The following is a 144,179-nucleotide window of genomic DNA, read 5'->3' on the forward strand; positions in this document are numbered from 1 at the left end:
AAAAGTTTGGACACACCTTCTCATTCAATGTGTTTTCTGTATTTTCATAACCATTTACATTGGTAGATTCTCACTGAAGACATCTAAACTATGAATGAACACATGTGGAGTTGTATTCTTAACAAAAAGTGTCACCGGATCTGAACCCAATCAAGATGGTTTGGGGTGAGCTGGACCACAGAGTGAAGGCAAAGGGGCCAACAAGTGCTAAACACCACTGGGAACTCCTTCAAGACTGTTGGAAAACCATTTCAGGTGACTACCTCTTGAAGCTCATCGAGAGAATGCCAAGAGTGTGCAAAGCAGTAATCAGAGCAAAGAGCGGCTATTTTGAAGAAACTAGAATATAAAACATGTTTTCAGTTATTTCACCTTTTTTTGTTAAGTACATAACTCCACATGTATTCATCCATAGTTTTGATGCCTTCAGTGAGAATCTAACAATGTAAATGGTCATGAAAATAAAGAAAACACATTGAATGATAAGGTGTGTCCACACGTTTGGCCTGTACTGTACATGTTGCATTATTTATACATTCTAGATGTCTAACTGAAAATTAAATTTCTCAGCAGTATGGTTGCAGCTTCATTATTTTATGTGAGTTGGTTTCCCAACTGTATTATATAAACCACACAAACACATCATATAAAGATTTTACATAAATAAAATAAAATAAATCGCTGTACACTTCTGTAGGTAGCACAGCTCATATGTTGCTGCCTAAACCTCTCTACATTAGAGCATCAGTTTATGTGAGCAGTTTAAGGTGAGCAGGTTCATGTTTATTGATCTCAGCCTTGAGCAATCAAGTGAGAGAACATTGCCATTACTGTTCGTTCAAGGTAGCAGTCATTAGACCCCTGATTAAAATCCTGATCTTGAACGCAGTCAACTTTCGAATTATAGATCGATATCCAACCTTCTGTTTATATAGAAAATTTTAGAAAAAGTCATAGCCCAGCAGCTGAGCGCGTACCTAGACAGCAACAACATTCATGAAGTATATCCCTTGTATGGTTCAGATCATATCTGACCGATAGGTATCAGTTTGTGGACATCAATGGTGATTTGTCTTCACATAGTAAAGTAGAGTTTGGTGTGCCACAAGGTTCTGTCCTAGGTCCGTTGCTATTTTCCTTATACATGTTACCTTTAGGTCACGTCATACACTAACATGGTATTAGCTTTCATTGCTACGCTGACGACACACAGTTGTATTTATCAACAATGCCATATGAGAGGCAGCAGCTGAACAGAATAGAGACTTGTCTGAAGGACATTAGACAGTGGATGCTCACCAACTTCTGTTAAACCCTGATAAGACAGAATCTCTTGTACTTGGGTCTCAAGTAGCCAAACATAAGCTGGCTGACTACATCATAACTCTGGATAGCCTTTCTATCTCACCAAGTACTGAAGAAAGGGATCTAGGTGTCCTCATTGATGCAGGTCTCTTATTCAATTCACATGTAGATAATATCTCTAGGATAGCATTCTTTCACCTTAGAAATATTGCAAAAATAAGAAACATCATCTCAATGCACGATGCAGAAAGGTTGGTCCATGTCTTTATTACATCAAGGTTAGATTACTGCAACACATTACTGTCTGGATGCTCTAGTATGTGCATGAGTAAACTCCAGCCAGTTCAGAATGCTGCAGCCAGAGTTCTAAGTAAAACTAGGAAATTTGACCACATCACCCCAGTTTTACAATCACTACACTGGTTACCCATCAAAGTTAGGTTTGACTACAAAATCCTACTTTTGACCTATAAAGCTCTAAATGGTCTCGCAACACAGTACCTGAGTGAACTTATTTAGTTATTTATGACTCGCCATGCCCCATGTGATCATCGGGTGCAGGGTCACTACTGGTACCCAAAGTACAGAAGGTTGTGAAACAGCTTGCCGGTCAGTGTACGGGACTCAGTGTCAATTTTTTCGGTGTCACTTTTTCACACAGTCACCCTGTTAAATCAATAAAAAACTATTACTTCAAGAGTTGGCAACAAATTTCATAATCGATTTGTTGTGTCACGCAATGTGGAGACATTTGATTATTAAAAAAATCTTTTAATTGTGCAGCGAACATACTCTCTCACGCACTGATGCTAGCAGAGTTCAGCGCCTGATAGACAGTGCGGAGCAAAGAATGAAAAAAAACAAAAAAAAAAACAAGCGGATATAAGGAAAAATAAACGGCCATATGTGCTATAATTTGCTTGAATTTTAATGTGTGGTTTTACACTAAACACGCATTTTATGAAAAAAGCGCCGCTGTTTCTAACGCCTGATGCCACCAGCCATTAAGTTAACACGTGGTCTGTGCACGTGCTCAATGCATGTTAACAAAACAGCCCACGCATGACGCCTGGTCTACTGCACCTGCTCTGACCAGGCATCATGCGTGGTCTGTCCGGCCATTTCTCCTCCCACGACAAAACAGCAAGCTTGTCAGCCCACGTGATGAGCGACATTCTTGAATTATTTTTATCACCCTCACTGATGGCCACAGCGAAGTCCTTACATACTTTGGACAAAAGAGCCTTGCCAAGGAAAACCCAAAACCCATTACTGGGGTAGAAGGCAAACAATGAAAGATATCCCATGTTGACCAGGCTATCCAAATGGGGCAATGGTGGCCAAGCAGGTAAGGAAACAGACCCATAATCAGAAGGTTGTTGGTTTGAATGCCAAATGCCAAGGTGGGGACTGAGCAAAGAACCGTCCCCACACACTGCTCCACGCGTGCCTTTCATGGCTGCCCACTGATCACTATGGTGATGGGTTAAAAGCAGAGGACACATTTTGTTGTCACCGTGTGCTGCAGTGTTTCACAATGACAACACCAACACGGCTGTTTTCTGCAGCAGGCAACAAAAGAGCAAGCCTGAGCCAGGAGCATGTGGACATGCTCACATTTTTGCATTGCAATGCAAAGTGTCTGAACAAAGGGTGTGAGTAAGTGTGTGTGTGTGTCAGTGTTAGAGTTTGTGAGTGTGTGCGTCTACGAGTGTGTGCATCTGCAGTGTAGTGTAGAGAACAAGTTCTGACATTCAAACAAATCCTGTTCAATTTTTGTATTGTTCTTTATTTTTTTTTATAAATTATTGTTGTGGCAGCTCAGGTGGTACTTTATTTTTAAATCTATTTAAGTCTATATTTGGCAGATGTAAAGCATACATGTGTTTTTTGTGTTAGTCTATTTTTATTTTATTATTATTATAACTGTTCAAGGAGCACTTTCTAAAGATTTAGTTGTCTTTGAATAAAGGGTTGGAAATTTATGATTTTCTTGTTTTGTTTTGATTTATCAGATTCTATGATTAATAGTAAATAATAATCAACAGATTAATTGATTATTAAAATAAGCATTAGTTGCAGCCCTATTGTGATTTTTGAGGTCAGTATCAGATAACAAAGGTTACTTTAAGTAACATTACAGTGTCAAAATGTCTGCTCTGTGTCTCACTTTAGGAAAGATAAGAAAGTTCATGCAGGAGGAGTGAACAGGATGTGCATGAATCTCACAAGAGGACTGTGACCACACTTTTTTACTACGCAAAACTGACTAAAATGATACAAGGAGTCTTGGGGTCGTGCCCAAGTGTTTTCAATTGCAGTGATTTCTAGACCACATTTTACCAGTCAGGTTTTAATCAGGATGAAGTCATTAAGTCAAATGCTAAAGTGTTGTGTTATTTTCTACAGGTATGTCAAAAATCGGGCGAGATTTCCCTGCTGAAGCAGCAGTTGAAGGAGGTGCAGGCAGATCTCATTCAGAAGTCGGGGGAGTTGGTGTCGTTGCGATCACATTTGCAAGATGTCTGCGGAGAGCTGCAAGTTAGCCAGACACGATCTCAGGAGGCCAACGCCACTGCAAGAATGCGCACACTGGAACTGGAGGTTTGTGAGAACGAGCTGCAGAGACGCAAGAGTGAAGCCGAGCTGCTGCGGCAAAAAGTGGCTCGACATGAGGATGATTCATCTTGGCTCAGAGAGGCTCTGGCTGCAGCTCCAAGTAGACACAACCACTACGAACAGCCACAATATCAAAATTCAGGCTCTGTTAAGGGCCAATGCACAAGTCTTCCTGTCAAGACCCTGTCCCATGGTCGAGGTTCCGTTGGTCATAGCCCCTCCCAACTGCGAGAGATTGGAGTTGATGACCAACAGCTAGCTGCCTATGAAAGTGATGAAGCCAAAGCCCATCGTCAGTCCCAGAATCATGGTCAAAGTCCTAGTCTGACTGTCCAAAGTTTGACGCAGGAAGTGGAGCGCCTTAAATCGGAACTGATCCTGGAGCGCCGTTGCAGCGAAGGTCAGCTGGAGGCATTTGAGGATGAGCGACGAGTTTGGCAGGAAGAGAAAGACAAGGTGATCCGTTACCAGAAACAGCTGCAACAGAACTATATCCATATGTACAGACGCAACCACGAATTGGAAAGTGTAATGAGGGAGATCAGTCTGGGACTGGAGAGCCGTGACCTTGAGTTTGAGATGCACGCAACCAGTGAGATCCACTTTGAAGAGATCACTGCTACCGAGATTTAAGACCAAACATATCTCTCTTGAATAAGGTGGGGCCGTCATTACATTGCATTGAGATAATCAATCAATATATTTAATGAGGAAAATATCTGATAATGAAGTAACCTACTCTTGACAACCCTTTACACTAAATGACCTACCATCAGACAACATGAAGGACCCTTTACACCAGCTTAGAGGACAGAGTCTCAGTGTCCTATGAAGTACATATAAACATATATTGAGAACCATGGCAGTCATAGCATCAGCATAATACCAGTAGTTTTTGTGTTTTCAGAATTACATTAAACAATGGCAAAGAAAAATGTGATGTCACAATAGAAAGTGGAGGTTAGACTGAGCCAGTCAGAGCTTTTACTATTTGTATGACAAATAAATGACCTTGATGTATGAGATGAATAACTCCAGCTATTGTTGTCTAACTCATTCTCTCATTTGCCTTTACCAGTCCAAACATGAATACTGCTTCAATATTTTAATATTCTTTATTATGCCATCTATTTTGTGAAGTGCACCAGTCCCTCCTGCAGCAAAACACCCCCACAACATGATGCTGCCACCTCCGTACTTCACAGTTGGGATGGTGTTCTAATGGCTTGAAGGCTTCCAAATATGATGATGGTCATTATGGCCAAACAGTTCAATTTTAGTTTTGTCAGACCACAGGTCATGTCTTCAGAAATTAGGGTCTTTGTCCCTGTTTGTATTTGCAATGTGTAATCTGGCTTTTTTATGTAGCTTTTGGAGTAATGGCTTTTGGTTGGTACAGGACTCGTTGGTACAGGACTCGTTTCACTGTGGATAGTGACCAGCTTCTACCAGCATTTTCACAAGGTCTTTTGCTTTTGTTCTGGGATTGATACGCACATTCCACACTTGAACACGTTTATCTCTTGGACTCAAGAGCTGTCTCCTTCCTGAGCAGTATGATGGCTGGACAGTCCCATGTTGTTTATACTTGCATATAATTCCACAGAAACAAATTTACAAGCAGCAATCACATTGAAATATACATATAGACTGAGCCAGTCAGAGCTTTTACTATTTGCATGACAGACTCTGGTCCAATAAATGACCATGATGTATGAGATTAATAACTCTAGTCATTTTTGTCTAACTCATTGTCTCATTCTCTACCAGTTCAAACACAAATACAAGTGTTCTTAGCGAAGAACATGCGTGAACACTAAATTATGTCTTTCTTTCTCCTGTCTAGGTCTGCAGCTAATTATTATTTTAATAATCGATTAATCTGTCGATTTTTATTTATTAATCGTAGAATCGGATAAAAATGTAAAACAAGAAAAGCATTCATTTCCAACCCTTTATTCAAAAACAGAACCAAAATCTTTAGAGCTGTTATAATAATAATAAAATAAAATTAAAATTGACTAACACAAAAAACATACACATGTATGCTTTACATCTGCCAAATATAGACTTTTTTTAAAAATAAACTGCCACCTGAGCTGCCAGAACGATAAATAATTTATAAAAAAAATAAAGAACAATACAAATCAGAAAATTTAACAGGATTTGTTTGAATGTTAGAACTTGTTCTCTACACTACACTGCAGATGCACCCACTAGCAGACGCACACACTCACAAGCTCTCACACTGACACACACACACATACACACACACACACACACTTACTCTCTCTCTCTCTCAAGATCGCTTATTCATAAAATTATTACCATCAATTTAGTAAGTGCAAGGTTCATTTATACACCACATTTAAACACAGCTTAAGATGACCAAGCACTATAAAATAAATTTAAAATTAAATTAAAAAGAACAACACACACAAATATATTTGTCAATAATACCTATATGGGACAAAGCACAGAATATACACTGCAAAAAATGCTTTTCTAACTTAGTAGTTTTGTCCTGTTTTCAGTCCAAATATCTAAAAAATCTTAAATCAAGATACATTTACTAGACACATGAAATATCATAAGAAATTGTCTTGTTTTCTGAAAAAACATCGCAAAATTAAGTGATTGTTTGCTTAAAACAAGCAAAATTATCTGCCAATGGGGTAAGAAAACTAATCTTAATGAGATATAATCTCAAACAGAAGTTTTAAGCATCACTTAATTTTCTCATGCCATTTTTCTTGTCTAGTAATCTTGATTTAAGATTTTTTAGATATTTGGACTGGAAACGAGACAAAATTACTAGGTAAGAAAAGCTTTCTTTGCAGTGTAGCTATACATGACAACAGATTGAAAAATGAATGGTCCAAAAATGCTAGTGAATAAAAACATGTCTTTAGAATTTTAATGCAAAGTGCAAAGTAACTATACCACCCCTGCTATAGTACTGTTATTAACGCACTAACACTAACTTGTCATTACGTTCCTCACTTCAAAACGGAACAAAAGTAGGATTCTGTAGTGACTTCCTCATCAAACACTCCAACATGTTTGCGTTTCAGGTGCTGGATCATTGCCGTGGTGCTCCCGTGCCATGCCATGTCGCTTTTGCATATTTTCGCACAGATTTCTCTACCTCCGCCATGTATCTGTCCTCTACCTCCGCTCGTTTTTTTTTTATTTTTGCTCCGCGCTGTCTATGAGGTGCCAAACTCTGCTAGCAGCTGTGCGTGAGAGAGACCGAGTGTGTTCACTCCGCTCTGTTTTTTTTCTTAATAATCAAATGTCTCCTCATCACGCGACACAACGAATCGATTAGGAAATTCATTGCCAACTCTTTTAGTAATCAATTTTTATCTATTTAATCTATTTAATTGCAGCCCTACTCCTGTCCAATAGTAATCAGATTATATTTTGATAAAAACTGATATAATGTAGGGATTTTTTCCCTTTTTAACAAAGCAGATTTATAATATGGGTGGCTTCAAAGAAAATATCAATATTATATATGATGTATATTTTTATATAGCATCTATTTTAATGCTCATAATGATTACTATAATATATCCAAAATATATTTTTGATCCATATGTGATCAAAAGTTCACATGAAAAAATAGGGAAAATAAATTCGAAAAGGAGTTAGCCTTTAATTCACAGAAACACGTCTTGTTTTGCCAGATGTTTCATGATTGATATATATGTCTTAGAACATTTGTTTGTGAACATTGGAATGATACAGACAATTCAGTCAGGCAAAAACAAATCAAAGTTGAAAACAAAGCAGAGGCCAAGACCAAGAAATAAACATGTCTTTATGTCTGATTTGAGAACTTCAAGATGTATTACATCTTGTTCTCTATTGAACTTGCTGGATTGTGAGATATCGACACTTATAGTAGTAATAGTAGTAATTACACCAGTGCTGATATTTGATTGTACAGCAGCACCTTGTGTATACTATTGTAATTATACCACATTTCACCAGTTTAATGGCTGTTTGGTAGGGCTGAACAATTTTTTATCAAATCTTTAACAAAATTGCAATTGGCTTGAATGCAATTATAAAATCGCAACGACTGGGTGGTAGTAGCCTAGAAGGTTAACACACTCACCTTTGAACCAGAAGACCCAGGTTCAAACCCCACTTACTACCATTGTGTCCCTGAGCAAGACACTTAACCCTAAGTTGCTCCAGGGGGACTGTCCCTGTAACTACTGATTGTAAGTCGCTCTGGATAAGGGCGTCTGATAAATGCTGTAAATGTAAATGTTTTTTTTGCACCCCTTTACTGTCTCACATGGACATGATAAATGGGTCAGTCATGCACAGTAATCAGGAGTGTAATTTCCCCTTTTAAGTCAATTGACACACACTACAACATACAACACTGTATTAGGGCCACTGTAGATGAAAAACAAACTACAACGGGGAAAGGATACATTCAGAGAATTTCTGGATCAAAGTCACAGATTCAGGAGAAAACAACTATTTGTAATATAGTTAGAAAAATGTTAGAAAAAATACGAGAAAATAAACTCGGAAAAACAAGGGTCCACGTGAACCACATCACAAGAATTAAGCTTCCTTGCCTCATAGTGCCACACACATGTTGTGGTGATGATGAACATCATGGCTGCATTATCGTAATACCAGTATGGTATTAGCATTATCATGGCTGCATTATCATAATACCAGAATGGTATTAGCAGGTTTTATCAGGTTTTGCACAGGTAGCTTTATTCTTATTTACCTGCAGCTATATTAATATAGCATACAGTTCTGTCACTGCTTGTGACTGCATAATTATGAAATGTGGTTCTGTGGGCCTGTAATGGAGTGTTAGAGAAGCTAAATTCACATCAACCAGATTGTTGCTTAATTAAACAACCAATAGCTCAGCTTGTAGCAAAGGGGGGTGGGATCTACAAGTCCATCCCACAGCTTTCACACAGATATCCTGGTGTTTTACACAAACTATCAGAAAATGTAGCCAATGTGAATAGACCGAATAACATATTTTGTGTTTTCCTTCTTTTTTGTTTTTTTTTCCTTCGTAACCAAGTGTTTGTATGTATTTATGTACATGTTTAAGTTTTTTGAGTCATAATGAGTCTTTGTTTTAAATTAATTAAATGAATTTTTATTTGGGCAAAATATTTTCAGAAATAGTCCAACACAAGTATTCAGTCATTTTTATTATTTTTAACTCACCTACAACAATACAACTTGCAAAAAAAACTTTGAATAAATTCCTTTTTTAAATATGTACACTTATTTGCAGTTCATTGTCACAATGCTAAGTCACCCACCAGACCTAATGTTCACTGAATGCTGAAGTAAGGCACGAGACTCAGAGATACTACCAAGTGTAAGGAATTATGGCCAAATTTCTCTAATTCAGCAGCTTCACCCTTCACATGTGCATTCATGTGGATGCTTATCTGACAAACTACCCCCAGAAGAGCAGCCACAGCATTATGTAATGAAGATGACTAACTATATAACTGGTCCTCTTTAAACATGCAATAAATCAAAAGTACAGGGGTGACACACAACGTCCAGTATTAAGAACTCAGATGTCACCAGTCCTGCCTTTTTATCAGGCATGATCAATACTACATGGCTGAACAAGGAATTTGGCTTAGGCTCTTTTTAGAAGCCTATAAATAACTGTTATTTAAAAATCAAACAAACTTGCACATAATGTAATAATGTTTGTGATATGTTGGAAAGGTTCATGTCTGAATTAACCTATGTACCAACTCTGTATTCTAATAAATGCAAAAGAAAAAAAACATTCTAATAATAAGGCTTGGGTATAGTAAGCACTTTGTTGTGCTTACTGCATCAATACTTCACATGTTCACCAGCTCTACTGTTGTTGATTTCTATCTGATTTCATTGTTTTTTTTTCTGCTGGTTTGAGTAGGATGCGTAATAAGTTCATGGAGCCGAAGAACCTATAGCATAACATGCATTTGTTCACACACAATTTAATGTGATTTTACTACACCATGATGAATTGGACTCTTTCCTCAAATTGATTTGAATATGTTATGTGATTGTGGTATATGTTATAATTCATGAAACTGGTTGAAATTGGTTAAATGGGACTAAAAACTGTGTTTGCTCCTGTCTGGTAAAGCAAGATGATTCCAGTATATCAAGTCCGTTTACCTGAGCAGGCGAAAAACGTGGGTTACAGTATATGTATATTAATATTATGTGTTAAAACACTGACAAAGAGACTCTATTAGTTGACTGGTTGAGCATTATATCTGGAAGTCATCCACTTCCAGAAAGGGGATAATTCTCCACTTCCATGCCCAGATCAGAGAGCCTGCTGTGTCATTCTCAGTCCCTAGGGCCTTTAGGAACCTTGACCACAAACAGCATGGGGTCTTTGGCCTTGTTGCTGAAAGCTCTGCGAATCACATCTACAGCATGCTGATGTGTGACCCCCTGGAGCAACTCCCCATCGACTGACACCAGTTCAAACCCAGCCTGAAACATATATAACACACACATAACAAGCTTGATCAGTCATTCACAAAACCACATAAATAAAATATATACATCAAAATGTTTTTTCCAGCAATTATGTGTGTGTGTGCTTTTCATTTTTTTTCAAACATGCTCATAAATGAAAGTGAAGTGAAAAGTGAAGTGATTGTTATTGTGAAACACTTCAGCACAGCACACGGTGCACACAACGAAATGTGTCCTCTGCTTTTAACCCTTCACTCTTGGTGAGCAGTTGGCAGCCATGACAGGTGCCCAGGGAGCAGTGTGTGGGGATGGTGCTTCGAACCGGCAACCTTCTGATTACGGGGCCGCATCCTTAACTGCTAGGCCACCACTGCCCCTGAACAGTGTACTAAGGGACATGTGAATGAAATCACAAACAAAGCTTTATTTCATGGGGGGAAAGAGGCACAGAGACGGGACATAATGAAACAAAGGCATAAATATACACAAAGAAACCAGAATGATGGCCAAAAAGGAAACAGAAAAGGATGAACAAAAACCCAAAAGGCATGTGGCACAAAGGCAAGGAGCAGAAACAAACACAAGGTAAGTAAAGGATCCACATTAATGTCGCAGCATTGTCCTTCTGCTCTCTGCTCCCTTTTAGCAGGGCCCTTATGGACACATAATCAGCAGCAGTCCATAATTACAGTCCTGGTGCAGGCTGCGAGCCTGGCTGCACCCAGCCATGACACCATTTTAGAATTTGCCACATCCAAAAATATGGCAAGTGTGGAAGCTGGTAAGAAGTCAGCCATTAAGAATAATTGACATTTTACAGGTAGAAAATAATGCAGTGCATAGAACTAGGCTCAAACCTGAGGTTGAAATATCCTTTTTAAAGAAGTACAGATTAATTCAAATGTCAGTGATTTGCAATCAGTCGCAAAAGCACTGACTGAAGCATGTAGAGAACCCACCTCAGCCTAAATACGAATTGGGACAAAAAAGTCCTACCCAAAAAAAATAAAAAATATTTGCTGCACCTTCACAAAACATTATTACATCTTCAACACAAAATTGTGCACCTATTACAACAAGCCATAAAAAGTGTGACCTGAAACCTGAAATGTTTTTTTTTCTTTTTAAATCTGAATTCCCTCAGATTGATGTCCATGGCATTTGGCCATGATGTTAAAATCACATCAAACACAGTCACCCAGGCCTGGCCCTAACAAATTTGGAGCCTTAGGCAAGATTTTAGGTGGCGACATCAAATAATGCTTTTTATGCCGCTGTAACCAACTTTGTAAATGTGTATTATGAAATGAGTTGATCATTTTATTTAATTTCCCTGTTGCATTTATTTTAGATAAAACCCATGAGCACCTACATTAATTTTGACATGTTTTATTTAATTTTGTGTTACGTGCTATTTTGGTTCTCGCATGGATAGCCTCATTAGTCTTTTCTGCAAGATCCACAGCGCTCATGTGTGAGACACCAGACACAGGAGATGCATATGCAAGAATTGCATGTGTTAGCCATGGGGATAAACTTCAGATTTGTGAACTTCTTGTATTGATTGGTAATATGTGCCATTTTTTAGTTCATCGCTTTTCACTGCTGAAGGACTGTTTTGCAAAACACTAGTGTGACGTTCCGTGGCAGAGAATGTGTATGTTCTGTTTGTGTCTCTCTCTCTCTCTCTTTCTCTCTCTCTGTAATGTTGCAGGGTGGCTCCTCATCAGCCCATGATTGGACTATTCCCCCTTCCTGTCATGATTGGTGGGCTGTAATAGGGCAGAGGGCTCAAAATGGTGTCTGTTTCGGGACCAGAGGAGAGGGTGTTGGTGTTGGTGTGAAGCAAGAAGGAAGTGGTGTGAAGTGAAGGATGATGTCCCGCTTACTACCATTGTGTCCCTGAGCAAGACACTTAACCCTAAGTTGCTCCAGGGAGACTGTCCCTGTAACTACTGATTGTAAGTTGCTCTGGATAAGGGCGTCTAATAAATGCTGTAAATATAAATATAAATGTCCAGAAGACACGATAGACTTGAATAATAACTGACCAGAACTGTTTTGTGTATTTTGTTTGTTTATATATCTTTGTTTGTAATAAACTGTTAGCCATAAGTGCAATCGCATCGTTTTGGAGTTTCTGCTCCCTTGTCCCATTTGCTATGTCCCTGACCCTAGTCCAGGGATGTAACAAATTTTAGGGGCTCGTCCGGGATTTCCTATCGTGTAGGTAGGATATCTTATAGGCTGTGGACCTTGGCGGCTGTTTTCACCTGGGTGAGTTGGAGTTCTGTCTGTTTATCTGGGTTTTCTAACCAGGTAGAGCTGTCCAGCTGGATTCTGCCTTGAGTGGGTACTTCCAACGGATGCTGTTTGTTATGTTTTGGGAAAAATCCCTGGGTTGTTCTGGTTCACAGGCGAGTGTGTTACCCACTAGGCTACTACCACCCTAGTACACTCTACCACTCTAACACCTAGGACAGCCTAGGTGTTAGATTTATTTGTCGTTCCAACACTTATTTACTTATAAAGAGAAGAAAGACACAAAGTATTTGAGTTCTTTTTACTTGCAAGGAGAGCGATCAGAGACACGCATTACATCATGCCTCCAACAGCTCTGCGGTCTCAGTCGCATCTCCTCCTTTTATTTAGTACAGGGCGGTATATTTACCATAAAATCATACCATATAAGCTAATAATTATCTTCTACACGTAGGCTTATTTCTTGGTTCACTGTTGCCGAGGTCATGGTCGCTGGACTCCTGCTTTTCATCGTCTGCAGGCCTCACCTTATCCATTCGTTATCACTCCAGGTCGTGGTCACTTTACCCTGCAAACTTGCAAAACATCCTTTGTCCCTCGGTTTCATCCAAGTGACTAATGATTAATATAGTTGCTGTCTTAATATTCCGAAGATTAATGCAGTTTAATACATGTGAGATATACATGTAAACGCAATTGCATTTTCCAATACTAGGTGAGATGAGCATCATAGTATATGTGAGTTTTAATGTTTAGATTAGTCTTTAGCCTGGATTTAAATAAACTATTAGCAGGAAAGGCTGTTTAAAAGCAGGGGAGCTCTATAAAGCTTGCACACCTGCTAAGAATTAGTTAATTCTCAGTACCAATAAGACCCAGAGACTTGTGAGGATAATTCTCGTGTAGGTCAATGCTCTGTTAACAAACCACTCAAGCTCAAACCACTCAATCAGGGACCAGTCTGTGTTAGGCTTTGTATGTTAATAACAGAATTTTATAGTAGGTGGTAGTAGCCTAGTGGGTAAGCCACTCGCCTATGAACCAGAAGACCCAGGTTCAAATCCCGTTTATTACCATTGTGTCCCTGAGCAAAACACTTAACCCTAAGGTGCTCCAGGCGGACTGTCCCTGAAACTGCTGATTGTAAGTCGCTCTGGATAAGGGCATCTGATAAATGCCATAAATATAGTCGCATATAATTTTATGCGAAATGTTACCAATATTCAGTGCAGTGAGGACAGAATCGGAGTGATATGTTCAGATTTTAGAATTCTTTAGAATTCTTGCAGCTGCATTTTAAACTTTACTTAGAGATTATTCCGGGTTTCCAATAAGTACAGCATTGCAATAGTCAATTCTTGACATTACAGGTGCATGTACCAGTTTTTCTTCATCATGCCTGGTGAGTAGGGGTGTAACAAGATTTTGTACAACAATATTAAAACCTTGTGATATTTCTCATTGAGGTAACTGGTATCTTGCAAGCGCTAGCCAGTTGTGGTCAGCATAGCTTCACCAGAATAAGGGTCAAGTGTGGGGGGTGTCAACTGTAGGGCCTGTCAAAGCCCATTGAGACACACTGTATGTGATTTTGGGCTATATAAGAAATAAATGTTGTTGTTGTTGAAGAAGTTCGTACAGAAGATGCCCAAACTACGTTTAAATCCTTTGTTTGGGTTTACAGTAGAAACAAGAGATGGAAACAGAGCGACAGACAAAATAAAAACAGTATGTAAGCACTGCAAGGGGGCAGAGTGCGTCGCTATAATGACCGATGGCTGGACATCCAGGGGTATGTTAATCTACATCACATTCGCTGCACACATGATCAACAGCAACTGGGATATGGTAAATGTTGTACTGCAGACTTTGCCAATGTTTGAATCCCACACAGTTGCAAACATTGTGAGGTTTAGCTAGAAGAGGTCTCAAACTAGGAGCTTAAAAGACCAAACCATGACATTGCTATTGTGACTGATAATGCATGTAAAATGTAGCTGTACACAAAGCTGGATTGGAGTGGGCTTCCCACTATTTTGTTGTAGGATAATATGCTGCAGCACCCAATTTTTCTCAGATTGTGGCAGAGCAGCACCTCTCCTCTGGATCATAGTGCTGGTTACCTACCAGCCAATCAAAAAAAAAAGGGCCTACACAATAGCCAAATCAGAAAATAGCAGTATCGTATCTGAGTAAAATGCAACACAACAGTTCTTAGTGTTATTCTGCTACTTCTAACGAAATCCTCTGAAAATAATCCATAGGTAAGGAAGTCCAAAGAGGACATGCAACTTAACAAAACCAAAAAAAATTTGCATGTTCTCTATGGACTTCAATAGATAGGAGTTCCGAGCATCACTTCAAGCACAGGGTAACTTCTGTTTAAATATTCAACAAATTCACGTCTTGTTTGACACAGACAATGACAATTTGACAGCTGTTGTCCATATAATTAGCATCAGTTTTTCAATACTAAGTGTCTATAGCCTGTTTTACAATAGTCTCAGTCATATTTTATCATCACAGGATGACTGACATATTCTCACATTATAATTTACATTTACATTTACAGCATTTATCAGACGCCATTTTCCAGAGCGACTTACAAACAGTATTTACAGGGACAGCCCCCCTGGAGCAACTACAATGGTAGTAAGTGGGATTCGAACCCGGGTCTTCTCGTTCATAGGCGAGTGTGTTACCCACTAGGCTACTACCACCCTGTCTCACCACCATCATGTCTCTCTCCAAATAGGCTAAATAATTTAATTTTCTGTCCCATGTATCAAATATTTTCTTCCTGAGCAGTTAATAACAACACTTATAATAAAATTATTAGTTTTATTATTATGAAATACCCTAATTCCTGTGGCCCATCCGCCTCATGCCCACTTTGACCACTTGACAATGAATAGTACCAGATGGGGCGGGGGCAGGTGTCAACTTTTAAAACTTCCACATGAAATCTGTGAAAGCATGTGGCAGTAAATAGATTATATGCTTTTTTTTGTATCCCAAACATTGCTGAAACTGAACAAGAGCTTTACAGTCTAACACTCTAACACTAGTATTCAGTGAGGCAGGGCACTTTAACTACTTAACAGCAGTCAGTGTGCTCATTTGTCAGTTAAGACTAATAATATGATTTATGTTTTCTATCGAAAGAACAGAAAGCACAGTTTGTTCATAAGCAATTGTTTAATTTTTCAGAGGGATGTTTGATTTTTCATATTGGTGTCCTTTTTTCATGTTAAAGTATTGCTGTTGTTAGATATTACATACGACACTAGATGTGCATATATTGATCCACTTGTTTACATAAATAATGCCACAACCTAAGTTCTCAGACAGTCTTGATGAGATGGGTGGAAAACAAGAGAAAAAAAAGTGCATCCTCACAGAACTGTATCATTATTTATTATGCATTATTTATTATTCAAATGTAACCAGACCAATGCATCTAATTTAAGAACATTGCATTGTATTCATTGTATTCATGTATGCATACAAGTATCCATATTTCTCAATGGCAACTGCCAGCCCAGCTCCTGTGGAGGCTAAAATGGGTGAGCCTCCCCCCACCCATCCTCACCACATTCTACAGAGGCACCATCGAGAGCATCCTGACCAGCTGCATCACTGTCTGGTAAGGCAACTGCAACACTTCTGAGAACATCACTGGGATGCCTCTCCCCCCACTACTGTACACATTTCACAAACGTAGCATTCACTAGGCCTGTGAATGCTAAAAATCAAGGACTCTGCCTTCGAGTCCAAGAACAAAGAGGCTTATTCTACAGCAAGAGCCAACCTGTCACAGGCCATTGGGGGGCAAATCGAGCTTATGGAGAGAAGATCAACAGCCACTTCATGTCTTCAAATGAAACATGGCGCATGTGGCAGGGATCCAGATCATCATGGGCTACAGTTGGTTGGACCTGCTGGAAATAAGCTCACCACTCTGCAGCTGGATCTTGCACTTCCTTACAGACAGGCCTCAGTCTATGTCTATAGGAAATAACACATCCAAGGTCCTCAGACTGAGCACAGGTTCCCAACAGGGATGCATGCTCAGCCCACTGCTGTTCACTCTGCTGACACACGACTCTGCTGCACAGTACATTTCTAACCACATTAGTAGTTTAACAGTAGTCGGGCTCATCACCAACAACAATGAGTCTGCCTACAGAGAGGAGATAAAACATCTGGTCGATTGGTGCCAGAACAACATCATGACTCTCAATGTCACCAAGACAAACCCTGCACTGACACCATTTGTAGGCTCACTCTACCCTGGAAGAGTTTTTTGTGAGGAGTTTTTCCTTGTGTGCAGAGGGGTCAAGCGTGGGGGTGTCTGTAGGGCCTGTCAAAGACCCATTGAGACATACTGTCCGGATATGTTGCAGATGTTTTTTCCCCAAACTGCACATTGCAAACTGAACATCAGTACATCTACACTTTTAATTGAAGTATTGCACCCTGCACTTTAATTCAAGTCAACTTTACTTCTAAAGCACTTGAAAATGACTTAAAAGTATAATAATAGGAATAAACCTTTACATTTTAAAAGTTAGGGAGGGCTGAAGAGGACAAAATAAAAACTTCTGGGAAAGCTAAAGAGTACAGATGAGTTTTAAGCCTGGATTTAAAAATAGAGGTTATGTCACCTTCCTGCTTAAGGTAAGATTGGGGGACATGGAGGAGGGCATTGCCGCTCAATCTTAAGGATCTAGGAGTTGGCTGAAAATGAACAAGATCTATCATGTATGGTGGGGCATGTTCATTTAGGGCCTTAGAAACCATCAATGGGATTTTAAATTGAATTTGAAAATGAACTGGCAACCAATGCAGTCACCCAAGAACTGGAGTAATGTGTTCTCACTTTTTAGTACCCATCAGCAACCGCGTTGCAGTATTCTGGACCAGCTGAAGCCATGATAACAGTGACTGTGGGAGACCAAAATGGAGAGCCTTGTAATATTCAAGCCACAATGTAATAAAAGCATGTATGGCCTTCTCAAAATCATTCAAATGTAAAAAGGGCTTAACTTAAGCTAAAAGTCTCAGATGATAAAACATGACCTGACTACAGAACTTATCTGCTTGTCCATTTCAAATTCACCATCCATGATTACACCCAGGTTCCAGGTTAATCTCTCACACACTGTGCTGCTGTGTTATCATCATCATGTCATGACATATCACTACTACCACCATTATTATCATAGTATATCATATACCATATAGCCTAGATACTAAATATAGACATACACTGATATATTGTCATATTGCTGCTACTTGTCTGCCTGGTTTGTCTAGTGTGTCTCAACCTGCACTATATTGGGGGCAGTGGTGGCCTAGCGGTTAAGGAAAGAATTAGAAGGTTGCCGGTTCGAATCCCGATCCGCTGAGGTGCCACTGAGCAAAGCACAGTCCCCACACACTGCTCCCTGGCACCATTCGTGGCTGCCCACTGCTCACTAAGGGTTACGAGTTAAATGCAGATGACACATTTTGTGCAACTTCACTTTCATTATGGGTCAGTGTACAATGTCCATAATCTCCTTTGTCGTGTTTTTGTGTTGTGTGTTATTCCATTTGCATATTCCATCTTTTGAATCCACGAAGCTTCACAATCTGGTCTCTCTGTGTACTTTTGTAAATTAACTTTAGCATTACAGGGCACAAAGAGTATATTTGACAAGTATATAAGGCCATTTGCAAGGTGCGCTTGTAAGGAGAGGGAGAGGCGATGTCAGTAGAGGCAATGTTCTCTCACCTCATCGTTGAGACTGAGCTCAGAAAGTGTGAACATGCTCATCTTTTTGCACTTCAACTAAAGCTCTAATGTAGACAGATTTAACATTATTTTTTTAACTTGTTTTTTTATTGTTACTGCATTTAAGATAAGCATTTTGGCAGCAACAAATGAGCTGTGCTACCATAGATGTGTAAATAAAATAAAATTAATCGCTATACTCATTTTATACTCTGAAAATCTGCAATAAATAGATTAAAACAATTGTAAGCCATTATATAATGTATTTGTGTAGTTTATATATGTTAATACAGTTGTGAAATCAATTCTTGTAAAATAATCAAGATAATTGCGAAATCTTATTTCTCTGACAATAATTGTTCCACCAAAATATCTAATCGTTGCAACACTATGTTCACCTGTGAATTTCATTTAAAATGACATTTTAAAAAGCTATAATAAATAAATAAGTACACAAACTGAGAACGTACATGCACATAAGTATTCACAGCCTTTGACATGAAAAATTGATCTCAGGTTCATCCTATTTCCCCTAATCCTTTAGATGTTTCTGCATATTAATTGGACTCCCATCTGTTGAATGGACATGATTTGGAAACATACACACCTGTCTAAATAAGGTCCCACAGTTGCAGTCCCACAAACCAAGTCAAAGGAAGTGTCTGTTGACCTCCGAGAGAGGATTGACTGGGGAAGTGTTTGCATGCTTTGAAGGTTCCAATGAGCACAGTGGCCTCCATAGTCAGGATAGAGGGAAAGATCACTACAACAATGTACAGAGACCTACTCCAGAGTGCTCTTGAACTCCGACTGGGTGGACTGTTCATCTTTCAACAGGACAACGGCCGTAAGCATGCAACCAAGTTATCAAAGGAGTGGCTTCATGTTCTTGATTGGCCCAGCCAGAACCCAGACTTGAATCCAATTAAAGATCTGTGGAGACATCTTAAAATAGCTGTGCACCAATGCTTCCCATCCAACCTGATGGATCTTGAGAGGTGCTGCAAAGAGGAATGGGCCAAACTGGCCAAGGATAGGTGTGCCAAGCTTGTGACATCATATTCAAAAAGACTTGAGGCTGTCAAAGGTGCATCAACAAAGTATTGAGCAAAGGCTGTGAATACTTATTTTCAATAAATTTGCTAAAACCTAAAGCAGAGTTAAATAAAATTAAGACTTTTTAAGGCCATTTTCATCATATTTAAGACTTTCCATTGGTGTCATCAACTACATTAGATTTTCTCCGACACTCTGAGGGCCAGATGCTCCAATATTAATTATATTGTTTCTTTAGTAATATATTATTATTTGACATTATTTCCAAATGTTTATTTTTTACTTTTTGCTTTTGTGATGTGCTGTGAATACTTTCCGATATTCCCGGATCCCAGCAACGATCTGGTAGTGTGATAGGTTACAGAACATTCAAATGTTTTAAGAATTTTGCTTGCAGTTGGGTTGTAGTAATGGTCGCTTGTGGTAATGTGAACTGAATAGAATGGTCAATAAAAAGGCCTCAGATACAGATGGATTTCCAGCTGAATTCTGTAAAGAATTCTGGTACCAACTTTTCATAAAATGTTACAGGAAAGCAAGGAAAATAGTAAACTATCATCACATATTAACTCTGCCAACATTAGTCTCTTGCTAATACCAGGCAAGGACCCCTACATTTCCTACCATCTATAGCCCGATATGACTTATTAACGTTTTTGCAAAGCTCTATCAGAAGTGTAAACTGGAGAAAGCAAGGCGCCCTGCAAGACTGGTATCTCTGTGCGCCGGAGCGAGGGACTGGGCAGAGCAGTGGAGCGAGGAGGAGAGTTAGCATGGGCGTGTTCTGGAGCACGCTGGAAGCTGAGATTTCTCTGTGAGGCAGCACGGGAGAAAGCGGAACTCACCATGGTGTACCTGTAAGTGAAGGTATTAGGCTGTAATCCGGTTAGATGGGTGTGGTTGGCAGGAGGAGTAGATACTGTAATCAGAGGCTGAGACGGAGTTCTGATCCTGAATGGGACAGGTGGCCGGCAACATTAAAGGTCCAAACAAAAGGCAAGAAATGGAAGTCTGTAGAGTAGTCAGGGGTGAGAAGTGGTTGGCATGAGGCAGGTTCAGTGGCTTACTACAGACATGACGTGAATCAATGAATGAGTTTGCAGTTAGCTCTGTTTGTTGCTCTTTTATGCTGGTTTGTTGTCAGCTTGTGAAAGCACTTCTGTGTCAGTGGAACAATTTTTGGCCGCAGTCCCTCTGCTGGCCTCCTGGACAGGAGGCGGCCTCTCAAAATTATTCTCTCATAATTGGCCCTCTCAATACTGGTTTCGTAAAAGGGGGTACTCATCAACAGAAGGGACCCAACCTAGGTGTCTATTGTCTTATATAGTCTGGAAGTTGACTGAATGCTAGGGTGAGTGTATTTTTAGATAAGATAAGATGACAATTTATTAATTCCACAAGTGGATATATTTGTGAATGCCTGTATACATATAATTATGTATTTAAAAGAATATAATAAAGAATAAAATTAAGTGTACATACAGAAGTGTATAGAGTGGAGATATATACACATATATTGCAACAGAAATGGTGTACTGGATGTGTGTGCTTGTTAGTCTATGTATGCATGTATGTATGTGTGTGTGGTCAGCTGTTGTAGAGTCTGACAGCGGTTGGCAGAAAAGACCTTCTGAATCTCTCCCTCCCACATTATGGGTGCCACAGTCAACCACTGAAGGAGCTGCATGGGGTGGGAGATTGTCCAACAGCTTAGCCACCATTCTCCTGTCACTCACCACCTCCAGTGGCATCCTAGAACAGAATTGGCCCTCCAGATCAGTCTGTTCAGTCTCTTTCAGTCCCCAGCAAAGATGCTACCTCCCCAGCCGACCACACCATAAACCATGGCTGAGGCCACCACAGAGTCATAAAAGATCTTCAAGAGTGGGCCCTTCACTCCAAAAGACCTGAGCCTGAGCAAGAACACCCTGCTCTGTCTCTTTCCTTTTTCCTGAGTCCAGTCCAGTTGTTGTTCAGATGAACATCAAGCTACCTTATTGTCCATACCTTGGATGTTCAGTGGTTGCAGTGGAGGATGTTTGCACCTGCGGAAGTCTAGCACCAGCTCTTTGGTCTTTCTAGTGTTGCTGGAGGTAGATCTGCTGGCACCAGTCCACAAAGTCCTGGGTCAGTTCTCTGTACTCCTTGTCATCCAGTGGGGGTGGGGGAGTCTGCAGCCGTTGTTAAAGACTGCATTCTGGATTAATCAAACCTGTTAAAGAAGTGATTCAGTTCATTTGCCCACCTCACATCCCCCACTTTGTGGCCCAAGATGTAAGGCCTCTCCATACTTCACTCACATTGTTGTGCTGAAGCTAGTTCTCCATCCTCTGGATTTGAATGCCCTCCTCCTCTGATTGATGACTGCTTTCATTTCCTCCCCGTGATCATCACAAAGAACCTCCCAAACAATAGACTCAAAACTGTCCATAGGAGCCTCCTTGATCTCCTCCAACTTTCTCTGTACTGTGCAGGTGGCTGGTGCACTAAGGGCTCATACACAGGGACAAGGTGCATCAGGTTGTGATCTAATCTATCCAGGGGAGGGAGGGGTGATGAACAGTATGCCTCTTTTGTGAGCAAGTCCAATGTTTTATTGTCTCTGGTGGTGCATGTTACATATCGAGTGAAGGGTCAGTGGTTGGCCCAGTGGGTAAAGAAACTGACCCGTTATCAGAAGGTTGCCAGTTCGAATACCAAACAGGCAAGGTTCCACTGAGGTGCCACTGATTCCCACACACTGCTCCCTGGGCGCCTGTCATGTCTGCCCACTGCTCACTAAGGGTGATGGGCTAAAAGCACCACGCACCACTCACTTCACTTCACTTTCACTCATTTTCAGATGGTGTGGAGTCCAGTAATGCATGATAAACCCTGATATTAAAAAGGTCTTGTTTGTAGAGTACACACACTGAGGACATATGCTGTTATCGTGATAACATTTGAGAATTCCCCGGTGATCTAATATGGACGGATGGCTAATGGCTAACAGCTCAATACCTCTGCTGCAGAATTGCTCTTTCACAGTGATGTGCCCAGGGTTGTCATTCACAAACACTGCCAGTCCCCCTCCTTTCTCCCTCGTCCTGTCCTCTGACTGCAGCTGGAATCCAGGCAATGTGTCCAGATTTAGCATGTTAGCCAGGTCTCCATTAGCACCATTATGCTACACTGCCAGTACTCCATCTGGGACCAGGTTTGTGCCGTTAGCTCATCCATCTTATAAGTGAGAGATCATACATTTCCCATCACTACAGAAGGGAGAGAGGGTTTATAACGTCTCCCTCTCAGACATTGGTGCTCCTTTTCAGACTCAAAAACCCCTGCTCTTCCTCCTCAGCTCACTGGGGTTATCAGGTCTGTCTGCATGCAGCACCATCGAGCTAACAGCTGAATCCGAGTGTAAGTAAAGAAGCCATGCTTTGGGTCTCCAAACACAAATGAAAAAAGTAGAAAATGCCAGATAAAAATGATCAGGATTAGCACGAGACTGTGCATGATTAAAGTTAAATTACTAAAACTTGAGTTAAAAGTTGCAAGAATAAAAAGAGGAAAATAAGAAAGAACTCTCCAAACTCTCCCTGCTCAGAGTGTCACCTGCTACCTGCCTGTGGATCACTAGCTTCCTTACAGACAGGAAGCAGCAAGTGAAGCTGGGGGAGACCACTGCTCTTCTCCATGTACACCAATGACTGCACCTCCAGGAACTCAACTGTAACACTCCTGAAGTTTGCAGACGACACCACCGTCATTGGGCTCATTTAGTGGGCTCATGAGTCTGCATAACGACAAGAAGTTGAGTGGCTGGTACTCTGGTGCAGTCAACACAACCTGGAGCTGAACATGCTCAAGACTGTGGAGATGACAGTGAACTTCAGGAGACATCCCTGAACATTGCTCCCCCTCACCATATCAGACAGCCCGGTGTCTATTGTGGAGACCTTCAAGTTCCTGGGCACCACCATTTCCCAGGACCTGAAGTGGGAGAACAACATCTCCTCCATCCTCAAAAGAGGATGTACTCCACCACCCAGCAGAGGATGTACTTCCTGAGGCAACTGGGGAAGTACAGTCTTTCACAGGAGCTGCTTATCCAGTTCTACACTGCGGTCATTTAGTCTGTCCTGTACTCCTCCATCACCGCCTGGTATGGAGCAGCCACTAAACGAGACAGGATCAGACTGCAGCGGACTGTATAGACAGCCGAAAGGATCACCGGTGCCCCCCTGCCCTCCATCCAGGACTTGTACCTCTCCAGATCCAGGAAAAGGATCTCAGATCCCTCACATCCTCACATCCTCACATCCTCACATGTTCTTTGACCTGCTGCCCTCTGGCAGACGTTATAGAAGCCTGCAGACCAGGATCACCGACACAGGAACAGCTTCTTCCCCCTTGCCATCTCCCTCCTAAACAGCTGAAACTCACACTGCAAATCACCTTCAACATTGCACACTGTACACTTTGTATATAGGATTTAGTTTTTTGCCTATTTATTTCAGTAGATATAGTTATTTATAAACATTCACAACAAATTCCACAACTTGTACAATAACACTTACACACATCCTTGCACATTGTTGTTGTTTGTTGTTGTTGTTTTTTTCTACTCTGTACTTGAGAGACACCATCTACCGGAATCAAATTCCTTGTATGTGCTTGCACTTACTTGGCCAATGAATATGATTCTGAAATGAGTAGAGCTGCCATAACAGGCTGCCACACACAGAGGCGACGGAAGTAGGAAGTAAGCATTTCCTTTGTGGTGGGGCTCGATTGACAGCCCTGGGCCCAGCGGGCCACCATTGGCCCCATTCTGTATTGATTTAACCTCCCTGCCCTGGGTAAATTTCAGAGAGTGGGGGTGTCTATGGGGGACAGTAGGGAAGCTAGCCAGGGAAAGGTGGCCTCTTGAGGCTTCTGTATTGTGGCTGACTTGTTGCTAACATTAGGGGATTTAGTTAACTAACAGGGGATTAGTTAGGGAGCCATAACTATGTTTTAAGTCCTTTAAAATAAGGGATAGAGGCAGCTAGCACCAAACAGTGCAGTACCGGAAACAAGAAGTGAACCATGACACCTAGTTTGCTCATCAAATCCCGTAAGTGGTTAATACACTTACATTGAGAAATTTTGTGCACAGCATGCTCACACACACAGAGGTACGCATAAAGGCTCGCCCAGGTGCACAAACACGTACTTACACACACTGTCTGGACCGGCTGAACATGTCTTCTTATATTAGTATTGTGTGCTGTTCAATAACATTCAATATTTATTATTTACTGTGACTTATACAGATGTTGGGTGTTGCTGTGGATTTTCTGCTATTTTTCCAAAGCAGATTGAAGACAAACACAGACAATCCTCCTCCTTCTTCAAAATGTACTTCCTTTTTCCCTCTCCCTCCTCTATATGTTTACTTTCTCCACACTTTCTTCTTTTTGTCTCTCCTTTATCTCTGTACCCTGGTCTTGTCTGTCGTGATTGTAGCAAGTTAAATAATATATATATAAAATTTATTAAAAGCCAGTGCATGATGAAAGCACAGATACACAACACTTTCGTGTGTCAATTGTGTTAATAAAAGGCTGGGAAAAAAAGTAATGTGAACTCTTAGGAGCATTCTCCTACCTTCAACACACTGCTGGTAGATGCTGCTCCTCCTGGAAAGATCTTCTCAATCTTCACGACTGGCTGCACACGTGACTCAATCCCTCCTGAGATACTGATCCCTAGAGGAAACGTGAGAGCCATCTCATGTAATAGAAATAACAGTGGTTGGAATCGATAAGTTTAGCCAACATCACTGTGAACTGTGTCAAAAAAGTGCTAGTTTGCAAATATTTCAGTTTTGTCAAATAGAAAAATGAGTTGAGAGGTCAATCATCATCTGTCACCAGAAGTGTCTGTCCATATTGTGTCATTACCTTCTTGATTATTTGACCACGACAACTGTATTGTCATCATTTTGATCCCCGTCACCTGTGCCTTATTATCTGCTTTAAAAATATTGTTACTTTGATCTATAAAAGATGGGCTTTTCTGTTTGGAGTTCTCAGTTCACTGACCATGAGCAACACTAATAGTAGACCACTGGTGCTCATGGGCGTTGTAAATTTAACTGCCTCTCTAATTAAAATTCCATTACAGGTTTTAAAAAGGGTGGTAGTAGTCTAGCAGGTAACACACTCGCCTATGAACCAGAAGACCCAGGTTCAAACCCCACTTACTACAAGTGTGTCCCTGAGCAAGACACTTAACCCTAAGTGCTCCAGGGGGGACTGTCCCTGTAAATACTGATTATAAGTCGTTCTGGATAAGGGGGCTCTGATAAATGCTTAAATTTAAAATGTTAAAAAAATTATATCTCTACTACTGGTTCTGTGAACAAAATCCGTAAATCCCATTTTAGATTGAGGGTTAAAAAAACTGCTATTCTTCAGAAACACTGATTCTGGGACCTGGAGTCTCTTCAGTATTCTAGTGCAGTAGATTCATTTTAATCTGAAACCTTTTCCATTTAATCACATTTAGTCACACCCCTCTCTTTCATCCCATTGTTCCCTCTGTCTCTATCTGTTTCTGTTTCCTCCTCTCTAAATGCATGCAGTTGGTTATGAGGCTATGGTATATGGCTACAGAGCTATGTATTTTCTGTCATATTTTCATCTTGAACTTCCTCATCCAGCTGCCACCTACTGGTCAGTGTCGGTACTGGGCAATTTCTCTTGTCCCTCCCAGAGTTAAGATCCAAAGGAAGCATGTCTGTCTGTATGGCTCAGACAGGATGCCAAAGCAATAAAAAAGCAATAAAATTGACCTACAAAACTGAAATCAGCTTCTAACCTGAATGTAAAACACACCTTTTCTCCCTGGCTTTTTCTTAACTGAGTTTGTTTTTGTTTTATTTTGGAAGAATAACTTTTTTGTGTATTTTGTTCTAATTATTGTTGTTTTATTTATATCCCACCTAATAATCAATATTTTTTTTATGTAAAAACACCAGAGACGCTTAAGTTGACTGATCTGAAAAATGTGACCGGTACTCACCCAGGGACTGTTTCGTTTTGGATATGGCAACAGTTTTGAGCTGGTACTCGTGTGCCAGTAGGACACCCTCTTGACCATTAAGGGAAGAACCAGAATGACAATTCATCTGTCTACCACCTGAAGGTGTTTGTTCTCGTGGTTGGTCAACTTCTTGCAGTGGAAACACCTGAGCTAGAGGGGTCCGAGAGTGATGTGACCCAGTCAGTTGCAGAATGCTGTCATTACCAATGGAGTTTCCTCGTTCCCTTCTTCCATGTCCATTTCTGAGTGGTGACCTACCCCGCTCTAGAGGGGCAGCATCTGCACTGAGATTGAGGTCTGTGAAGTGGGGTGTATCATTGCCTCTCCTCTGAAGGGAGCGTCCCCTGCGGGTGGTGCTCTGAGGAGACTCAGCCAGCAGCCAGTTTGGAGGAGCTGGGCTCATGGAGCGAGATCGAAGGGTGGAGGTGGGTGGACCATAGATATCCACAGGGACATCCAGGAGTGGAATGAAAGGTCGGGATGGTGGGATGCAGGCTTCAGGCCGCAGACCAGTCACACGCAGCCTCTCCAGCTCCTCCAACAAATGACGCTCCCGCTCTACATCCTGAGCAAGTTGCAGCTGGAAACCACCACGGTAGTCTACAAGATGCACAAACAGACACACAACTAAAAGTCACTTGCATTCAAGTACGTAAAAAAAAGCCAGTAAATTGCTGCACTTTTCCAAGACACCCAAAAGGAACCACACAGAATTAGTAAAGTGATTGGCATCGTGTAACACAGCACAGCACACGGTGCACACAGGAAAGATGCAGTGTGTGGAGGCGGTACTTTTTTGTTCAGTGGCACCTCAGTGGCAGCTTGGCTGCTCAAGATTCAAACTGGCAACCTTCTGATTACTGATCACTAATGTGTATAAATCCTACAAAGCAGCACTCAACACTTTTAAAACTATTTTATACAATTCCTGTTGCACATACAAAAAAATATATATCCATTTAATTTTGATAGATTTTTCTCTCATAGAGGGTTGAATCTGTAAAGTGCAGTGGGCCCCAGCTACAGCGAAATAATGCAGGACCGTTTAAGACATGGAATTCACCACCTTAAATGCTGTCTTGGGGTCATGAGTCAGGAGTATCTGTTTAAATATAGAGTCACCAGGACTGTGATTTTAGGACATCCTGTTAAAAAGCTTTTTATTTGATTGATTGCAGTGGAATGCTGGGATTTGGGCAGAGGCTTGTGTGTCTTCTCAGCATGTGTGTAGGCTGAGGAGGATTAAATTCCAGGATATTGGTGGGATATTCATGGATATTGATCATGAAGAAAAGCATGGAGGCCTATGTGTATTAAGTACAAAACACACACTGACCAGGTATGGGTGTGATGAGGTGTCGTCTAGGTGTTCCTCCTGGTCGTGGGGATCTTAGAGCCGGTGACCTTGCTATAGGAATAAAAGCACAACAGTTGCTGGAGTAAATGTGTGGGTATCAAAACTTTTTCACTTTTTTTCAATTTTTTTATGAATATTATTCTTTCCACTGCTAGACAAGAACAGAAATATTATAAACCCTGACCCCTTTACCAGAACGATTCTTCAGAATATCATAGGCCTCCAGCTCAAAAGGCACCACCATGCTGTCAAATCGGCCAATCTCTGTTGCTGGTATCAGCATTCTGAAAGAACAGAAATTAAATAATGATTTGGCCACAGGTCTACACTGTTTGTAATATTTGAGTGTCTGTCACCTTCTCACCTGATCTCCCTAAGCAGAAGCAGCTTCTCTGGCCTGTCCAGTATTGCCAGCAAAGGCCGTACCAGGTCCTCCACCACATTTGCCACTACAAACTAGAATCAATTATACAGAATGTCATTGAATAAAATAGGGTGATATCCCCAAGCTTCTAATGCAAACCAACCTGTCTCAACGTCTGGTAGAAGAAACTGCTACTGTTTCACAGAAGGACCCTACAACCTAGCGAAATAATCTTGTCTGATGAGCCACCAAGCACACTTACATTGTACAACAGGGATCAGATGTTTCAGAACTGTTATGAACCGTTACAGTTCATAAACTGTTCTCCCATTTGTGAGTCACACAAGCTGCTCTATCAATCAAGCCGTGGCATACTGAGACATTTTCGAAATAATACCAGTATCCTTTTTATTCCAGTATCCTTTTATTCAACCAAAATCTTGGTTGTGGTAACAACCAAGATTTTACATTTTAAACTCAACTGTCAAATGCATCACACAAATATACTGTATTCACAGTGCTCACATCACTTTTTCCACATTGTGTTAAGTTATAGCCTTATTCCAAAAAGCATTAAATACATTTTCCCTCAGAATCCAACACACAACGCCCAATAATGTCAATGTAAAAAAAAGTTTACTTTTTAAACAAATTTATTAAAAATAAAAAAACTAAGAAAGCACATGTACATTAGTATTACAGCCTTTGCCATAGAGCTCAAAATTGAGCCCAGGTACATCCCGTTTCCCCTGATTGTCTGATGTTTCTGTAGCTTAATTGGAGTCTGTTGATTGTACACACACCTGTCTATAAAATGTCCTACTGGTGAAAGTTCATGTCAGAGCACAAGCACATGACAGTTTGCACCTGAAGGACTATCAGACCATGAGAAATAAAATGTCCTGTTCTTTGGTATGAAAGCCGTGTCACATTTGGAGAAAACCAGGCACTGCTCACCAGGCCAACACCTAGGGATGCACCGATACCACTTTTTAGGAGAACGAGTACGAGAATTTACATTTCAGTACTCGCCGATGCCGAGTACTTAATAAAAACATGATTTAAATGTACAGGTAACAGCTTTAGTCATATAATTTAACAAAAAGGGACTAGTTTGGAATTAAGAACCTTTATTTTAAATGAAAAGCATTTCCTCAAACACATGCGGTATAGCTTGGCTGGTGTGCGAGCCGCGGAATTGTTTCGCATGTAATATGGCTCGTTGCGGCATGAAACTCTCGTCTATCCACTGGGAGGTTAGGCTAATTAGTGACACAGGCTAACACTGCTGGTCCAAATATCGGTGGTGAAACTAAACGCAGAGGAGGCTTGCATTAGGCTGTGGATATGTTTTTTCACGGAGTCGTGTAGTTTAGGCATTTGTCATTTTTTTCCTGCATCTTTAACCTACTGTATTCTCCAGAATAGCATCAGAATAATAATATTCATAAAATTGATAGAAATCGATAAATTCATATATTTAGAACATTTCATACCAACCAACCAAACTCAAATAATAAATATACAATTAATTTTAAAATAAAATAATAAATTTTCTTGTACAATTTCTACTCAGTAGGCTGCCTCTCCCATACATAGCCAATATTTTGAATATTTCTAGCTGTTTTAGCTCTAGCTCTTTGAGTGAGCAACACTTTAGAGCTGATCAGCATTTAACAGCATTTTTAAAAATCCAATAAATATTTCCCATAATATATATTAACAGGGTGGAAGGATGCCTCAAACCGGTGTGTAATATGAAATTGAGAAAAATACAGGAGAGTGACAGTTAAAGCCTAACTTCTTCCAGTAGAATGTCTCTCCAAATACTACTAATGGAACCCTTTAAGCTCACAGGATGGGAAATGGGAAAAGATATATAATATTTTTTATAATTACAGAAAACAAAGTAAGTTTCACCAGATTTGTTTCTTTCTCTAAAGGTAGTATACCCTAGTCTATCAAAAAAACAAAGAATATGTTTTGGTTTTTATAATCTTATAGTTTATATTTACTGAGGAATTTGAATACATTGCATTTGGGATTAACTAAAATTATAGCATATTCCATACAAATGGTGCTTTAACAAGATGAAAAAATATAGATACAAAAAATCTACCACTACAGGCCAGGAGGAGTGTAGACTGTGATGTGACTTGAATTCACTCTGACTTATTCACATGACCCCATGATCGCAGCTGCAACTGTAGCATCTGACACAAAGAGAAAAGGTATTTACCTGTCTACAGTGCCTCATGACTGCTACCACCTCGTCTTCCTCCAGCAGTTTGTGGGCCACTTCCTGCACCATGCTCAGCGTTTCAGAGGCTGGGGGCATGTTCATCTCCCTCATGCCAGCACGGGACTCTTTAGGTGAGCTGAGTAAACTGATGAGGGGCCGACCACGGTCCTTTCCTACATATGTACAAATTATTGTCTGTGTCTAGTTAAAACAACCTTAAACAATAATGGTTGTTGCCATCAGACTTGTGTGTGTGTTTTGTATAAAGCGAGGCATGATAACTGCAGAATGATTATCCCAGTAGATGCTGAACTGAAGGCCACTCCACAGGCATTACAGCGTATTTAACAGACACAGAGCATACTCCTGAGAGCTGTCTAAATCCTTATTATGCTGAGTGATTATGTAGGCTTTTCATGAGCTAAATTTGCACCAGCAAACTGACTTGCTGTGTGCGTGCTTGTGCATGTGTCTGTGTGTGTCCCTAAGTTCACTGTGTGAGTAATGAAAACTGTGAGGGTGTGTGTATGTATGTCCTAGTATGTCATGCCACTGAGAATTATTCCACAGTAATCACAATTCAAATATCAGATAAAGGTCACAATCCTGACCAAACAATAAAGTCACAAGATGGAAATGAGAATTGACTCTTGTGGCCTGGGCCAGTGGGGGCTCTGTACCCAGGACATATGGCACAGGAGTCCACAACTGTCAATAAAGATTGTTCTAATTTTCTGCTGTAAATTTCTAAAATTCTACGTGCAAGGTCAATAATCCACATCAGTACCTGACAAGATTATTCTAATTTCTGAGCAGTTTTAAAGGAAAAATTGACTTATTTATCCTGGATTAATAATATATGAATAATATGCTATGATGGTTTCCATTGATGTAGATTTTTTGCATCTCAAGCTGTGCTTCTCTTACCATGCCCTGTGGCGGACTTGCTTCGCCCTCTGGTCCTATCCTTTGATACTTCCTTCTCTTTCTCCCTGCGCCGACCACCCTTGAAGAGGAGGCTGACAAAGGTTTTGGAGCGGTGCAGTGTGCCGCCTGATTCCCCTCCCATGGAGCCTTTCTGTTCCTTCTTTTGTCGCTTGACCTCTGATGAGCCAAGAAAAATCAGTATGTGGGCCTTTTATTAAAAGAACAGGGCACAGTCCATCCAAAATCAACAAAAACATGCAGCACAATGACTCTATGGTTGGTGATTAGAGAATGTAGTGTTTTGTAAGAACCATTTCTATCTGCAGAGCACCATAGCGTGGATGAGACATAGAGCAGAGTAAGTGCTGCAGCACTGTTATTTATTACCAACAGCATTGGTCTTGTTTGTCCAGGATCCTTTTTTATTTATTTATTTAAATAATAAGATAAAACAAGAAAGATCAAATTGGTAGTTTTTGTATTTTAAAGAAGTGAAACAAACTACTCTTTTGTTGGTGTGGAATTATTTCTGTTATCTGTTAAATTGGGAGGAGTCTAGCAATTGCCATTTCTCTCGCACACTATACTTACTCAGGCTGGAAGCAGCCTATCAAATGTCTCAATATCTATTTATTTACATGTATTTACACGCATAGTTGTTTTTAAAAGACTAGAGCATTTGGAAAAAAAGTGGCATAGAGTGCCAATCATTGCCCTTTCTTTTACTATGCAAGTGATGAACCAGACCTGAAACAGTTATGTGGCTCTGAGACCGGCGGATAGGTTTGCGTGGTTTGCTGAGGGCCACAAGGACAGCTGTTTTAGCTGAGTCCAGGGTCTCCTTGTCCCCCGCAGAGTATGTCCTGTTCCGCCCCTGTCCACTTCGGCCGAAGCCCTCGCTGCAAATGACTGTGTCCTTCAACAGCTCTGTTGTCCCAAGGGTACAGCTTGTCTCTACCAGGTCAATTTGAGGGGGATCAGTCTGGATGGCCGTCTCAGCCCTGTCACAACTCAGTCGTTGTGAGCGGTCTTCTGTGGAGATGCATACGTCCACCATTTCTGACCCAAGGGGTGGGAACATGACCTGGGAGAGGCCACTGAGTGAAGAGAGGGGCGTGCCCGAGGAGAGGGACGAGGATGATGAGAAGGAATCTGAACCCTGGGAGGAGGAGTGAGTTGTCCCATTGGCCACTGTAATGGAGTGGAGGAGAGTCTTAAAAAAACAGTGCCTGACAGCAATGGAATTTACATATTTATGTATGGTTATGGTTAATGAGTTATACCAATGACCTCATCACCAAGGTGGAACTAAATTAAATACAGCCACTCTGAAAAAGTCTACCTGCATACTAGACAGAATTCCACCTAAATGATCTACACTTTCTGGAAACTGGTAGTGCTGGTGGCATTTTAATGTGGGTGCGAGCAGGTACTGTACATTTATTCAGCCAACTGTATTCAGCCACCATCTCTTTGTATGCCGGGTATCGTCCAGCTTCCTGTTTAAAGAGGGCAAAGCAAGAAATTACAAATCATCCACATCAGCACTAGCTTCTAACTTCAAAGTGAAAGCCCAGATATCAAATTGAGGGTCTGATTTCTGTTCCACAGACATTGACCATCTTTGAGATTTAAAGCAGTCAATGGCAAATGCCCCCAATGAAATTTCAACTTTATGTGATTTTTGAATGGCGCTGCTGGCTGGTTGTATGAGAAAGCACAAGTGAATCAGTCTGGCGTGTGGGCCTGTCTGTACAGAACAGATGACATCACTTGATAACTGGTTCACTGGCTTCTAGAGGCTGGCCTTGTTGCCTGACTGAACAAAGAACCTGCAGCAATTAACTTGCTACACTCTTCAGCATGAAAGGGACAAAATGACACTGCAACAATTAACATGATCCCACCTATTTATATATACAAATTGATACAGGGTGGTGGTAGCCTAGTGGGTAACACACTCGCCTATGAACCAGAAGATCCAGGTTCAAATCCTACTTACTACCATTGTGTCCCTGAGCAAGACACTTAACCCTGAGTTGCTCAAGGGGGACTGTCCCTGTAACTACTGATTGTAAGTCGCTCTGGATAAGTGCGTCTGCTAAATGCTGTAAATCTAAATATAAATGTAGATACACTGTAAAAAATAAACATTTTGGAAAACGCTATGCATATAAACCACTGTTCCCTGAGGATGAGGCAGAGGGTACAACACAAGAAGTATGGGATAACCACACTGCTTCATGCCAGCTGAACACATTTAGTCACACCTATAGGCAGGAGACAGGGAAACAGAGGGAGAGGCTTCCTGTTCCCTGTGGTGGCAGTGAGCACTGCATTAAACACCGCAGAGGAAACCATGTGCAGGACATAAAAATGCACAAAAGTAGGCATAGTATCCCAGTGTCCCCCACTGACGCATCCTGAAAAAGTGCCCAGGAGGCAGATTCGGGCCCAATGTAACATTAGTATCACCAGCCGCAAACTGCATAAAGCTGGGGTGAACAGAGCCCTCTCGTCTGACTGAAGCCAGAGCCAGCAGCAATGCTGTCTTGTACGAAACTGCCTTAAGATCCACCAACTCAATGAGCTACAATGGAGCCTCACACAAAATATCCAGAACCACTGTGTCAGCAGACAGGGATACTGGTACAGAGACAGAGTGCTCATGCACCCTCGCAACACCGTTATTCTCCGGTGGAAATGCCGGTCCCTGCAAGAAGATGTGGAGCAGCTCGTTTCACCGGAGAAGCAGGTGCAGGTACTGGCATTTAGATGGCTCAGCCAAGTTCTCTGGGAGAACAAAGCATGAGAAAGGGGAGGTCATAAAGTATCATAAAGTTCAGTTGTTTACATTTGCAAGCCATATCATATCATAATCATATTGTAGAGAACTATCTAATAAGGTTGAGTGTTGCAGAACCCACAAAATCTTGACGTCATCACTGACAATTAATATTTTGATATATTGTGGGATTCTCTGTGATTTTATGTACTCATTAGAACAGTACACTTTGAGTTCTTCCGAGATCTCAGATCTCTCAACAAAGTCTTCCCCAATAACCAAGTGGAGCTTGAACTTTGTATTTGTTTTCCCTTCATGGACAGAGGGAGAACAGGGGTCTAGAGAGGAAAGAGGGGGTTGCAGAGAGTTATTAAGCTAAGCTTTAGGCTGATTATAACCTGATCCACATTGGACTTGTTAATAATGTATGGCCTGGGGCTATTTTTCACGGCCGAAACCCAATCTGTGGTGCGTAAAGTGAGCATGCAGAGAACGTGATGGTTACATGCCATCTGTCCACTATAATATGTTGGTTTGTGTGATCCCATTCCCTGACTGAAGGAAAGAACTGCTAAACATTTCATGTATCATCAATTAATGTGCATTAGTCTTATAAGATTAGCCTCTTTATGTTTGTATGAAGAACAAAACTAAAAAACTATTCTTTCTAGTTTGACTTTTCCCAAGTTTATTGCTACATCTAAAATATTTCTAATAACAAACCCACCTTGATGGTCAGCATTACATGAGTGTGGCTCTTCAGAACTTCCACAGCATTGCTATGGGTGATGTCTTCAAAGCTTACACCATTGGCAGCTAAGATCTGGTCTCCCATTTTGATGCCATTTTGCTCTGCCAAGCCTCCTGGATCCAACCTTAAGAACAAAAATAAACAAATAAAACAGTGAAAAGAAGAAACCAAATCTTGTCATGCTGAGGTGCTCCTGCAGCACCAGGAGTTAGCAATTGGTGTTCGTGTTGAGTAGAAGCAGGGTGTCAGGGTTGGACCTGAATAGGAGGGAGGTGGGAGGTTGGATAGGTTGGATCTGAATGGGAGTTTATCGTGTACTGTCTTCAACTGATTCTATATTGTGTGTACCGGTTCCTGATTGCTATATTTGAAGTGAAGTGTCATTGTGATACACAGCAGCACAGCACACGGTGCACACAGTGAAATGTGTCCTCTGCTTTTAACCCATCACCCTTAGTAAGCAGTGGGCAGCTGTGGTGGGGACGGTGCTTTGCTCAGTCGCACCTTGGCGGATCGGGATTCAAACTTGAAACCTTGATTACGGGGCCACTTCCTTAACCGCTAGGCCACAATTGCCCCTGCTTGTATCAAATCTTCATCAGGACAATGTATAAGGACAATGTGTTATATGTTGTAAATAAATCCTCTTTTTGTATACTGCATCCAGACCATTTTTGTGAGTGCGTGATCTAGTGTATACCTGTTTGTTTTTCCTCTGTCTGTAAAATCAAAACAAGTGTTCAGTATTGAGAACCATTCTTAGGGAGTTCCCACACTCCCCTGTCAAGCATAACATGTGTGTTAATGCTGCATTCCTTCTTATTTAGTTTGTATGTTCTTCAGGCCTTTGAGAAATATTTCTGTTTCCATTATTAAGACCCCTTTATGTTCATGTCACAAGCTTGTGTTTTTACCCCTTTCCGATATGACAAGACAACTCTACTGAACATGAAGTGCTGTTATGGTGCCTTTTCCTGAATTTGCAAATATACAAAAATTCCAAATTGGTATAAAATAAAAATACATTTTCTTTTAAAGTATGTTCATCTACGTAGGTCTAAATAAACTGATGAGCCCTTGATTAAATACTTTATATAGGGACGCACCACTTGATGCAAGTTAGGACTCAGATTGAATGTAAGATGAACCCGAATGAACCACTGACCACAAAATCAAAGATGGCTGAACGCAAAAATGTTTACAGCATTACTCAGACACAATAGTAGTAAGTGGGGTTTGAACCTGAGACTTTGTGGTTTTCTGGTTACCCAGTAGGCTACTACCAACACAGAACCGTGGCTGCTCTGCAGCTGCATTAGACAGAATACCAACTGCCTGAATCTAAAAATGAAAATATTAAACATATGGAACAAAGGTTGACTCATTTGAAACACGAATGTCTCAAAAGCACATCAATAAAAAAAATGTTATCAAATATATTTCAATACATCTCTGAGGGAAAAGATTAAGTGTAATTAGCAGTCACTCCCTGTAGGAGATACACACTTGGAGACATAGATCCCAAGGCCGAACTCTTTCCCCCCACGGATGTTGAATCCCAGGCAGTAGTCATCAGAGGTTGTGTAGAGGTGAACAATCCTGCGCAGCGCTGCATCAGAGCTTGCCTCTGATGGGGTCCGCCCACTCTCCTCAACCACCATCCTGCGGTGAATCAGGTCCACCCTGAACATACACAGAGATGTTGGTGGTGGGCAGATGGGCTTTGGGTTGGGCAATATAGTGATAAATTATTGTTATCAATATTTTTATCAAAAATATTGTGATAAAGCATAAAAATGTACAATTTATAGTTGCCAATTCATCTAATGCGCATCCCTTTAGATGGTGGGAGGAAGAACTTGGAAGAAACCCACGCCAACACAGGGCAAGCATGGAAGCATCATGACTATTTTAGTCTAGTTTTGGTCAATGAAAAGTGATTATTGTGATCTTTTAACATTAAAATGCAATGTGTTCAATGTTTTGTTGCTCAAAATATGCCCGCCACCCCCACCAGAGCTGCTAATCTGAAAGTGAGAGGTGAAAGTGAAGTGATTTTCATTGTGATACACAGCACAGCACATGGCGCACACAATGAAATGTGTCCTCTGCTTTTAACCCATTACCCTTAATGAGCACTGGGCAGCCATGAAAGCCGCCTGGGGAACAGTATGCAGGGATGGTGCTCTGCGGATTGAGATTCTAACCCGGCAACCTTCTGATTAGGCCACCCCTGCCCCGTAATCTGTAGTGTTTTAAAATTAGTAGCCTCTTGGGGTGAGTAAACAGTTGTTTGCGATATTTACTGGATCGCCTCTGTTCCCCAAATATGTCAGACCAAGTTATTAGATTTGTCTGGGTGATTAAACATTTGTTGGCTTCTACACGCATTTTCATACTAGAAAAAAAACAACGTTCTAAATAGCGTTTTGAGTGACCCCTGAACTAGTAGAATAGACAAAAAAAATCTTACATTTTATTTTAGTTAAACCCAATTTATAATTAAAACAAGTTTATTTCATTATTATACTATTGTTACCTTATAGATTAAAATTATCTACTTCCATTCCAGTGGCTGCATTTCTCCCCATGTTTTTCAACCACACATTATTTTTTCCATTCCACTTTATTTTTCCTCCCAGCCATCTGCATGCCCCACCACAATCACCCTAAAAACTAAATAATGCCACAAATGAGGATTAAGGAGTGATGTCATCTGGGTGACCAGATGGGAGACACAGGAAACAGAAATACTACTGCATAATAATAACAAGATTAAACTAGAGGAAATAATGTATTGTCTTGTCACATTGTTGACAATGCAAATAAACTACATTTTAATATAGTTTTTATTTTGTAAACTACATTTAGAAGTGTGTAGTCCCAGAAAAAAAGGAACTTTAAATTTATTTTCATTCAGATATAGATTCGCCTGGCAAAAAACAGCATGCTTTGCAGTTGATTTATTAGCTGAATAAACAAAGTCAATTTGGTATCTGCTTACTGGTCAATTGTTCATCATACCCAGTATGTGCAGAAATATCTCCATGGCAAAGAGTGGTGCATTATTTAAATTTTTTAATATTCCGTTATACTGTGTTTTTTGTGTAATAAAAAAGTAAATGTAGTCAAGGTACTGAAAATCCTCACCACGTGGTCTTCTCCTTAGAGTATCGGATGCCAGGTACCTTCCCCACTCGTCGGACCACCATGCGGAGTCTGTGGTTTCCAGTAAGAACCTTGACAGCGCTACTCATTGTGATGCTTTCCAGGCTAATGCCATTGACTTCCACCAGCTTATCGCCCACAAGCAGCCCTGCTTGCTCTGAACAGAGTCAAACAGTTTCAGGGTTAGAGTTGCATGCCATCTTAACACCAACTATCTTGGTCACTGCTGCTGAGGCTGTACATCAGATCCAAGACAAAAAAATAAACTTTATTTTCTAAAATTCAGACATTGTCTTGTTTGGTCAACTACTTAAAAGCAAAAAACAAAAACAACTTTAAGCTCTTTATTATCTAAAACAGAAACCTTATGACCTCAACATACCTGCCGAGCTGTCATCCTCCACTTTACTGACAAAGATGCCAAGCCCGTGTTCCGAGCCGCCCCGCACACTGAAGCCCAAACGACCATCCTCGCTCTTATCCACTGTTATTGTGTGAATGTCTTCACTGTTATCTCCACCTGAGCACACAAGCTCACAGGTAGATATCGGTGCCTACATGTCCACACATCAAAATCTGCATGCACAAATCTTAATTGATCTGTTCCTAAACTAAGGTGAGCTTCATGATGCCAGACTTATATGAATAGAGAAAAATAGAGACTATACTATGTAAACAGTTATAGAATGTATAAATATCTGGATCTCATTCAATGCAATGATCAAAATTCTTTACAATGATTCAACAAATAAGAATGTAACGTTATGCAAACAGATAGAAATTGTACTTTTCTCACCGTCAACAGGTGCATTGATGAGGATGACCCTGCCCATTGGAGAAGATGAGCGCATCCCTCTCTGCCGCTGCTGTTTCTTCAGCATATAGCGGGTGGCAGTGTTAGAACCACCAGCTGTAGCCCCATTGGTCATCTCTCTGCGTGCCCCCTCCGACGAGTGAGCCATGGTGAGAGATCCAGCCAAATACACACCCTCATCCACAGTCCTGTAGGGGCTTTAGGGCTTTTTTTTTTGTTTGCCTGACACAAACCCCTTGAACAGCAGTTGATTTGGGAGTTTGTTTCAGTTGCAGAAAGTGTTTGAAGATAAATGCGCAACGTAGGCCATCCTTATAGATCCAGACTCATATTTCTGACATTGGAGAATTTGTATAATCCAGGTAATGGGAGACATTTCATTATAAGTGCTGTGAGAGCAATCAAAATGTCCACCTGAGATAAATCCCACTTATGTCACTTTGCGAGAATGATCTCCTGACTGTGCTGGTCATTCTGCCTGATGATGACAAGGAGCAAGTGGAAGATGATGAAGTCAGCCTGCTCTCCGTTCCACCAAAAGAGCCTTTTGGAAGGAGCCACTTCTTCTCTCCATCCAGGCCTAGGGCCCGCCATCGACCATTTACAGAGAGGGCAGTATTTCTGCAATTTCCCCTGAGAGGGAATGCGATACAAACATCGAACGCTGTGATGTATTATTGATTGGACGAAGGCACATGATTCTTACAGAAAGTGCTTTTCTCCTTGAGAATGATTAAATTCAAAACACAAAAATGTGTCCATGTGTTCAATAAATAGCATATCTGACACAGTGTCAGATAAAAAGACACACGAATGGATCAATTCCATGGCATCCAATTCCAAAGGCTATGCTGTGGCATCGATCAAAATGGTAATGGTAATGGTAAACTTGCAGAATAATCTGAAAATAGCATATATGAAGATGGTTTGAACATCTGATCGTTTTAAAAGATCAGGACCTCAGATCAGCCTTCAGCAAATGAGACCAAATCGCACGACATCAATTTACTGGCGATATTCCAGTAACATTTGCGTTTCTCTATCACTTCAGGCTTGCCTAATTTTGGTGTCTAGAAACACAACGGGCCCAGCATGCATCCTGCATCTGAAATAATGGCACCGCCGCCGCCTCCGGACCCTAAAGAATACAGTCGCACAAAATAATAGCGCTCTACTAATAATATAATAACTATTATAGGACAAGCAGTATGCTTGCAAGGCAGCAACTTTAAAACCAGGGCAGTCACGTTACCTGTTCCCGTGTCGCCTGAAGGAGCTCACCTTTGACAATGGCAGCTGTGTGCCGTGTCGTACTCCGCCTGGCAGGCAAGGCGATTGGATTACAGCAGAAGACGCTGGTCCTGCCATTTCCTCCGTAATGGCAAATGATCAAGTCATTACGCTTTCTAATACAGTGTAAACATATTCATTATAACCAAACGAGAAAAAACGAAAAAAAAAGAAAAAAACGCGTGACCAGAGAATAATTAGCATATTCGCACAGATATAATTAACATTCACTTACAGATAACGAATACGTATGTTAAACAATTAAATCGTCTAAATTAAAATATTCAATAAAGAGATGCAACATTTCTTGCGTCACCTGGCCACCTGGTGGTAAAGCATCATTACTACTACTACTACTGTAAGCTTATTTTCTTGTTGAACTAATGTTCTGGGTTAGGGTATTGGCTTTTATTATGAAAAGGGATAGACCGGAAAGCGCGCTGCGTGCGGGCAGGGCAGGAGAGTTTCCCAATAAACTTGGCTACGGCTGTTGCGTTTCTAACGACGTTTTATTCTATATGCACACTGTATAGGCGCTTTTCAGGACGCTCGGTTACACTAGCAATAATAATATACATATTGTATCTTGTTATGTATTGTATATCAGAATAAGAAAACTTTATTAATCCCCGATATTATGCTCAACAATACGGGATTTCTCACTGTGACGTAATGAATAACTGTCATTTTGGACAGGTTAACCTTGTTAAACTAGCAAAATGAGAAATCTGGTTTTGTGTAACGAACCTAGGACACAAGACTATATAAATAAATATATTAATAAATGTGTTTGTTTTGTATTTAAACAATAAAGTAAAAAAAAAAGTAAAACTGACTAAGTTGAGTATGTACAGAAACAGTTAGACTGCAGTTAATTAGTACCATAACTTAACTAAACATCTGAAATAAAAAAAAAGAAAATTGTGTTAATTTAACAGTTACGTGTTTCCAAAGAAGGTTGTTTTGAGGGCTCGCTATAACAAACCGGAAAAGCAAGAAACGCAAATCAACCAATCACAACTTCGTTCTTGTCCACGCCCTGGACGATTGACCAATCGTAAAGCTCATCGTTGAACGTCCCTGCCTCTTCCGGTGTGTGTTGAATGGAACAACCCTCGCGGCTGTAGGTGACTTATTTCGCGTCAGGAGGCGAGTCTACATTTTAATAGCCCACGAAACGTTATATTTCGCTGAAAGGTCGCAGTGTCAAGTTTGTATATCCGAAAAATCGTGGGCGCACAAAGGTACGTTTTTACTCGCGAAGAAGCAGAATTGTGGTATAAACATGACATTTTTTAGATTTGAAATATTTGTTTCTTGTCACATGTAAATTTCAGAAAATGTAACTATATCCGTTCTTTTTTTCATTAAATTCGTACAGTATTTGTAAACACAGGTCGGTCATAGATGTTGAAGATGACCTGATCTCTGTTGCCGTGGATCCCGCTGCGTTTTCTGGGTTGCATGTCCGGATTTCGCGAGGTTTTTGTGATATTTTAGTGCGCGCACTGCTGTAGTGAAAATCTCCATTGTTTCTCCGCGCTCAGTTTTGCAGATCCGTGCATTTTCACTCACATTTGTTTTATGAACATCGACGATTGCGCTGTTTGTCTGGATGACCAGTGGGAAGGTCGATGGTGTATTTTGAATGAGTTTCCAGGAAGTAGCCGGGTGAGAATTTGTTCAACCCGCACCAACATTCGTTCCTGCTAAAAGCCCCCCTGAACAGGGCCGCTGAATTTTTTTTTTTTTTTTTTTGGTGTGTCCTCTGATAATTGTGCACAAACTGTGCGACTTCTCAGTATCATGCACACAGTGGTATACCTGAAACCAATGTATTGAAGATTATATTGCCTATCCTTTTGGGCTTATCTTTTTAAGAGTAATTTGTATATCTTATGTTTACTACTTTTTTATTTGTTAAAAGCAGTGGACGCATTTCGTTGTGTGCACCGTGTGCTGTACTGTGTTTCACAATGACAATCACTTTACTTTAACTATCTTCCTCAGTCGACTGCACCTTAAATGTCCTTGTTCCTTGAGAAGTGACAATGACAATAAAGATGTATCTTATCTTCTATTAGTATTAGTAAGTCCTTAATAATATTGTCTGAGGTTTTGTCTTTGTTGAATGAATATAAATGCAATTTGGAGCGTTTTTGCACATTTTTCTTTTTGTATTCGGAAAAGATGTCTGGAGAGCTGTCTCTCAACATCAACATAAAGGAACCTCGCTGGGATCAGGCCACATTCCTCGGGAGAGCCAAGCACTTCTTCATGGTGACTGACCCCAGAAACGTCCTGCTGTCTGGTGAGGTGCTGGAAGAAGCTCGCGTCATTGTGGAGGGCTACAGGTATGGTTCTTCTGAGAAGATCTTGCCAGCTACACGTTTGTTTTTGTATCATGCTGAAAACGTATCGTCTTTTTATATGATGTCAAAAATACAAAACTGTATCTTAATCAGTTTACGGAAATTACATAGGATCGGTTTAATTGTAGTACACCGCGCGCGCCACCAGATGGCAGAATGCGGCCCACCGCTTTCATTTAGATAGAGATAGATACCGACATTTATATTTACTGCATTTATCAGACGCCCTTATCCAAAGCGACAATCAGTAGTTACCCGCTAGGCTACTACTACTCTTTCGTCTGCTTTCATGTGCTGTAAAGTGCAAGTTGCTAAAAAAAAAGTGGACACACATGCACAAGACTCAGAAAAATACCACATAATTCAGTAAAATACACACAAAAAGGCTACACACTACATTTTAAGAAACTCTGTATACCCAAAATTAGTTATAACCCGATCCGATGTGTTTGCCAGAACCATTTTGGATTCTTGGTGTGTGGGTAGCCTAGTGGGTAACACACTCGCCTATGAACCAGAAGATCCAGGTTCAAATCCTACTTACTACCATTATGTCCCTGAGCAAGACACTTAACCCTAAGTTGCTCCAGGGGGACTGTCCCTGTAACTACTGATTGTAAGTTGCTCTGGATAAGGGCATCTAATAAATGCTGCAAATGTAAATTTTTTGCTCATGAGTGTTCTTGTCTGCTTTGTTCCACCCAGGCTTCGGGTTTGTTTTACTGTGATGGAAACACATGTATCATATGTAAACTCACTGCTTGCCATTGAGTGTTTCATTGCTGTATGCACACATGCAGAATGAATCCGGGCAAACGGAATTTCATGAATCCGGGCACACTCCCCTTCACCTCCCCTTCAACAATTCAAACTCTATACATTTTACAATGTTTAATATAAAACATTTATCTATGGGGGGTTTGAACCTGTGGCTTTGTGGTTGTCTGGTTCATAGGCGAGTGTCTTATGCACTAGGCCACCCAAATTGTGAGTGGTATTTGTTTTAAAAATGGAGATCAAGCTGCCTAATTTTTGTGCTGCTTGAGACTGTGCTAACCATAAAATGCTCCAAACCTGATCCAGAGGGATTCGCTTTCATAAGTAAGGCTGAACCATTTGTTTTGGTTGTATTTGCCCATTATATTAACATGTTGACTGTTTTTTGTATATTGCATGTATTTGTGTTTATTAAAGGATTGCCGTTGTGAGGATTTTAGTAGGCCTTTAGTAGTAGTAGTAGTAGGCTCGACTATTGTTACTCTCTCCTGGCTGGAGCCTCTGCAGTCACCATAAAACCACTCCAGATGATCCAAAATATGGCAGCCCGTCTCATCTTCAATCAGCCAAAATACACCCATGTTACGTCTATTCTTACCTCTCTCCACTGGCTCCCGGTAGCTGCTCGCATTGAGTTCAAATCCTTGATGCTTGCCTACAGGGCTGTAAATGGAACTGCACCCTTCTATATCAATACAATACTACCAATACAATACTACCTAGCTACACTCCTCAGATCGTCAAATGAAATGAGACTGAAAAACTTGCCCTCCTCCATTCGACTAGCCGAGACTACCACCACCTTTAAGAAGCAGGTGAAAGCCCACTTATTCAAAAAGTATTTCAGACAAATCTAACACTTTCACACGCACATTCGTACACACTGAACAAAATAATACATATATATATAATTTTTTTTCTTCGTCTAGCACTTAACAATCTCTGAGCATGCTCTTTGCTGACAAGTTAGGCTTTATCAGGGCTCCTAGTTTTGTAAACTCAAAAGTCTATAGAAATCGAACGAGAATTGCTGGTGTCTTCCTCTTGTAAGTCACTTTGGATAAAAGCATGTGCAAAATAAAGTAAAGCCTTTAAGTTTTACCAGTGTCCCACTTTTTTGTTTTGTTCTGTTCTTGTTTTTTCTTGATCATGTTTCATTCACAAAATCAATACTATCCATGCAAGAAAAGATGTATATGTTTTTGACAATTATTTCATATGACTAGGAAAGCATGGCAGACATTCCTCAGGTCTGAGTAGGATCTGCTTCAGGCCTAAATTCTCTGTTTCTTCTTTGAACAGGAAGGGGAGTGTTAAGCCTGGTCTGACAGAAGATGAGCTCTGGAGGGCTAAATATGTCTACGACTCTGCATTCCACCCAGACACTGGGGAGAAGATGTTCCTTATTGGTCGAATGTCTGCCCAGGTGCCCATGAACATGACAATTACTGGGTGCATGCTCACCTTCTACAGGTACCAGTGAGCTGGAGGTGAACTATTGGTGTATGGAATTTGCGTTGCACCACCTCTTCTTTCTCATTGTTTTCTCTCTCTGTCTTTCTGCCAAGGACTACACCTGCAGTCGTCTTCTGGCAGTGGGTGAACCAGTCTTTCAATGCTATTGTCAATTATACCAATCGCAGTGGGGATGCTCCTATGACAGTCAAGTAAGGATGTTGTGTTTTGTATTAGTGTTTTCCCATCCAGCTAGACATTACTTAATAATAAAGCTGTTAACTTCAGCTATGCTACATGTATGTGTTATATACAAACATACTGTTCTGCTCTCTCAAGTTTGATAAGATGTAACTTGATAAGAATATTTGTTGTTCCATTGCAGCTTTTGTTGAGGCACCACACAGTCCAGTAATTTTTTTTGGAGATTTTGGAGACACGTATGACTAATCAATTTGGATTCCCATAATTACCAGCAATCTACTGAAAACATGCTTTTGAGTTAATGACCAGAGGGGGTTAAAACACTTTCTTCTTAATACAGAAAATGTCAGTACTGGCTGCAGTTGAGTAGAATGGGTGGGGACTGTTTGTTCATGTTCTTATTTCTCTGCAGTCAGCTGGGAGCTGCGTACGTCAGTGCAACATCTGGAGCGGTCATCACAGCTCTAGGACTCAAGTCTCTCACTAAGGTGCTGTTTTTTTGAACACTCAAACACACACCACAGTCAGTCAGAGGAAGTGTCATCTCAGTAGAAATTCGCACAATGCAAAGTTTTATTAAAACACTGCCCTTTCTGTTATTCAATACTCTTGCTACCTAAGACTTGTGCGCACTTGCATCTTCATATTTGTTAATGAGGTCTGGAACTACAAAATCACCTAAAAAGTGAGAAAGTAAGTGACAAAAAAAGAGACTGCAATGAGCAACATCAAGTTCACTTGGTAGAAATTGTTCTAATACTTCAGAGTTGCCAAAGTTCTTTCAAAAAAAGTGTTTATGGTTTTAAAGCTGTCTATGGTTCTTGGGTTTGTGCATTACCTTTCCTTTTCTCTGCAGCGTCTTCCTGCCATAATTGGACGTTTTGTTCCATTTGCTGCAGTGGCTGCAGCCAATTGCATCAACATCCCTTTCATGAGGCAGAGGTGAGTGATCCTGGTAGAACACAAAACCATAAGTACAGCCAGATGTACAGTCAACATATACATGCATACCTGACTACGTATTGTAAAAGTTTATTTTAAAGATTCTTCACGTCACAGGTTACATTTGCTATTTCTTTTGATATATTACTGTTTGTAATTGTGTAGATTTAATGCAACAGTGTTTTCTTGATCTTGTATGTATGTAATGTATGTAAATGCCTTTTTCTCCTATAGAGAACTAAAATACGGCATCCCAGTTATGGATGGGAATGGGAATCGTCTGGGCGAGTCAGCCAGTGCCGCTAAGCAGGCCATTGTACAGGTGGTCGTGTCACGGATTGGCATGGCTGTACCAGCCATGGGTGAGGACCTCATTTTAGTGAACATTTTTATCACTGTCTAATGCAGCAAAAAAATAGGTCACGCTCTGAAGGGGGGTTGTTGAATCAGTGCATTCTACATGCAATATTCTCTTGCTCTCATCATCCCAGATGTTTTGACAATTCAGTTTTTGCGGTATTAATACAGTGGGGTCTAAATCAAAAAACGTACATTTAAACCAGTTCTAAATTTACAATGTTGGATGTTTAATTTCTGTTTCTTGCCTTTGCCTGCTAACAGCCATCCCCCCTATCATTATGAATGCCCTGGAAAAAAGAGCCTTTCTCAAGGTAATATGGCGAAATTGGGTTCAGATTATTGCAAACTTTGGTGACACAAATATCTCAATGTTTTTGTAGTTTCTTAACTACAACTTCATCTGTGGTTCCCTCTTACTCATGTCGCCACACCTCTTACTCATCTTTACTTATTCTTTCTCAGAGGTTTCCTGTTCTTAGTGCACCAGTTCAAGTTGGACTTGTCGGGATTTGGTGAGTGTGCAAACAATGACACAATGCTCATATTAACTCTTTTATGCATATATGAAACATCTCATGAAACCTCTAGTTTGCTAAGCCAAATAATAATATCAAGACTGGTTTTATACCCAGAGCCAACTGGCATCACAATTGATTGGGTACTTTTTAAATTGTTCTGGACACTAAGGGCCCTATTTTTGCTATGCAAAGCACAAACGCTACATGCAATATGCTGCATCATTTAAGATGGGAACACATAAAGGTCATAACAAAAATATGATTATCTTCACTGTACTCAGTGATTCACTTTTTTGTGCCACAACAAAGCCATTACGGTAGTAACTGACTGATGTACGTAACGTTTTACTAGGAATAACTATTTTATGACAAGTGTGTGGGAGAAGCAGTGGTGACTATTCTGTGACTAAGTTCAGTGCAGTTACACTACTTACAAATATTTACAATCACAGCTAGCTACATGGGGAAGCAAACAATCCTTTTGTTTCATCTTGTTCACCAGCGTATAGCCACACGCTGCTTTGGACTGGTTTTTGGAAGAGTGAGAGATTGGAAATGTGAGATGAGTAGGAGAGGGCTTTGCCCATGGTTACCCCAAGGTTGCATGCAGTGAGAGAAGGAGAGATCGTGGGAATTGTCCATTTTAAGATACTGGTGTTTTGGAGGAATTCAGATGAATGAATAGTAGTTTAGTTTTGCTGTGGTTGAGTGTCAGACGATGAGCTGCAATCCAGAATGAAATGTCAGACGAGATCTTGACTAACACATCTGACTTCATTTGCTGACATGCCCCCTCATGCCAAAATGAGAAGGGAAAAAAGTAAAACGTTTATATGCAATATTTGCATGCATAAGTTGAAATTTGATATTTATCACCTAGTACACAGTTGTGACCTGTGTGAGATGTTTATATTGAATAAATTTTTTTTTCTTTAATAGTTTGGTGTTTGCCACCCCTCTTTGCTGTGCCCTGTTTCCGCAAAAGAGGTATGTAATGATTAGGGTTGCAAAATTCCCAGAATTTTCAAAGATGGAAACTTTCCACGGGAATTAATGGAAATAAACGGGAATTTATGGGAATAAACTGGGAATTTTCCAAATTGAAGGTTGGCTCTTCTTAGGGAACTTAAATATAGTTGAGCAAAGTATATTTTAGCATAGTATTGACAAAAACAAACAAATGCAATTCAAATACACTTGAATATCCATGCCATTCCTTAATCACATGTACAGAGCACATGCTTGCTGCATGGCTATTGAGACCACCTGTACACATGGACCACACTTTTGAGCCTGAAGGACAAAGAGCATTGAAGGCACACATTTGAGCCTGTGGACTTAACAAGTGAGGTAAGTTGGTGGGAAAGTGTATCTAGCAGTCAGAAAATCCTCAAACCTATTGCAGCAGCAGCAATAGCGAAGATAGAGGGGGATGGTGCCATCTTGTCAGATGTCCAGTGCCTTTTTGCAGAACTCAAAGAAGAAATCCAGACAATTCTGCCCACTTCCCTACTACTGAAAGCAGAGGAAACGGCTGTGGTCAAGTCATTGGAACAGCGGAGGGAGTTCTGCATGAAGCCACTGCATGCAGCAGCATACATGCTGGACCCCAAATATGACAAGGGCATACTTTCTGGGGAAGAGATCAATGGTGCCTATGCGGTCATTACAGCCATGTCTGACCACCTGGGTCTCGATAAAGGCAAAGTTCTAGGCAGTTTGGCAAAGTATCGAACAAAGCAAGGCCTTTGGAAAGGGGATGGAATATGGCAGTCATGGCAGCACATATCTGCAGCCACCTGGTGGAAGGGACTATGTGAATCTGAGGCCCTTGCACCTGTAGCCTCCATCCTCCTCCAAATCCCACCATCATCAGCCGCCGCCGAGCGCAACTGGTCACTGTTTGGGAACACCCACACAAAGGTTCGCAACAGGCTCACAAATGTGAGAGTGGAAAAGCTGGTCGGCATTCGGGCAAACCTACGGCTCTTTGAGCCTGACACAGAGCCATCCTCAACAAGGCTGGAAAGTGACACTGAAGAGGAAGACTCAAGAGTTGGATGCTGAGGAAGTGGACATGTTGTTGGATGATGATGACGTCCAGGAAGAGTCTATTGACTGAGCAAAAATGAGAAAAGAGGATTGCTTGAAGGAAGATTTGCATGTTTAATGGGACGTTTTGGAGGATAAGTGGCATTTTTCATTTAACCTTTTGAATGGGACTTTGTGGAGATTTTTGAACAAGGGGCATTTTTGAATGAGCGGGGTTAGGGGATGGTAATATTGAACTCAACATTTCTGTTTTTATTCATCCATGAAACAAGTTATTGAAACATGTTCTATTCTACTGTACTTACAAATAAATCTGTTGAAAACATTTTGCATGGAGGTTTTCTTATGATTTCTGTTTATATTTATGCTTTGAAATAATATATTCCCAGTTGGTTCTCCTTAATTCCCATTAATTTCCAAAATTCCCAAGCTTAACTTACCATGGAAATTTACTGGAAACTTTTCGGAAATTTACTGGAAATTTTCCGCCCCTTTGCAACCATAGTAATGATACACCATACATTCATTTTTACAGTGGGTATGGAAAGTATTCAGACCCACTTAAATTTTTCACTCTTTGTTATATTGCAGCCATTTGCTAAAATTATTTCATTAAATTTTGTCCTTATTAACGTACATTCTGCACCCCATTTTGACAGAAAAACTGTCAAAATGTAATTGTTGACATTTTTGCAAATTTATTTACAAAGAAAAACTAAAATATCACATGGTCCTGGGTATTCAGACCCAATGCTGTGACACTCATATATTTAACTCAGGTTCTGTCCATTTCTTCTGATCATCCTTGAGATGGTTCTACACCTTCATTTGAGCCCAGCTGTGTTTGATTAGTCAAATTGGACTTGATTAGGAAAGCCACAAAGCATTTCAGAGCAAATTTGAATCATGAGGTCAAAGGAACTTGCTGAAGATTTCAGAGACAGAACTGTGGCATGGTAAGGTTACTAAGAGCACAGTGGCCTTCATAATCCGAAGGTTTTTACCAACAAGGCAATGACCCTAAGCAGACAGCTAAAATAATGGAGTGGCTTCTCAACACAAAAGTGACTGTTCTTGAATGGCCCAGCCAGAGCACGAACTTAAACCTAATTACCATCCAAACTGCCAGAACTGGAGAGGATCTGCAAGGAGGAATGGCAGAGGATCCCCAGATCCAGGTGTGAAAACTTGTTGCATCTTTTCCAAAAAGACGACTGCACATATGTCCAGTACATACAAGAGCAACCAAACACCATTGCATTGTGACTGTATTAGATCAAAATAGTGCTTTTACTAAATACCTTAGGACCATGTGATATTTCAGTTTTTCTTTGTTAATAAATCTGCAAAAATATTAACAATTCTGTGTTTTTCTGTGTTAACCATACAAACCAAAGACATTTCTAAATGACCCTAAACCTTTCAATAAAGTATTGTATATGTGTGCACATTATATATGTATAATTCTGTGTGTTTCTCTTGTTTGCCCAGCTCCATGAGCATAAGCAGTCTTGAAGTAGAGCTGCAAGAGAGGATAGCAGAACTCAGCCCTCAAACCACCACAGTCTACTTCAACAAAGGCCTGTAGGGCTGCTCACCCCCCACCCTTATAGAGTCTTAGTGACTTGTTTTATGTATGTGTTCCCTGCCTTTAAAACTTTGTTATTCAGTAAATGGGTCTGAGCTGTGAAAGTGAAGTGATTGTCATTGTGAAACACCACAGCACATGGTGCACACAATAAAATGTGTCCTCTACATTTGACCCATCACCTTAGTGAGCAATGGGCACCCAGGGAGCAGTGTGTGGGGATTGTACTTTGCTCAGCACCACTTCCTTACCCACTAGGCCACCACATTATCATGAACTTAAATTAAATGCTTTTCACCTGTCAGTGTTGTCAGCATTGAGTAATGGTGCTGAAATATCTTCATTTTGCACACCTGTTCATGATGTACATGATTACACAACAGCCACTTTTTGGATTAGTTTAGTCTTTATACCTCATGTTTTCTTTTCTGAGATGCTTGCTTTTAGGCCAGAATCAATTTTATTTGGAGTCATACAAATTTTGAAAGATTTTGAGCACAGGGTACTTTTTATTTCTATGAGGACAGTCATAGCTCTCCTTTGGGAGTCACTTAGAAAAATCAGTGCATTCATAGGCTCGCGGCTGGCATTACACAATGCTATGCTCTTTAAGCACAGCAGTGTAGTTTGTCGTTATAGTACTCAAGGAAATTGAGAACCTGACATTTCTCTTGTCATCTGGTCTAAGCTGATTTTTTCCTCAATGTTCTGACACTGCAAAGGAAGCCAAATTGAGGTAAGATACTGAAAATACATTTAATATTCAATAAAACAGTTATTATTTTGTTTGTTCCTGGTACATTTCTAGTCTAGTCAGTCACCCTAGTAATGTTCTTATTTGTGAAATTAGTTGTGAATGCTCACTCCATCTGTGTTATATTAGTTTTAATGAGTATTCTGCTATTAACATTATGCCTGATGCATTGCTTTCAAGTGAAAACATGTTTGTTTTAGTTTTTTTTACTGATTATCTTTATATGCATATGTGGTGTATTTGTGACACTTTAATCTGGCCATTTGTTTCCTGATATGAAAAGTTTCTACTGTGCAGTAGGAGTGTGTTGGCAAGGATCTCATGATACGGTACCTATAATGATACATGGGTCACAACACGATACGTATCACAATACTGTACATTAGGGGTGTGTATTGGCAAGGGTCTAATGATATATGGTGACTCATGATACAGTAGATTTTGCGATACTAAAAGATATTTGCATTCATGAAGATTGAATTTTATTGTAGGAAAGCTTCTTTGGCTTTGCAAACTAGAGGCTTCCAGTCACATCCAGTGTTATCATGAGACCTCGTTGTTCTGTCAGAATGAAGGCAGTAAATACTGAAATGCCAATTAATTCAAAGTATACAGCTGTACAGTGCCATCTACATGAGTGGAGGTTGTAGTCGCACACTGACTCTCACCGCTGATGACCTCACTAAAGAAAATGCTCAACAGCACTACCCAGTGGTTCCTCAATAAAAATATAGATATTTGATGTCCCTGTTTTGATACAATATCACCATGTAAAATATCTCAATATATTGCTGTATCAATACTTTCTAACACCCCTACTGTGGAGTAACTGTTTCGTTAATGCTTATGGCTGAGCTAGACCATCTACACTGAAGTGCACTTAACCCAAACATCCTTGCTGAGAACCTTGTTCACACTTGTAGTATGGTGCCATCTGTGCTTAGCTCTTTGCCACTTTGTGTTTTTTTTTTTTATTATTATTATTATTTTAAATCCTCAGTTGTCAGATAGACAGATGCAGTAATCAGAGCGTATGACTGGAGAGGAGCAATGAGATTTTTAGTTCCTTGCTCATGGGACTTTGCTCTGCCCACTCCTAGGTCTCTTTGCACCCCACAAAATTTAATCTCACTCCAGTAAAATTGACCCATGAGAAATGTGCATGCCTAATAACAATAACCTCAAACCTGATTTTTTGCACAAAAAATCTTGCGAATTTGGAAGCAGACCATCTCAGGTTATGAATAACCACTACAGGAAAAACAGAACTTGAGCTTTCTAATAAATAGATAAAAGTATATAGATGATCAGTCTTTTAAGAAAGACTCAAAAATCCACTAAATCCATTGCTGTATTTTTCATTTTGAAAGTGAAGTGAAGTCATAGTACACAGTTTGTGGGGACTGCTTTGCTCAGTGGCAACCTTCAGATTACGTGTCCGTTTCCTTACCCACTAGGCCACCACTGCCCCTCTTGCTCAGAAGAAAACAGACTTGATCCCATAAGTGAACCAGGCAAAGTGAGTCAAGTGGAACAGCGGTACATAGGCCATTACTTGATTAGCTCTGGCTTTGACTGTGTGGTTTAATAACCAAGGTTGTCAGTTGTGGAGGTTTGCTGCATTGAACATTGATTTTGAATGCACTACAGTAGTCAATATTTTAACCCAAGGACTGGTTTGGTGTCAGTAATGATTGTGCAGTGAAGTGTTGTAATTTTATGAATGTTATAGTAAAACACTTTGTATTTTATTGTGTAGCCCTCGAACAACTGTGATAGAGCTTTTTTGATCAACTTTTGTGATGTGATTATACTGCAGTGATTGTATTTATTGTAGCGTGTACACATGTATGCCGGAGTACACTATATTCATAAGTACATATAATTAATACTCAAGAATCATAATAGGGTCAAAACCTTTTTGGAGTATTTTAGATTTTTGTCTTCAATTTTGCTGGGAAAATGTTTTTAAAGTCTTTGCTATGAAACCTTATCAAATGAAACCACATTTTTGGGTGCAACTGAGGGCAATAATATCAGCTTGTAATTAGTCAGCTCCAGAAAAGGTATATTATTATAGAATGAAGAAAGTGTTTAATGGATGTTGCGTTTGACACAAGATAATTTATTTAGCTGCACAATAAATAAGCTTGTTTTATGTTTGAAGAAAATGCCATTATGATGTTGTCCACCTAGTTTCTGTAGTTTCTTTTAAATGTGTGTGTGTGTGTATATATATATATATATATGAGAGAGGGGGGGGGGGAGCAAGAGATGTTTGTCAAGAATGGGTGGATGTACTATGCAAATTAGATTTTGTTGTGTGCAAATACTATGCAAATAGGACCTTTTTGATAGTTTATAATCATTATTTTTGATGAAAGTCAGTTGATGATTGCTCTTGATTGTAATGTAACATGCTTGTTAATGTAACATGCTTCAAAGTCTGTTAAAATGGTAGGTGTAGCACAGACATAAATATGGCTGTCACCATCAAGTAGGAAATGGGTGAAAACCATGGGAGAAATGTCAGATTGGTGTAATAAAATAAATGTCTCTATTTATACAAGTCTCTATTTATTTTAACACATTAATAGATCAGGGAAACGGTATATATTTAGCCTGCCTATTTAATTCCATTATTTAGTCTTTTATATATCTGTAGTTGTTTCTTACTGAATTGTTTGTGGATCTATGTATTTTTTTCAGCATTTATTATCCAGTAGAATTACAAAATAATGTATTCACATCTTGCTATTTTACATTATTTTAATAAAAGAGACTGAAGCAAAACTTTGTTTAGTTTTGGAAAGAGTGTGATTTCCTTTAGGCTTTAAGCCTGTTGTAACAGATACATCTAGAATATTTGAGTACATTCAATTTAATTATTTTTTTGTGTGTGCGTGTAACATATTGACATTGGTTCAGTCACTGAAACTGCTAATTTGTAATATTTCCCAATTATGTGTTAAAACTACATTAGTGGATTTACTGATAACAATGGAAAAGTATATTTAATTGGTATATTTGATTATTGAATAATGTGTGACTTATATAATGTTGCATCATGATACACTATTCCACAAAGTTGCTACTAGTACACACTTTGTCTGATTAGTGTGACTTACGGGAAATTGTGTTTATGCGTGAAGTGGTGTATAAAAGTGTTTGCCCCCTCTGACTACTATTTTTCCATGTTAGTTTACCTGACAAAGTGATTTTCCCCTAAACCTAATGACTTGTTGGATGAGCATTTTATGGCAGTTGTTCGCTACCGGGGCAGAATTGTATTTGCACTGAGGTTACCAAAATTATATTTGTAAACATTAAATGCATAAATAATAACACACTCAAAGGGATAATCAAAAACAATTGCACATAAGCAGGGGGGTACTACTGTTTTATGGCACTGTGGAGGACTTTTGACCCCCTCATCTTTGCAGAATTGTTGTAGTTCAGACACAAATGTAAATCAAGTCCAAATTGCAAACAAAGCAGAGAAATTAAGCTGACAAGTAAAGACAATAGAACTTCTAGAATGATAAATTAAAGTGAAGTGGTTGTGCAGCACAGCACACGGTGCACACAACGAAATGTGTCCTCTGCTTTTAACCCTTCTCTCTTAGTGAGCAGTGTGTGGGGATGGTGCTTTGCTCAGTGGCACCTTGGCGGATCAGGATTCGAACCCTCTGATTACGGGGCTGCTTCCTTAACTGTTAGGCCGGGGGGCAGTGGTGGCCTAGCGGTTAAGGAAGCGGCCCCGTAAACAGAAGGTTGCTGGTTCGAATCCCGATCCGCCTGAGGTGCCACTGAGCAAAGCGCCGTCCCCACACACTGCTCCCCGGGCGCATGTCATGGCTGCCCACTGCTCACTCAGGGTGATGGGATAAATGCAGAGGACAAATTTCACTGTGTGCACCGTGTGTTGTGCTGCTGTGTATCACATGTGACAATCACTTCACTTTACACTTTACTGCCCCAACTTTACATTACACCAGATCTTAACTATCATCTTAATGTCAGTGCTGCCATATTGTGGAAATGTGTGAATTACATTTACATTTAAGGCATTTATCAGACGCCCTTATCCAGAGCGACTTACATTCAGTAGTTACAGGGACAGTCCCCCCTGGAGCAACTTAGGGTTAAGTGTCTTGCTCAGGGACACAATGGTAGTAAGTGGGATTTGAACCCGGGTCTTCTGGTTCATTGGCGAGTGTGTTACCCACTAGGCTACTACCACCCTACAATTCTGAATTAAAACAATTCAGAAATTATCTTTCAAAATGTGGGCACTTGTCATATAAGGCTTAACATTCAACAAATGTAGAATATTTTGCTAACAAAAAACAACCCTAAAGGAATCCTTTGGGATTTGTGCATGACTTCACAATCACTTTACTTTCACTTCACTTGTCATTTTAAATGACAAAAAGCAATTAACAATTTGACACTTGCATTGCAAAAAAATAAATAAAGAAATGAAATATTGCTGTAGTTGTGCTTGCATATATTTTGCTGAATTGAGGAGTCAAATCTTTGTAAATCAGTGCTCCATTTTAATCAGGCTATATCCATTAATGATGACTTTTCTGAAAAACAATTTCTGAAAATCAGTGTGTACATATGACTTTGTAACAATTGTCCATGTAGTAAAATGTATGTTTGCATTTAAAGTATCATACACTTAAACTCAAGTACACTGAGCAAACCAAATAATCTTTCTAATAATTTTGAGAACTTTGAATTTTGAACTTTCAAAATTAAACACACAAAAAAATATCTGGCTTCCATGAGTCTGTTTCAAGCTAATTCACCACATTAAATAGTTTTTAAGGAACCGTACCTTGGATGGCAACCTTTGCCCATCCATATTTATGATAATGTTTTGCAGGACTTCAAAAGTGCATTTGAGCTCCGGTGGATAGCTTAGGTTCAGACAGTATATGAGTCCAAATAACAAGTCCTCAACCAGTGAGAACCTCCACACCTTCAATCAGGACACCATGGCCAGGCTCTGAACCCTCCTGCTGTATGACATACATGGCTTCAGTGTTGGCATCAGTGTTCTGTGAAGTAAAATGTGATAAATACATTAGTTTGAGTCTAGATCTGGGTGCAAAAAGGCTAATTTCTCATTGTTCATTCTAATTTATGCCAATTTTTGATCATAACATTATAAAAACATTTTCCATTTTATGAGGAAAATAAATAATTAACTGTTTAATTAGAAATGTACAAATGTGCATAAATCTGATCTGTAGCAGTCGCTAAAACCATTTCACTGCATATCATACAATGTATGACTGTGTATGTGACAAATAAAATGTAAACTTGTGAACAATACAGATGCACCAAATAGTAGAGAGTGAAATCTCATCTTGGACATCCCAGTGAACGAATTAACTGTAGAAATAATGAATTAACAGAGACTAATGATATGAAAGAGCTCGGTGTAGCGTCCCGTCGAATTAAAACAGCTTTACTGATGGTCTGATGCTCTTTATTTCTTTCTCATTCACATTGCGTTATCAAACCAACGTAAGAGCTAAAAGAAAACAATAAATACAAATTAACAATCTAAAACCAAATAAACCGTCATTAAATAAATCTAAGTATAGCCGTAGCTTTGGCTCTCTTAAACAAATAAAGGTTGAAATAAATGTACAGAAAATTCCAACAAACCTTGTGTCCACTATCGACAGGAGCTAAACAAAGAAAACTATACACTTTCTGTAACGCTATTTCCCTTTATCACCGTGCTTTCCGTCCTTTCAAAATAAAAGTATCCGTCTCACAGGAACTTACAAAATAAAGTCACATAAGTAAAGTTATGATAGCAAGACTTAAACATGTTACACAATAACCCAAAAAACGTTTCAAAGTCATTTACACTCGGTCAACTACATCAAGACAATTGCATAAAAGTGGCATGCCATAGCCTACACAACATTGAAAACCCACCTGCCATGTCCTAGCATAACACACAGGTAGCACAACACAAGCTCGACAGGGGAGTGTGGGCACATCCCTGCTCTTATAGAGCCCTAATCAACCTGCTTCTAAGCGTGAGAGTTATTAGGACCCAGCACAAATGCTAAATGCTTTATTGAATTTACCAGCACTTCAGAACAGGCCTTGGAGTTTGGTCTGGACATTGGTCATTTGGTATTTGAGCCTAATCTTCATACCATAATAGCCATTGAAAGATCCCTGCTCCTTCAGACAAGTATGCTTTTTCCTCAAAGGCATTTTTAGGCAACTAAATAATAGACACTAATCATATGACAAACATCTGAACTTACTATGTATTGTTGAGGAGGTACAAAAGAATCTTCGAGCATGGGGATGTTGCTCTATTTTGTGATGTATTTTTTACAAAGGGAAATAAATATTAAATATAGGTGAAAGTTATTACTCTTGTGAATTTGAATGAATTTGTTAATATCTACATACCCTGAAAATCCAGCCTTAATGCAGGTCACCTGACCTGAACAATATTCCACCTAAATAAATTTGGAGTTCAAAAACTAAAACTAACTAAACTGTGATATTACAAAAAAAAAAAAATCAATCGTGCTTCTCAAAAAGTTAACAAACTTTCCTAACCACAGAGAGGACCATGAAACACACATCATTAACAAAATCACCTCGTCAGTCTTTGCTCTGTGGCAATAATTAGAGACTGGATAAGTTTGAAAAGAATATATAATTCACCGAATTATATGTGAAAACATTCTGGCTCTACACACTCTCTGCTATATCGTGCTCCTCAAAGTCACTAAACTCAACAAGTAAACATTTTTTTCCCAACCACACAGAAAGACAAAACATTTGACAGCAACAAAATAAAACTCACTATCTGATATTCTCAAGATACTATTATTTGTCCCTCACACAATTACAATTATCAAAAGATATGTGAAATTGTCACAGCCAACACACCTCCTGCGCACCAGAGAGCGCCAGACCAGCCAGCGAGATATTGACCCGGAAACGGAAATGAGAGTGGCCAGCGCAGAGTATAAAAAGTCAGGTGACCCCGAGGACACGCTGCCCGCTCTTTGTGTTGAAATTATTCCTCAGAGACGCTAGCCTACTTTTCCCAAGCCCAACGCAACTCATTGACCACAACCCTTGCCTGTCCCTGACTACTAGATTTGCCTGGCCCTCTTGAGACAATGATCGAATTATGGATTAAGTCACCTGACAACGACTTTTGCCCATCCCTGACCTTGAGCCTGCCTGCCCCTTTTGTTAAGACGTTAATCCATGCTCCCCTACCTTCCCGCACAAGACATCCTTCTGTCCAGCCCACATTCCCGAACGGTCCATAAACCGGCCGTCTTCCTGTTCTCCTCTGCCCCAGTGCCTCCCACGGATCCAGAGCTCCCTCCCCGCCGCGCTGCGTCCTCTGCAGTCTCCCCCTCACAGACCAAATGCTTCTCCCCAGCTCATCCAGTGGTACTCTCCCTGTACGACGGCTTGTCCCCTCACTACCAGCATGTAGTGAAATACTTACATCACAGCTAAGTATGCCTCAGGACTCAATCCATGCACGCTCTCTTTCCAGCATCTGGTGGGCATGGAGCATGCGCAATAGCTGATTATAGAGGTCATTGCTTTGAACCTCATTTGCAAAATTAATACTTTGTTACTCTAAACACATGCCCTTGTTGATTTTTTTAGTGCACTGTGCCCATTGGGACCTTCAAGGCAGCAGCAATTTTGTATCGGTGGTGTACAGACAATTCCTTTGACTTAAGCTAGCACCAGCTATTTGAATCGTAGTGATGAAGCCTTGCCATGATCAGATTCATCCTCCAACAGGCCAAAGTCAGAGAGCCAGGTGCTCAAGGTGAGGGGGCAGAGCTACCCTCAGGCCTGAGACAGCTGGTAGTAGCCTAGTGGGTAACACACTCGCCTACGAACCAGAAGACCCGGGTTCGAATCCCCCTTACTACCATTGTGTCCCTGAGCAAGACACTTAACCCTAAGTTGCTCCAGGGAGACTGTATCTACTGATTGTAAGTCGCTCTGGATAAGGGCGTCTGATAAATACTGTAAATGTAGCAAAGTCACATAGCAGCGGCATTATTTCACAAAGAGATTGACATTCACCCACCCATAAATTTCCCAGTATTCCATTAGATGGTAATTGTAAACCCATTTTTTATTGAGCCAGGAACACACTTTCAGTCAGGCACAAACTCCTATATCTGATGCCATCATGCCTGGGGACCTGAGATACACTTGGAAACTGAACAAAGAGCCCCTGCTGAAGAGAGACAGGCAGACTTTGTGGGGCTGAATGCACTCTTCTCCTGGTTTACTGAGAAATCTAAATGCTCCCTGGGCTAATTGGCATGTCAGTGCCTGCTCGTACAACTGTGCTGCCAACAGCCAGTCATCTGCATATAAAGCCAGACATACGCCAATCTCCCTGAGGGGCACGATGAGTGCATTTCACAAACATCCACAGGCTTAGTTACAGTCAAACAAAAGGACTAGATATTCGTAATTCATGCAGGCTTATGGCAGCTAACATCACTTGTGAGTCCAATCTTGTGTATAAGAATGCATGTTCGAATGCATGCTTCTATGTCATGATTCTGCTGGGCAAGTGTCTGAGTGTCCTCCTTTCCTCCTCTGTGAACTGCCATTGTTGGATAGTCTGTGTGAGGAATTTCTGGGCTCAGGAAAGGAGCCTTTCCATGACCATCTGTACCATCTAGACCTGCACTCGTCGGGGAAATGTTGGAGACTAAGATTTAGTTGCAGCTGCTGGAGCCCATCCTGGGTTACTGATCAGCTGACCACAGGGTACACCCATAACAATTTAGAGTCTGCAATTCACCTAGCAACATTGCTTCAGATATGTCTTAATCTCAGGCCAGGATAAACATTTTGATAAAAAATATTTTTGGTCATATTGATTTGAAGAGGAGAAACTAACTAACCTTTTTGTCACTAAAAACATGAACTTTAATAATGTATGAAATGGGAGCAGCGTGATGACTGACAGCTATCATGCTCCTCATTCCATACATCCAAACTGGTCAACACATGACATGTGCACGCATCATTAAATACTGTGTTTCTATCTTGTTTTTAATGTAAATCCTGAGGACTTGTGATCCTACACAAGCTTTACTCATGTATTGATCTGGTACAAAATAACAGATATTTAATACAAATAAATCTCTTCTGGAATGTTGTCTCTGTTGTTTTTTTAAAGGATCATCAAGATTGTTTGAAGAATAAATTGAACTGATAACATTTACATTTATGGCAGTTACCAGACACTTTTGAAACTTACAATCAGTAGTTACAGGGACAGTCACCCTGGAGACACTCAGCGTTAATTGTCTTGCTCAAAGACACAATGGTAGTAAGTGGGGTTTGAACCCGGCACTTTGTGGTTCATAGGTAATGTGTGTTACCCGCTAGGCTACTACCCCCACAAATAAATGACATTACCGATTCTGGCCTGGATCGATTTTTTTGGGCCCGCCCCTGCAGAATACATGAACAGGAAGGAAATCTTTGTGTCTCTTGTTTGTGTGCACGCTGCAGAGTTTCTTTTTCTCAAAAAGCACACATATGCAAGTAGGTTTTTTGAAGCTCTGGGCAGTCATCCTGTTTGCCTAAAAAATTAGTTACCTGTTCCAGCGTTCAATCAGGAGAGCTTGTAATGACCTTTGTGAATTGCAATTGCAACATTGCTTTAGGCATATCTTACCTCAGGATAAAATGTTTAAAAAAATATCTTGCCACATATTGACTTGAAGTTCCAGAATCTAGAATTATGTGGATCTTGGGTCTCATTCTGCCAAAGTATTCCACCCAACCAACCAAACTTTTATACATCTGTGATGTCCACATACCAGAAAACAGTCAAAATAAATCTAAAAGAGAGTATTCCCATACATTTAAATGTACATTTCAGTACAACACCAATGTTCTTTGTCATTTTAAACAGTTTAAACAGTTTACTTCTGTATTTCAGTGTGATCAAATGGAAAGTGACATTAGAAAACAAGTGCTTCTTGTACATCATTGTATTTGTCTCTTCTGGAAAGGTAAAATCTAGACTTTGTTTACAGTCTGTTTGTAAGCTCAGCTGTAGGACTGTGTAAAACTATCAATTGTGTGGTGTGTATTGAAAGGTGTATTGTGTTTAAGCAGCACCAAGTGTTGGTGTCATCATTATCTTAATCAGCTGGTCAATCACTGATAGTTTCGGGTTCCCTGAAGTGTAAATAAGGGGGCTGGACTATAGTGAAGGATTCACTATAGTGGATTTATAGTGAAGGTCACTCAGCTGTCAATCCAAACCTGGCATCTTGCCTTAATCCTCCTTTTCCATTTAGCCTTTTATTTCACAGCAACAATGTTTCTGGAACCTATTCCAGTAATTCTCTCTCACAGGCCTAGGAAAACATACTCCCGCTGCAGAGGCTCTGTTACAAACAACCTGTCATCTACTTCTCAAACGAGTGTGGTAAGTGGGCTCTGGAACTGTCAATCTGCTGTTAAAAAAGCTGACTTTATCTCTGGCCTCACTACTCTCCACTCCCTAGACTTCCTGGCGCTAACAGAGACCTGGATATCCCCTCAGAATACAGATACACCTGCTGCCCTCTCTTCTGTCTACATGTTCTCCCACACTCTGTCACAACCATGCTGGCATGATGAGGCAGGTGAATGGAGATGATGAGAAGGAGGTGACGAAATGACGAGGAAGGAAGGACGCAATCGCTGACATCACAAGATCGGGGTTTAATGGGTGAAGCACAAGACAGGGGAGACATCCGAGACACTGGTGAACATGGAACATAACTTCAAAGACCTGACGGCAAACAGAAACGAACAGGGCAGCTTCATACATTTGACACAGGTGAAAACGATTAGGGAACATTACACACGACAACAGTGAAAGCCCTTTCGGACCGGATCATGACACACTCCTAGAAAAACTGGGAGAGGAAGGGGGGACTGGCCTTTTAATATCATGAAATTGGTCCTTCACACCAATGCATTGATGAATTGGACACTCTTCTCAGCATTTTCTCCTTAGACACCCCCCTAACTCTCCTTGGCGACTTCATCCTTCCACCAGCCAAACTCCAATCATCCTGCCTTCTTCCCCTTCTCTACTCTTTTTCCTTGACCAACAGCAACATCTCTCCCACACACAAAGGAGGGAATGCCCTGGACCTTGTCTTCAGTTGTCCTTCTCCAACTTCTGACCTTTCTTCCACTCCCCTTCACATCTCTGACCACCACCTCCTGACCTTCACACTCACTCTACCTTCAGTATCCACAACTGTCCCCCATCCATCCTTCATTTGACACAACCTTCACACTGTCTCACCTTCATCTGTATCTTTCTGCATTCTTTCACATCTACCAACCTCTGATTCATTCTTCTCCTTACCACTAGAGACAGCCACTAACTCTTTCCTCACCTCACTTTCCCTTTCCATGGATCACCCCTGTCCTCTATCTTCTAAACCCAAAAGGCGTTCTCCCCCTGCGCCCTGGCTCTCCGATACAGTAATTGTGCAGTAATCGAAGAGTACTTTGAGCAGCGGAGCGAAAATACAAGAGATCACAGCTCAAACCTATCGCATCACCACAATCTTCTGTGCATATTTTCCTCTAACCTTACTACTGCTAAAACTACAAGGCAAAACTGCCAACAACCCTCAAAAACTCCACAACATATTCTTATCCCTACTCAACCCTCCGACTCCCCCTGCCCCATCTTCCCTAACTGCTGATGATTTTGCCAACTTCTTCACAGGGGAAGATTGAAAAAAATCTGTGAGACATTCTCCACCACAAATCCTACTCTATCCTCTGAAAATTCTACAACTGCTCTAAATCAATTTTCTAAGCTCACATCTGATGAAATCATTCAGATTATATCTACAGGCAATCCAACCACCTGTCCAGTAGATTCAATACCTTCTGCAATGCTTCAAACCATCTCCCCTGACCTCGTCCCTTTCATTTCTTATATAATAAACAGCCCAATCTCATCTGGCCATGTACCATCTGCCTTTAAAACAGCCAGGGTTCTTCCAATCCTAAAGAAACCCACTGCTGATCCTACAGACATCAACAACTACAGACCAGTTTCCCTCCTCTCATTTCTTTCTAAAATCCTTGAGCAGTGTGTCTACAATCAGCTATCACTTCATCTGTCACAGAACAACCTCCTGGATCCTAACCAGTCTGGCTTCAGAACAGCTCATTCTACAGAGACTGCCCTTCTGGCTGTTACCAAGCAGCTACATGCGGCCAGATTGGCAAAACTATCATCTGTCCTTATTCTCCTTGACCTCTTTGTAGCATTTGACACAGTTAACCACAAGACTTGTCAATCCTGACGAGGCTTGGAATTCCAGGCTCAGCATGGCAGTGGTTTGCTTCTCATCTCATCTTTGATGGCAGCCCATCACCTCAAACTCAATCCCACCAAAACTGAACTAATATTCATTCCAGCAGATTCTTCACCACATTAGGATCTTGCTATTTACCTAGACAACTCACAGCTCTCTCCTTCTACAACAGCCAGCAACCTTGGAGTAACAATAGACAACCAACTCTCCTTCTCGACTGCAATCTTTCCCACTCCTGTAGATTCCTTCTCTACAATATCAGACGAATCCCTCCTTATTTGTCAACACAGTTCACCCAGCTACTGGTTCAGTCCTTTGTATTCTCACGACTGGGTTACTGTAACTCCCTTCTAGCTGGTCTACCTCTATGTACCATCCGGCCTCTACAACTCATACAAAATGCAGCAGCAGCAACCTTCCCAAATTCTCACACACCACCCCTCTGCTATGTTCCCTTTTGTATACTCCAAGACTCCAGTACTGTTCGCCTGGTCCCCTCATCGCTAAAGGTAAAAGGAAGACATTCATCTAGACTCTTCTCTGTCTTGGCCCCTCGGTGGTGGAATGAATTTCCCTTGAGGTCAGAACAGCTCAGTCACTGAAATTTTCAAACGCCAGCTCAAGACCTTCCTCTTTACAGAATATTTAGATTAACGTGTAACTTTCTTATTGTCTAACTTATGTACAGAATCTACAATAAGAGTGAATAAAAAGATTGTATTCATTGTTGGGGGTCCTAATGAACCAGAACTGATCACTTCATCGATGGTAACTTGAAAGCACGTTGTAAGTCGCTCTGGATAAGGGCGTCTGCCAAATGCCTTAAATGTAAATGTAATGTAACTAATTTTGCTGAATTCTTGTTTGTCATTGTGTAGCTCTCCCTGAAATTATGTAGAGCAATATTTTTCTCCAGATGCAGGCAAAACTCTATTGGCTCTATTGGCCTCAGAATGGACAACGTTATGATCAAACACCTACAGTTTACAATTCTGTCTATTTAAGATGGCAATTCAAATCAGCAAACAGGTGAAAGGACGTTTTTTGAGCTCTTTGTTTTCGAAGGAAAAGCCTTCTTTGTAAATCTTGGTTTATATTTCCGCATGTTTAAAGCTTAAGAAAACGTGCAGTTCGTTGTTCGTTTCCATAGATATAAACACTAGATGTCGCATTCAGCCTCTCAGCATGCGTCAATACCGCCGCCCTATTTAGACGGGGTTCCAAGCTCATTCAACCACGCTTCTCTGACGGTGCGAGCGAAGACGGTACAGCGTATGGCTGTAATAACGAAGGATCAAGGCATACTATTTTCTAATTTAGATTTTATTTAGTCATCTTATATGTTACAAAGTTTTGTGTTCGACAAATAACGTTATCCATGTTACATGTTTTTATTTGCATTGTTCTGCACGTAGTAAGGTGGTAGACATAAAATTATGCTATATTTTCAAAAACCGTTTCTCTATCAATTTATTCACAGCTCGATCGTTGGTTTTCTAATTCTGTATTCCACAGTGGCCCTGATAGACGTTCATTCATTTGAAAGGAGCGTTACCCCGTACCAATATGGCGGCTCTGTTGACGCATTATTTCCCATCCACGCCCCATTCTCGCGAAATCTAGTGTGTATATGTATGGTTCGTTTCCCCCGAAGAACAGTAGTTGGCGCTGTAAAATAAAACTGTGCTTGTCTACGCTTCTGCGCAGTGATCGCATGGGCTTCCGTAGGAATTGGGCATTTGTACATAGTTCCACAAGTACCTACTTGTTACAAAGCTCTATTCAGAGAAAACAGAAATGACCGATCGCGGACTAACCGACGAGGCTGCAAATACAGCTTGTAAAGATGGAAATCCGATCACAAAGGTAAACATTTATCATTTCTAATGTGTGCTGCTTTTTAACTATGACTATGTGGCTTGAACGCCCTACAGTCCATATATTTCTATCATGCTCCCTTTTCGCCAGCGCCAAATGGAGCTGTATGCACTGTCGGCTGAAAATAAATTCATTAAATTGGACAGTTTATTTATTATAGCTAAATCATATCTTATCACACAGTTAGTGCAAGAGAGATTTAAATACATAAGTTCTGTCAATACGTAGAAATAATGTTATCCATGAGAAGAGAAAATGTCAGGGGTGACACTTCTCAGTTGGCACCAGACAAAATCTAAAAGTGACTGTACCACCGATTTTTTGTTTGATTTTGGACCCGACGATAGGGCAAGTAAAATTATTTTAAACTCAGTGTTAACTCTATTTGTAAGCCACTTTAGGGGTATTAGTCATTATTAGCCTCAACACGTGTTAAGGAATTGATTTACAGTCATTATCATTTATATGATAACGTCTAATACTTTATTGTGTACTGTTCAGTTTTTTGAGGAATACCAAAATGAAGTTCTTGGTTTGCAATAAGCCTTGCAATAATTATGGAATATGGAAATATGGAAATTCTGTTAAGAATGTATTTTTATTTTATAACTACAACTTGTTCTGTAGCATTTTGTGTTGAATCACAAGTTGGGTATACATCTACCAATAGATAAGACAAGAAAAACATGAGGTATTTTATGTATTGTATGTATTGTTTGTGGCTGCTGTAAACAATGAGGAAGTTGTGTGCATGTGAACTGTCAATCATAGTGCTTCTCACATTTATAAAACCTGTTTATAAAAACCTCATGAACTTCTTTGTGCACAGTGCCCCTAGAGATAGAATGGTGTGAAGTTGCTGTTCAATTGTTATATTCTTGATTTAAAAAAAAAATATATATTTTTTCTTAATTTTTCTTTCTACCTGTAACTGTAAGCAACTACCACCTTCATTTACCAGCCTTGAGCTGAGTTTGAACTGATCGGGTATCCCACAGTGCTGTGTGCAGTGACCGCCTAAATATATATATTTTAATTTGCAGACTTCGTAGCTGATCTTCTGCCTCATTATGATTGTATTTTAATTTTGGGGGATTTTAATATTCATGTAGGTTGTTATGATATGCCCATGGCAAAGGGATTTTTAATTCTTATTGAATTTTTAAATTTTGTGCACACACAATGGATCTTGTTTTTTTTTTTTTTTTTATACGGCCTACCTGTTCTTAAACTGGAGGTTTTTGACTCATTGTTTTCTGACCATAGCACTGTAATATTTGATGTCCTTGCCTGCACCACAGTCAAACCTCCCACTGCTGCTTGGTGATGTGTTTTTAACTTCTCTACCGCTGCTCAATTTTCATTATTTTTTAACCAGAACTGGGGTTTTTATACAGTGTAACTGAGGAGATGAGCTCTTGGTTTTGTTCCACCTGCCAGACTGTACTGGACACAGTGGCTCCATCAAAAACCATGCAACCAAAAATCTAGGGCTGCAACAAACGATTATTTTAATAATCGATTAATCTGTCTTTTTTTTTTATTAATCGTAGAATTGGCAGAGTTTGGCGCCTCATAGACAGCACGGAGCAAAAATAAAAAAAAAACAGAGGACACATGGCGGATGCAGAGAAATCTGTGCGAAAATATGCAAAAGCGACATGGCATGGTACCTGAAATGCGTGTTTGATGAGGAGGAAGTTCAGAAGCAGGGGAAGTCACTACAGAATCCTCCTTTTGTTCCGTTTTGAAGTGAGTAACGTAATGTCCCTGGTGCTGGTGTTTAACTCACTGCGGAGGAGAACTAGATGGGGACTTAGAGCGCCACCTACAGGTGTGGAGGGGGGATGAAACAGTGTTCAGACTGTTCTCTGCGTCTCCGCGTGGACGACGGAGGGTGGTAGTAGCCTAGTGGTTAACACACTCGCCTATGAACCAGGTTCAAATCCCACCTACTACCATTGTGTCCATTGTTAAGACACTTAACCCTAAGTTGCTCCAGAGGGACTGTCCCTGTAACTACTGATAAATGCTGTAAATGTAAATGTTTACCCGTCATCCAGCTTAACAAGCATGACAAGTTAGCGTTAGCGCGTTAATAATAGTAGTAAAGCAGGGGTGCTATAGTTACTTTGCATTAAAAGACTAAAGACGTGTTTTTATTCACTAGCCTTTTTTGGACCATTCATTTTTCAATCTGTTGTCATGTATAGCTACACTGCAAAAAAAAGCTTTTCTTACCTAGTAATTTTGTCTTGTTTCTAGTCCAAATATCTAAAAAATCTTAACTCAAGATTACTAGACAAGAAAAATGGCATGAGAAAATTAAGTGATGCTTAAATCTTCTGTTTGAGATTATATCTCATTAAGATTAGTTTTCTTACCCCATTGGCAAACAATCACCTAATTTTGAGGTGTTTTTTCAGAAAACAAGACAATTTCTTATGCTATTTCATGTGTCTAGTAAATGTATCTTGATTTAAGATACATTTTCCCCCCTCCACACCTGTAGGTGGCGATGTAAGTCCCCGTCTAGTTCTCCTCCGTGGTGAGTTAAACACCAGCACCAGGGACATTATGTTCCTCACTTCAAAACGGAACAAAAGTAGGATTCTGTAGTGACTTACCCTGCTGCTGAACTCCCTTCCTACTCATCAAACACTCCAACATGTTTGCGTTTCAGGTGCTGGATAATTTTTTGCTCCGCGCCGTCTATGAGGCGCCAAATTCAGCTAGCATCTGTGCGCGAGAGAGACCGAGTGTGTTCACTCCGCTCCGCGCTCAAATAAAGTTTTTTTTTTTTTTTTTTTTTAATAATCAAAATCTAATCTTAGCCTTGCCTGAATGACAGGACCCGAGCTTTCCGACGTGAATGTCGATGTGCAGAGCTTAAGTGGAAAAAAGGACAAACTACAAGTGTCTTTTCAAAGATTTAAGGACGCCTTTTTCAGATAGCAGTAAATGAAGCTAAAAGTCTGTTCTTATCAGACATTATCAATCCATGGGTTCTGTTTAGGACCATAGACTTGGTTCTTGAAGCCCCAAAGACAGAGTTGTGAACCCTCTTTTACTGCCTTTGAGAACATTCTGCACTTGTGTGCAGACACTTATGTGTCTGGTTCCTGCTCTTCTGTTTTTGCAGGGTTTATGCCTGTATCTTTATCCTATTTAAAGGAGATTGTTGATCTCCCAAAAATTCTGTCCATCCACGACTGCTAAAACCCTCTCTTGACCCTACAGTTCTGAATAATTATAGTCCCTAAATTATATCTAAATTGCTTTTTCTCTCAAAAAATATTGAAAAAAAACTACAATCAGATGATAGCCTTTTTGGAACAGTCAAAAAATCTTGGAGGTTTTAAATCTAGATTTAGATCTTTGCACAGCATTAAATCAGCAGTTTTAAAAGTTTTTAATGGTATATTTTTAGCCACTGGTTAAATACAGAGTTCATATTTCATTGTGTCACCATGTGCTGTGCTGTGTTTCACAATGGTAATCACTTCACTTTCACTTTTTAAATAATCAAATGCATTTAATTAATTTGAGCAACTATATCATATTTCAGGATTTCATGCTTCAGCAGACTATGTTGAGAGTGAAGGACCCAGTGAAGTCTCTAGATTTCTACACCCGTATCCTGGGAATGACGTGAGTTTTTTGTTTCATTACCTAGATCTGTATCAGTTAGGGGTAGGCAATATTTGCAAAAGTACAATCTTTAATTTTTGTTTTATAAAATTTGACATTATTTGTTTGATTTAGATGACTCATCCTGAATGCTTTTTCACAAATTTGCATTGAAAGTAATTCTAATTTGTGATCCCTTGTTGATTTTATATATTTTATACAGTTAGCAGAGGAAAATGAGATTTTTCATGCTTTCTTAACATGTCAGGTGTTAAAAATATTTCCTATTTAGACAGATATTCTCTACTTTTGCTACTTGGGTCTTTGTGACAGCAGGAGCATAATGTGTGGATTCTGTGTCCTTGCTAATGTGATAAATAGCATTTTATCAAAGTGAAAATTTGTGTAATATCCTAATCCTAATCTTGTATTGTGCCAGTGATCTAACTCTTCAGTGTCTTCACCATTCTTGGCTACTTATACTTTAGCAAAGGGCTACTGTAGCTGTAGCTTTTTTCTTTCTTTCTTTAGTTTGTTGCAGAAGTTTGATTTCCCATCAATGCGATTTTCACTTTACTTCTTGGGTTATGAGGATAAAAAAGAGATTCCTGGTGATGTAAAAGAGAGGACAGCTTGGACCTTCTCTCGTCGTGCTACTCTTGAGCTCACACAGTAAGTAGAGAAGCATGCTTTGGTTCATTTGGTTCAAGCAGCAGTAGTGCATTTCCTGTCTAACATTCTTTTTTGAGGATCAGCTATGTACTTCCTTACATTTATTAGGCTATTTGCCATGACTCCCCCTAATTCCCATTTCTATAAGTGAATTAGTTACTGTAGTACCTAGCTGTTGGTAGTGCTGCTTTTGTAAAGGTTAGATGTTCAAACTTGTTACATTGGTTCCTGTGTTGGATATAATAGGTGGAACTTGATGTGATTGATGATTGAGCAAAGAAAGGTGGTGTTCTGGTCTGAGGAATCACATTTTCTTAAACATCATGTGGATGTGTGTAGTGTTGTTTTTGTCAACGAAATTCATGACTAAATATTAAAAGTAATTAAAAGTAAAATGACATCTTGACTACTATAGTTTGTGTGTGTGTTGAGAAAACTATTCAATGCAGGCATTGTGTCCTGTATTTATATGAATGGTACTTTTACACTTACCACCTACTTAATCATTGTTGCTGACCCTTAATGAAAACACCACTATGAAGGCACTACGTTGCACTTTAAAGGACTTACAGGTGTCAAATTATGCAGCCTACTCCTACTCATACCACCTCATTAATAACTAGGTTGTGTTAAAGTTGATCTGTATATATGCTGTGTACACAATGCAGATTTTTTTATATTCTCTCAACAAGTCTAGGGAGAGTTCATGTCTAAACGTCTTTTTAGACATAAAAATAGACACTGATATTGGCCGTTGTGTCTGTTCACATTAACATATTTCAATTATAAAGCTAAATATTTTGCACAATATTTGTTCAAAAACATTTGTCAGACATTACATTGTGTACATTATTTAAACATAACAGTCAGGTTAAAAGTAGAGTATTGTTTTTTTTGTGTAAGTGAAACTGATTGTCAAGAATTTATACATTATTTTGCACAGCAATGTTCAGTAATTTATCTTTTCCTTCAGTAACTGGGGTTCTGAAACAGATGACAGCCAGAACTATCACAATGGAAACTCTGACCCACGTGGGTTTGGTGAGTTTTGTTCTTTCATTTGTTCTCCATATATCCCATAGGGTTTTGTCATAAATAATATTCATTGTCATTGATCATTAATCTTAAATGTCCCATGACCTTAATAGTTGGGGTCCTAGTGAACCAGAACTGATTACTTCATTGATGGTAGCATGAAAGCACGTTGTAAGTCGCTCTGGGTAAAGACGTCTGAAAAATGCCTCAATGTAATGACATGGAAAATTTCACTTTGTGATATTATTTAATATAAATATTAGTACCTCTAGCCTGTCAATGGTTCTGCAGTGGCTAGATGGCCGGATCCCCTCATGTTGTTATAAGGGGAAATGTTACCTCCTGTTTCTCATGGTTTGTCCGAGAATTTTGAACCTTTCCCATAAAGAAAAACAGCAAAGCATTGCAGTTGCTCAGTGATTGGATGTAAAAATGAGCACAAATGTATTTTTTAATTCCACCACACAAGCTTCGGAGAAGCAGTGGGTTAGTTTTGTTTTTTCTGTAAAAACATGACTTGCTGCCTGCGCCAAACATTGTAGTAAGTGAATGGTGTAGGGCTGCAACTAACGATTATTTTAATAATCAATTAATCTGTCTTTCTTTTTTTATCGTTGAATCGGATAAAAAAAAAAAATCAAGAAAAGCATTCATTACCAACCCTTTATTCAAAAACAGAACCAAAATCTTTAGAAAGTGCACAAACATGCTGCTCCTTGAGCTGTTATAATAATAATGAAATAAAATAAAAATTGACTAACACATGCTTTACATCTGCCAAATATAGACTTTTTTTTTAAATAAAATGCCACCTGACCTTACAATCAGTAGTTACAGGGACAGGTTTAAGTGTCTTGCTCAGGGACACAATAGGCGAGTCGTCCACGCGGAAACGCAGTCCGAACGCTGTTTCATCCCCCCTCCACACCTGTAGGTGGCGCTGTACGTCCCTGTCTAGTTCTCCTCCGCGGTGAGTTAAACACCAGCACCAGGGACATTACGTTCCTCACTTCAAAACAGAACTAAAGTAGGATTCTGTAGCGACTTACCCTGCTGCTGAACTCCCTTCTTCCTCCTCAAACACTCCAACATGTTTGCGTTTCAGGTGCTGGATCATTGCCGTGGTGCTCCCGTGCCGTGCCATGTCGCTTTTGCATATTTTCGCGCAGATTTCTCTGCCTCCGCCATGTATCTTTCCTCTACCTCCGCTTGTTTTTTGTTCTCTTGTTTTTTTTTGCTCCGCGCTGTTTATGAGGCTCCAAACTCTGCTAGCATCTGTGCGTGAGAGAGACCGAGTGTGTTCACTCTGCGCTCAATAAAGTTTTTTTTTTTTTTTAATAATCAAACGTCTCCGCGTCGCGCGACATAACGAATCGATTAGGAAATTCATTGCCAACTCTTTTAGTAATCGATTTTTATCAATTCAATCGATTCGTTGTTGCAGCCCTAGAATGGTGTTGATGATGTGGTTAGTGAATGGTGTGTATTACCGCGAATGCTTCTTCTTCAATAGTCCTATCTCCTCCTCATTATCATTTAAAGCTACAGACACAGGGTAAATTTCATTATAGGACTGGCTCAACGTGGCTGTATTCTGCACCAAGGTTGAATTTCTGAAAGATGCAGGATTAGGGGACTATATTTAATAAAAATAATTTCATGTTATTGGACCTTTATTATGTTGCGTCATGTTATTTAAATTTGTGTGTGTTGAGATTTTAGGTTATTTGTGATCGTAGTGTATGTCAAGTTTTTGTAAGGTTAGAATTTTTTAAAGTTTACAGTTACAGCTTTGTGTCATGTCTGAATTTGGAAGCTATGCTCAGGTAATCGTATTACTGATGTTGCATTGAACTTGAGGGATGTTGACTTCATCTTATTCTCCTTTGAACTTTTTTTTTTTAAGGTTTTCGGTCATGCATGCTTGTGTTTGGCATCGTTTCATGTTTCTCGGCATAAAACATATTCCACTGCCCTTCCTGTGCCTAATGATTTATTCTCTTCTATGCTAGGCCACATTGGGATCGCAGTACCTGATGTGTATGCAGCCTGCAAACTTTTCGATGAGCAAGGAGTTACTTTTGTCAAGAAGCCTGATGATGGTGAGTTTGTGTACAATTCCAGAGCTTTATAACACCTTCTTTTTGGAGCATGTAGCAATTTTTTTTTTTAAATGACATTCTCTTATATAGAATTTCTAGTGCAGATTTCTATTCTGTTAGTAATTTATCACAGTTTAAAAGTGGTTCGTGTGATTTATAGAAATAACAAAGATTTTAACAAATATCAATCAGAATACAACTGCCAATTTGTTGAAAGAGCAACAGCGTGGCTAAGGCTTTTATGCCTGAAGGGCCTTCTTAGTAACTGTTTTACTGATTACAGAGGATGACTATTAAGCTTATATTAACATTTCATAATATTTCCTTTTTCAGGGAAAATGAAGGGCTTGGCATTCATTCAAGACCCTGATGGTTACTGGATTGAGATTCTAAGTCCTAACAACATGGTTTCCATCACCTCATAAATAAGTAGCTGAGATTTTCTGATTGGTATTGAGGAATGGGGAAACAAATATAGGCATTATTATATTCTGAAAATGTCATATAAACATGAACTAAATCCACACTAATCCTAATCACACATGGCAGATATTGAGATTTCTGCATATTTGCAGTTGTTGGTGCCCCTCCCGTGATATTTGGCTGTTTATCTTGGACCTGTACATCTTCCCTTATTTTCATGGCACTTGAGCACTAATAAAATCTCTCCTTAAACAAATCTTATGATATTTGTTTTTGTTATTTTACATAATTTAATATTAATGCTTATAGATTGCAGTCCAATAAAGACATTCCTTAGGGTCAGGCCTTGTTGATTGAATGGGTCTATGTGCAATAATGTACATAATGAAACATGCTTAAAACACACATGTATGTTTTACTCTGTTGCTCTTATTTAATTTAAAGAAATGTTTTGATTCATGCAAATTGGTTGGTAATGGGGTGTCTTTTTTTTTTTTTTTTCCCGTACATGTGAACAGTCCCCCCTTTCCCTGTTCTTAAAAAGAGTTGCTTTTTAAGAAACAGGGACATGTTTGGGTGTGGGTGTTTACTTGGAACTAATGTATCAGTCACCCCTGCCATTTAGAATGGATTTCTTGACTGAAACATTTTCTTCCAGCAGATGCTGGGTTGTAGGTAAATGTGGAATCAAAGGATACTTGTCATGTTGTAGAGAGGACAATACTACTGGAGAATTGATTGATGTGGTTTATAAACAGGCTTTGTGGAGTTGAGAGAATAAATCAAAGGAAGATATTTGGTGTATAATTTCCAATGCTATTAAGCAACCATTTAAAAAGAAAAAATATATATATATAGAATTCAGTCTCACTCACATGCACTCTCAGCCACTGACATCTGGTGCATGTAACATGCACTCTCAGCCACAACAGGAAGAACATGTGGCAAGTGACAAGTTATATTGAGGCTAATTTGAATGGTATGTTAAGTTTTATTATTTCTTTTACAGTATAGGCCAAACGTTTGGTCACACCTTATTCAATTTGTTTTCTTTATTTTCATGACCATTTACATTGGTAGATTCTCAAAACTATGATTGAACGTGGAGTTATGTACTTAACAAAAAAAGGTGAAATAACTGAAAACATGTTTTATATTCTAGTTTCTTCAAAACACTTCCAACAGTCTTGGAGGAGTTCCCAGAGGTGTTTAGCACTTGTTAGCCCCTTTCCCCTTCACTCTGCGGTTCAGCTCACCCCAAACTATCTTGATTGGGTTCAGGTCCGGTGACTGTGAAGGCACTCAATCACTTTCCTTCTTTGTCAAATAGCCCATAAACAGCCTGGAGGTGTGTTTGGGGTCACTGACCTGTTGAAAAATAAATGATTGTCCAAATAAACGCAAACCGGATGGGATGGCATGTCGCTGCAGGATGCCGGTTCAGTGTGCCTTCAATTTTGAATAAACCTTTACTGGTCTCACGATTCGATTCGATTACGATTAGCAGTGCTTCGATATCGATGCATCGCGATGCATCCCAGACATTTTCTACATGGTCACATGATGTTTCCAAATACCAGAGTTACAGTCTTGTGCACCTGTGTGGACGCTCTGATTTGCTCCAGAGCAGAAAAACTTGTTACGTCCGCACTCACCTTGTAACAGTTATATATACTGGTAGTTCTCCTTTAAATGCACACGGCACTATGTTGTGGGCGGAGTTATTCATCTGCCCCGGTCCTGATGCAGATCGACATCTCCACCAAGCAGAGGAACAAAGATCCTTGTATTATTTCATTTTGTATTACATAAAAGCAGTAATATTTGGTACGTGTGATGTCCAAATTGGTCACGTGAAAATACGTGCAGTGTAAAACTCCTACCCGGAGTGGCGTTGTTCCCAGATCAGGCTGAAATCTGGAAGTCTGCATCGCGATGCATCGATTATATGATTAATTTCAACACCCCTAGCGTCACCAGCAAAACACCCCCACACCATTACACTTCCTCATCCATGCTTCACAGTGGGAACCAGGCACGTGGAATCTATCCGTTCACCTTTTCTGCGTCTCACAAAGACCAGTCCAGTCCAGACAAAGGTCCAGTCCTTGTGTTTCTTCAAACAAATCTCTTCTGCTTGTTGCCTCTCCTTAGCAGTGGTTTACTGGTAGCAATTTGACCATGAAGGCGCAGTCTCCTCTTAACAGTTGTTTCTAGAGATGGGTCTGCTGCTAGAACTCTGTGTGGTATTTATCTGGTCTCTGTTCTGAGCTGCTGATAACTTGCGATTTCTGAGGCTGGTGACTTGGATGAACTTGTCTTCACAAACAGAGATTACTCTTGGTCTTCCTTTACTGGGTCGGTCCTCATGTGTGCCAGTTTTGTTGTAGTGCTTGATTGTTTTTGCTACTCCACTTGGGGACAAAATTAAGGTTTTTGCAATTTTCTGGACTGACTGAGATTCATTTCTTAAAGTAATGATGGCCACTCGTTTTTCTTTAGTTAGCTGATTGGTTCTTGCCATAATATGACTTCTGCACAACACAACTGATGGTCCTAACCCCATTGATAAAGCAATAAATTCCACTAATTAACCCTGATAAGGCACACCTGTGAAGTGAAAACCATTTCAGGTGACTACCTCTTGAAGCTCATCAAGATAATTCCAAGAGTGTGCAAAGCAGTAATCGGAGCAAAGGGTGGCTATTTTGAAGAAACTAGAATCTAAAAATGTTTTCAGTTATTTCACCTTTTTTTTGTTAAGTACGTAATTCCACATGTGTTCATTCATAGTTTTGATGCCTTCAGTGAGAATCTACTAATGTAAATGGTCATGAAAATAAACACATTGAATGAGAAGGTGTCCAAATGGTTGGCCTGTACTGTATATAATTACATTTGTTTACATACATTGTTTTAATGTTAATGTCTAGTATTTGATGACTGGAGTGAGTTATTTTCAGTTGCAACTGTTAGTCAGTTAGCTGATTAGCTCTCACCGTAAAATAGACACAATTCTACTTTTACAAAGCTTTTTACCATGTTAGTGTCTTAGTTTTCAGCATCTAGTTGTTAGTTGTTAACATATTTATGTTCATGTGTAAAATACTGTAATAATGTTTGTTAAGCTTGTTGTTAAAACAAAAATCTTCTGTTTGTGCTTTTGCAGATGCAACCCTCCATAACTTGTGAAGAACAACTTGTTGCACTTTGTCATCTCCCACTATGCCCTAGCCAGCAACCTATGAGGTTTGGAAGAATGCAACAGCATGTAGATGGGCTTTTTAAAATGCACAAATTTCTGAAGGTAATACAAAGTGGACTAATACAATATAACTAGGGTGACTTCATAATTAATGCGCAACAATGCGCACTGGACTGTATGTTAAAGCTCAAGAAAGACTGATAACGTTAGTCAAACATAGTTTATAAAGTGTTCCCCATGACACTCTTTTCAGTCTACCTTTAAGTCATCTTTCAGACAAAAATAATACTGCATTATGAAATAATCTTCTTGTAAAATTACTGGCTGTGTACACAAATGCTGTGATTTAGCCCACGTAATAACCTCAATAGTCCAATTGTTTGGCTATGGGTAATTTACATTTACTGCATTTAGCAGACGCCCTCATCCAGAGCGAATTATAATCAGTATTTACAAGGATAGTCCCCCTGGAGCAACTTAGGGTTAAGTGTCTTGCTCAGGGATACAATGGTAGTAAGTGGGATTTGAACCTGGATCTTCTGGTTCATAGACAAGTGCGTTACCCACTAGACTACCATCACCCTGTGTTTCTACCACCACCACCAATTTGTTACTAACACCACCAATTTGTTTAAGATGAACTTTTATTGGCTCTTATTTCTGACCGATAAGAGAATATATATCACTGCTATCTGCGTCTTAGGGTCACTAACATGGTCTGTTTTGTAGAAAATAGACAATACTTAGAAGAAAAAGTATGGAGTGTCATCTACAAAAATGATCAAAATCTGCATCTGAACCTTCTCACAGAGCCTTTGTTCCAGCAAAAGAGCCCTCCCAAACAAATATGCTGGGTCTAAGATCCTGTTTTAAACTTGCCCTCATTGCTCATTGGATTGGCTCAAAAAAGACTTTGAAAGACACATCTTAAGAAAACATACAGACCCAAGATATAACACTGATGTCTCATCTCTCCAGTATTTGTGTTGATGTATCTAATGGACTGTCAGGAGTTTAACAGACTGGTCCGGTCCATTTTAAAAGGAAGTGGGCAGTGTGTGAGGACGGTGCTTTGCTTAGTGGCACCTTGGCGGTTCAGGATTTGATTTCGGGTCAGTTTCCTTACCTGCTAGTCCAGACACTGCCCTGTGGAATGTACTGTTCAGTTTTTTTCTGGAGAGGTTAAGGGTATTGATCCACTCTGTACATATGTACATATTTTCTATGTATAGACATATGTTAAGTGCATGGTGTCTTACAGTTTTGTTATATAAGCTTAATAATAACACTTTATTAGCACTATCTTGGCAAACATGAAACGATTTCCCGGGTGCACCTCCTGTTGGCATACAGTGCACGTGCCGTGTACGTGACATCAGTGGCTGAGAGACCATAGCCCTGTTTCAGAAAGTGGGTTTAAAAAAAGTCAAAAAGTCAACCAATAGTCGTGCAGCTACTAGGAGCCAGTGGAGGGAACATAGCAGAGGGGTGGTGTAGGAGAATTTGGGAAGGTTGAAAATCAGTCGTGCTGCTGCATTTTGTATTAGTTGTAGAGGTCAGATGGTACCTAGAGGTAGACCAGCTAGAAGGGAGTTACAGTAATCCAGTCGTGAGATTACTAAGGACTGAACCAGTAGCTGGGTGGCCTGTGTTGATAGATAATCTACAGGAGTGGGAAATATTGCTGATGTGAGTGGAGAAATAGAGTTTGTTGTCTACTCCAAGGTTGCGGGCTGTTGTAAAAGGAGAGAGCAGTGAGTTGTCTAGGTAAATAGCAAGATGCTGATGTGGTGAAGAATCTGCTGGAATGAATATTAGTTCAGTTTTGGTGGGATTGAGTTTGAGGTGATGTCATGAGATGTCAGTTAGACATTCAGAGATTTTGGAAGCAGTATGTAGATCTGAGGGAGGAAAAGAGAAGATGAGTTGTGAGTCATCAGCATAACTATAGAAATAATTCCTGTAAGTATAGTCTTAATGAGGTTTTCTGTCTACGGATTCTGTGAATAGTATGTTTTAATAAGCTTCAGCTGTGTTGTACAAACGTTAGGGTTTCTGATAATACTTCACTTGCTTTTGCTGACCATCTTGGCCATGGCTTTCTCCCAACCCTTCTTAGATACAGATTTCACTGGAGCCAGCATTTCTAGTATCTTTTTCTAACTATAACACTATGCTGTGTCGTTAGCCTGTGTAAGTGGAGAAATGCATGCAAATAACATGACATTTTGCACCTGCTTTAAAGGCAATTCCCAACTAACCTGATTGGTTGTTTTGTATTTTTGCAGGGAGAAAAATATTGCCTATTGTTCTTTAATGACTCAGCTGTTTGAACATCTAGTGGAAATGTATTCCACTACCTGAGAGCTAAGACAGAGAAGAGTCTAGATTAATCTTTTCCTAGTACCTTGAGAGATGGCGATACCATTCAAGCAGTGCTGGAGGATTAGAAAGATTGAGGTGCAAAGTGAGGAATGATGTGAGATCTAAGACATCAGTAGTTTGACTCTGATGTGGGCAGCCATAAGAAGCCAGTCTAGGGAACTCAGCTGTAGAGTGTTGTGTGAGAATTTGGGAAGGTTGAAAATGACTCGTGCTGCAGCGTTCTGGATTATCTGATGACCATAAATTGGATACGTATCTGAGTAGACTGTGTTGATAAAAATGGACGAATCCTCCAAATGTTGTACAAAAGGAGAGATTTTGAACATGTTTACATCTGATCATGAAAAGAAAAGAGAAGTTGTGTGTCATCTACATAGCAGCTGTCCTCACTATCTGCTGCAGGGTCTTGTTGTCTGATGTGGTGCAGTTCCCAAACCAGACAGAGATGCAGCTGGTCAGAATGCTGTCAATAGTCCCTTTATAGAACGCGTTGAGGATGGGTGGTGAGAGATGGGCTTTCCCCAGCCTTTGAAGAAGTAAAGGTGCTGCTTGGCTTTCTTGTCTTTTCAACTGGTATTGCCCAGGAGAGGTTCAGAGAACACTGAGGAACTTTGTGTTCTTGTTGATCTCTACACAAAATCCGTCAATGTTCAGTGGAGAGTGGTCCCTTTGTTCTCTATTGAAGTCAACAATCATCTCTTTTGTTTTGTTTACGTTCAGAAACAGATTGTTGACCTTAACCCATTCTGTCAGTCGTTGCACCTCCTCTCTGTAGGCTGACTCGTTGTTCTTGCTAATGAGACCCACCATGGTCGTGTCAACACCGCACAATCGTTGGCAAAATCGTGGGTCAGCAGGCTCCAAGATCCAGTTGCAGGGGGAACTCTCATGTGGGACTGGCTAAAAGTGGCTTCAATTCTGCACCAAGGCTGCATTTTAGAAAGAGACTTCAGATATAGTATTAGGGAACCACAAAGTTGTATATAATAGCAAAAACATTTTCATGTTGGGGACCTTTAAGAAGATAACGATATATTGACAAGTCAGAGTCTAATTGTGATTTCCTACATTTCCTATCTGCTTATTGTAGCACACTACGATTGTTACATATTGCATTAGAGAGTAGGAGAAGAAGGTCCTCTACCACCCTCGGTTCCAGAACTCAGTCTGGCTCTCTCTGAGAACTCAGGGGAAAGGCAAGGTGCTTCTAACCACATTGTCTTTTATCTTTGCGTTGCAGCCTCGCCGCTACCCCACTTCCCGGTCGCAGATCCCCCCCACCCCCAAGGTTTTATGGACTGATGAAATGAGAGTGGATCTTGATGGGCCAGACGGATGGGCCCATGGCTGGATTAGTAAAGGGCAGAGCGCTCCAGTCCGACTCAGACGCCAGCAAGGTGGAGGTGGAGTACTGGTTTGGGCTGGTATGATCAAAGATGAGCTTGTGGGGCCTTTTCGGGTTGAGGATGGAGTCAAGCTCAACTCCCAGTCCTACTGCCAGTTTCTGGAAGACACCTTCTTCAAGCAGTGGTACAGGAAGAAGTCTGCATCCTTCAAATCATCCTTCGCTGATTTGTTTTTGTTTTGTTTTTGAATGTCAGAAATGTATATTTGTGAATGTTCACTGGTAAAAATAAATAATTGAAATGGGTATATATTTGTCTTTTGTTAAGTTGCCTAATAATTATGCACAGTAATACTCACCTGCACACACAGATATCCCCCTAAAATAGCTAAAAATAAAAACTACTTCCAAAAACATTCAGCTTTGATATTAAGGAGTTTTTTTGGGTTCATTGAGAACATGGTTGTTTAATAATAAAATTATTCCTCAAAAATACAACTTGCCTAATAATTCTGCACTCCCTGTTCCTGTTTCTGCCCAAGTCTACAAAAGAGGTGGTGAATCCCCACTGCTACATTCCCTCCACTGGCTCCCAGCAGCTACTGATGTTGGCCTACAAACCCGAACATAGGGTAGCACCATCCTACCTCACAACCCCTATCATACCTCACACTGCACCTTGATTTCTCTGACCCTCCAGTACTCATTTGGACTCTTCTCTGCGTTGGCCCCTAGGTGGTGGAATGAACTTCACAGGTCAGAACAGCACAGTCACTGAGTATTTTCAAATGGCAGCTTAAGATTTTCCTCTTTAGACAATACTAACTGGTAACTTTCATCTGAATTAGGTAAAAAAAATTACAACAGAGTGTATAGAATGGGATCTAACGCTGCCAGAAGGGGGCAGTGATGGCCTAGCGGTTAAGGAAGCAGCCCCAAAATTAGAAGGTTGCTGGTTCAAATCCCGATCCGCCAAGGTGCCACTGAGCAAAGCACCATCCCCACACACTGCTCCCTGGGGGCCTGTCATGGCTGCCCACTGCTCACTCAGGGTGATGGGTTAAATGCAGAGGACAATTTTCATTGTGTGCACCGTGTGCTGTGCTGCTGTGTATCACAATGACAATCACTTCACTTTCTTTCAGAACATAATTTATAATGTGGTTTTCATGGAAAAGCAACACTATGCTATCTCTGCACAACTTACACATCAACTTAAAAGTCAACATATGCAACTTTTTAAACACAACATACTGCAAACAACTATTCACGCCAAGAGGTGACAGATTCTAGGTCAAATCATGACTGTTGGCAAACCATTCCTTCACAATCAGTGCTTTGAGTTTGTCCAAATTTGTGTGGTTTTGTTTGTCGACACTTAATTCCATGGGCTGTGTGTACATTTTCAGATTGATGTGTATGGTAGAGCTGTAATCCCCGAGCCGAATCCCGACAGAAACAGACACGACTGGAACATCACTTTAAAGTCCGGCATTCCTTGCGCGAGCTACGAAATGTGAGAGTCACATGCTGCAGGTCTCATTATTGTGCAGTGCTGGCGCATATACAGCACGTAGACGGTGCGTGTGTGCGTGGTTACGCGCTCGTCAAGGCACCAGTCGTGGGCCTACACCTAGTCTCTTTTATCCCATGAGATGGCGAATCAGCGAGAAAACGCCAGTCTGTCCTGCTGTATACCTAATAAAACAAAACGAATATGACAAGGCTGGCGTGGTAGACAACCACTCGAATGCTTGCTTATCATTTTAACCAGACGTCCCGCAACTTTCGCGTATTTTGCACAAGCTGCCTTCGCATTAAAAGCGTAATGAAGGATTCACAATAATGTAGAACGCGTGGGGTGGGGGCGAGACCCGTCAGCTCCGCCCCGCTGATGATGATGCGCATACCCCCAGCAAACTTAAGCGAACGTATCACCGTATCCCCGGGCGTCGTCTCAATGTGACCTGAGGTCCGCCATACCGTTTGCATCGGACTGCACGCTCGCATCTCAACCACGCGTTTGCGTGCGTGCCTGCGTGCGCGCGCGATTCTTCCGCACTTTACGTTCAGGTTCAAAAGTCACCCTGAGCTGCAGCTTGTCACCTTACCGCGAGGTAAGTGCAGGGTTTAACACGGAATATACGTTTTGCGCGATGCTGTACGGAATGCTGGTGTTGGAACATCTGCGCGTAAACTTTTACACAGAAAAATTAAAGTGTGTTCATTTTCTTTTTATAAATAGGTGCAACACTATGTGAAGTGCATTACGTGGTTTCGTACACGTAGTCTCCCGAACTAGATTCCTTTGTATTGGTGCTGTTTGTATTATTAATAATGACAGCAGCCAGGCGACGGGTGACGTGCAGGGTAACACGGCTCAGAAGGTCATTAATGAATTGGACATGAAGTCGCTTCCTTTTCCCTAATTCGACACGGATCCACCGATTTTCAATGATATCATTCAGTCCTGTGATCAGTAGATGCCACTAGGCTTCTGGTAAAAATTCTCCAGTTGCTGCAGTGAAGGCGCAGTCTCAGACAGCGCGAGGGACACCCCCCACCCCCCATCAAGTGCCCTGTTACAGGGTGCTAGTGGGATTTGTGTATGGCCTGCTTATTATTTATGCATTCACAATGTAAAGGGACCAGAGAGACCCCTAATTTGACTGACATGTCTAAAAGAAAGGATAGAAGATGGCTGAGGACATACAGAGCAAACTGGATAAGTACCGCACAGCGCCATTCGATGCACGCTTTCCCAACCAGAACCAGACCCGAAACTGCTGGCAGAACTACTTGGGTGAGTGTTAGTGCGCTCAACAGACTTATTTTCCACTATGGATAAAGAAGAGGTCATGGGGGTTGCAATTCTCCCTCTCTCTGTTGCTCTTGCTCACACCAACATACACACACACAGTGACGATTGCTTTCTTTTTTCAATAGATTACCATCGCTGCCAGAAGGCCCTAGAGACCAAAGGGGTAGATGTGGCACCATGTGACTATTACAAGAGAGTGTACAAATCCCTCTGTCCACTGGCCTGGGTGAGTTCATCCGTCACTGTCAGGTCTAGATTTTTGTCTAGATGTTCTAAAAAATCTTACAGGTGTGGTTAGCATGAATCACGAAAGTTATTATATATAACTTTATAACTATATATAACAATATAATTATTGAACTGACTGTAAATTGAATGGTTTAGACTTTAGTTCAGTGTTTTTGTTGTCTGTTTTTTGTTCACAGATTGAGAAATGGGATGGACAGCGAGATGATGGAACATTTCCTGGGAAGATCTGAAGATTTGGCTATTCATTAACCTATGAATGAGATTTTTCAGCCTTGTGGAGCCTTTTACTACATCTCCCATACTGCACCTGCTTAACTGCACAGCATAGTGGGACATATTCCTTATTTAATTAAAGTAAAATATCATGTTGAAGTTTCTGCATTAAAAGTCTGATGCCATAACTTCCCATTTTGATGTGGCTCTCTTTAGGGAGATGGGTATCCAGTCTAATCCAGAAAGAGTCTCTGTTTAGACTTTGCAAATATTTTATAGACGAGACATAATATATTTAATACACATAATACATAAATTAGACACATTTTAGTCAACAGAGAGAACAGCATGCAATACTAGTATTATTTATATATCAAGATATTTTCAATATGTGTGTTCTCTTAGCAACTATTCCACATTTTCCCTGAAGGGCTTGTTTCCAAAATGCCTGCTTAGGACTTCCTGGAATGTCAAGAACCCAAAGGCACATCCACCAACTGTCACCTGCAGGGTAAAAGTGACATTGCATCCAATGGGCATAGGAAAAGTGCAAGAAAGTTCAATCTTCAATCTGTCCGTAATCTGCCACACATAGGTTTCGGGTTTACTAAAGTGCAATTCGATCTTGCCCACTTGACCAATCAGTTCCACTGCTTTGCTCAGTGGCACCTCAGTGGTACCTTGGCGGATTGGGATTAAACATGCATAGTTTTATAAATTATAAATATTTTTGGCAATATTTTTAATGTAAGCTGAATATATCTGAATACAGAAAATCTTAAAATTTATATAATCACTTACATCATACACATACCTGGTATTTCATTAGCTTTGTGGATGTGACAAAGTCAACTTTAAGTAGAATTGCCCAAATAATGTTTTATCTGGTATACATTTACATTTACGGCATTTGGCAGACGCCCTTATCCAGAGCGACTTACAACGTGCTTAAGTTACCATCGATGAAGAGATCAATTCCGGTTCACTAGGACCCCAACTATGAAAACATCTATTTTATTCACTCTGTTGAAGATTCTGTACACAAGTTCGACAACAAGAAAATTACTATTTACTCTAAATACTTTATATACTAAATACTTTAATATAAATATTAAAGAGGAAGGTCTTGAGCTGTCGTTTGAAGGTGCTCAGTGACTGAGCTGTTCTGACCTCGAGGGGAAGTTCATTCCACCACCGAGGGGCCAAGACAGAGAAGAGTCTAGATGAATGTTTTCCTTTTACCTTTAGAGATGGAGGGACCAGGCAAGCAGTACTGGAGGCTCGGAGTATACGAGGTGCAGTGCGAGGTGTAATAAGGGCTGTGAGGTAGGATGGTGCTACTCCATGTTTGGCTTTGTAGGCCAGCATCAGTATTTTGAACCTGATGCGTGCAGCTACTGGGAGCCAGTGGAGGGAACGTAGCAAAGGGGTGGTGTGGGAGAATTTGGGAAGGTTGAAGATCAGTCGTGCTGCTGCATTTTGTATTAGTTGTAGAGGTCGGATGGTACATAGTGGTAGACCAGCTAGAAGGGAGTTACAGTAGTCCAGTCGTGAGATTACTAAGGACTGAACCAGTAGTTGGGTGGCCTGGGTTGACAGATAAGGGCGGATTCGTCTGATATACGGTTATGCTATCTATGTATCTGCCTAATTATTTTTTTTGTCTCACTGTAGGTGTGCTAGGTGTAAATTATATTATATGGTGTTTATACAAATCACAAATTACTTATCTATGGAAATGTTATTTCCCTAAAATTCTCTATATAGAATTACGTGTTTTAAAATGAACATGTATCTAAACCATAATCAATTAAACATGCTTTATTATTTAAAATATATACAGTGGGTTTCAAAAGTATTCTGCCCCCTTGAACTTTTCCACATTTTGTCACATTACAACCACAAACATGAATATTTTATTGGAATTCTACGTGAAAGACCACTACCAAGTGGTGTACACTTGAGAAGTGGAACAAAAATCATACATGATTCCAAACATTTTTTTCAAATAAATAACTGAAAAGTAGGGTGTGCATAATTAATCAGCCCCCTTTGGTCTGAGTGCAGTCAGTTTCCCATAGACATTGCCTGATGAGTACTAATGACTAAATAGAGTGCACCTGTGTGTAATCTGATGTCAGTACAAATGCAACTCTAAGAGAATATTGGGAGCAACAACACCATGAAGTTCAAAGAACACATCAGACAGGTCAGGGATAAAGTTATTGAGAAATTTAAAGCAGGCTTTCAGCAGGCATCTCATGGAGCACTGTTCAAGCGACCATTCAGAAATGGAAGGAGTATGCCACAACTGTAAACCTTCCAAGACAAGGCCATCCACCTAAACTCACAGGCCGAAAAAAGACAATGCTGATCAGAAATGCAGCCAAGAGTGACTCTGAACGAGCTGCAGAGATCTAAAGCTCAGATCTGTCCATAGGACAACTATTAGTCGTGCACTGCACAAAGTTGTTTTTTATGGAAGAGTGGCAAGAAGAAAGCCAATGTTAAAAGAAAACCATAAAAAGTTCAATTTGCAGTTTGCCACAAGCCATGTGGGGGGCACAACAAACATGTGGAAGAAGGTGCTCTGGTCAGATGAGACCAAAATGGAACTTTTTGGCCAAAATGCAAAATGCTATGTGTGGCAGAAAACTAAAACCGCACATCACTCTGAACACACCAGCCCCACTGTCCAATATGGTGGTGGCAGCATCATGCTCTGGGGGTGCTTCTCTTCTGCAGGGACAGGGAAGCTGGTCAGAGTTGATGGGAAGATGGATGGAAACAAATACAGGGCAATCTAGGAAGAAAACCTCTTGGAGTCTGCAAAAGACTTGGGATTGGGGCAGAGGTTCACCTTCCAGCAGGACAATGACCCTAAACATAAAGCCAGGGCAACAATGGAATGGTTTAAAACAAAACATATCCATGTGTTAGAATGGCCTATTCAAAGTCCAGATCTAAATCCAATCGAGAATCTGTATCAGGATCTGAAAACTGCTGTTCACAAGTGCTATCCATCTTATTTGACTGAGCTGGAGCTGTTTTGCAAAGAATAATGGGCAAGAATTTCAGTCTCTAGATGTGCAAAGCTGGTAGAGACTAAGACTGGCAGTTGTAATTGCAGCAAAAGGTGGTTATACAAAGTATTGAGTCAGAGGGTGTAATAAATATGCATGATCTCAGTTATTTATTTGTAACAAATGTTTGTAACAAATGTAACACTGCTCCCCGGGCGCCTGTCATGGCTGCCCACTGCTCACTCAGGGTGATGGGTTAAATGCAGAGGACAAATTTCACTGTGTGCACTGTGTGCTGTGCTGCTGTGTATCACGTGTGACAATCACTTCACTTTCACTTCATAATGTATGATTTTCGTTCCACTTCTCAAGTGTACACCACTTTATATTGGTCTTTCATGTGGAATTCCAATAAAATAGATTCATGTTTGTGGTTGTAATGTGACAAAATGTGGAAACGTTCAAGTCGGCTGAATACTTTTGCAACCCACAGTATTTTTGTGTGTAGTATGACTAAATGTTGTGTGTATGTTATACATCTTGACAAATGTCCATTTCTACTGTGTACTTATGTGTAGTGTATTTAACAGTTAATTCTCTACAAAGTGTTTTATAGATGTTATGGCTCGTTGGTGTATATACATGTCTCTGATATTTCAGCTATGCACTTGTGGTCAATTTTGAGAATGACAAATACTGAAGTTGGCTGCTTCTGTATTGTTTTAAATGAGGGTAATGCTTGAAATCATTGTTCTTCCTCTGTTAACCACAGATGAAACAAAAGGGCCAACACTACAAATATTGACTCTTTGCATAAACTTGATCAATAAAAGCCTTTGAAACAATAAAATAATAATACTTAAATAAGTAATAAAAGGTTTGTAACTATACTTCAATACACCACAGAAACAACTGACAAATAGATTTAAAAACTGAAACAGCAAACTTTGTAAACAGTATTTGTGTCATTTGTACGAATGTGTACAACAAACTGATAATTTTATACATATGCCTATATTTAATTTAAATATGCTTAAATATCTCCATTTCAATTCAAACAATTTCTTTATTGCATACATTGCAGTCCTGATCTACAGGTTCAAAATAAAGTCACAAAGCATTACCCTGTTTTCTCAGGTCAGGATGCTCTGGTTAAAAAATAAAGCAGAATCCCATTCATTCGATTTCCTGTTTTTAGGGTTCCTAAAACCAGCTCACTTCAACTATAGTGTCTGTGTCGCTTGCTCTACAGATAACAGACTGAAGCAGAGTGGACTAATGCCCTAATTACAGGCACATTAGACCCTGTCCTGAGGAAATATGTTCTAAGGCACACAGAATAAATGTATAGATCTCAGACAGCAGTATTTATGCTACAATATTTTGAAACCTTCTAATGTGCTAGTCTTTGATTGCCAGTGTTCAGCAACACTATGATTTAACAAAGTGCAAAAATAGTAAAATATCACTACAAAGTCAAGAGTTTCTCACAACACACCACACTCGGCTGCACACGCACACACAAACACACTTCCCAACATGATAGACATCTGTCCACATTCTGCACTTCAGCATGAGGAGTGAATCACTGCAATCTAGTGGCAATTACAAAGCAGCAAAACAACTCTACGCTCCAATAGGCATTGTTGCACAATCTTAAAGGAACCTGCATTTCTCCACTGGTTTTCCACATTAAATTAAATACTGTACCCTATCCAATGCAACGCAACATTTGGGTTTCTTTCAATTTTTGGTACCAAAAATTAGATGAGAAGGCTGAAGTCTACTATACATAATTCCAGAAGTCTACTATACATAATTCCAACTCCACAGCCAACTTAACTACTCTGAAGAAATATTACCAGACCTTCATTTGTAGTAGTGTGAAAGAAGGGCACTACTGTATTATTTAATAAGCATCTGGAGCTATGATTTATGGTAGGAGGGTAGCGTCTCTCAGAGTGAATCACTGAACCGCAGTCTGTTAAATGCTTCTTTGATGTAATCTTCATTGTCCTTGGATACTGGTTCTTCCTGTGGCTCACCCACTCTCAGCACATTGCTGTCGTCAATGTCCTTCTTCAGCTTGCGCTTAGTCAGTACCACAGATTTTGCCAAGTCTGGATCTACCCCCTCATTAGCACTTGGACCGTTCAGGATGAGATAGGATGCGTGTCGACCACGTTCCAAAAGTGTAGCTACATTCAGAGAAAGACATGGTGTAGTGTCAGTAAACAGCACAAATCATTTGGGATTGGTAACATTTAATGTAATATTAATAATAATCACCCATTCTTGAGATTTAAGACAAAACATATCCTACCACCCAAAAAATTACTTTAAACACAAATTATTTAACAGTAATTCAATCATTTATTTTGTGAAAATGTATTTATGTGAAAAAAATATATAGAAACTATTTCTAAAAAGATTGGTCTGACTTATTTTCCTAAACTTTTTTGGGTCAGAAAACACCCTTGCCCCAGCTAAGGATTCACGACTTCAAACATTTAAGAAACGCATTAAAAGCTTTCAAAATCTACAATGAACAAAAGAAAAATTATTTAAAAAAATTGCTAGCATAAATATTACCATTTCATGCTTCATGCTATATCATAAAATGTATTTTCCCAGCATAATAAGACAAAAAATCTTCCAAAATACGGGTTTGCCCCTATTCTCGAGAATGAGTGATATACATAATATACTAGCAATATATTACACCCATAAGGCCAAATGAACATATCTGTTCTCATTTTCAAACTATTTAGCGACATCGGTCAAGCTATTCAAATAGCAAAATTACTTACAACGCTCATTCCTATTATCTGTATCAGTTGTATCCACATATGATTTACCTTTAAATGCAATAACATCCTCCACAGGGTTGCTACGTTCCAGCAGTAAGTTGGAATGCAACGGATGAAGAAGATATGAAAACCGCTCTTCCACAAATTCATTCTGAAAATAGAGGCAAAATCAAGGTGCAGCCGACAGGGTTTATTTGTTTTGTGTATGTGTGTGTACTCACTGTATCATTGGTCTGGCTCTGCTTCTCCCCCCACATCATGAACACAGAGTAAGAGTACAATGTGAGCACAGAAGAGGGCCAAGGAGTGTGTGCCTTGGTGAGCAAAGAGACATTCCACAGCAACCCACCAGAATTTCCATCTAATATCATAACCTAATAAAACACACAAAGCATCATACTTGAAGTTTCATATAATAATATTTCATATGAGTAGTACATATGCAATATACATCTAATTATTATTTTTTTACTGTTTTGCCATCAGTCTTCTGTAAAAGTGATTGTGACACAGTACACAGTGAAAACAGTGAAATGTGGCCTCTGCTTTTAACCAATCACCTTAGTAAGCAACAGGCAGCCATAAAAGGTACCCGGGGAAAAGGGGGATTTCAGTGGAACCATGGCAGTCACCTTTTTAGTGTTGTTTCCAGCATCTTCCTCAATGACCACATCTGGAATATGGTCTTGGTTGAAGTGTCCAAAAGAAGGCTCACTGTGCAGATATAGATGTGATGTTTGAGTCACAGTGGTTCCTCATGGCAACATGTGTGTTTGAGTGGAAGGCGTACCTCAGCAGTTTGCTTGTGTTAATCTTCCACATTGAAGTTAGTGAGTCTCCACGAAGGAGTTCCATGCTGGGGACTTCATTGGTACAATGGTGGAGCTGCTCACTGGGACCAATCAGCAATAATGATGGAACACTCTTGCCCCCACTGACCTCAAACACACGCTGCACACATAAAAAGCTGAGGGAGAAAAATTAGAACTGGTGTTTGACCAAAAACAGTATCATGATAAATTTAAAGCCTGCTTCAGTGTTAACTTTCCCAATCACTACTGATTCTAAGTCTCTTTGAATAAGGGTGCCTGTGAATGCTATAAATTTTTACTCATTTTGAGAATGCCCCCTAACAATGTCTGGGCATGCTCTTGACAAGATCAAGGATGATGTGTCCTGAAGGATCTCTTCCCAGACCTGGATTAATGCTACTTTGTGGTTTTGGCACCATAGCCTTTTGTGGGGTTGTTCTGGCATTTTCTTGACTTGGTATTAGACTGTGGTGATTAATCATATCCTTATTCTTTCTCAGCAGTTTATATACAAAAAACATATCTAGTTAGTGGTAAGCTAAAACTAGCTCACCACTAGCTGATGTGAGGGAAGCTATTGGGGAAACAGACTCTGCCACAGGAGTATACTTCTATCCTTTCAGATAGTACTCAAAAGTTAAACAATGTGACCATTCAAGTTCTAATGTATTTATTTGAGTATGAAAATGTGCCACAGGTCACATTTACAGTGTGTGTGTGTTTTTATGGCTCCTGACCCATTCCTCATTTTCTCCCACTCAGGGTCCATCTTCAGCTTTGTGCTTATATTTGCCTTTTGTGCCAAACTCCATAAGCCCTGTGTGATCATCCCAGTGTCTGGAAAAAATTAAACAAAACAATTACTATTCTGATTTGATATTATATTGTAACAAAAACATCTGTTCTTTAATTCAATCTCAGACTAACTTCCTGCTTAACAAGATGTATTATTTATAGCCTGAAGAGTATAATCAATATCATTATCTATAATGTAGGGCTGGGCGATATGACAAAAAGAACTAAAACAATATACTCTCCCATATTGAGCTGTTTCAATAGATTTTTATCACATTTTTTCCTCATACTGCCAGACTGAAACCAAAGACACCAAAGATAATAAACAGTTTATTAACACATGAAATGATGACTTGTGGTCCTCCTGGGCTCCAATCTCAGCTATTTTGCTCTTTGTTAGCTTTCTTAACTTTTTCTGCAGGGCCGCCCTTTACTAAATTGGAACATTATCGTACGCCCCCAACCCCCCGTTTGCATTAGATAGAAATTTTTATCAGCCTAATTAGTGGTGCTGTGGTGGCCTAGCTGGTAATGAAGCAAACTTGTAACCGAAGAGTTGCGGGTTCGAATCCCTCTCATTTGGGTAGTGGTTGGCCTAGTGGGTAATCAGAAAAAGGCCGGTTCAAATCCCGAGCCTTTCATGGCTTCCCACTGCTTACCAAGGGTGATGAGTAAAGAGCAGAGGACACATTTCATTGTGTGCACTGTGTGCTGTGCTGTGTTTCACAATGACAATCAATTCACTTTCACTTCACTTTGAATTTCAAACACAGATTATCTTTTGGTATTGAAACACTGTTTCTATTTTGCACATTTTTAAATAATATTAATCAGCTTTCTCAAATTCAGGCTCAGGCTCATGATGCTCCACAGTACCTTCAGTGTGATTTCAGTGTGGATTGGCTTTTATTTAGGATGATGTTTGTCTATGGACTCGGAAACACATGCAGTGATCCAGGCATACATTCTCTCTCTCTCATTCAGTCATATGAGTACATGATACAAATGTAAATGTCTTGCATGCATGCTCTTGTTTGCTTGCTCTAGTTTTTCAGGATACTTTATGAAATTTGTGGTCATCAGGGAGTCGCTATCAACATGTGTGAGGCTTAGGATATCTTCCAGCTGTGTGTCTATCTGCTGCCTTCGACACAGTTAATCATGAAATTCTTCTCACCACACTCTCAGATTTAGGAGTTAAAGGAACCGTACAAAATTGGTTCACCTCTTCACGACAGGTCTTTCAAGGTATCATGGGGAGGTGAGACATCTGTCCTCTCTAGGGTAACCACAGGGGTTCCACAAGGCTCTGTCCTTGGCCCACTTCTATTCTCAATATACACTCGCTCACATCATCCAATCACATGGCTTCTCTTATCAATCTTACGCTGATGACACCCAGCTCTATTTGTCATTCCCACCAGAAGATGCTACTATAGCAACAAAAATTTTGGCCTGTCTCTCAGACATATCGGCATGGATGTCTGAGCGACACCTCCAACTCAACCTATCCAAAACCGAGATTCTGATCTTTCCGGGCAACAACTCCCCTCAGCAAAACCTTTCAATTCAAATTGGCTCGCTACTGTTAACACCCATGGCGTCTGCAAAAAGCCTTGGAGTTTGGATCGATGACAAAGTTTGAACCATCACGTTGCTATGATCTCCAGATCCTGCAGGTTCTCTCTCTACAACATTCACAAGATTAGGCCTTTTCTCTCGCAACAGGCTATGCAGCTCCTCGTCCAGGCAATGGTCATCTCCAAACTCGACTATTGTAACTCTCTCCTGGCTGGAGCCTCTGCAGTCACCATAAAACCACTCCAGATGATCCAAAATATGGCAGCCCGTCTCATTTTCAGTCAGCCAAAATACACCCATGTTACCTCTCTCCACTGGCTCCCTGTAGCTGCTCGCATTGAGTTCAAATCCTTGATGCTTGCCTACAGGGCTGTAAATGGAACTGCACCCTCCTATATCAATACAATACTACCTAGCTACACTCCTGCACACTCTCTCAGATCGGCAAATGAAATGAGACTGAAAATTCCTTCTTCACTGGGTCTCCGATTCCAATCAACTCTGTTCTCTGTTGTTGTCCCTGGCTGGTAGAACAACCTGCTCTCCTCCATATACTAGCCGAGATTACCACCACTTTTAGGAAGCAGGTGAAAACCCTCCTATTCAAAAAAATATTTCAGACAAATCTAACACTTACACACGCACATGCGTACACATTGCACAAAACAATACCAAAAAAATATATATACACATAATTTTTTCTTCGTCCAGCACTTAATCTCAGAGCATGCTCTTTGCTGACAAGTTAGGCCTTATCAGGGCTCTTAGTTTTGTAAACTCAAAATTCTATAGAAATCGAACGAGAATTGCTGGTGTCTTCCTCTTGTAAGTCACTTTGGATAAAAGCGTCTGCTAAATAAAATAAAGTGTCTTTTTTCCCCTCAAAATAAATTAAAGATACACACAAAAGACATACATTTCTGCCATTTTTTATTGATCATGAAAAATGCCCAATGCCCAAATGAGTTAAGAGCTACATTTCTTCCACAATCATCAATCAACATCTATAAAAGCTCCAAACCTGACCCTGATCTAAGAACTGATTGGCAATAGGCAGAAAGGATGATTTAGGGATCATAATGTGACATGAGTGCCTATGTAAACCTAGCCTCAAATAACTTATCAAAATCCTACTTCCACACAACTGCTGTCATGTGAGCTGTCGTGTCAAAAAAGCTCAATACTAACTAGAAGCCAAAATTCCAGGGGAAATTTTGATGGGTCTGTCCGGGCATTGGTCACAGCTGGAATTTGTAAAATGGGGCTTCTTTACTGTGGTACTGCAGTATCACTTCAAAGAAGTTTTATTTTACAAATCCGTTGTTTCTTTACGTTTGACGGTCTTCGCGTGGCGGTCTTTAACGTAAGACATGTTCTTTTTTGCCATTCTCAGCACAATAATAAATGGTCTGTCTTTCTGACAGACCCAATAAACCTGAATAATAAAGCCAAAGAAGTGCAGAAAGCTTCTTTAATAAGGATTTTAGCAGTTGCGGTCCCATAGACACAGTGCACATCACTCAACCAAGCATGGTCCTTAAGTACAATTTTTATTTACTATAGGTACATCCTACAATTTGAATTTCCACAATATTTCAAAAATTGATTGTTTGAAAGGTAGAAGTCAATAAAACTTCTTTCAGAAACAAAACATAGAAATTTTGGGTCCTCCTCTGACCTTAGTCTAAGTGAGAATTTGTGGTCAATCCTCAAGAGACACTACAAATATTGACTTTGCATAAACTTAATGAAATGGTCAATAAAAATGCTTATAATTACCGTTCAATACACCACAGAAACACCACAAAACTGATTAAGATCTAAAAACAATGATGCAGCAAACTTTCTGAAAACCAGTATTTGTGTCAACTTTTGGGCATGACTGTATTTGTGTGTGCTTATTGAATTTAATCGGCAACCGATTAAATAGTTTTCTGGGTATGAATGCCCATAAATTATCTTGAGTTACCTTTTTCATTAGGAATAAGCTCTGCAATTGTCAAGGACATTCCAGGTTCTCTCATTTTATCCTGGGTTTTATCCCAATTACTAGGCTTTGCTGGGCCCTAATGGTTTTGGACATTCGGCAACGGTTTTCCAGTTCACATGGAGGTCACCCTATAACTGTGAAAGATCACAGTATCAAATATTTGGATAACTTTGAACTAGTATGACATTTTATCAAAATGATCAAAGTCCTATATGCAAATCCATCTGCAATAGTTAATGCTATTATTACTCCTCTCAATTTCCTATATTCATGCTCACTCAACAGGAGTGAGCTTGTTTCTGGAAAAACAACACTACTTCCTGTCTGCGGCAAACATTGTGGCTGGTGAATGGTTTTGATGACGCCCCCTCAAGTTCTATAGGCTGCTCTCCTCATCGTCCTACCTCTCTCCTCATCATTATCATTTAAAGCTATAGACACAGAAACGCTATGGTATACTCAAATTAATGTTATGGGAGCCAGTTTTTGAAGTTTGTTAGAAGATGCACAATGGGTGTTTTGCAGAGCTTTTCTTTTAGCAGCTGTCTCACTGGTGGGTGGGTGGTGAAGCAAAACATCCTTTAATGCCAGGGAAGTTTTATCTGGTTATTTAGACCTGGGTTATGCTTTGTTTTTTTGGTAACAGTTTTTTTTTTCCCTTCATGCTGCATTTATTTATTTACATTCTTAGTACAGGAGTACAGGTAGTCATTTAAACTTTGTAAGACGGAATATCAAGGGTTTAAAATCATCCTGTAAAGAGAAGGAAGGTGCTCTCACTCTCACACGTAAAACTGTATAAACAAGATTTCGTTTTTTTTTGCAAAAAACACAGCTAATGCTCGCTTCATGTCTCAGTAGGGTTTCACGATTATGGCCAAAATGATAATCACGATTATTTTTTATCAATATTGTATTGATTTTTATTTTGCCAACACTTTTATCCAAAGCTAGTTACAGGAGGAAGACAGCAATTCTCGTTCGATTTCTATAGATTTTGAGTTTACAAAAACTAAGATCCCTGATAAGGCATGCTCGGAGATTGTTAAGTGCTAGACGAAGAAAAAATGTATTATTATATATATATTTTTTTCTATTGTTTTGTGCAGTGTGTCTGCATGTGCGTGTGTAAGTGTTAGATTTGTCTGAGATACTTTTTGAATAAGCGGGTTTTCACCTGCTTCTTAAAGGTGGTGGTAGTCTCGGCTAGTCGAATGGAGGAGGGCAAGTTGTTCCACCAGCCAGGGACAACAATGGAGAACAGAGTTGATTGGAATCGGAGACCCCGTGAAGAGAGAATTTTCAGTCTCATTTCATTTGCCGATCTGAGAGGGCGTGCAGGAGTGTAGCTAGGTAGTATTGTATTGATATAGGAGGGTGCAGTTCCATTTACAGCCCTGTAGGCAAGCATCAAGGATTTGAACTCAATGCGAGCAGCTATCGGGAGCCAGTGGAGAGATGTGAGAAGAGGCGTAACATGGGTGTATTTTGGCTGATTGAAGATGAGACGGGCTGCCATATTTTGGATCATCTGGAGTGGGTTAATGGTGATTGCAGAGGCTCCAGCCAGGAGAGAGTTACAATAGTCGAGTTTTGAGATGACCATTGCCTGGACGAGGAGCTGCGTAGCCTGTTGTGAGAGAAAAGGCCTAATCTTGCGAATTTGTAGAGAGTGAACCTGCAGGATCTGGAGATCGCAGCAACGTCATGGTTCAGACTCAGTTTGTCGTCTATCCAAAATGCCGTCGGTGTTAACAACAGCGAGCCAATTTGAATTGAGAGGTTTTGCTGAGAGCTGTGCCTTTCCTATGGGGTGGGGGTGTGAAAACAGATGCTCTGATCTGTAACATGAATAATGTTATTTGTTGAACACAAATTTTCTGTAAAATAAAAGATGATAAAATAAAATCTTATGAAATGTTATACATGATTCATTGTTCACTCATTATTATAGCTGTACATGGCGGAAAAATCTGGCATATTTCCTCGTGATTGAATGATGGCGGTATGCTGAGAGACTGAATGCGATATCTAGTGTATATATTTATTTGGGTTGCCAAATTTTTCCAACCCCAAATGAGGGACACTCTCTTGCAGGTGCGCACATCTCACTTTGTCACAATTTGAGGCTGCCGCTCAGTCTATGCTCTCGTTTGCCCCCTGGTGGTTAGTTATTTAAATGTAAACATTGATGAGGATCATCTTAATATAATCGTGGCAGCCAAAATTGTGACTGTGATTAAAACACGATTTATTGTGCAGCCCTATGTATCGGTGGGTGGGGCAGCATTTTCATACCTCTTTTCAGGCTATGTGTTAACAGACGTGTTTCTATTTAATTGCTTTTGAGAAATGTCATTTCTGGTGGAAATGGCCAGTTCATTTTGGTTTCTGGAAAACTTTACAGTACAAAAGTAATATTAACTAACATATATTCCCCCTAATATTGTGGGGTTTTTTTTATGTTGTTTTCACTATTACAGGGTATTCACTAGAGGTGGGCATAGATTAATTTTCTTAATCTAGATTAATCTCACTCTAATCTAGAGTAATTAAATTAATCTAGATTTTATCTTAATCTAGATTAAAATGGCTCGTTTGAATTTTGCCAAAGGCATTCAGAATAGGTGTGCTACCCAAATAATGACTAAAAGTAAATCTTTGAGAACGGGTTTCTCAAGCCAGATCTCAACTTTCTCAACTGCTTGAGAAAGCTGTTCTACTATGATAATTGCTGATGAAAATAAATTATGTTCAATAAGATGTACTTGTGTTTACCAACTGTTTATTAAGTTAAATAGCTGCATCCATGTTACCACGTCACGTTTGATGTGGTAATTTCACAGTTCGAAGACTCGTTCTCACCCCCTACAGTGCAATTCGGCTAGATATACATCCGTGCTAAAATATCAAGGTGAAAGTCATCATAGTGTAGCGGTTCTTCTTCTGCGTTGTGTAACTTTTTGATTTAGTTTCTTGAACCACAAATGATGAGCCCAAGAGATTTTTTTTTTTTTTTTTTTTTTTTTTTAAATCGCTTTATAAGAGTCTCACGTTAACGCAGCATGTTACCGCCGATAACGGCCCATCACTAGTATTCACACATTTTTACAAAATAATTTACCAAAATATTGTAATAACATCACCTGCGCAAAACCACGCCTACTTGCAACACAAGTCATTAGTTTTGGGCAAGAGCACAGAGTGCACAGCAGGGTTTCCGCTGAGCCTTAAAAAGTACCAACTTCAAGTTCCCAAAATATGGCCTTAAATATCATTAAAACTGACTATAAATAGTTTAAAGAGTTTAAAATTATGCAGACCCAATAAATAAAATAAAACAAGCCTTAAATCAAGCATCACCCACCCTTTAAAGAATCCAGTCTGCTATTCCATCTTAATCAGTATGACAGAATGATCTCTAGCCTTGTGCTTGTCAATATTCTCACTTTAGGCCACAACTATATGTTTTAATGAAAATTTCAGTCTCCCATGTTCACACTTTTTCAGATATCTGCAAATCAGACATTTTCTTCTGTATTTTCAGATGCCAAATTTATTTACAGTGAATACATTCCTTACTTTATTTCAAAATAGTAAGGAGTTCCTTTATGCTATATATGACAAACTGGCAGGTATGAAAGGTTCTTCTATGGATTGGATTAAAAGGGCCTGGGAACAGATCTTAAATTAATCATTATCTGAGGACACATGGGACTTAATCCTCAAATTAGTTAATTCAACATTCTTTGGTGCTCGCCACTGCCTTCTAAAATGCTGTAAATGGAAATGTAAATTTATCAGACACCCTTATCCAGAGCGACTCACAATCAGTAGTTACAGGGACAGTCCCCCTTGGAGCAACTTATTGTTAAGTGTCTTGCTCAGGGACACAATGGAAGTAAGCGGGACTTGAACCCAGGTCTTCTGGTTCATAGGCGAGTGTGTTACCCCTAGGCTAATACCACCCCTTTAAGGTTGTATTAAGGTTGTCCCACATGTCTAAACTCAAATTATCCTGTATTTAACTGTATTTAATCCTGTATTTAATTATATTGCATCCTGTACTTAATGTTGACCCCTGTGTAGAAATAATGTAGAAGTGAGAAGACTTCCCATATTCATATGTACAGATCATGTACTAGCCAGGAAAGATATTGGAGAAATATTTTCCAAAATGTGTCTCTTATTCTTAAATATCATATACAACCTTAATACCAGATACCTTAAAACCAGAACCCCCCATTACAGAGTTGTACATTATCTTTTCGCTTCCCTCTTTGCTAAGGTGAAGGGGTGCTGCCCTGCCCTCTCAGAGGTTGAGGGACTTTATGCACTGCTTTAGTCAAGAAAAGGTTTGTTACTCGATCAGTGGCACCAAGGTATACAAGGTGTGGGGCGCTTACAGCATTATCCAGTAAGCTTTCAGCAATGTCCTGCTTTTCTTTTCTTCATTTCTTTACCGGACTTAAATATTATGTGGGGTGGGGTATTGAGCAAGGGAAGGAGAGCAAAAGACTTTGAAAAGACAACTTGCACAATTGTTGGCTGCCAAATATTTTTCCCAGGCTGGTCAGTTCTGCAGATCTTGCTGCCTCACCATTACACAACAAATACTGTTATCAGTGTGTAAACAGTCTGAGAGTGACTGCTGCACCATTGTCATGCTATCATTTGTTGACTGTGTTGCTATAGTAATTGCCATGAAGATGGAAGCTGACCTGTCTGCATAAGGAGGTACTGGGCACCATTGGCTGTTGTGTGCATCAGATGGTGTGAAGTGACCTCACTCGCCAACTCCACCACTTCACCAATGGCCTTGCCGGTCTTCCCGGAGTGAAACTTCAACTTCATCTGGAATGAGAAAAAAATGCCACACGGAACCTTCTCAATCCCAAAAGGCAATTTGATGGTTTATGAAGACTGCATTGGTGTGATTATTTTCCACATATGGAACAACTGTTTGCATAATATTTATGCATAATATTTAAATATTTTGTAACTAATATTGCCTACCCCTACTTTGACTTAAACAGTACCTGTGTGTGGTCTGACATAAGAAGCACAAAATCTTTCTGTCCATCTCCATCCATATCTGGCACACTCAGTATCGGTGCAACCACTTTGCCATCAGAAGACAACTGATGTTGCCACAACTGCACACCTTAATACACACAGACACAAAACAGCCATAGTTCCAACACAAAATAGCCATAGTTCCAACATAAATTAGCGTATAAACAGCAGTATGTGTGGGAATGGCTAAGTTTATTAGTGTTTTGTTTTTTTATTCAGAACCTGAGTGTGCTATATGAGTGTAGTGATTGAATACCTGAGTATATATTGATTGCAGTTATATTTGTATCATGAACCAGCAGACACCCTTTGTTCTGTTCATCAAGTCCCTCCAGTCCACACTTAGCACAGGTGAGGTCTGAAGCCAAAGGCCGTTCCCATATAGTCTCACCATCGGTCCCATCCACCACCAGCAATAATAAACAGGGAGAGGGCAAACCTGTCTCTCACACACACACACACACACACACACACCTCATTACAATGAATGTTTCCTATTAAACTTCACCCAAACAAGCTATCCAAACAATGTTGTGTGCCACTGTACAAACGTCTGATGTTAACTTAGACTTATGTGGCTGGTTTAGTGCACAAGACCAAAGATAATTTTTTTTTTGAGACCATGGTCTTACCCTCATGTTCACAGGTGTTGTTCTGGCTGCCTTCTCTGCTCTTGTAGATTATAATCACATCCTTCACTTTGTCATTATTTGTGTCCTCCACAGCCAAGAAGTTATAAGCAGCTGTGTACACATTCACTGATCAATATACATTAATATACCTGTGTTAGTCCTGGTCATGTTTTGGGTATGTGAGATTGTGTTACCGGCAGCAGGTATAGTGCGGTTCCAGGCAACCACATACTGCGGCCGAACAGGGCAGGGCAGGATGAAGGAGAAAGCGAAGACAATAGTGAGACAGAGGAAGAGGGAGAAGAGGAAGGCTGCAGTCCTCCAGCCTGACAGCCGTGACAGACTCAGCTTTCCCCCACACCCACTCTTCTTTCTGGCCGAGTCAGCTGTTCCATTCGCCGCCCCGTCCACCTCTCGGCCCTTCAGAGGGTCCACCTCCCTTGGGCTTTCAGCAGGGTCAGACATTTTTCAGCATCAGGCCCACAAAAAAACTTCTACATAATGCAGAGAGAGATGAAACGATTAAAAAAATAATCATATTGAAAACAGTCATGTGTTTAAGGCTCAAATATAAACCAATGAAAACAAAAATAAATAAATTATTGATTTACCTGAACCATTCATGCCGAATGTCCTTATTATTAATTTTATATGCATAGATATTTATATATGTTTATAAACACAGTACTAAATATTTTAGCAATAACTTGTATTTAACATTTTATGTTATGTTAAAACATTGCAACCTGGACAATACAGAGGAGAAACCCGGCAAGAAAAACAATCTCACAACAATGTTCCATGTAGCGTTTGTGCAACATGATGAACTCTCAAGTTACATGTGCAGCTGAATATGCTTCTGGATAGGTTTTCACAGCAAATGGCTTCGTGCCCTATCTGAAAACACACAAATACTGTGTGGAGAGGCAGATTGTCATTCAATACCCTTCATTTAATGTTGGCTAAGAGACAACTGCAGTATTCCTTAGTGTTGTAGTTGGTCTTTTTGTCAAGCCATCTGGACAGAAAGCACCATGAAAAGAAAGATAACTAATTACAAGATTGTTGACTAACTCTGAGTTTCTTGTCATCAAAATATGAGGGAAAAACTCCCAAATGTCACAGACTGTCGTGTATGCAGCGGAGTATCCTGTATGCAAGTTTATTATCCATGTGCACAATTTATTGAATACCACAGTCTGTGGGCTTAAGTTTAGGACAGTTATGTAATATTTCTAAATCTTCTATAAAATAGCCCCCAATAATCCCTGGATCGCTGCTTTTTCAGATAAATTATTTTTAATGAGAAACCATTGATGCACCCATTAATACACATGGCAAAAAGTTAACTTGTCATTTGAATCATTGTGCCAAATATAAGAAGTTTCTGTTTACACCTTTATGCTGACCCCTCAGAATCCAACTCCAACTAATATAATTCTAACTTCTTTTTTGGCTTTAAGGCCATTTTCACTGCACTTTGTGAACATTCATCTATAACCATGCATTTTACCTGAACCATGTAATTGTTCCTGGATGAAGTCTATAACACGACATAGGTCTGTGTAGTGCTTCTGTTGGCTGAGCCTGTTAGCTTTCAGTATGGGCAGAAAACGAGTCCAGCTGATAAGAATCCTGAGTCTATGTGCAAGAGCAGCAGCAGCAGCGGAGTCCTCTCCATCATGAGGTGATTATCTTAAGTCTTTGGAGATGTAAATTAATTTAAATTATGTTAAATAATTTTATTTTTTTCCAGTTCATGGTACTTTAGCATCTCAGTACAGTACCCTTTGTTAAGTCACCAGCACTGTCTTACTAAAGCAAGGGATCATTACATAGCCATATTCATAGCTTACCCGAGGCCTCAGTCCTTGGTATAAAAGACTTAATATGGACGTCTTTCTCGTACATCCCATCTGTTTTCCTTGATGAGGTCTTATAAAATGGTTATTGGAGAGGATTGCAAGGAATATTACATTTACGGCATTTATCAGACGCCCTTATCCAGAGCAGCTTACAATCAGTAGTTACAGGGACAGTCCCCCTGGAGCAACTTAGGGTTAAGTGTCTTGCTCAGGGACACAATGGTAGTAAGCGGGACTTGAACCCGGGTCTTCTTGCTCATAGGCGAGTGTGTTACCCCTAGGCCACTATCATCCCGAAATATTATTTTCCACCCCGCCTCATAACTATTATAAATCTAGGAAATTTAAAATGAGAGGTATATGGATAATATAACTGAAAAGATAACATGAATTAGATTTAGGGAGCAATAACACTTAACAGCAACACCTTTTTTCTCTACAGTTCATCGGAGTAACGTGATGTCGATCCTAGTGTGTTTTCAGTCTTGGTCATTGTGACCTCAAGTCTCAGCGGTGTCTTGGTCTTGTACCTCCAGACTTGTCAATGTCTTAATCTTGGTTAAGGCAGTCTTGACTACAACACTAGTATTCTAGTTGTCCTGTGGAAGGAGGTCTAGACGGGGAGCGCCAACACACTAAGTAAATACCTCACACTAGCCATGTGCGAAGAGGCTGAAGTTGGCATCTTATTCACGTTTTCTGGTCCACCTTAAGAATCCTGTCATTAGAGTCTACAGAGCCTCTAAAAAGCACAGCCTGCACTGCTTCTCTCATGTTTGCTACATTCTATTCAGTATATCCTAAAACAAGATAATGACATTTCAGTCTTTTATAATTTAATCTCATACATTCTGACACCATGCAAAATAATTATTATTGATTATGTCCTAACTGTGAACCATGGCTGCATAATTCCTTACATCCCAGATCATTTATCCTTTACAGAAACCAACAGCAGAAGTTAAGAGTAAATCAAATGGATTACAAGATTCCGATTCTGTGGAGCAGTGAACTAAGTCTTGATTTCTTCATTATTCTTTAGAGGCCTTGTTTTATTTTAAAATGTATAGAGAACGAATCATGCATCTTTGGCACAGATTTTCAAACCCTTTCAAAAGGAGACAAAACCATAGGACTGCCTGCTGAGATCCAGCATTTTCTGCGATCCCAATGGCTTTCACCACGCCAGCATACCCCGCCTATTCACAACTTCCACAGACTTCCAAGCATTTGGCATCATAGTCATCACCAAATTTCTGGCTACTCAGCTGTAATCTCCCGTGTTTATAACACGCCACATTCAAAAGGTTACAGAACACTTGTTGTTCACTATGGAGACTCATACGAGCACATATGCCATCCTCTTTCTATCACTGAGCGTCCAAAGCTGATTTCCTGGGTAATTGTGCACGGCGGTTTCTGCTCGTCCTCGCATTTCACAACGCGTGGCGTGTTTGAGCCCTCGACACTTCGACAGTTAAATGCCACTTGTCAGTCTGTTAGCCACCTATGCTAACTCTTCTCCTGCGCACTCCCACTCCTCACTTGCATATATATATATAACAAGAATGATGCTTAAAACGCATGGATCCCACTTCGTTCTAACACCACGAACAAACGCGGAGGTTAAAATTAGCAGCGAAGTTATGTCTAAACGAATTTAGCCGACTTGCTCCCGTTCAGCAGACATGCGTGCAACCAGAAGTAACAGTCTAACTATCCCAAATGAATTAGAGGTTCATTCAAAGTTCTCTTACTTTTGTGTAAGTTCTGTGCTCGTAGTCGGTCGCCGCCACCGCTCTGACCACTCGGCTCTACATGAACGCCGCGCAGGGCGCACTCTGCCCCAGCCAAGTAAACCCTTCTGAAGCAGGGGCGGGGCCAGAGGGCAGAGCGCGCGCGTCCGAAGCTGCTGTGCTGGGAACCTTCCTCTAATTTCACACTCGCACAAGATTTATTGCGGCAAATGTTTTTACATATATATATTGTTTTGAAATACACTGAACGATATTTTTTATTCAAAATTTCGGTTTGACATATTTTGTGCATCTTGCTTTCGTGCGCCCCTCGAATGTTAAGCATACCAGACAAGGAGAGTAAAACTAGATGAATACTGGCCACTTTACACACAATCCAGACCAACCCCAATAAACATTCATCACACAGAGTTGGGATTTCAGTGGAACTGTCGCCAATGAGTGAGACAAAAATATTGGAATGACGTTTTTAAAATCCCTCTATATTTTGGAAATGTTGGCACAAACAATTCTATGTTTTTTAATTGCGTTAGATAGATGTTTCATGTTTGCATGTCCTATATATGTAAATGTTGTATGTATATTAATATAATATGATATGCATGAGTATACGTTTGGACCTTGAATATGTGAAGATAAAGTATATAATAACCCTTTTTCATGTATCATTTTAATATATCAGATGTAACAGTGGTATGATTTGTCAATAAAATAGATTTTTCATTTCAATGTACTAACCGCAGAGTCGCGTCATGAATTCGTACTTCTCTCGCGAGATCTGACAGTGCTGGTCTTTTCCGCCTTGTTGCTTCGACCAAAGCGGAACACCAGGGCCATTCTAATAGGGAGGCAACGCCTGAGAGGAGGAGTGCGCACTTTATTCGTTAGTCGTGAATAAAAGCATCCATTTGCTGTTTTATACAGTACACAGCTACGGATTTGTCTGACTGCGGATCGCGAGTGGCTGACCGACCGTCATGTCGGCCCAAGCTCAAATGCGCGCGCTGCTGGACCAGCTCATGGGCACCGCGCGGGACGGTGAGTAGTCCGAGCCAGGTCGCGAGCTAGCTGGCTACCTAGCATTAGTTAGTTAGCCGGTTATGTTTGCTACGTCCGATCATTGATGCGTCTGTCTGGATGTTTTATTGCCATGGAGGCAACAGTTGGAACACTTAAAACCTGCACAATGGCTTTATATTCCCCAGTATTTAATGTTTGTATCCAGACACACTCAATGACGTCACTCCCATTAAATGCTAACCGCGCAGCCTGGTAATTTAGGCCCAACAACAAAAAAGCTAGCATCCACCTATAGATTGACGTTTTAAAATCCCAAATGTTTTAGTTGGGGTTATTGTGTAATTTTTTTACCTATTAGTTGTACGAATTAAGAAAATTGAGCGTCAGACTGCTGACAGTATTCTAACGACCATCATTCGCTAGCATACGCGCTAAGTTTTTTTTTACGGGGATATCAGTTTACTGTAGCTCACCTTTATTCGCTTTGCTGTAGGAAGTAACTAACCACGGTCGTATTCGGGCAAACGGAATACACTATTGTCAACAGCTGGCAAATACAAGACCTCTGATTTTATTTTCATTATTTCATTTATATTTTATGCGACTAATTGCACGATTTCTGTCGGTATTTGTATAATTTTAGGAACCGAATATACCAAATAAGTTTGTGTCGTGGATGCAAACATTAACAGTTACATAACTGTACTGACCAGGAGAAGATATGGCTTAGGCAAACATTTAACATTTTGACTGCTGAAGGTGTAAGTGGTTTGATGTGGCCAAGTGATGGTGTTCATGGTGGACTGATGTCATAGAACTAACTACATGACCGTGGAAACTCGGGTTAATTTCCCCCTCTCTTTTTTTCCTTCTTTTTGCGCCTGCGTTTTTTTTTTTGTATGAAATGTGTGAATGCTGACAGAAATTAATTGAAATGCTTCCCGTTCATGTGTTTGGTACAAACTGAACAATTGTGGCCCCTTTATTTTATTTATTAAGGTTCAGTGTATCTATGCCAGCCCACATCAATCTGCAAGGGAGTTGCAGAAAAGCCTCATGTTCATCGAGCCGTGAGTCACACATGATTTTTAAAGCTGTTATGAATATCCAGACAATATTTGTGATTTCCTCTAGTAATTTACGTGTGTCACAATCAAAATTAGTAAACCTAAGGGGGGAAAAAGAGAAGATGAAACTTGCAGAAGGATGACAAAAGCAATATCTGGTTGCCTGCGAGCCTTTCAAGAGCAGACCTCTTCAGTATGTTCTTTATAAAGAGGAAAAAACCTTTCTCCGTCGAGCGTTGTCTCTCTGACTGTTGTGTATCACTCACTGCAGGTTTGGGGAAGAACTCTTTTCCCCTTTATACTTTTCAACAGCGGTTTTAAAACCCCTTCGCTGGGCTGTAGAAGATGCAGATGGGTACAGTATAATTGGAAGCTCGCAGTGTGTATACAACTAACATTTTTCTTTTTGATTTTTTTTTTCTGTCATGCTCTTTTTATGTTGTGTGAAAGGTGTTATACATAAAAGCTCCTCTGTATGTGAATATCATGAAAACCATTAAGCATCCGCGGTACTGGCCTAGGAGTAAATACCATGTGAAAGAAAGGAATGAGACAAAGACCTTCCCCATCCTTCCCCCAAATCACCTGCCACTGTCACTCTATATTTGGAGGGCAGGTACAAATTTAGCTTTTGTTACAATTGTTTCTATTTCTTTCTTCTCTCAGCAATTTAGGCAGTCGTGTATTTCAGAACCTTTTAACAAGTTAACAGGTCAATTTTGTGTCACTTAGTGTAGAAAATAGTTTTAGTTTTATAAATGATCTCTGCCCATTCAAGCTTAAAAGGCTAAGACCACAAAGTTAGTTTTCACTCCTTTTCATATCTACATTTTCTGTCCCCATGGAAATGCTTGCTTTTTTTTTTAGTAGTAGTTTTGTTTTTCTCAGTGTCAGCACAATTCTTTGAAATAAATGAGATGAACTCCATATCCCATGGTGCACTGCAGGAACAAGACAGAAACCTTGGGCCCAACATAACGCGATATGATTGTGAGTATGTGCACAGATTTGCATTAGAGGTCACTCACTCAGTGTGTGTTCCCTCCTGTGCTGTTTCAGGTGATGAGACTCGCCAGCGGGTGAAGTTTACGGATGAACGAGTGTGTAAGAGCCACTTGCTAAACTGTTGTCCACATGACATCCTTTCTGGCACTGTGAGTATTCTGTCTGTATAGACGTCTTCCTGAAAAGACCCTTCATTTTGTAATATTATCTATTGTAATCTATTCCTTTAACAATTCATAGTGTAAAAACCTAAAGATTTTTTGATGTACACATTTGAAGATGGTCCAAACATTGATCTTTGTCCACTGTGCACATATTACAGTATGCCATATAAATTTGGCCAATGGGAGAGATCTTGATTATACTGGTCTACCCCAGAAATATTCACTCCTTGCGAAAATAACAAAGTCGCATCACCTGTGCAAAACCATGCCTACTTGCAGCACGAGGCATTCGTTTTGGCCGACAGCACAGACTGCAGAGCAGGGTTTACTATCTACCTAGTTCCAAAAAAATAAGACTTTAATTATTGAAATTGATGAAAATACTTAAATATAGTTCAAAGATTTAAACAATACTGCAGTCTATTTGGTGCCCTGTGTCATTATTTCATTGGTCATTATGATTTAAAAAAATATAAAAATAAAATTTTGAAATCCTGCAGGGACTGATAAAATATGAACAAGCATAAGTGTTATTTAAATATTTTCTGGCAATTTTTTATGTAAACTCAGCTAAATACAGAAAATCCCCCAAAATATATAATCACTCATACATACAATAGAGGTGTGAACCTTCACTGGTCTCATGATTCGATTATGATTTTCAGTGCCTCTATATCGATGCAGCCCATAAATTTTCTACATGGTCACATGATGTTTTCAAACACATGATGTTTTTCTTTGCCCTTTCTGTGTTTTATAATTATGGAATTGCACGACGCGCATATATTTTTCACTTCTGCACAATTCATTTAGAGTACTCTATTTATTTATTTATTTTTCATTTTTTTATCTATTTATTTCTTTTTGTAATTTATATATTATATGTGTGTGTGTCCTGACTTTATTAAAATATTCTAAAAATAGTCTTTTAATATAAAAAACAATTCTTGTCTATGATCTCCCTTGTAAAATTGAGTACTATTGCTTTCATCCCACGAGATTGCTTTTTATAGATCTATTATTATGGCCTGGCGAAATGACACGCTGATAACACTCAAAAGACTGATCCCATAATGCAGTGCTTCAGTTACCTTGCTAAATGCAATCTTTACACCCCAGCTTAATTTGTACAGGAGCAGATTCCACATCAATGATGAAGAAATTCTTTTAAAATTCTTTTTAAAAAGATTAATAAAAAAAAAATTGACAAGTGCAATACGAACTTAGTGCATAGGGCACTTAGTTTGTCAGGAAAGTGCGCACTGCATTATGGGATGTGTAGTTTGTGTGTTTTCACCACGCCATATTGCTGGGCCATAATAATATATCTATATAGTTAAGCGATCTTATATTTAAGTTTGACACGTGGTCTAGAATAACACAATTGAAAAAGAACCTTTACTTTATACAAAAACAGTTCTTTTGAGGAAAAATAATTGCAACAGACTGCTTTTATATTAGAAAAATGTTGTTCAATTATCTAATTTTGCTTGTTTCCCTCCACAACACTGCCTGCAGTACAAAATACTTTTACCCCCAGTTTCATGCAGAATACTTGGCAAATGTTGTGCACAATCCTTGTCATAAATATTTTAGGGTAAATGAGCAGCTTTTCTGTTCCACGTCTGCATGTATGGTAACAGGGGAAAAAATAAAACTGATTACGTTTGAGTGAAATTCAGGAAGTCCTGCGATAGGTCAGATTTGCAAAAAATTGGTGGTGATTTGCCCCACAATGCAAGTAATTTGCAACATTGTGAATTCCTTGAGGGTCTGTTTTATCTACAATGTCACTGATTGATTTAAAGCAGTCAGTAGTAATGTTCTCTCTGTTTGCGCATTCCCAGCGTATGGACTTGGGTGAGTGCTCCAAGATCCATGATTTGGCTCTGCGTGCAGACTATGAGATTGCGTCCAAGGAGCGAGACCTGTTCTTTGAGTTGGATGTAAGTAATGTGGTTATATCTCTGCTTGTCTGCTATAGAATTAGCAGCACAAATACACAAGGTCCATGTAATCCACAAAGAAAGGTTGATTGGATGTAGATGTGTTTGTGAATTTTTTCCTGTTCTTGTGGTCAGGCTGTGGACCATCTGGAGTCATTCATTGCTGACTGTGACCGTAGAACAGAACTGGCCAAGAAGAGACTGGCAGAGACACAGGAGGAGATTAGTGCTGAAGGAGCCGCCAAGGTCTTCATCGCTCACACTAAGCTGTTTTTAGAAAGTGTTGTCTGTTTAAGGTTAAATTGATGTGTCTTTGTTCTGTAGGCAGAGAAAGTTCATGAGCTGAACGAAGAAATTGGAAAGCTGCTAGCAAAGGCAGAACAGCTGGGTGCAGAAGGCAATGTAGAGGAAGCTCAGAAGATTCTACAGGAAGTGGAAAAAGTGCGCAGCAAGAAAAAGGATGCTGAGGTTGGTGGAGGCAAAACTGACAAATTGTTGAAAAGCATTGTGCTTTTGTGACAGGTCCAATTAATTTTCTGGAATATTGTGGTACACTGTATATGCTGATTCAGAGCCCCATACAGCATTTTGATTTTGTCTCTTTCTATCTATCTTTTTTTTTTTTTTTTTTTTCTCCATCCATTTTCTAACAGGAAGAATATAGAAACTCAATGCCAGCATCCAGTTTCCAGCAGCAGAAGCTGCGAGTGTGTGAGGTTTGCTCTGCTTACCTTGGCCTCCATGACAACGACCGTCGTCTTGCAGATCATTTTGGTGGAAAACTGCATTTGGGCTTTATTCAGATCAGAGAGAAGTTGGAACAGCTGAAGGTAAGGTACAGAGGCCACTGACCCACAGCATATTTCCACCATCATCAGTGGGAATTCCAGAGTTCTCTTTTAATTCATTTTTTATTTTTAATTCTGCAGAAAACAGTTCAGCAGAAACAGGAGCGGAGAAACCAGGAGCGGCTGAAAAGGAGAGAAGAGCGGGAGCGAGAGGAGAGGATGAAGAAGAGGTATAGAGACAATACAGTAGAATAGAATGTACAATTTGTTCTTGAACCTTAACATGGTTTGTCAGTTTCTATACTATTTGGCTAGGCATAAAAAAAAAAAAATCTTTATTTATTTTTTTTCCAGAACCAGATCACGTAGTCGTGACCGCAGAAGGCAAGTTTTTTTTTTTTGACTGTCATAACTCAATAATATATGAACAGTTTGTGTTGTACTCAGAGGGACTGAATTATATTTATTATATTCATCTGATCATGTTGCTAGGTCCCGTTCACGCGAGCGACGGAGGCGACGTTCCCGATCAGCATCTCGTGAGAAACGTCGTTCTCACTCCCGATCTCGTGATCGCGAGAGACGTCGCAGACACAGAAGCCGATCCAGATCACACCATCGGCACAAGTAATCTCAAGACACTTTCACACTGAACATGATCATGCAAAATTGTATTTGTGCTGAGGTTAAAAATTTGGTCAGGTAGCGAGAGGTCTGCAACAGCGTGGGCAGTCTGGCAGAATCGGCGGACAGAAAGCAAAAACGATGGGCTGGTGTGGGTAGAATCACAGTGCGGTCAATAATGTCCGAATGGTGATCCAGAAAGCATGAGTCAGGTGTGTAAAGAGAAATTGTAGCTTGTGGTTTTAGCAATGTAAGTAGGAAGTAGCACTGTGGCCCAAACAATGAACTGGCAGGTTCATTAGCATTTGTAGGGTTCGTTAGCTTTTTTTTTTTTTTTTTTTGGAAACCCACACCCACCTTTCCTGCTTAATCTAGTGCTAGTAGCATGCACAAAGAAAGCCCTTTGCTCTGGGCCAATAATCACTATTGCTGTATGTTTTTAACTACTTATATCTTAATTTTTGCTAATTATCTAACAGTTCATTGTACACATGGTGAAAGACAACACTTGGGCCTACAAATTTATAACTTTTTATTTATCCTCACAATTATGTCAGAATAGTTAATGCAAGCAAAAAAACAGAATGCAAAAAAACAAACAGAAAACCTCTTTAGTTTTACAGAAATTACAATTGTATTCTAAAAATTATTTGTGTTTTGATATTTAAGTCACTAATAGCAGTTTTATGAAGGGGTGCTCCAAGGTATCCAAAAAGTTTTTAACATTGCTATATAGTATTAATATTACCATTTATGTACAAAGTAGGTATTCATTGACAAGTACCTGACTTTTCAGCAAACGTAAATAAAAAATATCTGCACTTCACTAGGTAAAAATACCAGGTTATAGACACAGTTTTATGTCTGGTGTGATAACATACAAATATTTTTACACCTCTGCCCTCCTGTGGGTTCTCTTGGGGAGTAGTGTGTAGGCTGTGAATCCTCTTCTGAGGCATCATTCCACCTTTATAGTGTTCTTCCCAGAAATAAGTAGACAATTAAAAAAGGCAAATGTTCTTCTAAAATTACAATTGAATACAGATATTACATCCAGATCAATGTACTTTTTCTACTATTACATTTGTCACAGTTGAGGATGATGTGACCAGCATCTAGCTAACATTTAAATGCTAACCTAGCTAAAATACGCATTTGAAAATGTTTGTGCAGGCAGTGATAGTTCTATAAAGTTTGGTGTTTGTGTTTGGTGAAATACTCTAGTTTTTTTTTTTATACATCGTGATTGAACAACTGACTACTGTTTAGGCGATGCGTACACCAGGGGGCGCAGTACACAAATTTACAGGGTCATGGCTGTATGGAAACGGCGCAGCAAAGCACTGAATGTGTAACTGTCATTAAATTAAATGCACCTCACAGTGTAATGGTCTGGTTGGGTCGGGCTGAATTCCGTTGATCTTGGGCCAAGTGGGGCCTAGCTTTTTAGGGACTATTACATCTTTAATATCAACTCTATATAGCAGTGTAAAACAAGGAAAAAAAGAACAAAAAAATGCTGTTTATTGTTTTTGTAATTCATCATTTTATTCTTTCAATGTGTATATACGGGAAGCATTTTGGGGGGTCCTCACTTGTTTTGGACATAGGAAGGGGGGGATTTCAGTGGGGGGGGAAAAGTTTGGAATCAAAACCTCATAATCTGTATCCTCTTTCTCCTGATCATCCTAGTGATGTTTCTGCAGTTTAATTGGAGTCAACCTGTGCAAAAATGCACTTCCGCTCTATAGTACCTATCTTTCCCATATGATTTGTTTCCTATTTGAAAGATAGCAATTGTAGCACGCAAAAGGAAGCCATGCTTTTAAAAGCTCTACTTGTCTGGTCTGTCTTGGTCCCAGTCAGGCCAAAAAATTTCTACCCCACATCACACCAGATAATCCACCCTCAATGACCAATCTCGTGGCTAATTTAAACCTGCCCTCGCGCATCTGTCTGTCTCTAGGCCACATGCTATCTAGCTATCTAGTTATGCACAGCCTCTCGAGTTTAAAAAAACGTCTGAGAAGCTAAAGTAAGCTATTTACTAAGCTATGTACATAGTTTTGAATAAACTTTAGTGTTTTTAGTGTCCTTTTGTTAGTGGCTACTAATCAATTCCTAGTTTACTTTGGAGTACTATAATTGCCATTTACTTACCTTTCTTGGTATGGCTGTAGTATCTTAGTCTCAGTATACTATACTAGCAATAGGTGGGCATACAAGTAACTAGATAAAAACAGGGATGGATTACTAAACACACCTTCCAGGTCCAGGGTCTTAAGAGGTCTGGTGCTCTGCACAAAGATGCTAATGAAAATATAGGCTTATACTGGGTTTGTTCATCTCGTGTCTGAATGTTCATTTATTTCAATTTATTTAATGGTCTACTTAAAAAAAATATATACATACATCAGGGGAGCATACCCATGGAGGCAAACAAGTTATGTGTTAAAAGTGTGTTGCTGCTCACCTCCCGAGCATAGTTGAATGTGCTGACAACAAAACCACACAAAATTTATCGATAGAAATATAATTTATAAAACCATGGAGGAATGGATTTGGGGTCACACTCGAAATTAAAGTGGAAAAACATACTACAGGCTTATTCAACTTTGATTGGATGTCCTTCAAACAAGTCAAAATGAGGCTTAGTAGTGTGTGTGTGTGGCCTCCATGTGCCTGTTTGACCTCCGAACAACACCTGGGCATGCTCCTGATGAGGTGGTGGATAAGCGTCCGCCAACTCCTGGACAGTCTTTGGTGGGGATGAAGTGAGACATGATGTCCAAGATGTGCTCGTTCAGATTCAGGTCTGGGGAAAGGGTGGGCCAGCATCAATGCCTTATTCTTGCAGGAACTGCTGACACACTCCAACCACATGAGGTCTAGCATTGTCTTGCATTAGGAGGAACCCAGGGCCAACTGCACCAGCATATGGTCTCACAAGGGGTCTGAGGATCTCATCTTTGTACCTAATGGCAGTCAGGTTACCTCTGGCGATAGCTGAGAAATGCCACCCCACACCATTTCTGACTCACTGCCAAACTAACATGCTGGAGGATGTTGCCAACAGCAGAGGGTTCTCCATGTCACCTATTACATGTGCTCAGTTTTGAACAATGAAGAGAACAGGGAACCAGCGGCAAATTTGCCAATCGTGCTGCATGATGTTGGGCTGTAAGCACAACCTCCACCTGTGGACGTCGGGGCCTCATACATATTTATGAGGGTGTTGTATGTAGAATTCTGAGAAAAAAATGCATTTAATAAGTTTTTGAATATGGCTGCAACATAAAATATGGAAAAAGTGCTGTGAATTCTTTCCGGATGCACAGTATCTATTTTTCATTTCTGCTCAGTGAACCACCAACATATTTTCTGTACGCTACGTTTCTTTAGAATGGTGCTTCAAATAAAGAACCAGATTGTTAGTTAATAATTTGTAATAGGTAAGTCAATTTTACTAATATGGACAGCAATTCAAAAGAAAAAAAGAGTGGAAAAAATCTAACCCGTAAGGTGCAATGCAATCAAAAATTGTGCTTGTCCCTATTCTTTGATTGCTGTTGTGAACCAGCGAAGACTGAATGCTATAATTAAATCAGAAGGTGCTTCATAAAGTATTAGTTTAACGTTGTGCTCAACATTGTGTTCATTTTTTGGTTTAATTGTACAGGGCCTGTAGGTTGCATTTAAGGTTGGGAACAGTTCTGAAATAATTTACTGTGGTCTTTTGTACATCACAACCACCTGGCATTTAACTGGAATGTACACTTAAAAAAAAAAAAAATTATTGTCCACTTTATATGTTTTATAGAAGCACACGTTAACCTGTCCCCTCCTGATTTTCTAAGGTCTTCACGGGATCGTGAACACTCTTCCCGTGATAAGTCACGTGACCGGGACCGTAGGCGGGGCTCCTCAGAGCGTCATCAGGACAGCTTCAATGGGAAGATGGATTCTCGTCGGAATGATGATAGGGAGGCTGGAGAGATCTGAGCAGCCCTGGCACCTTCTCTAAGCAACCATGAAGACCACAGCACCCACATAATTTTTACAAGTCTCCCAAAGCTGTTTATGCATTTGATAATTACTTACACACATTTAATTGCTTGCTTCATCCACAATCTCAGTCTCAGAACTTTGAGTAGTGCAGTGTATACATTTCCAGCTCTCTTGGCTTTGTTAATTATTAATGTGGTTTAGAATTGTCTTGTTGACAGGCGTCAGCAAGGGTCCCCCCACCCCCCATTTTTCCCCTCCTCAGCATTAATGGGAATCCCTGGCATGTCACACTGTTAAACTAACCTCCTACTTTGTTCAGTTGCCTAAATTTGTCCTTTTTTATCCCAGAAAGTGACTTTAAAATGTCCTACTCTAATTTTTTATTTGTCTAAGCCAAGAAATTGTGGGGAAAAAATTGGGTTAATGTGTTGTTTTCATCTTGCTTTTTGCCATCAGTGGACAAATTACAATGGGTTGTGTGCTGATTTTCATTCTGATTCACCTTTGCACATCAAAGGTAGCACACGTAATGGAACTACGACACCCTTAAGGGTTCCTGCAAACTAATTTTTAGAATTAAATCCCTTTGAATATATTTGCGTCTTTTTTTTTATTTTTTATGTCATATTCCTAATTTCTGTGATTTTACTGAGAGGATTAAACCTGTATCTCTGTGGTCATGTATAGTAGTAGAGTTATTTTCCCTACATCTTGTTAATTTAAAGGGGTTAGACAGGCGGGGTTGTTGTGTATATTGTCCATGTTTACATCATATGGATGTAAATGGATTTCTATCTGTGTATCAGACCCATGCTCTGTCATAGTGATATTTTTAGTCAATTAAGCAAATTATTGACATTAAATCGTTAATGATAGCTTATTGAAGAGTTACATTTCCCTTTTTCTTTTATAAGATGTTATGATTCCTACTATGCTAATGCATTAAATAACTGTGGATGGCAGAAACTTGTATGCTTATTTCTTTGTGTTGATTCTAATTCATTAATAATTGGATCACATTAATACAAAGTACTTTATACATTTTCTAAAGCTTACTTAAAATAAGATCAGTGTTCGACGAGTTGTGTGGATTTCCCCCTTATCATGTGGGGATATCTTTCACTACGAAACACACTTAAAATTTGATTGTATTGGTTTCCCGTTATCATTTCTATTCCCATTATTAGGTATATTCAGCACCGTACGTCGTTCAGCTGTTGATACGCCGTTCAGTTCGACTTCCGTTTAAAGCGACGTCACGTCAAAACAAGTAGAAAAACATTGTTGCCAAGAGTGTACCAAACAAGCGTGCTTCGTATTATTAAAGAAGTCGCATTTAAATTACGTTTTTTTGTGTGTAAAATAAATAAGAATTTAACGCAACAAGGCAGTTGACAAGTTGTTTATTGCTGAAATTTTGGCAGAACTTTCGGCTACAAAAGACTGCCTATATCAGTCATTTTAAATTGCGTCTTTCTCACGAAAGATCTGGCAACCTTGCAGAAAAGTAAGCTCCTGGGCGCAGGAGCGCAGTGTTTTAATGCGCTGTTTCACCGTGTCTAGTTTGAAAAGAATATGTTATCTAAAATCCGTACGAAGACTTGTATTATATTTTAAGTAGGTAAGTCACACGACCCATTTTTAAATACAAATGAGAGCTGAAGATAAAATAGCGAGCATGTTAGCTTTGTAGCTAACTTAGCCACCGGTTAGCTAACTGTATAGCAACCGATATGTGTCAGGGCCCTGGATTGTCTCGAACGCCGAGAGTCTTAGTTTTGGTTATATTTTGCATGTTTCAGTTATTTATCGAATAATACTGTTACACCGTAACAGAAATAGCTAGCTATAGTAATAATATCTGCTTAAATAATTAGCTTGCTAGTCTGGCTGTTCTTGCTTATTATTCCACTTGTCATAGTTCATATTTCTAAGTAGTCGAGTTGACAATTTATTGTTTTATGCAATGACGAAGTAATTGTGTCCTTGCTTAATGGGTACTTTACAGCATTTTTAAAATGTAGATGTAAGAGTATTACTCTGTTTTAGGTCGGTCCAATTACACGAGAAAATGCCTTACTGTGGGTAAATAGATTTGCTTCATGTCCATGTGGACCTTCCCAAACCCAATATGTCATTAAATGCATAATCACTTGTGCTCTATAAGGACTCATGTTGGTTCTCAAGACTGTACCCAGAGGACCCAATAATGCAATTTTATTTTAGTTTGTTCTGGTATGCAAAATGCATTCCTCTGATCTTAACAGCAAATGCTGTAATAAAAAGGTACTCCAGGAACAGGATCCAACTTAAGTACATCTGCGTCTCTCTTTATTTCCCCAAATGCAGGTGAGCAGGGAAGGCCAAATCTCTCTGTAAATCAGAAACGGTTTCCAGAAGCAGCCATTGCCCAGTCGAAGAGACGGGGAACAGGATAGGGAAGCAGGGCGGCTCGGCCACCTCTGAGACAGTGGAGAAGATGTCGGGCAGCCCTGAGAAGAACTCTTCGGCGCAAGAGTTGAAGGAGCAGGGCAACCGGCTTTTCCTTTGCCGCAAGTACCAGGAAGCCGCCACCTGCTACAGCAAAGCTATTGTAAGTGGCCTGATAATTAGTGCAAGTAGTGATAAATGGAGTCAGACACACTCTGTCCACATTTGCCACAATATTTATTATATATGTATAAAATTGTCACATTGATTATTAGGGCTGTTGGTCAATTTAAACATGGAATCTAGTTAATCAAAATAAAATGCTCTGAATAATAATGAATCAATTTTAATTCATGAAGCAGTTGCTTTTTTGGAATTAATAAACATACAAAGTACTTATTGAATTCAAATATATGTAGTGCAACACCATTCATAAATGAATTTTTTTTTTTTTAATCATTCTGAATATGACTGGTATAACACCAGTTGCTTATATTTTAAAATAACCGATGCTTTTGGTAAAAACGAAGTATTGGAGTTCTTTATCACAATGTTCAATCCCCTTGGTGATTAAATATACAGTAATATTTTCAAACTTGCTTAATATTCAGGTTTAATTTTCATTGTGGAATATGATTACTTTAAATTACTTTAAATCTTTTAACTTTATGGGACTCCTTCTCCACCTTCACCATGATTGTTATTCAGATTAGAGTGACGACAAGTTCTGGTATACGGCCCATGTCACATTCAACTCTGATGGCCCTCAGTTGTATAATGTGTTGATGTGTGTTCTTGTATGGACAGAATCGGAACCCATCTGTAGCTGTGTACTACACCAATCGCGCACTGTGCTACGTGAAGCTACAGCAGTATGACAAGGCATTGGCTGACTGCAAACATGCCCTTGAGCTGGACAGCCAATCAGTCAAAGCCCATTTCTTTTTGGGACAGTGTCATCTGGAGCTGGAAAACTATGAGGAGGCCATAGGCAACCTACAAAGAGGTAATGAACAAGCATACATGTTGACACATTGACATTTTGTACACAAGCAAGTTTTTTTTTTTTTTTTTGATTAACATTTGTCTCTCTTCACAAAGCATACAACCTGGCTAAGGAACAGCGTCTAAACTTTGGTGATGACATCCCGAGCGCACTGCGTTTGGCCAAGAAAAAACGCTGGAATAGTCTAGAAGAGAAAAGGATCAGCCAGGAAAATGAGCTGCATACCTATCTAACCAAACTCATCTTAGCCGAGAGAGAGAGGTCTGTGGTGGCATCTGGTGGCACACACACACACACACACACACACACACATATATACAAACACGTGTGTGTGTATGGGCATTAACTTTGATGCGAAGATGACATGCATGCATGAGAGACATGATCGTTTTTTTCTCACCTTCTCTCAGGGAAATGGAAGAGCACAGGGAGAAGCAGGCAGAAGATAATCAGAATGGGAGTGACATGGGCAAAATCAATTCAAAACACGTAAGCACACTCAAAAATTAATTCACAGGGAGTGTGACTGCAGATTTTCTATGTGTTGAAATATTTATTTATTTCATTGGACTCTAGTGTTAATATAACCCACTGTTTTGGTTCACTTTTTGCATTTTTGATCTTGAATAAAGTTCTCCTTTAATCTACAAAAACAAATACATGTTAGACCTTTCTTTTTTTGCAAAAATAAATATCCACATGTAATTGTGTGTGAATCCAGGGTAATGTTGACCTCTATGGACCAACCACATCCAACTATGGAGACCAGAGGAAACTTTCTGACTGAGATCTCTGGGATATCAAACAAATATAAAAACTATATCCCACAAAACATCTTTATTCTCCTGTCTCACTGTTTGTCTTTAACATCCCCAAATGTCTTGGCTGTTGTTTTACAAGGAAAATGGCTCAAAACCCAGCATTAATTTCTTTTTGTGCAGGACAAATACCTGTTGGACATGAATGAGCTCTTTGCTCAGGTTGATGAAAAAAGAAAGGTGGGTGTAAATAAATATTTAGTTGCATCACACATCTGTACTGATGGTGAGGTTCTATTTTCAGAGTGGCGCTAAATACAGTGCTACATATTACATGCATACGATACACACAAATCTTACTTTGAATCACATATAATATCCCTTATTGCTGTATCACTCTACAGGTCTATACAGGTTTATTTGTTCCAATAAAGTGAATGTTGCAAAAATATATTCACTTTATGGGAAGGGTGGTCCTCTAGACGAAAGATAACTAATAAGCTGTTTTAGATAAAACAAGAGAGTCTGATCTGTTTCATCTTTATCATGACATCAACATGTTAATATGCAGTCAAGCCTACTAGTTCATTGGGTTTTCGTTCTCTTCTCTTGTAGGACAAGGCATCTGTTTTATATTTAAAATGTTTGATTTCTCAAGCATGGCTCAGTGTGAGTTTAATAATGGAAAATTTGTTGCAGAAGAGGGAAATTCCAGACTACCTCTGTGGGAAGATTAGTTTTGAGTTGATGAGAGAGCCTTGCATAACTCCCAGTGGCATCACATATGACCGCAAGGACATTGAGGAACATCTACAGGTGTGTATATGGGCATGGGCACACTATGTAATGAACAAATAGACTAGTTCAGGTTTTTGTTTTTCTGTGTGCTTCATTTGATCTGATTAATATTTATTTAACTTCATAATGAATATCACATTAGTATTGGCCAGCAAGTAAATGTAAAGTTTAGAACAATTTAGTAAATGCAGATTTTTAATCTTCTTTCTTCAATGATGTCATTTTGCACTGCTTTTGTTTGCATTATGTAACAGCAGCTTTTTTAAAAAAGTGCCATAGTATAATGCCCATAACAAGTTTTTGAATTTGTGTCTTTCTGGATCTCTGTGTTTGCAGCGTGTTGGCCATTTTGACCCTGTGACGCGCAGCCCCCTGACCCAGGATCAGCTTATTCCCAACCTAGCAATGAAGGAAGTGATTGATGCCTTCATTCAGGAGAATGGCTGGGTGGAAGATTACTGAACACAAACACACATACCCGTGCGCACACACACATACACTCTAACAGTCAGCCTGGATAATAAGAGAAATGGACAATTGGAGCAGACTGAACAAGCACTTGTTTTCTCTTACAAAAAAAACAGTACATACAGACACACAACTACTCAACAAGAGGAATGAGTGGAGTAGACTGTGCATCCTCCTGAACTCGCACTTTACTGCTGAGGTGGGCACCATGGACTGTTACTCAGGCTTCCCTCCTTTTTCTGTTATTCATTATTGCTCTCTATATTTCTCTTATCTGTGTGCCAGCCAAGCCTGCTTTCAATCAAAGGTAAACATTTCTCTTAGGGCTCCCTCATTCCTCAGCTCTCTGTCTCTCTAGCACTCTCTGGGTATTATTTCTCCCAGTTTAATGGTGCTAGAGTTTTACCACCGTCCAATACCAATACAAATCCCCTTTCAAAATGGAGCAATCATGAGACAGAAGCTGTGTATGGAATTTGCTGAAAAGGTTTAACCCACGTCAAAATTGCTGAATTTTATTTCTTCAGATAAATAAAAGTAATAAAAATATGGTGGGCAGGAACTTCAATACTAGCTTTTTTTTAAATTGCAGGACAACAGAACATTTGTTTATGCTGAGGTGCCACTTTATGTGGAGCTTGTAGACTTTATGTTGCTGGGTATGCTGATCTACAATCTAACACTAGGTACCTCTCCCTGACACACACACAGACATAGTCCATTCTCTCAGTTAAACAATCATATTTAAGCTTGTAATTAAACCACAATGTCTGAATGTGTGACTACATGTGAGTGTGTTTACATGTTCTGTGTGTCCAGATTCTGTTGTATCTCTTCTGAGATGTGTTGGGCCCGTCTTCTGTAAACCTAGAATACATACTCACAAAATATTTTTCCTGAAGTTTACATCTGTCCATTTAACTGTTCAAGATTTAAACATAATCCTTCAGAGAACATTAAACAGCAAATATTAAGGTATATATCTATATTTCATTTTTTTATTCCGTGTGGGTGTATGTGTGCATGCAAATTGAAGGTCCATGATACTTGTTCATCTCAGTCTATTTTGTACACACTCAAGGTCATGCACACATTCATGCTGAACCAATCAACTTATGCGAATATGCTTTGGTTGGTTTGTGTAGTGATATTTTCTGGCACCTGATGTTTCTCAACTTAGATTCATTTCTGTTGTGTGATTGGTCTACTGTTAAGACATGTTGCCATGGGATGTGTGGATACACTGTAGTAGACTATCTCACCTGAAGGCGGCACTGTAGTGGATTGTTGTTAATATAACGTGAGCAAAGGGTGCCATAATGCTGCCATATTTCCACCAGGAGTACTTTTGAAATAGTTGCCAGTTAGTATCTCTGCTAATTAATGGGCTGATGGGATTTTATTTCCATTACCTGACGTTTAGAGTCCAGTCTGCACATCAGGACATCACTCCACACTTCAACAGTATGCTGTATGCAGTCTCCTGTTTAAAAATAATACATTATTATTATTGTATATGTGTGTGTCGGTCTCAAGTGTGTTATTTGATATTTTCAATTCTCTCTGTTGTTCCATCTGTTCACTGTTACATGTGTTAACACTGCTACAGTTTGATTGTGTGCCTCATTGATCCCTTTTTAAGGGGTGTGAATTATGCTCACTTTACCAAACAAATAATTTTGCTGAGTGAGAAAGCAGAATATGATTATTAGAGTTTGGTGGGTGTGTATTAAATGTAGATATGTAACTCCACCACTGTCTATTTGTGTCTGTTTTATACTCAGATGATATAGAACTACTGGGAAAGAGATAAACATAACAGAGCTTGTAGTCACCTTTATGGAATTGTAACAAAAGTTACCTATAGATATCTTAAATCACTTAAAAATGTTATGTTTATGTACACATGAAAGTTACAGACTTTTACAGGGTGGACTAATTGTACATCATTGTCATGGCCAACACGTACCAACGCGTGCAGCGTAGAGTATAAAAGTCGGGTGACCCCGAGGTGAAGAACATGGCCCAGCGTGCTTGGCGTGGGTTGAGGCGTTGTGCGTTCTGTAGGTAGGCCAGATTCTTGTGGTCAGTTAACACCAGGAATGGGTGGATCGTTCCCTCCAGCCAGTGGCGCCACTCCTCCAGCGCTAATTTTATGGCCAAGAGTTCCCTGTTCCCGACATCGTAGTTTTTCTCAGCCGGGTTTAGCCTACGGGAGAAGAATGCGCAGGGGTGTAATTTGTTGTCTCGAGGGTTACGTTGGGACAGGACCGCTCCCACACCGAGACTGGACGCGTCGACTTCTACCGTGAAGGGGAGAAGGATGGGAGCCATAGTGGAGAGTTGCTTTAGCTTGGTCAATGCCTGCTGAGCCAGGGGGTTCCATCGGAGAGTTGTGGGTTTGTTCTTGAGGAGGGAAGTCATGGGTTGGGCCACCTTGTTGAAGTTACGGATGAATCTGCGGTAGAAGTTAGCGAGTCCCAGGAATTGTTGGAGGTGTTGGATGGTGGTGGGCACAGGCCACTCAGTGACTGCGGTGGTCTTGACCGGATCCATGGCGATTCCTTGGGGACTGATGTGGAATCCCAGGAAGGAGATTTCAGTGGCGTGGAAGGTGCTCTTTCCTAACTTGATGAACAGACGGTTTTGTAGGAGGCGCTGGAGGACTTTTCCGACGTGGGAGATATGGGTCGAGAGGTTGGGGGAGTAGATAAGGATGTCGTCCAGGTAGACAAACACGAACCGGTCTAACATGTCCCTGAGGACGTCATTGACAAGCGCCTGGAAGACGGCTGCACGCTCTTTGTATGAGATCACTCATTCGAGATGCTTGCTCCTTTCATTATGCTCTAGAGATACTGATCCACGTACAAAGACCTTCGCATGCCCCCGACTCCAAAAATTGTTTGATCCTTTTGACTCAACGAAATCCATGTTCCCCTACCTTCCTGCCGCCCAAGACACCCTCCCGTCCAGCCCATGTTCCCGGACAATCCTGAAACCCGCCGTCATCCGACTCTCTTCTGCCCCGGTAATCCCCACGGATCCCGACTTCACTTCCCAGAAGCGTCCACTGCTTCCTCCATTCCCCGCCAGTCTCCCTCAGAGACCAAACGCCCCCGATCCTCCTCCCCAGCCCCTAGCATGTCTGCAAATGCGTCACAAAACTCACCTTGTGACAATCATATATCTTTAATGATTAAAAGGTTGGTGTGTAGACAGTGTAGTGCTACGTAGTTAGTAGCCTATTTGGTAAGACACCCATGAACCAAAAGAACAGACTGTCTCTGTAACTACTGATTGTAATGTTTTCCAAAATTCTCCCTGGACCACTCTTTGGACTTTGGGTAGGTAATCCTAAGAATGTATCAATTTTATGCCCAGTTTTGGTGTGTTTAAACTCTAATTCTTTATCTGAGGTTATGTTGATAAATTTGAAGGTAATTATTTCGTTCCTTAGCCACGGAGCCTTAAATGTCTAAAGCTGTGAATTTGAATCTTTTTTTTCTTTGCACCCTCTCCCTGTGTTGATACAGGCTTCCTCTGGGGTCTCTGGTGGCTTCCCACCATCCAAAGGTAAGCACATTAGTGGACGAATAGTAGTGGACTATCATCTTTGTGGAGGTATGGAGGTTTCCTGGTAAAAGGAAAACATTCATTTAGACTCTTCTCCGTCTTGGCGGAATGAACTTCCCCTCGAGGTCAGAACAGCTCAGTCACTTAGTATTTTCAAACGACAGCTCAAGACCTTCCTCTTTAAAGAATATTTAGACTAACTTGTAACTTTCTTATTATCGAACTTGTGTACAGAATCTATAACAGTGAATAAAAAGATTGTATTCATAGTTGGGGGTCCTAGTGAACCAGAATTGATCTCTTCATCGATGGTAACTTGAAAGCACATTGTAAGTCGCTCTGGATAAGGGCATCTACCAAATGCCTTAAATGTAAATGTAAATGGTATGTGGTCAGCCATCATGCCTGGTTCCTAGCGTTCAAGCTTGTGGGCTCAGTGGTATGATCTGAGGTTGCTCCAGTTGGTCAGGTTGAGCTTAAGCAACATTACATGCCCAAAGAATGAGGGCAGCTAACTAGCTAAGAGAAAATGATTGTGAAGCACTGCCTTAAACGTCCGGATCATCCTAAAAGAGGCTGCTGTCCAAATGCGCAATTCAACAGTTTTCTCTGTACTGCAAAAAAAAAGTTTTGGCAGATAGTCTTTGTGCTAACAACTTTCAGCGCCCCATTTCATAGGTTTCACTTTCTGAGAATGCCATCTAGAATCAACTCAGCCAGCGAAGTGTTCCAGTGTCTCATGGCATAGATCTTGGCTACATATCCCTGTGCTTTCATTGTGGAAGACATCATCGTTGGAGGGAAAAGAAGCATGACCGTCACTTCAGACAAGTGCTGAATCAAGCATTTTTTGCACATTTTCATGTACCTGAAAATGTCACAGCTCTGCAATGGTTCATAGGGATTATAAATCTAGGAAAATTAAATCGTTTCAGTGAGACATCAACACTTCTTCACACAAAGGCTAAAACAACACCTGAAGGCTAAAGCAACACCTGAAGATGCTTTGAAACAGTGCCTGCCCAGGCCGCCCACTCTACTACAATGTGCAGAAACCAGTCAGCCATGTCTTCAGGAAGGTGTTCTGACTCTTCTTGAATACTTAACACAAAAAGAAATATGCCATCGAAAAAAAATTGCTAGTAGTTATCTTTGCATGCACCAAATTGAAAGACTACAATAATGGAAAATTGAAACACATCACCAGCCATTAGTGACAAAACTCAAGAAGCTATGTTGCAACGCATGATTCTGAGACTACAGAAATACAACTTGTATACAAGAAAGGCACTCAGATGCACATTGTAGACACCCTGTTGCATGCCCCAAGGATGATAATGGAACAGCACGATAATGAAGCAGGTGAAAATTAGATCATGTCTGTCCAGCACATCTCTTCTTCCAGGCTGATGGTGTTCATGGCCTAATGGTTAAGGAATCCGCCCCGTAATCAGAAGGTTGCCAGTTCGAATCCTGATCCGCCAAGGTGCCAATGAGGTGCCACTGAGCAAAGCGCCGTCCCCACACTGCTCCCCAGGCACCTGTCATTGCTGCTCACTGCTCACTCAGGGTGATGGGTTAAATGCAGAGGACAAATTTCACTGTGTGCATCGTGTGCTGTGCTGCTGTGTATCACAAGTGACAATCACTTCACTTCATTGCTTCAGATCCAACTCTCCAAGAACTTCAGAGGTGAATTGGCAACTGAAAATGGAACGGTCATAAAAGATAAGATGATCCTTCATTAGTCCCACAAGTGGGAAATTTACATTGTCACAGCAGAAAGTGGACAGTACAAGATAAGAACAGCAAAAAAAAAGTGGACACACACACAGTATATCTCCTTCATGGGGTGGGAACTTACTCACCACCTCCACTGTGTCCAGAGGGCATCCTAGAACAGAGCTGGCCCTCCAGATCAACCTGTTCAGTCTCTTTCTGTCCCCAGCAGAGATGCTACCTCTCCAGCAGACCACACTATAAAAGATGGCTGAGGCCACCACAGAGTCATAAAAAGTCTTCAAGCATGGACCCTTCACCACCAAAAGACCTGAGCCTCCGCCACAGCTACATCCTACTTTGCACTTTCTTGTAGAGGGCATCAGAGTTGTGAGTCCAGTCCAAGTTTATTGTTAAGATGAACACCAAGGTACGTGTAGCTCTCCACAGCCTCAATTTCCAGTGGTTGTAGTGGAGGATGTATGTGTCTGCGGATGTCTACTACCAGCTGTCTCCAGTGTTGATCTGGAGGTAGTTCTGCATGGCACCGTTCACAAAGTCCCGGATCAGTTCTCTGTACTCCTTGTCGTTCCCATTTTTGCTGAGGCAGACTATTGCGGAGTCATCAGAGAGCTTCTGTAGGAAGCAGTTGGTGGAGTTATAAGTATCCGCAGTGTAGATGGTGAAGAGGAACAGTGCCAGAACTGTCCCCTGTGGGGACATCTACTAGAATCTACTAAACACAGAGCATGTGGTATTGTGTTCTGAATGAGAAAGAAAAAATTGCTTGTTCAGTGTGCAACAGCTCAAAACCCCATCCTAAATCCTAATCATAAATACATGCAGTAAGCAATATGCTCATAGAGAATTGAAAAAAGTATTTCTGGAATATACTGTAATTGAATTACATCATATCCATATGAATGAACAAGAAACAATGCTATTGTTCACTTTAACTGAATTTTGTCACTCTACCAAAACATAAATATACACTGCAGAAAATGAAAAAAGTGCTGTAATGGGGGGGATATATATATATATATACACACACACACACACACACACACACACACACACACATGGCTCGTTGGTCTAGAGCGGGGTATGATTCTTTACCACTGTGAGAATAGAAGCTAAAATGTTTGTAGTACTCATGCAAGTTCTGTAATAAAACTGTAATAAGGAATACGGACTCCAGTGTGATCAACCCACATAAGCAGTGTATGAATCCCATGTGAAGAGATGCAGAAAGTAGGACTGAATATTTCGTTATCATATCTATATCTAGATATGAACTTGCAAGATATTACTATCGAAAAAAGCAACGATATAGACGATATAGATTTCCCCTCTCCGCGCTCGCCCGCCCTTCATACAACTCTGGCAGTCACACAACGAACATCAGTTTTACGAGTGCCCTTGAATGCACCGCTAAAGACAGCGCGCACACACTACAGAGACAGCGGAGAAATTAAAAAGAAAGAAAATGAGTGCGGGAGATAATGCGGCCGGTGGTAGTGCAGAATCTGACTTGGTGCCAAAACATAAATCATCTTCCATTAGTTGGAGGTATTTTGGATTCAGAAAAGACGATGTGCAGGTCGTGCTTAACAAGAATTGCGACTAAGCAAGGTAGCACAACAAACATGTTTCACCACCCGAAACATCACCATTGTGTGCTGCATGAAGAGTGCATGACAATGAGAGAAACACCGGGGACTTCTCAGTCATCCCAAAATAAGCCAAAGCAAAGCAACACAATGAGTGTTGAATCCGAGCTCCGTGAAATCAATCATTTCGCCACAACCACGGACCTGTGGACAAGCCGACAGCTGAACCATACATAAGTGTCACGGCCAATACACCTCCAGCCCACCAGAGAGTGCCAGACCAGCCGGGGAGACGCCAACCCAGAAACAGAAGTGAGAGAGGGCAGCGGCAAGTATAAAAGCTAGGTGACACTGAGGAGACACTGCCTGCTCTTTGACGAATATATTTCCATAGACGCCAGCCTTATTTCCCCACGCCCAACTGATTGATATCCATGACCACGACCTTTGCCTCTCCCCGACCTAGAACTTTGCCTGCCCCTCTTGTGACGATGATCTCTAATCGGATTCTCCATTGTGACCACGACCTTTGTCCGCCATTGACCTTGAGTTTGCCTGCCCCCTTTTGCTAATACGATCTTCCCCGTTACCCCCCACGGAGCCAGAGTTCCCTCCCTGCCGCGCTGCGGCGCTTCCATGGCCACACTCCTGTTCCAGCTCACCTCCAGCCGCCTTATCATTGGCCAAGTGCCTCCAGTCCTCCTCTTCCAGTACGACGACTTGTCCACCCGCTGCCTGTGAATGCGTCCCCGAACTCGGCCAGTGACAATAAGTTTAACAGTCCATTTTATCACCACAAACTTCGAACTCAAGACCCGCTGTCTGCAGACATCATTCTTCCCCGCGGAGCATACCGGGGATAATATAGCGGAGGAGATGAGAGGTGCGTTAGCAGACTGGAACTTGAAGGCTTGTGTGACAACTGATAATGTGTCGAACTTGATAAAGGCTATGGAGGTGAAAGGCTGGATGTGCCTTCAGTGCTTCGGACACAGGCTACACCTGGCAATAGGTACGTTATGTTTATTTGTAATAACTTTGAGACAGAGAGAGAGAGGTCTGTCTGTGTGAGTGAGTGAGTGAGTGAGTGAGAGAGAGAGAAAGAGAGAGAGAGACCACTGCTTGAATTCACAGATGCTCTGTCAGGGGAGGATTACATTAGTGTTTCACACATCAAACCAGTACTCAACCTGTTTAACACAACCATCTTGGCACCAGAGGAGGGTGATAACAGCAAGTTTGAAGAGAGAGTTACACAAGAGCCCTTGGATGTGGCATCCTTCTTAGATCCAAGATACAAGACACAATACATCAGTGTCAACGACGTCCCCGTCAAAGCCAGACTGGTGTCAGAGATGAAGATGATGGAACACAATGGTTAGAATGGAGTAAATGAGAAGAGTTCCTTCCATTTAAATGCATTATCTTACATTTTAGTAAATATTTAAGTTTAAATTTAGCTGAATTGTGTTGATCATACAGTAATGATCATTCATATATAAAACTAATTAAATTCTTTTTTCTTGTTTGTTCTTTTGTTTTTACTATTTTCTAGCATTCTGTTGAGTGCAGAGAGACCAGAGTGGAAGAAGTTTCAACCCCACCCACCAAAAAGGCTAAGAAGTCGTTGGGAAGTTTCTTCAAAAGATCCACCGCAAGTGCAACAGTACCAATCGATCCCACTGCTGCCATAGAAGCTGAGCTGAGTGCCTACGTCCAGTCCCCCACAATTGACAACAACAAGGACCCCCTTCTGTGGTGGAGATTAACTCACAAAGTCAACTTTCCCCAGCTCAGCAACATGGCAAGAAAATACTTGTGCATGCAGGCCACCAGCTCTCCCTCAGAGAGAATTTCTAGTGCATCAGGCAACATTGTGAGTTGTCAGAGGTCCTGTCTGAAGCCAGACATGGTTAACAAGCTAGTGTTCCTGGCAAAGAATCTGTAGAAGTTGTGCTGCCTGTAACTACCTCTCTGTTAGTAGCAAATGCATTTTCTGCATAGTTATGTGATCTTTTGAAGAACATAAATGTTACACTTAAATGCACTTTAAATGTTCCACCAGCTGCTGCATTTGTTATTTATTGTTAAAGCAGAGCTGCAGTAAAATGTTTCTTTTGTAATTTTTCTTAATGGTAATTTATGTTAATGTTGATGACTGGCAGTGAGTTCTTAAAAATAAAACTACACTTTCCAAATTTTTTTGTATTATGATGTTTTTATTTTTCTGAGAAATGCTTGGTTTTCACCGAACCTGTAGGCATATTGTATTGTATCGTATCATATCGTATCGATATCGAGATATCTGGCATGAAAATCGAGATATGAAATTTTGTCCATATTGTTCAGCCTTAGCAGAAAGGTATGCTGGTTTCGGCGCCAGCCTGTCTGCTAAGGGGGGCTGTCTGTGCTTTTTCTTATCAGTGGAGATGCTTGGGTCCATTAGAGTTGTTTGGGAAAGGTCACCCCTGGCCAGAATGTCATTGGGTTGAGGTCCTTGATTGCACTGGAATTTCATTGGAGAGGGAGGGGTTGTTCCAAATGCAATGCTTTATGAACAAAGAATAACATCCAGCAGGGCTGGATGGGCTGTGCAGGCTCATGATGAGATTCAACCAGCTTGTGTGTTCCCTACAAGTGTAACATTACCCAGCAGCCTTGACAGGTAGTCAGCAACTACATTCTGCTTGCCTCATTTGTGACTAACACAAAACCAGAAAGGCTGCAGTACAGAACCAGAAAGTTCCAGGTACCACCTTGTCAGCCAGAATTCTTGTATCTCATCGTGATATCCATATCATAGCCATGACAGAGGGTTACAGGCAGATTTCTATTGAGAGCAACAGCTGGAACCAAGGCCTTGTCAGAGGGGGACATTCAGAAACAAGAAGTGGCTGCATTCCAGAACCCAGCACAGCTTGAGATGGCATGCCTCTTTTGGTCCCTTTTACATGAAAATGCCCCAATGAAATAACTTTTCAGTCAATATTACCTTGAAAGCTATATTGTCATATTGTAGTTAGCATGCTTTTAGGATGTTAGCATAAAAGCACATTGCTTAATCTCATGCTACATGAAACCTCATATTAGACCATTGTTACACGACAGCACAATCTCATGCCCTGTTCAGAAAAAGATCATCAGAACTTTTCCCAATCAGAAGCCGTGGATGGATAAAACCATCCGCGATGCTCTGAAATCTCGCCCCGCAACCTATAACATAGGGCTTGCTTCCGGGGACATGGGACCATATACTCAAACAGAGCGACTCTAGGAGCCTGTGGCAGGGACTAAGGACAATAACGGACTATAAAACATCCGGTAAGACAAATGCGGACGTGTCTCTGGCAGACGAGCTGAAGACATTCTATGCTCACTTTGAGGCTGCAGCTAAAGACGCTAGCGATGCTACGGCTAGCGGCTCCAACAGCTGCAGACAGGAGGACACTGCCAGCACCGAGAACGTGTTCATCATCACAGAGCATGACGTGAGGAGAGCCTTCAAGAGAGTGAACTCCAGGAAAGCAACAGGACCAGACACCATCTCGGGGAGAATCCTCAGAGCCTGCGCAGACCAGCTTACACCTGTGTTCAGAGATATTCAACCTCTATCTTAGTCGGTGATCCCCACATGTTTCAAGGAATCCATAATTGTTCCGGTCCCAAAAAAAACCCATCCTGCCTCCCTCAACGACTACCACCCTGTAGTACTCACATCAGTAGTGATGAAGATCTTTGAACGGCTGGGCTGGTCAGAGACTTCATCATCTCTTCATTACCGGACACACTCAACCCACTACAATTTGCCTACAGACCCAATCGAAGTACAGACAACGCCATCTCACATCTCCTCCACACGGGAAACATCTAAACCTGGTTCGGGAACAGCACCATGCAGGACAGACAAGCCCTACAGTGGGTGGTTCGATCAGCCGAACGCATCATCTGTACCAAGCTCTCTAACCTTCAATCCATCTACAGCAAATGGTGTTGGACCAGGGCCAGGAAGATCGTGAAGGACCTCAGCCACCCCAACAATGGACTGTTCTCTCTGCTGCGATCAGGGAAGCGCTTCCGCTCCCTGTAGTCCAACACAGAGAGAATGAGGAGGAGCTACTTCCCACAGGCTATCTGAGCTCTCAACAACGACACTACATAGAACTCCAATACACTCCAGCACTTTCAATCACTCTGGACTCTTTGCACAAAATCACTTTGCACAAAATCTCTGCTCTTTTTACTTTTTAAGCTTTTTTTTTTATCTTTATACATGGACAACATTTGCACACCTTCACCCTTCCTGTTATACATCTTTTATGTTAAAGACATAAAAGTGTAATATTTGGTTATGTTTGCAACATTTGCATATTGGTTTTCATTGTATACTTGCAACATTTGCAATACTGTGGTCTTTACTTTACTTTACTTTACTTTACTTTATTTAGCAGACGCTTTCATCCAAAGTGACTTACAAGAGGAAGACACCAGCAATTCTCGTTCGATTTCTATAGAATATTGAGTTTACAAACTAAGAGCCCTGATAAGGCTCAGACTTGTCAGTGAAGAGCATGCTCAGAGATTGTTAGGTACAGATGATGCTGGTGTCTTCCCATTGTAAGTCGCTTTGGATAAAAGCGTCTGCCAAATAAAGTAAAGTAAAGATGCGTTTGGCTGATCGAACCACCCACTGTAGGGCTTGTCTGTCCTGCATGGTGCTGTTCCCGAACAATTGTTAGGTGGTCTGTAACAGTTGCTAAAAGCATTTCACTGCATATCATACCGTGTATGACTATGTATGTGACAAATAAAATTAGAATTTGAATATGGTGTGACACAACGTCATAAGGGGTGACAGGGTTGTCTTATCACATCATATGACTATTCTGTCACACTATACAGTGGGGCAAAAATTATGTAATTAAGTAATTATGATGGAAAACTCTCACAGACCTATAACTTCTCCTCTGTCCTGCCCTCATTACCTGTATTAATGGAGCCTGTTTAAACTCATTATCAGTATAAAAGACACCTGTCCACAACCTCAAACAGTCACTCTCCAAACTCCACTTTGGCCAAGACCAAAGAGCTGTGTAAGGACAACAGAAACAAAATTGTAACAAAGGCTACCATCAGTAACACACTACGCCGCCAGGAACTCAAATCCTGCAGTGCCAGACGTGTTCCCCTGCTTAAGCCAGTACATGTCTGGGCCCGTCTGAAGTTTGCTAGAGAGCATCTGGATGATCCAGAAGAGGATTGGGAGAATGTCATATGGTCCGGTGAAACCAAAACAGAACTTTTTGGTAAAAACTTGTCGTGTTTGAAGGAGAAAGAATGTTGAGTTGCATCCAAAAAACATCATACCTACTGTGAAGTATGGGGGTGGAAACCTCATGCTTTGGGGGTGTTTTTCTGCAAAGGGACCCAGACGACTGATCCGTGTAAAGGAAAGAATGAATGGGGCCTTGTATTGTGAGATTTTGAGTGGAAACCTCCTTCCATCAGCAAGGGCATTGAAGATGAATCATGGCTGGGTCTTTCAGCATGACACTGATCCCAAACACACCGCCCGGGCAACAAAGGAGTGGCTTTGTAAGAAGCATTTCAAGGTTCTGAAGTGACCTAGCCAATCTCCAGATCTCAACCCCATAAAAAATCTTTGGAGGGAGTTGAAAGTCCGTGTTACCCAGCGACAGCCCCAAAACTTCACTGTTCTAGAGGAGACCTGCATGGAAGAATGGACCAAAATACCAGCAACAGTGTGTGAAAACCTTGTGAAGACATACAGAAAACGTTTGACCTCCGTCAAGGGTATATAACAAAGTATTGAGATGAACTTTTGTTAGTGACCAAATACTAATTTTCCACCATAACTTGCAAATAAACTCTTTGAAAATCAGAGATGTGATTTTCTACATTTTTTTTCTCATTTTGCCTCTCATAGTTGAGGTATACCTATGATGAAAAGGCCTCTCTCATCTTTTTTAAGTGGGAGAACTTGCACAATTGGTGGCTGACTAAATACTTTTTTGCCCCACTGTATTTTATGAACTGCATTTAAATACATAAATAATGCTCTTGGTTACATATTTCATAACTAAAAGTTATACGTTGAATGTTTTCTACCTATATCAAATTTGGATAGTATATTATTCACACATTTAAAATCTTTACACCAACTTATAGTGGTGAATTGCTACTTCTATACATTCCCATTTTCAAGATTAATCCATGATAAACTATATTATTTTGTCATTCAAACGTTTCCCTTTATTTATTTATTTTGCAGTTTTTAGGCAGCTTTTATTAGAGGGGCTAGAGATGGCAAGTGCAGATGCAAAAGCCACAACAGAAGCTTGCCCAATGGAAGTTTGACCAATGGAAGTAATTGGCATTATCCCTTATAAATCTAAGCGATCTGTTCAAGGGATAAAAGTACCCACATGCAGGTCTAACAGCGGCTAAACAACCGTACGTGATCCTATCGCACAATTCATTGTGAACACAGTGAACATGGAGAAAAGCTTTGAGTACATAAAGATATTTACAGTACAAGGCACGATGGAGCATAGGCGCAGCTTTTAGAACAATGACTCAGACATATTTGGCAAGTGCAACGAGTTGTTAGCTAGCTTAAACATTCAATATGCCATCCTATTTAGCATTTAAGACTAAATTAAAAATAGGTGACGAAATTAACACTACTACTGCATTAAATTTGCCACTGTGCTTTCAGACGTTGATAGTCTTATGATATTATTACAAATTACATTTGTTTTTTTAACTCATAATTTTTTCTTTTTTTAAGATGCCATCATCCTAATTAAAACAAAAATCGATAAGGAACAGAAATATGTGAAGATTGTTGAGCCAAGCATGGAAGAATTCTTGAAAGCTGGTAAGCCATCATTAACTTGTTATTGCAAACATTTGTTAAAGAGGATTTGATCCAGTGTTGCCCCTAAAAGTCAGCATCTTTAGTTATCCCAAATAAAACTGGTGAAAGAATTTGTCATGTGTGACATTTCTTTCTTCTTTAGTGTGTTTAAAGTTCTATTACTTATTAACAGTATGACATACAGTGATTCTGACAACTGAGGAATAAACTACAGAGTATCTCCTTTCAAAAGAGTCCAAAACCATGCATATACTCCAAATGGTTCAAGAACAGCATGGGTTTGGGTACACCTGTTTTACAAGTTTTAGGCAATTTTGTGCGGCTGGGCAGTAGGTTAAATATTGTAGTTTAAATATTTTAGACTTACAATTTCATTGTATTTTTTTCTAAGCTTTGGTGAAGTTCTCAATTTCACCTGTCGATGAGGACATCAGAGTTTTTGATGAGACAGGAACTGAGGTGGATGCAGAAATATTTGAGGAGCTTGTGCAGGAGCCCACAACTGGTATATTCACCATCACATTTGGCAATGGTAAATTTGATTTTTCTCTATTCTTATTTCTTTTTTAAATATCACTGCATGCAGATTATGACCAAAGTACCCTAAGACTTTGGGGTGACAACCAGTGAAAATTTATTTTTGCTTCTCTCTCTCTCTCTCTCTCTCTCTCTCTCTCTCTCAGTTCTGGAGTCTCAGAGAACTTTGTTCAATAGTTCTCAAGGATCACTGTCATCTGACTGCAATCGGGAAGCATCATTCTCTCAAGTACATGAAACTGTGACAAATTCAGCATCACCGCTTTCACAGAGCAAGTCTGATGATGTAATCATCCTGGAAGTTATGAAGTGCAGCTCTGATGATCCTATCCACGATGAGAATCAAAGTCCTCCCAGTAAATGGATGACAGTACAATGGACGGATACAGCTTCAAAACAGGTTGGGTGTAAGTTTTTGCTAACATGATAAAAAAAATTACGAATAGGATTTGTAAATGTCTGTTAACAGTTGGTTGAATCTGCTCTGAGCAAGAAACCAGGTGGAGATCAACTTATTAGGGAATATATTCGGACCCACAGCCTGACAGACTCCTCACGGCGAAAGCTAGTTAACATTCTTGCTGCAGACATGACTGAAATGCATGGGTTACTTTATTTTTTATTAATATCAATATTTATAGAGAAATGTATTATGCTTTGGAAGTTATTTTTACACATCAAATAAATATGTCACTCTTATTCCTCTCAGGACAGCACCACCACGGTGTGTGAGAGAGCTATACGCTCAAGGCATCATTGAAATTTTTCCAAACCTGCGGGATCCGTATTCCAAAAATGGATATGTTAGACCAACATTTAAATAATTTAGAACACATAAGTTATTTTAATTATCTTTGGCTTTTGACTGTAATGCTATCTTTCTAACACGTAGTTAACCTGTTCTAATTTAAAGGAACATTTCTATGATGGGGAGAGTGGCAGTGGTTACCTAGCATGGAGGCTTAAAACTATCCAAAGGAAGAGCACCTCATCAGAGGGAAGACGATCATCATGTCAGCTGACTGAGGGTGGACCAACAGCCAGATGAGGTGCTTCATTTAACCCTGGGATTATGAATGAAGAGCAGTGTAAGGAGGCCATTTACTTCATGAAATATTCTTCGGATGAGGCCACTATCAAGAACAAGATGAAGATGAATTTTGACTACTGTCGCAAGATGGTCCTGGATGAAATAAGATCATCTGATGTCTTGACGGAATTTCCTCGCTTCAAAGACATCAAAGGCTTGGTAACTCTTATTTTTACACAAATAGTTTTTTGAATAAATCAAAACTTGGCAAAGAAAGTTACTTACGCCGATTTTGTGTTACTTTCCCGTTTTGTGCGTTAGCAATCTTTCTAAATGACACCTTGTTGCATTGTTCTAAGCTGTTTTTCCATTTGTTTAGATTGGTCAAGACTTCATCCTGGAATTCGGAGAAGAGGTTGCTTCCAATTTTTTGGAGAGGTTAGTGGCAACATTTTTTTAATATCCTTTTCATAGGTTCATATACTCAACTGATATTTTGTCAAAACATTTTTATTTTATTTTTGTCATGTCTTTTCCCACAGGCTGGGACAGTGATCTTTCCTCCATCATTCTTCTGCTCCACCTCATTCCTCCCACCTGTCTGGGCCGCAAAAGACCTGGCAAGATTTCAGCATCCCAAGCTGAGAAGCACCTTGTGGTCTTTCAGAAGGTGTGTTTGTATTTTAGCAGCTGCTATTTGTTTCATGCCTTTTTCTGTTACTTTGTACTAAAGATTCCTCCCTGTTCATTGTTCCATATTGTCATTTTATGCAGTCGTGATTAGTCATTTTAGTACTTTAATTCTTAATTAGTCAGAATTCTGAGAATAAGGTCAGTAAAGCTGGTCCAGTCAGGTTCATTTTCAGCAAAGTCAACAGGTTTTCTATATATTATTTCCTGTGTGAGGAAGTTAAAAATGTAAACTATGTTTTATGCTCAGTTCAATAAAACTATTCAAGATTTTCAAGACAATAGTTTGTTCGTTCTTTAACAAATATTTTTGTCATGCTTTTGGTTGTGTATGATTGAGGCATTAAAAAGTTTGTGTGATTTCAATAAAAATATGATTAACAATAGATTTTTGATAGGAACATTTTTGTAACACTGGTTTGATTGGTTAGTAACACTGATTAGAGTTATTTCATCCATGTTTAGTGTTACATAGATTTTACACTTACTAAGATTTATTGGTGTTGATTTAGACAAACCCTTAAAAAGTAACACTCATATTTAAATAACACTGAGAGTGTTAGTTATTGCTTAGAGTAAAAGTATATTAACAATTGTGAGTGTTAATGCAGGCTTACTCTACTACTAAATATAACTAGTCAGAGTAAAATTAACTGAGGTTAGTGTGATTTTTACACTCTACAGGGCAGGACCATATGTAATCTGGCCCAGTGTTGAAAACGACTCTTTTAATGTTGCATTAACACTGCTAATTTTGCTGTATAGCCTTAATGTTCTTTTTGCTTAAAAGTGGTTTGCGCCTTGGAAATCTGTCATGCAGGCCGTTTTTGCCCAGTCTCTTTCTTATGGTGGAGTCGTGAACACTGACCTTAATTGAGGCAAGTGAGGCCTGCAGTTCTTTAGATGTTGTCCTGGGGTCTTTTTTTGGCCTCTCTGATGAGTTGTCTCTGCGCTCTTGGGGTGATTTTGGTCGGCCGGCCACTACTGGGAAGGTTCACCACTGTTCCATGTTTTTGCCAATTGTGGATAATGGCTCTCGCTGTGGTTCGCTGGAGTCCCAAAGCTTTAGAAATGGCTTTATAACCTTTACCAGACTGATAGATCTCAATTACTTTTGTTCTCATTTGTTCCTGAATCTCTTTGGATCTTGCCATGATGTCTAGCTTTTGAGGTGCTTTTGGTCTACTTCTCTGTGTCAGGTAGCTCCTATTTAAGTGATTTCTTGACTGAAACAGGTGTGGCAGTAATCAGGCCTGGGGGTGACTACAGAAATTGAACTCACAGTTAAGTTTTTTCACAAGGGGGGCAATCACTTTTTCATACAGGGCCATGTAGATTTGGAGTTTTTTTCTCCCTTAATAACGTAAACCTTCATTTAAAAACTGCATTTTGTGTTCAATTATGTTATCTTTGACTAATAGCACACCACTGTATAACCTATTGTAGTAGAGGATGAGGAGTACTTCAGCAGTGACGAGGACAGTAGCAGAGTAAGAAAATGGTTATCTTTTCTACAACTTTTGTTTCTTTCTGGTTAGATGTGCCTGATAATATATGGTCTCTCTGGTCTATCATGGTCTGAAATCTGGGATGGAGGTGTTCAAAAGGGGAACATTCTCTGAAATCAAAAACCTCCTTGTAAATAGAGCTGCACGATTTTGGGAAAAAAGACATATTGCAATTATTGAGATCAATATTGCGATTTGCGATATGATAAAGGGCACTTGCTTGTATATCAATGAAAAGTCGCATACAAATTACTAATAGTGAAATGTTTAATTTCAAAGTGAAACATACAAACTACTTATAACAACTTGAAATGCCCAGTGCTTTCAAAATAATTATTCTACAAGATTAAATAATCACAAAAAACTCTTTACATTACTGTCGTACGACAAACCCTGGTAAGGCTAAACAACTGTTTTGATTATATTTGGCCATTATAAAATCCCGTATTATAGTTCTTACGTTTAGCCAAAACGTTGTTTGGAGGCTGACTTGAACACATGGAGGCATAGCTTTGCTAGCTTAGCTTAGCTAAGGTTAAGATTTGTAAACTGAGGTGAATTTCTAAAGGAAACCTGCAACGTTTGAGAAAAGTTAACTAAACAGCTAAGAACAGTCTAAATAGTTACTGCCTATGTTTAGCCAAAAAGTTGTTTGGAGGCTGACTTGAACACAGGAATGCATAGCTTTGCTAGCTTAGCCTATCTTAGCTAAGGTTAAGACTTATAAAATGGGATTTTATAATGACCAAATATATTCAAAACAATTGTCCAGCCTTACCTATGAAATGTAATCCCCCGGGACCTGGTTTGGAGTGTACAGCAGTTTGTACAGGCCCAAGCAGCACAAGAGTGAGGCATTTTTATGCACTTCTCTCCATAGACATGTATATGCTTCACGCCACAGCAGAGCTCACAATATGGCGATGACGTTGCTGTACGATGTAGCTCATCATGCGGCGTCTACCCATATGTCTCCGAATCAAAGTCATGTGACCAAACACGTCACATTCGACTGAAGTGAGACTTTAGTCAGCTCACAAACTTTGAGAGAATGAGTGATATGTTGCTGATTCAATCAATAAATCGGTACTAATCATTTAAATCACAGTTTTTTGCATTCATGTAATCGCACAGACTGACATCGCGATTACGACTGCGATTAGATTAATCGTGCAGTACTACTTGTAAAGCTTTGTGGTGATGGAGGCAGGACAATTTCTCTCTCTTCTGATGAAAAGGCTGAACAAACAATATACATATTTTGTGGTTCTGAAGAGAGCCTCTACCTTGTCTACAGTTTAACAGATATTTTGTAGGGAATGTTTGAAAGGAAAACTACAAGAAATCATGCAATATTGAAGTGAAGTGATTGTCATTGTGAAACACTGCAGCATAACACATGATGCACACAATGAGTGGCACCTCAGTTTGAGATTTGAACCTGCAACATTCTGATTATAGGTATGCTTTCTTACCCCCTAGGCCACCATGGTGGACCTGGCCCAAATTTTCTCTCAAAGGATCTGGTCAACCACATGTCAGGACAGTCCTACTAAACTAATCTATAGGAGACATTACAAATGAAGAAATAAGCCAAGCGCTACAGAAGTTGTGGGGGTAATCACATTTTAGTAATGGTGATTACTAAATCCCTTTCATTTAGGGAGTAATTTTGTCCACTCACCTTAATAACATTGTTGCTAACTGTATGATTATATTTTGTATTTATTTTGCCAATGATTGAAGTTCATTCTATTTTAGATTGAGGATACATCCTCATTGGAGAGCCTACGGGACCAGATTGTACAGAACCTCACCATGCTGCACTGTAAAAAAAGAACAGATGAGAATACTTAAAAAATCTAAGTAACACTATGCATTAATAATTTTAAATTCTGTCAACAATTAGCCTTATGATACACACAAGTATGATAACTGTTTTTCCTATTAAGAATCCTTAGTTAGGTCAATTGCCATTACTTACAGTTCTTCATTCAGCAAATAAATATATGTCTGTTCAGTAAATGGTGGTGGTGTTCACATAACTAAAGAAAGCTAACTGAATGTATTCCAATTTATCATTACACTACTCTTATTTTTTCACATTTTCCTACATAATTAGAAAACTTAAACACTCAAATTAATCCATGTTGTACAACTTTGCAAGTTTCACAGACTTTATTTCTCTGTGAGAGGATAATAGAAAAAAGGTGGTACAAGTTATGCCTCCAAAATAGATTAGTAAATAATAATTAATAACAAAAATACAAAAGTCATAGTCTAAATGCAATGCACACAGATTTAACATGTAAAATACAACAAAAAATGGTCTTAATTAGGAGGTCTGATAAATGCAAAGTGTAAACTCTAAAATGACATGCACCCTCACTCAACATAAATTCTAATGTTTTCCGTTGTGTTCTTAATTCTCAAACATTTGTATAAAACATTAAAACCATTTAAGACAAACATTCATTCCGTCAACATGACAATATGGCAGTATGGGTTACAACAACAACAACAGTTGTCCTACAGTTGTAGGGTTGGAGACGTCCAGAGTGTAGTCCAGTGTCATGGTCTACATTACGTGTCCATTATGATGTTACTGGTCCATTTGAAGATCCCTGAAGCTGTAGTTGTTACGGTGGTGGTGGCTGTGGTGACCCTCTGGTTCGTTTCATGCTGAGTCATCGTTTAGCAGTTGTCATGAACCAGGATTTATCTGCTGGTCTCTTCACTGGAGTCTGCCATTAGTCTGTGCATTTGATTCAGTTTCTCGTAGAAAACAAACAGAAGCAGCGGCAGACGGTGTCATTGTATGACTGATACTGAAATATGTGGTAATAGTGGTATATTGGTGCTACAGTGGCCCGGTACCCTAACTAGGACAGCCTAACTAGGGTGAATTTAACACTGTGATAAAGTGGACTTTATGATTGACACTGTGTCAAAGTGAAGTGAAATGAGTGTCTGGGCCTTTAACAGAAGGCCCGAAAAAACATGTGTTTTCAGTTTAGATTTAAACACTGAGACTGAGTGTGAGTCCCGAACACTGACCAACCTTGGATATCGGTCTATAATTTGAAAGCTGACTGCAATCAAGATCAGGCTTTTTAATCAGGGGTCTAATGAATGAATGAACTTGGTAGGTGGCCGGTGCTAAGCAACGAGTTAATAATTTTGAGAATAGGATTTATAATATTGGGTGCTACTTGTTGAAGGAGGCGCGATTTATTGGCAAAAAATTTAGATACCGGTGTGCGTAAAAGGCCTAAAATGTCTGAAGTGTGGGACCATTTTACGCTGTGTAGTGCAGTGTATACACTGTAAAACGGACCTGGCTTACCATAAAAGTACTTTGTCAATGCTACAGCACCTTAATCGAAAGAATCTCCAAGCAGACTCTGAGTTTCTACAAGGTATCGTATTTTTATGATTGCTAACTAACATTAGCGCTTCTTAGAACGTACATTATTTGTGATTATTTGTGTTATGAGTCGATAGTGACAAGGCATGATAAAGCATGAGATCTCTCTCATGTAATTCATCCCTCCTCATTTCTCCCTCCCGTGTGCCACACTGATAGGTTACATCTAAAAACACACATTCCCCATATATAAGTTAGTAATAATAAATGCAACAGATGGACAAATCTACATTCATTAGTATATAGATTTAGTTTTGGGCGAGTTTATAGCATTTATTGTACATCACAGTGGCTTGCACATGCATTGCACACACATGCACTAAGGCAAATTCTCTCCCTCTCTCTCCCTCTCTCTCTCTCTCTCTCTCTCTCTATTTTTGCACAAAGACAAACATTCCACCTACCTACCTCATCTGGATACAACTAAACTGTATTGTTTAAGTTGGATTATTAGTAATACTTGAATTGTTTATTTATATTTTCTTTTTACTACCTTTGTACCTTTATACTTTTTCTCTTTATTCTCAGATGGGCTATAGCAGGGGGTACATCCTGTTTTCCTTTTTAAATTAAAATAAAATTAAGGACAAAAAGGCTAACCTATGTTTCATAGTTTTCATAGTACATCATGAATGTTTCACAGAAAATTAAAAACTTGTGAGGAATAACAGCCAATTGCTTGCTCATTTTAAGAGGACGTTACATAACGCACTATTGATAGAGTTGTTTAAAAAGTTGGAGTTATCCGATTACTCGATTAATCTGGCAATGAAAATGGCAATGACATGACATTTTAGCATAACAATAATCCAAAACACATGGCCAAGGTAACCAAGGATTCGCTCAAGAAGAAGCACATTAAGGTGTTGAGTGGCCTAGTCATTCAAAGTTACCAAACGTTCAACTTACCAAACGTGAGCCACAAAACATTTATGATTAACATTTATGATCACACTTTTGTTATTACTAGATTGGATTATTGCAACTCACTATACATTGGTCTCGATCAGTCAACCTTCCATCAGTTGCAATTGGTCCAGAACGCTGCTGCACGACTCCTAACAGGTTCTAGAAAATATGACCACATCATACTGGTCCTGGCAGGTTTGCACTGGCTTCCCATCCTTTCACATATAGAGTTAAAGAGTTCTTATAAAGCACTACATAGATTAGCACCTAGTTACTTAAATAATCTGCTTGAACAACATAATCCTAAAAGGGTATTTATATCAGCAGATCAGCAGCCAAGGTCTCACTTAAAGCACAGAGATGATCGGGCATTTGCCATTGTAGCACCGAGACTGCAGAATAACCTGCCTCCTAACATCCGAAATGCAGATTCACTAGTGTTGTTTCACTAGTGACTTGTTTAAAGACCCACTTAATTGATTTGTCTTTTAATTTGTCCCACTTATTTGATTTGTCTCTGCTTAGACTCAATTGGGGTTGCTTTTGAATATGTACCTGTGTCATGATCCGGACCGGCAGGGGTGACTCCGGATCCGGAGTCCGGACCGGAGTTTCATGTTAGTCCTGTGTAATGTTCCCTGATCGTGTTCACCTGCTTTCAATTTATATAATTGTATAAAAGTATCCTGTTCGTGTCTGTTCGCCGTCGGGTCATTGTGCGTGTAGATGTTCCCATGTCTTGTGAAGTTTGTATTAAACCCCTGTCCTGTGATCGTGCGAATGCGTCCTCCTTCATGCCATGTCCAGCCCACCCGTGACAGAATGACCCGACCGCTTGGACACGGCCGATCTACGCCCCGCTGAGATCCAGGGAACCGTGGATGGTCGGGAGGACGTCTGCTCCACAGATCCATGTCCAAGATTCCATGTATGGACGTCCCCCGATGCCGCCGTCTCGTCCGGATTCCAGCGATGCACCTCCGGTAATCGCCAGTTCCCCGCCATGATCCATGTCATGTTTTTAATCAGTTCCCTAAGCGTGACAGACTCTCGGCGGCCTACGAAAGCTACCGTGGGGTCGAGAGGATCTGTCACGCGGTCCATGTTCCCCCTGGTGACTCCGGAGGCGGGGGAGTACCGACGAATCCGTGCGACCGGACCTCGATGGCCTACGAAAGCTACCGTGGGGTCGAGGAGACCGGTCGCGCAGTTCAGGTGCTCCTGGCGTTAACCGAGACGAGGGAGGCGGCGAACTTTCCAGCGGGGCGTGCCGGAGACTGACCGGAGTGACGGTGCCTTCGGACGGCGGACAGGATGCCGGTCCCCCACGGACAAGCCGTGCTTTGGCCCGGGCCTGACGCCGCTGGTGCAGGACAACCGCCACTCGTCCTTAAGGACTTCTCCCCCCTTTTCATGGACCGTTTTGTGGGCACTCCCAGGTGGTAGTGCCTTTGAGGGGGGAGTAATGTCATGATCCGTACCGGCAGGGGTGACTCCGGATCCGGAGTCCGGACTGGAGTTTCATGTTCGTCCTGTGTAATGTTCCCTGATCGTGTTCACCTGCTTCCTATTTATATAATTGCATAAAACTATCCTGTTCGTGTCTGTTCGCCGTCGGGTCATTGTGCGTGTAGATGTTCCCATGTCTTGTGAAGTTTGTATTAAACCCCTGTCCTGTGATCATGCGAATGCGTCCTCCTTTGTCTACTTTTTATTGTGTCTATGTTCTTGATTTTACCTTATTGTGCCTGCCTGTTTATTTATATTATATTTTGGTACTGTGTGTCTTTTTTTTTTTTTTTTTTTAAAACTGTATTGTAAAGCACATTGAAACAACTCTGTGGTAATAGTGCCATATAAATAAACTTCATAATAGAAAATTCCAAACATAGTGACATATCAAAACATCAGGGTGTGACAACAGACAATGTTTTGGTTTAAGGTTAATAACTTGTTAAAATAATTTTAATTTGCTAGGTTTAATTAATAATTTGCATAAACTGAATGAATGGGGGAATATATATATCCACACACTAACATCTGTCACTCTGTGAAAAAATAATGCTGGAATTTAAAAATAAGGAAGAGCATGTTGACCAGCTCGTGCAGCTGGATTTTTTTATCTGTTTGATAGGAGTCATCACGTGTCTGCTTCCCCACACACC

At 40.1% G+C, this 144,179-nt stretch overlaps 8 protein-coding genes and 1 long non-coding RNA gene across 30 annotated transcripts in view; 6 read left to right on the forward strand and 3 right to left on the reverse strand.

Moving 5' to 3' along the window:
* Positions 1-4,956, forward strand: part of lzts2a (leucine zipper, putative tumor suppressor 2a) — a 16,110-nt gene extending 11,154 nt beyond the window's left edge. For both annotated transcript variants that reach the window (XM_028970398.1, XM_028970399.1), the window contains exon 5: positions 3,715-4,956. In XM_028970398.1, the coding sequence (XP_028826231.1) occupies positions 3,715-4,557 (843 nt within the window). In that variant the 3' untranslated portion in view covers positions 4,558-4,956. The remainder of the gene's footprint in view (positions 1-3,714) is intronic.
* Positions 4,957-9,114: 4,158 nt separating this feature from the next.
* pdzd7a (PDZ domain containing 7a) lies at positions 9,115-41,928 on the reverse strand. Of its 15 annotated transcripts, none has more exons than XR_003748913.1 (18): positions 40,260-40,350; positions 38,990-40,145; positions 38,576-38,713; positions 38,176-38,350; positions 36,532-36,708; positions 35,002-35,149; positions 32,928-32,988; positions 32,237-32,680; positions 31,490-31,666; positions 30,560-30,735; positions 28,321-28,412; positions 28,149-28,240; positions 27,936-28,007; positions 26,579-27,199; positions 25,160-25,260; positions 21,826-22,628; positions 21,533-21,737; positions 10,307-10,443 (listed from the first exon to the last, which is right to left on the reverse strand). XR_003748913.1 is itself a non-coding variant. In XM_028970309.1 (17 exons), the coding sequence occupies exons 2-16, from the start codon at positions 39,153-39,155 to the stop codon at positions 20,396-20,398; spliced, it is 2,781 nt and encodes a 926-aa protein (XP_028826142.1). In that variant the 5' UTR covers positions 39,156-40,145; positions 40,260-40,350; the 3' UTR covers positions 10,306-10,443; positions 20,371-20,395. The 15 variants fall into 15 exon arrangements, 3 of the variants coding, with proteins under 3 accessions (XP_028826141.1, XP_028826142.1, XP_028826143.1); XR_003748917.1 differs by having other exon boundaries at positions 10,318-10,443; positions 21,571-21,737; XR_003748915.1 differs by lacking the exon at positions 10,307-10,443 and adding an exon at positions 20,383-20,476.
* Positions 41,402-54,112, forward strand: sfxn3 (sideroflexin 3). Its single transcript, XM_028970312.1, has 11 exons — positions 41,402-41,541; positions 42,488-42,651; positions 44,749-44,919; positions 45,015-45,113; positions 45,518-45,593; positions 45,962-46,047; positions 46,282-46,409; positions 46,669-46,718; positions 46,870-46,919; positions 47,865-47,912; positions 50,469-54,112. The coding sequence occupies exons 2-11, from the start codon at positions 42,488-42,490 to the stop codon at positions 50,563-50,565; spliced, it is 969 nt and encodes a 322-aa protein (XP_028826145.1). The 5' UTR covers positions 41,402-41,541; the 3' UTR covers positions 50,566-54,112.
* On the reverse strand, positions 45,922-67,320 carry LOC114784709 (uncharacterized). Its single transcript, XR_003748920.1, has 3 exons — positions 67,281-67,320; positions 56,310-56,388; positions 45,922-46,057 (listed from the first exon to the last, which is right to left on the reverse strand). It is a non-coding gene; the product is annotated as an uncharacterized LOC114784709 (long non-coding RNA).
* On the forward strand, positions 65,414-73,725 carry glo1 (glyoxalase 1). The gene is made up of 6 exons (XM_028970313.1): positions 65,414-65,595; positions 69,176-69,258; positions 69,769-69,909; positions 70,883-70,950; positions 72,957-73,046; positions 73,380-73,725. The coding sequence occupies exons 1-6, from the start codon at positions 65,527-65,529 to the stop codon at positions 73,469-73,471; spliced, it is 543 nt and encodes a 180-aa protein (XP_028826146.1). The 5' UTR covers positions 65,414-65,526; the 3' UTR covers positions 73,472-73,725.
* An 8,600-nt stretch (positions 73,726-82,325) lies between these two features.
* Positions 82,326-83,875, forward strand: cox6b1 (cytochrome c oxidase subunit 6B1). 2 transcript variants are annotated; one of them, XM_028969771.1, is made up of 4 exons: positions 82,326-82,521; positions 83,090-83,207; positions 83,351-83,451; positions 83,651-83,875. In XM_028969771.1, exons 2-4 carry the CDS (start codon positions 83,102-83,104, stop codon positions 83,702-83,704), a joined length of 261 nt encoding a protein of 86 aa, XP_028825604.1. In that variant the 5' UTR covers positions 82,326-82,521; positions 83,090-83,101; the 3' UTR covers positions 83,705-83,875. The 2 variants fall into 2 exon arrangements, with proteins under 2 accessions (XP_028825604.1, XP_028825605.1); XM_028969772.1 differs by having other exon boundaries at positions 83,094-83,207.
* A 3,881-nt stretch (positions 83,876-87,756) lies between these two features.
* Positions 87,757-104,142, reverse strand: fam234a (family with sequence similarity 234 member A). Its single transcript, XM_028962923.1, has 12 exons — positions 104,029-104,142; positions 100,601-100,900; positions 100,407-100,517; positions 100,031-100,213; positions 99,738-99,862; positions 99,420-99,552; positions 91,070-91,169; positions 90,311-90,487; positions 90,153-90,234; positions 89,742-89,894; positions 89,569-89,671; positions 87,757-88,908 (listed from the first exon to the last, which is right to left on the reverse strand). The coding sequence occupies exons 2-12, from the start codon at positions 100,869-100,871 to the stop codon at positions 88,667-88,669; spliced, it is 1,680 nt and encodes a 559-aa protein (XP_028818756.1). The 5' UTR covers positions 100,872-100,900; positions 104,029-104,142; the 3' UTR covers positions 87,757-88,666.
* Positions 104,143-104,808: 666 nt separating this feature from the next.
* Positions 104,809-115,610, forward strand: luc7l (LUC7-like (S. cerevisiae)). 5 transcript variants are annotated; one of them, XM_028962956.1, is made up of 11 exons: positions 104,810-105,066; positions 106,048-107,105; positions 107,175-107,269; positions 109,132-109,230; positions 109,366-109,476; positions 109,555-109,698; positions 109,884-110,060; positions 110,160-110,248; positions 110,373-110,402; positions 110,511-110,645; positions 114,500-115,610. In XM_028962956.1, exons 2-11 carry the CDS (start codon positions 107,033-107,035, stop codon positions 114,642-114,644), a joined length of 1,098 nt encoding a protein of 365 aa, XP_028818789.1. In that variant the 5' UTR covers positions 104,810-105,066; positions 106,048-107,032; the 3' UTR covers positions 114,645-115,610. The 5 variants fall into 5 exon arrangements, with proteins under 5 accessions (XP_028818799.1, XP_028818789.1, XP_028818806.1 ...); XM_028962973.1 differs by having other exon boundaries at positions 106,048-106,118; XM_028962966.1 differs by lacking the exon at positions 106,048-107,105 and having other exon boundaries at positions 104,809-105,066.
* A 526-nt stretch (positions 115,611-116,136) lies between these two features.
* On the forward strand, positions 116,137-121,090 carry stub1 (STIP1 homology and U-Box containing protein 1). Of its 2 annotated transcripts, none has more exons than XM_028962994.1 (8): positions 116,137-116,267; positions 117,000-117,243; positions 117,888-118,086; positions 118,182-118,347; positions 118,497-118,575; positions 119,028-119,084; positions 119,544-119,660; positions 119,979-121,090. In XM_028962994.1, the coding sequence occupies exons 2-8, from the start codon at positions 117,130-117,132 to the stop codon at positions 120,102-120,104; spliced, it is 858 nt and encodes a 285-aa protein (XP_028818827.1). In that variant the 5' UTR covers positions 116,137-116,267; positions 117,000-117,129; the 3' UTR covers positions 120,105-121,090. The 2 variants fall into 2 exon arrangements, with proteins under 2 accessions (XP_028818827.1, XP_028818818.1); XM_028962985.1 differs by having other exon boundaries at positions 116,139-116,271.
* Positions 121,091-144,179: the final 23,089 nt, after the last annotated feature.

This window comes from Denticeps clupeoides, chromosome 2, assembly GCF_900700375.1.
Source record: "Denticeps clupeoides chromosome 2, fDenClu1.1, whole genome shotgun sequence".
In the NCBI taxonomy this organism is placed as follows: domain Eukaryota; kingdom Metazoa; phylum Chordata; class Actinopteri; order Clupeiformes; family Denticipitidae; genus Denticeps; species Denticeps clupeoides.

Excerpts from the sequence above, each read along its gene's own strand:
- luc7l (XM_028962938.1), top strand. The coding sequence starts at position 107,033 with ATGAACTCCATATCCCATGGTGCACTGCAGGAACAAGACAGAAACCTT. Across the intron at positions 110,061-110,159 it reads AGAAGTTGGAACAGCTGAAG|AAAACAGTTCAGCAGAAACA; the intron begins GTAAGGTACAGA and ends TTAATTCTGCAG. Across the intron at positions 110,646-114,499 it reads AGATCACACCATCGGCACAA|GTCTTCACGGGATCGTGAAC; the intron begins GTAATCTCAAGA and ends TGATTTTCTAAG.
- fam234a (XM_028962923.1), bottom strand. The coding sequence starts at position 100,871 with ATGTCTGACCCTGCTGAAAGCCCAAGGGAGGTGGACCCTCTGAAGGGC. Across the intron at positions 99,553-99,737 it reads TTATGTCAGACCACACACAG|ATGAAGTTGAAGTTTCACTC; the intron begins GTACTGTTTAAG and ends TTCTCATTCCAG. Across the intron at positions 89,672-89,741 it reads AGAGCCAGACCAATGATACA|AATGAATTTGTGGAAGAGCG; the intron begins GTGAGTACACAC and ends CTCTATTTTCAG.
- stub1 (XM_028962994.1), top strand. The coding sequence starts at position 117,130 with ATGTCGGGCAGCCCTGAGAAGAACTCTTCGGCGCAAGAGTTGAAGGAG. Across the intron at positions 117,244-117,887 it reads CCTGCTACAGCAAAGCTATT|AATCGGAACCCATCTGTAGC; the intron begins GTAAGTGGCCTG and ends TTGTATGGACAG. Across the intron at positions 118,348-118,496 it reads ATCTTAGCCGAGAGAGAGAG|GGAAATGGAAGAGCACAGGG; the intron begins GTCTGTGGTGGC and ends ACCTTCTCTCAG.
- glo1 (XM_028970313.1), top strand. The coding sequence starts at position 65,527 with ATGACCGATCGCGGACTAACCGACGAGGCTGCAAATACAGCTTGTAAA. Across the intron at positions 65,596-69,175 it reads ATGGAAATCCGATCACAAAG|GATTTCATGCTTCAGCAGAC; the intron begins GTAAACATTTAT and ends ATCATATTTCAG. Across the intron at positions 73,047-73,379 it reads TGTCAAGAAGCCTGATGATG|GGAAAATGAAGGGCTTGGCA; the intron begins GTGAGTTTGTGT and ends TTCCTTTTTCAG.
- cox6b1 (XM_028969771.1), top strand. The coding sequence starts at position 83,102 with ATGGCTGAGGACATACAGAGCAAACTGGATAAGTACCGCACAGCGCCA. Across the intron at positions 83,208-83,350 it reads CTGCTGGCAGAACTACTTGG|ATTACCATCGCTGCCAGAAG; the intron begins GTGAGTGTTAGT and ends TTTTTTCAATAG. Across the intron at positions 83,452-83,650 it reads CCCTCTGTCCACTGGCCTGG|ATTGAGAAATGGGATGGACA; the intron begins GTGAGTTCATCC and ends TTTTGTTCACAG.
- pdzd7a (XM_028970308.1), bottom strand. The coding sequence starts at position 39,155 with ATGGCTCACTCGTCGGAGGGGGCACGCAGAGAGATGACCAATGGGGCT. Across the intron at positions 35,150-36,531 it reads CTTGGGATCTATGTCTCCAA|GTTGGATCCAGGAGGCTTGG; the intron begins GTGTGTATCTCC and ends TTTGTTCTTAAG. Across the intron at positions 10,444-25,159 it reads CTACCAGCAGTGTGTTGAAG|GCTGGGTTTGAACTGGTGTC; the intron begins GTAGGAGAATGC and ends TATATGTTTCAG.
- sfxn3 (XM_028970312.1), top strand. The coding sequence starts at position 42,488 with ATGTCTGGAGAGCTGTCTCTCAACATCAACATAAAGGAACCTCGCTGG. Across the intron at positions 42,652-44,748 it reads GTCATTGTGGAGGGCTACAG|GAAGGGGAGTGTTAAGCCTG; the intron begins GTATGGTTCTTC and ends TTCTTTGAACAG. Across the intron at positions 46,920-47,864 it reads GTTGGACTTGTCGGGATTTG|TTTGGTGTTTGCCACCCCTC; the intron begins GTGAGTGTGCAA and ends TTTCTTTAATAG.